The sequence below is a fragment of the Petromyzon marinus genome, chromosome 14 (assembly GCF_048934315.1).
Source record: "Petromyzon marinus isolate PM22_M1 ecotype Great Lakes invasive population chromosome 14, UKy_Petmar_22M1.pri1.0, whole genome shotgun sequence".
Lineage (NCBI taxonomy): Eukaryota > Metazoa > Chordata > Hyperoartia > Petromyzontiformes > Petromyzontidae > Petromyzon > Petromyzon marinus.
Window position 1 is genome coordinate 15,497,045 of NC_133680.1, and position 144,179 is coordinate 15,641,223.

The window sequence follows — 144,179 nt, forward strand, 5'->3', positions numbered from 1 at the left end:
TGATTTCAACCCCCTCTACCAATCCGATAACACTCAATAGGCCAACTCCGACCACTGAGCCGGTCGGAGCGGCCAGTCAGCCCGAGCAACATCCGAACCCTCGCGCACCGACACATGACGGGAATGAAAACCGACCGAACGTGATGAGTGAGGTGGATTTAGGGGCCGAGTGTGTGCTATGTCGCGATTCCCCTTCGGGTATAGTGGAGTGGAGAACGGATTGGGCGGAAGACGGTGGTGGTCCAGGGAGGCGTCGTCGCGGCACGCGGCAGCCCTACAACTGCAGGTCGCAGTTGTAGTACACAACAAGCACGCGCCCAGGACGAGGAGAGGTCTTTCGCCGTTGAAGTTGTTAATTCTGTCGCACCATGCAGTCCCCTCGCCAGCCTCCGCCTTGGGTCGATGCGCAGGCTTGGACGGGCTCCACATCTTTGGGTGTATCACAGGCCTCACGAGGCGCGGTACATGCCGCCAACCCCTTATGTCATTGCGACGACCATCCCAGAGACAGCTCATCGCCGTCGTGGAGAGAGCGCCGCACTTTCCGCTCGTGCCTCACGGAACTCCTCGAGTCCGTGGCGGCGATCATTGCGGAGCTCCACTGCAAAGAGCCAGCGGTGGAGGAGAGAGCACCGGAGCTGTGCGGGGTCGAGCATTCCATCGCCGTTTCCCGCCAACGGGAAATCTCCGTGGTGCAGCCCGCGCAAGCGGCTGCCATTTTGCTTGCGGAGCGGAGAGCCCGCCAAATCTGAGACTGCGTCGAATTCGCCTGTTGACATTCCATATCTCAGGCGACGACTACCGTTTGTTAAACAATTTTCAGCCACCAGAGGCGACTGGGTGGCCTTCAAGCGCAGGTTCCTAGCTAACAGCAACTTGGCGTGGTGGACAGAGGTGCTGAGAGCGCTGCCGCCTTGGCAGCGTTTCTCACCATCCCGCCGTCAGAGAGGGCCAAGCTACATCAAGCCTTTGCTCAAATGGTGGCAATCTACGAACCGCCATCAAATGTGCAGTTTACTTTCTCTGCGCGGAGGAGGGGGGAGGCCGAGATGCCCCTCGCCTTCTGTAGTGCACTATTGGCGCTAGCAAAGGCCGCCTTCCCGAAGATGGACCATGACGGAATCGACTTGCTGGTCCTTGAGAGATTGTTAACGTTGGCAAAGGACCTCAACATCGTCCTGCCGGCCGCAGATGAAGACAATGTGTCTTCTCTCAAGGTTGCAAGATGCATCCAGGTGCACCAGCTCTTGCAATGACATAAGGGGTTGGCGGCGTGTACCGCACCTCGTGAGGCGTGTTATACACCCGAAGATGTGGAGCCCGTCCAAACCTGTGACCCAAGGCGGAGGCTGGTAAGGGGACGGCATGGTGCGACGGGATGAACAACTTCGACGGCGAAAGACCTCTCCTCGTCCTGGGAGCGGCCTCGTCGTGTGCTACAACTGCTGCCTGCCGGGACATGTCGCGTCGGGCTGCCGCGTGCCCCGATGACGCCTCCCTGGACCACCGCCATCGTCCGCCTGACCGTCCTCCACTATACCCGAAGGTGCCGTGCGTTTAACGTCCCCCAAGCCGCCACCTGTGCCGTCTCCACAAGATTCGGGAGAGGAAGGCCCGTTTGCCCGGCCAGCTGCTCTTTGTGAGGAGCCGGGTTTGACAGGACATTTTCAAATTCCCCCCAAACCCCCAGGGAGAGTACGCCCACCTCCCCTGGGAGCCCTGCCACAAGGACTCGATCAAAGACTCTTCGGGTTTTCGTGATCCCCATACACACACTCCCACACCGTCAGTTGGTTGTCGCACTCGGCAGGCCGTATTGGTTATTTGCTAAACCTGGCCTTTATTGTGCTTGCGGGTGTTGTTACACGGTGAGGGTGGGAGATGCTGGTGCTGGAGGGGGTCCCGAGGTTTCACGTGTTACTGCATTTTGTTTTATTTCCTCTCTCTCTTCCCTTCTCTCTCACCTTCTCTCTCTTCCTTGGTTTTTGCCTATTGTTGTTCTAATCTCTCGTCTCCTTTCCCCATTAGTTACTATATATTCTGTATATAGTGTACATATTGTATAGATGGGTTGGGGTATTTATTTGTTGAGGCACACTAAGGGGTTGTTCGTTTTGTTTTGTTGAGGGGGAGTTGACAGCCTGGGACGGCTGAGTGCTACGAAGGGGGGGGGGGGGGTGTGATGTAGTGACATCGCGGGATGTCACTGTACAGTGCCTGCCCTAGAGAGGCATTGCGTGTGGTGTAATGACATCGCGGACACGACTATGATGTGGGTGTAGTCCCGGCCCTAGAGGGGCTCGGTGAGCGCTGATTAATAGCGTTAAATGGCACCCCGCTTGGGGTGCAGTGTCAGCCCTACAGGACAGGGTGTGGAAGTGCCGGCCGTAGGAATGAGGTTACTGAAGGCCATGGCACTGGTTGACCCGAGAGGACACGTGACCAGTTAAGTTTACTTAGGGGCCCAATTGGGGGTTGGGGTGGTCACGTAGTTAGCATCCAAAACCTTCCGGAGGATTCTGGAAGAGCGGAGCCAGCCACAGCGGAGAGAATATAAACCGGGTTCCCAGAGGGACCGGCGTTTTTGTTAATCCTTAAGAAACCTTCGTCTATGTCTACGTCCTACGTTCTTCGAGTCTCCAACACGTGGACCTGGACCCAAGCTGTGATCCCGGTCCATAGTAGCAGTTACATTGTAACTAGTGTAGTTAGCCTGGTGGTCACCACCATAGGTTGTTATTCTGTTAAGGGAAAGTTATCCCTTTTGTGTCGGAGTTAATTAATGTGTTGCCTCCAAGTATATGTCTGCGACTCAGTTTAACTCACTACACATTTAATAATGCTATTTATAGTCGGCCACTTGGTGTTGTGGGCCTTCATCGATGAGTGTATTTTATGAATTGAGTATTTTAACCTTAATCCTATTTGTTTTTCCAGCTTGATTTTCTTTCCTGAGGTGTTGACTGACCTTACCAGCTATACTCTGCCAATGAACGTGCTCCTAGCCATCTCCACAGGTAAGGGAGGGATGTTTTCACAATGGTTATGATTCATAATAATTTTTTGGGCTAGGCAAAAAAATTATGTAATCAGCCAGCCAAATTTGTGTCCCATGACCCTTCACCAGATATCACCAAATAAATGTAATTGTCAGGTACCGATTTACATAAATGATGTTTTTCCTGAAAATTTGCCAACCAGCTTCAGAACAAAATTTAATTATGAATCGTACTCCTGACTGCGTAAAGCTATAAAGATTGCACAATGTTCCGCAGCTTCATTGCGTGTGAAGTAATTTGACGTGTGGCTCTGTGCAGGCTATTTCTTGCAGGACACACTGGATATTGTTTGGAGTGGTCAGGTGAAGGCTTCATGGGAGTTTCTATTTCACCATGCGCTGGTGAGTGTCTCATGATCCTCGAGGGCAGTTTCCACTCTCCGCTCCTCCTTGTGCCCCTCCGCATTTGTCATCTTCCCTCGTTCCTGGTTATCTCATGCATTTATACTCATTGATAATTACATTAACCCTAAACCTACTTAATAATGATAAGAATTATATAGTTATTGTGGTTTTCGTGCCATTATAGTACAATGCTATCATGGAGGCACTGTTTCACGCATTCTCAAATAGTTTAAACAAAAAGGAGTGATTTCGATTTAAAGCTTTTGTGACTGCAGGGATTCATATTCTTGTATTATTTTATTATTTCCCTTCTACGTGAATTTACCGAAAGAACCAAGTATATAAAAATGGAGCGTTGTTACTATGTTTAATCCCAATTGAGTAATTTTCAACTTTGGCAAATTTAGATTGTGATCCATAATAGAGATTATTGGGGTTAGATCGCGTAAATATAAATGTAGTTAAACCCGCCACCATGTGACAGTCTATTAATAAGGTTTGTCATGTAAAGAAAACATGGTAATTCGTTACTCGTTGAGCACACTGGTGTATTGGAGAGTAAATGCACAAAATGTACAATTCGGACGATTCACCGGTATTTCAAACGAGCCCCATCAGGCGACAGGCAGAGTTATGGAGAAATCCTCCTATTTTGGTCTTAAACATAGGGATAAATGTAATGTTGTCACTTGTGAGCCAATCATGTGTGAAGACCAGAGTATGGCATTGGTTGAGAAAGCCTACGTATTAAAGTTGGATTGCGATGTCGGTACACAAATGGCCTCCTCGTTTAGAATGATGCCACAGGATCTTTAACATCCACTGTAAAGCAGATGTCACATTTCTTATGGTTAATCACTCAGTTTTCATCAGGACAGCCTGCCAAATTCCAACTGTGAACCTCTGCAATAGTGAACATACTACCACTGGGCCATGTCAATGCCCCATGCACATTTTCGATTTTAGAACATCGACCTGAAGATGGTTGACCCAGTTCCAAGAAATTGTCAGCTCAAACCATAATACTTGGTTCGATAAATCTTATACACATGTCAATTTGATTTGTTTGGCTACGTTGGGTGGTGGAGGGTCTTGAGACATATTTGGCCAGATCATTTCGTGGCCTAACCAAAAAACAACTTAATCATATAAAAGCCTGTTGCCCGGTGTACAAATAAAGAAACAGTTTCATCTCCTGGCTATTTAAACTAATATTTTCCTACAGCATGGTTTAAGCAGAAAAAACATGCACTGGTTTTGACTTTTTCAGTCTCATCAGTAGCATCTGACGTCTGAAGCAAATTCTGAAGTGGTGCATATTTCAGCAGCCTTGGCATCCTATTCAACCAATACAGAGGCAAGAATATTATGCTTCAGCTGCTTTGGCTTGATGTTAATGAGCACGTTTTCAAGCTCGTACTTGCAATCATGGATTTTGGCAGCAGAATGTGAATGAATGTTGTAACATGTGAATAGCAAATAATACGATTGAATTAATCTTGCTCAGACATCTATCTCCCTGATCAGACGTGTTTCTACACATCTGATGAATAAAGACTGTACTTCTACGCAATTTAATTGGAGTCTCTTTCCATCGTCATGAAGCAGAGGTGGAAGGCTGATTTTTAATCCTAAGAAACAGAGGCTAATGTTGAAAGTCGGCTTGGCAACAAAGCAGCAAACACACTACCACTGGGCCATGACACTTACCCCTGCAGATATCTTTTACCAGTCTGTTGAAAGTAGCATTAGTGAGACTGACCATGTAGTGAGAACATGGCTTGGTGGGTGATGGCTGTAACCACGATGCTTTCCATCAGAAAATCTCGTCATCATCGGCGTGTCTAAAACCTGCAGAGATGGTCGATTCATTTGCAGCTCAATCAAAAAATAATATCACTGCTGTTCTTGATGAACGCGCACCCATCCGAACAGGAACAAAGAGGACGGGGAAAGCGCGTGGTAAATGGATAGATTCGAAGCTTTCGTGACTGCAGGAATTACTCTTTGGTCCTTTCTGTAAAGTCACGTAGAAAATAAATAAATTAAATAATAATAAAATACGACGTTTCGATTGCAACACAAGTAACCATCATAACGTAAGAATGAATGAGAAAACAAACATAGTAAACTTAGAAATATAATGCAATACAACACAGAGTCGACCAACAAAACAGTCAACACCCTACCTGGTTGATTACGTTCTTACTCTTTGGTTCGTGACTTTACCCAATAGAACCAAAGAGTATGGATCCTAGCAGTCACGAAAGCTTTAAATCTAGAATTGATTACGTTCTTCCAAAGATTGCTCAATTTGAGAGAGACAAAACACAGACATGGAGACATAGACAGACACATGCAGAGAGACACAGAGAGAGACAGACACCAAGACAAAACAGAAAGACAACGCCTCTGTGTCGAGGCCTTAAATAGAGAGAGGTGGGAGGGGTTGGGGCAGAGAGAGGGGGGGGGTGGGATTATGGCAGAGAACAAAGAAAGCGCTGTGTGGAATTCTGGACCATAGTGGCCGGAGAAGAGACAATGGACCCACAAACAAACAAGCACGGCAATATTCAGAGCAAGAAAATTGGAAGTTTGAGAAAACAAATTTAGTAAAATTAGGAAGCGTAATGCAATGCAACACAGAGAGTCGGTTAACACACAGTTAACGCATAGCCTGGTTGATTACGTTCTTCAAAAGATTGGTAAATTAGAAGTTGAGTTACTCTTTGGTTCTTTCGGTAAAGTCACGTATAAATAAATTAAATAATAATACATTTCGATTGCAACACAAGCAACAATCATCAGGTACAAATGAATGAGGAAACAAAATAGTAAACTTGGAAATATAATGCAGTACAACAGAGTCGACCAACAAAACAGTCAACACCCTACCTGGTTGATTACGTTCATCCAAAGATTGCTAAATTTGAGAGACAAAACATAGACACGGAGACACACAGACAGACACACAAGCAGAGAGAGACTCACACAGACAAACATAACACTTGCTAATTTGACTAAATTTGCTTTCTGCCGTGCTTGTGTATGGGTCCATTCTCTCCTCTGGCCGCTTTGGGCAGTAATTCCACACAACGCTCCGTGCTTGTTTGTTTAAAAGTCCAGTGTCCAGCTCGTCCGCCCCCCTATGGGCAGGAATTCCACACAATTCCCCCTCTGCCCCCGCCCCCCTCTCTCTATTTAAGGCCTCGACACAGAAACGTTGTCTTTCTGTGTGCCTATGTGTGTGTCTCTCTCTGTTTGTCTCTGTGTGAGTGTGAGTCTCTCTCTCAAATTTAGCAATCTTTGGAAGAACGTAATCAACCAGGTGGGGTGTTGCCTGTTTTGTTGGCCGACTCTCTGTGTTGTATTGCATTGTATTTCCAAGTTTACTATGTTTGTTTTCTCATTTATTTATACCTGATGATGGTTGCGTGTGTTGCAATCGAAACGTCGTATTCTATTATTTAATTTATTTCTACGTGATTTTCCTGAAAGAACCAAAGAGTAATTCCTGCAGCCACGAAAGCTTCAATTCTAATTTGAACCACCTCTACGGGGAGGGTTTCCTCACAACTTACGCTCAACTTCTAATTTAGCAATCTTTGGGAGAACGTAATCAACCAGGATATGCGTTAACTGTGTGTTAACCGACTCTCTGTGTTACATTGCATTACACTTCCTAATTTGACTAAATTTGCTTTCTCAAACTTCCAATTTTCTTGCTCTAAAAATTGCCGTGCTGGTTTGTTTATGGGTCCATTGTCTGTACTCCGGGCACTATGGTCCGGAATTCCACACAGCTCTTTCGTTGTTCTCTGCCCCCCCCCCCCCCTCTCTGCTCCAACCCCTCCCCCCCCTCTCTCTATTTAAGGCCTCGACACAGAGGCGTTGTCTTTCTGTTTTGTCTTAGTGTCTCTCTCTGTGTCTCTCTCTGCATGTGTGTCTATGTGTCTCAATGTCTGTGTTTTCTCTCTCTCTCTCAAATTTTGCAATCTTTGGAAGAACGTAATCAACCAGGTGGGGTGTTGACTGTTGTGTTAGCCGACTCTGTGTGGTATTGCATTATATTTCCAAGTTTACTATGTTTGTTTTCTCATTCATTTATACCTGATGATGGTTGCTTGTGTTGCAATCGAAACGTCGTATCCTATTATTTAATTTTATTTTCTACGTGACTTTACCGAAAGAACCAAAGGGTAAATGGCTGTTACCGGAGGCGATTGCAGTGAAGTGGACGCAGAGGCTATAGCATCTCTGAAAGAAAACTGGTTTCAAGACTGTCCGCCTCGCTTATAGAGTTGCCTGCAGATCTGTCAGCTGACTCGTTATTGAGTCTCGCAGATCGTTCAGTGCTCTGTGCATCAATGGGGGTCGGCTCACGATCCCTGTGCTCTGTGGCGCATCGTGAAGGGTCTGCTGCACTCCAACGACCCATCAACTTGTCAACCCGGTCTGTAAACAGTACTTGTGACGTTATTCACCAATAAAATAGTCATGACCAAGATGGCAGTTTCAAGCTGGAAGGCAATGGATTCTCCCGATTTTCCATCTGAGTTTGATCAACCTGGAACCAATGAAAAACTCGAGACCCTGGCACCAACCTCGGTGGCAGAGGTGTCAATGTTCATTGGACAGCTGCCAATTAACATCGCAACTCGAATGCATCTATACATCGATTTTCAAATCATACACGGACGTGCTTGAACCGCTCATTGTCCACCTGGCAAAATCCTTCATTCAGTGAAGGCTGTTTTTCAGACCAGTTCAAAATGGCGCAGGTGACAGCACTCCTGAAAAAAGCTGGCTTGAGTCAGTGACTCGGCAAACTATCACCTGATCTCAAACCTGAGTACGATTTAAAAGGTCATAGGGAACCATTGTTTGAGGCGGTTACTTCCCTACATCACTGAAATGGGCAGATTCCACCTGTTACAGTCTGCATACTGGAAGCTCCACAGCACTGAGATGGCTCTACTAAAGATCACTGATGACCTCTACAAGCTCACGGATGACTGGTGCACCACAGCATTGGTTGGCTTCAATCTCTGTTGTTGTGGAGTAACTCATGCAGCCAGCTATGGCTCTAGGATTTGGTGTTACATGTTATTTATGTAGTTTATTGTAAAAATTCGGTCACAGTCCCTGTGCTCACTGTTACATTGCAATTATGGCTTTATTTTTTGGTGATTTCGAAAAGTTTTTTTGGTTTGGACATGTTTGTTTTGTTGTAGTACGGAGTTAGACTGATGGCCTTAATCTAAGTTTTCTTGTGGTTGTTGTTTGACTTGCATCCCACTGGGATTTTTAGCACACAGCGTTGGTGTACGGTGCTTTTTTCAGGAATATTTTGCTGTTTTTTCATGGTTTTTCTGTTTGCACAGTCACATAGTCACTTTAAGATGTTTTTTTCGTTTGTTGTGGTTGCACCCGATTCAAGAGCCGAATGGCTCACAGGGCTATACCAAAATAAATTAACTGAAACTGAAACTCTCAGCTGCCTTCGACACCATCGACCAAGAGATACTCATCGAGCATCTTAGGTCAAGGTTCAATGTATTGGGTATGGCACTGGGGTTGATTGAGTCATACCTGCATGGTCAATCACAGTTCGTCAAGCTGGATGACAGTCATCACCTATGCTGTGCCTATTTGGCGTACCATGTGTTTGTTGGTGTAGTTGTGTTCGAGTGATTGAAGCTGCGTGTATTGATGCACTTCTTGTGATGATTGCGGTTTGAGTGGTGTATGGTTGTGGTTCTTTGAGCATTTGTTGTGGTGTATGGTTGTGGTTTGAGCGGTTGTGGGGAATGGTTGTGGTTAATATTAACATTATTCCTAACAAAGTAATACGCCTATAACATTAACAACATTGCATTATACTTTATCAAAATTTCTATTATGGTTAACATAATTTTTACGATATAATAAACTATGAAGACAATGAAAACGATTTATTAAACTATGAAGACAACATTGCTGTGCTTGCCTCTGCCACGTGCGCTCGTTTCTCATGTGGCTCCTGCCGCCGCTCGATCCGCATCGTAAACAAGTGTCCATCCTTTCAGACGCTGAGTTCATTCTTCTTCTGCTGCTGGAAATTGGTGCCAAAATCCCCGTTGTAGCTGATTTGGCTGGTTGGAATGGCAGTGACGTCACCCATAGCAACGGCTCTCGCACAGTTCCGCGTCTGCGGAATGGCTGCGTACTCGAGCCCCGAATGCAGAGTCGCCTTGCGTCGCACAGGGACAGCTGCCACTGGGGGTGCCCTCCGAACGATTGAGATGTGATGCAAAGTCGCTTTCAGTTGCCGAGCCACTTCATCCACGCCATGTAAATGCAAAGATGGTGATTATTATTACATATCCTTGGCCAGTCCTTGCAATATATCACCTGTGCTGTTGTGCTCCTACAGGTGTTGTCGTGTTTCGGGTACTCGCTGCTGACCCGACAGTACGTCGCTGGGACCACAGTGGCCCTGCTTGTAGAAGTGAACAGCGTGTTTCTGCACGCGCGTCTGCTCATGAAGCTGGCAGGAGCCAACGCAGGCTGCAGTCGGGCCTATCGACTCAACCGATACCTTAACGCATTCACATATGTAATTTTTCGTCTCGGTGCACAGGCCTACCTAACTGCCTATGTTATTGTACAATGGCAGCTCTTGATGCATCCACTTTTCTTCTGTATAGTATTGAACCTCATGAATATTATCATGCTCATCTACTTCTATCGATTGCTGCTCACAGATTTTTGTCCCAGGTTAAAACAATGCAATAACAATAAATTTGTTTCAGATTGAGCTTTTCCTGAATGAAGCAATGGTTTGGTTGAGTGGTTAACAGACATGTCCAGTTTGTCAGGTTAATTCCCATGTGGGTTTTCATTTTTTGTATGCTCTTGATGTTTGCGAATTTGTAGTTATATTTTTAACACCTTAAAAGTAATTAAATATTTTTTTGTAAGACAAAATATTTTATCTTAACACAATACATGTCAATACGTGACTGAGTGAGCAGAAGGGCGACAGCACAGTCTTTAATGCTCGTGCCTCACAGCAAGAAGATCCTGAGCTGGATTTGTATGTATGTCCTCCCCCTATACTGAGTGGATTTTCTCCGGATTCTCAATTTTTCCATCCTTAGCGAAAAGACATTCAATGCAACTACAATTGGCCAAACATACCAACTGACAAATAACCTGCAAATTACTCAAATGGGATTACGCACAGCAGCGACATTGCTCCCGACTGCAGAACACTGGGAGGACCCTCCTGACAAAGAGTTGAGACGCCCTCAGGCTTTCCTGGGAAGACAAGCGAATAATAAAACAGTCATACAAATAATAAGTATCTTATTACAGCGCAGTTTTCAATTGGTCACAGAATGTCAGTTTAGCATGAAGAATCACGAGGGTTGGTTATAGTTTATTTTGCACTAGCTTTAACTACCCGGCTTCGCCCGAGACTTGGATTCTTGTCTTGGATTAATACACGGCCTACGCGGAGGGTGGGGGGGGATGTGTGACGTCACCAGGCACACTCCGTTACGATGCCGCATGCGGGTGACATCACAGATGTGACGTCACTGCTCACTTGCCGTGCAAAATGTACCCATTATTGCGCCCCTCCCCCCCCCAAAATACAAAAGTTTTTATACTTTTGCATTGTGTACAGTCTGGAAGCTACCCACATGCCAAATTTCAAGTTTGTTGCATATCGGAAAGTATGCTAAACTTTTTGAACAGACATTCACAAATTTCCCTTTTATACATATAGATTAACTGAGAACGAAGGAACCTCAAGTTTTATGGTGTAATGGTGAGAACACTTGATTAGCAACGGGTGGGTGAATGAATGAGCGGGTGGGAGTGAGAGGGTCGGTGAGCGGGAGGGTGAGTGCGAAAGTGGCTGGATGCGCAGTTAAGAGTATTTTAACACGTAGGTTTTCGCGACCAATATCCATAAGAGGGTTTTTTTGGGTTAGAACGCGTGAATATAAATGGTAAATCCTCCACCACCCGACAGCCAAATGGTCAGGTTTGTCATGTAAACAAAACGTGCCAATTCGTTACTCTTATTAATGTGTTTTTTCCGCGTGTCTCCATGGCCGTATCTCCGTGTCTCTTCCCCATTTATGTGTCCACGCATCCGTGACTCAAAGCGTCTATATCCACATTTTTCTCCCGTGTACTTGTCTGCGTGTCTCGGATCTTGCTCCATGCCTCCATGTTGTCTCTCCGTGTCTTTCTGTCCCCGCTTCTCCCGTGTATCCTGTCTCCCCATTTCTCTTTTCCTGCTACTTACACATGCAGCCCCCGTGGGGGTTCCCTTCTGGCGCGCCCGCTGCTATGTCAGCGAGCGCCTGAGCGGCCTTGGCGAGATTTGGGAAGGGGGCAGGGCTCGGCTGGTGGCCTGTCGGCTGCGCTTCATAATCCCGCGCGACCCCCACCTCGCTGGTATCAAAGTACCACCCGGACATTCTCACAGTCGAGCCGAGCTCGGTGTTTCAGTGCCTTCCCCTGTTGACGACACGGTCTTAACTTCGCCCTGCGAGTTACACGACACGGTCACGGGCTGGCGCTTTACGCCACAGCCTCTTAACCCAGACCCCCCCCCCCCCCCCCGAGTACCCTAGGGCACACAAGCGCTCACCCACACTCAAACACGTACAAGCACCGCAGCTGACAGAACCTTAAGCTATTAACTACAACAGCCGCCGTCCGCCACGAAGTTATGGTCGACGTCACCACGGCGCTTGTGCCAGGTTAGGTGCACTTTGAGGTCATGTGAAGTGTCGAAAGCTCGTTGGCAGAAGGGCACGGGACAGACCCAGGTTGTCATGGATTGACAGATGACTGTTAGAGACACCAGCTGTGCTTCCCACTAGCCCAACTCGGCACAGTAGGCGACTGCCTACAACTGCCTTCACGAGCCTCCTCCATATAGGTCGATCTTGACCCCACTGATACCGGTCATCGGAAAGTCCACTCAGCTCCCACTCCCTCCTGTACCACATCAGCTCCATCTCAGTTTTTGACTGGGCCGTGCCCATTTAGCCCCCTCTATCCGGCCAAACAGAAGCTGTTTGGGCATGCGGGCGATGTGACGGTGAGTACAGTACTTGGCTACGCCCGAATAAACTCACACGCCCTATTCTTTGCCTGCCGAAGGAGCTCACCGATGACACTACAGGTTTACCTCCCTTTATGCGTAGCATGAACCGCATTCACCCAAAGGACGATGCATCGAACGAGGAGCCGGCTGCCTGTCGAGTAGCGCACACAAGCACCACACACGTGCATTGCTGCATGTAAAGTGAATTAAAACCGCACAAAGGAAACTTTTGCGTCAGAATAGGTTTGCCGCATTTGCACGAAATCACACTGCAACCGCACAGACCGAGTGAAACTACTCTACAAACATTTGAAAGGATCTGTGATCTCGTTTGGTTAAACCTAGGATGGATCGTAGGCAGGCCAACCTGAATTTTTGAAACCGGCACGGTACCGATTAACAAAGATAGCCTTAACAGACTTGGGGCAAGTGCTGTTAGCGAGTAGCACTTATGAAGGCCGGCATGGCAACACGAGGGGGGTGGGTGACAAGTACCACGCCCAGTCGTCTGTCTCCCGAGTGGCGATGTTTACATATCGCACCAGATACTAATTTCAGGCCGAGTGGTAGGCGAGACCCAGGACCCATTGAGATAATCGCCATTGGTGTTGTCTGTGAACAAGAATTGCAGCACAAGAGTGTGAACCGCTGTACTACCGCTCTCCACTTACCGATTAAGACGCACATCAGATATGTACCGAAACAGACCAACTCAAAATCGACCAATACCAATATCCACCATTCGCCACGAAGTAACGGTGACGTCACCAAGCCGCCTGTGCCAGGCCAGGTGCAATTTGAGGCCACGTGAAGTATCGATGGCTCTCTGACAGGTATTAGGACAGAACCAGGCGCCATGGGTTGACTGACTGCAATGTCAGTGGGTGATCTAAATTGGAATTGGCTAAACCCGCCGGCTGTGGCCACGAATTTTGCAGATGAATTTAACCTATTTCAATAAAAAATGTCCCCACAAGACCCAACCTAAAACATCCGGGACAGTCATCTCTGCTTGACGTCCTATTGACAAATGCCGGTCACAATTTCGCACTGACTGGTGTTATGGGTAATAACCTTAATGATCACTCCATATTTGGGGTGAGATCATCAGCCAGACCCAAAGCCCCCCCTAAATTGGTTGAGAAGCACTCCATGAGACACTTCAGCATTCAGGCATTTACTAATGATGTGCTTCACTCGGATATTGACAAGGTCTGTGATATCCCCAACCTGACTACGGCTTGGGAGACCTTCAGGTACACGTTTCTCAAAATTCTTAACAAACATGCTTCGTTGGTTAGATTTAAAACTAAAGGCAACGGGCCACCATGGTTTGATCCTTTGATTACTAAGCTCAGGAAATACTAGGGACGAGGCTTGGGCATGTGCTCAGAAACGTCATTTGGTCAATGGCTAGAATACAGGATTTTAAGGAATAGATGCGTCAAAAAAATACGGCATGCAAAAAATGCTTACTTTTCCTCCACTCTTCTGGAATCACATGGAAATGCCAGGATCTTCTGGAAAACAATAAAATGTATCGAAAAAGCATCCAAAAAAGATCATCTGCCCATTGAGCTTAACCGAAATGGGGAATATTTTTCAGAGCCCCAAAAAATAGTTGACATTTTTTTACCTTATTCTTAGCTCTTTCGGTAAAGTCACTTTGAAGGGAAACAATAAAATAATAAAATATATATAAAACAATAAAAATTCTCACGACGTTTCGACCATAACACAAACGGTCATCATCAGGTGTGAAAAAGCAACAGCAAGAAACATTTGAAAGAAGTGGTGGTTTGCATTTATTTATTTATAAACGCTGTATTTATTTATTTTTAAAAAACGTTAGCACCACGTGACTTTACCGAAAGAGCTAAGAATATGAATTACTGCAGTCACGAAAGCTTTAAACCAAAATTTTTACCCTCATTTTTCTGAAGCTGGTGACCTTTTTGATAATGTATTGCGAGTCACCCCTGGCAATGCAAATTCCTACACCCCTGTCCAAACATTAAACGAATTTAGTTTCCAGCCAATCCACGAAAGTAATGTTCTGAAACAACTGTCCTACCTCAAAGGGTCCTCCTCTACCGGAGCAGATAGTGTTCCCGTCTTTGCTCTACTAACTGTTGGTCACCTAATATACAAACCTATAGCGCATATTTTCAACCTGTCCATCAAAGAAGCATCAGTACCTCTAGAATGCAAACATTCCTATGTTCATCCACTTCACAAAGGGGGCCCTAAAGATGATCCAAATAACTACCGAACTATCTCAATTTTTTCCCCGTTGATGAAAATTTTTGAAAAATTATTGAACTACCAAATTAGCTGTTTCCTGTCCGACAACAATATGACATCGAAAACAATCTGGGTTCCGAAAAAACATACAGCATCACATCTGCTGCATTAGACTCTCTGAATCACATTTACAGTAGCCTTGATAATAAGCAGTACTGCACCAGTCTTTTTCTTGACTTGTCCAAAGCCTGTGATACAGTTGACTACAACCTCCTGCTTAGTAAATTAAGTTGCCTCCGTTTCTCCAAACACACAGTAGAATGGTTAAAAAATTACCTCTCTTCTCGCACCCAAACTGTATTCACAGATGGTTGGAGGTCAAACAGTGTTAAGATAACAAAAGGGGTTCCACAGGGTTCCATCCTCGGCCCCCTCTTGTTCTCTCTTTATGTCAATGACCTGGGCACTGACCTGGATCATTCCAGGGTAAATCTTTTTGCAGATGACACGATACTGATTACAACTGGCCGCTCTCCAGATGACGTGATTGCTAAGCTCCATGGTGATTTCAACAAACTACATCAGCTAGTTGCTCTTAAACTAGTCCTGAATACCTCCAAAACCAAGGTGCTATGCTTCTCACCAGGAATAAAGCAGGAAGTTATTTTTCCCCAATTACAATCCTTAAATAATTATCAAATAGAGCAAGTCAAGATCTATAAGTATCTTGGGGTCATCCTTGATTCAAAATTGAATTTTGTAGATCACATTGATTATATTGGTAAAAAAGATAAAAATTGGTTTTCTGTATCGACACGAGCACTCCTTCCCCCCAATGTTCCGTTTGGAATTGATAAAAGCTACCATACTGCCTCTACTTGATTACTGACATCGTATATAAATAAGCCCCCAGTACTGTACTGAAGAACCTTGACTGAATTTATCACTCGGCCTTAAGATTTGTATTGAACTGCCCATATAGGACCCACCACTGGGATCTCTACATTGGGTCAAAATTAACATCTCTTAATGTTCGACGGCTTGTGCATCAAATCTTATTTATTCACGATGTACTTATAAAAAAAATTCACAGACTACCTGCTGGATCTCCTCTCTGATTTGAAGAACAAATGTGACCTAAGGTCTTCGCTCATTTACCAGCTTCACATTCCTTATTTCCGTGCAAATAATGGAGGAAGGGCTTTTGCTATTGATGCCCCCAAGAGTCTGGAATGCTATCGCCAATAAACTGCAACTTGGATCACTACCTGTGAGATCTTCACTCAAAACTGCTCTAGAGGAGTTGTACACCCCTAGCTGCCACTGCAATTCAGTGGCCTAAAATAAAATGTTTCACTCCGGATGACCGCTGCAAAGTATGATCTTGTGTTTTGATTAGTGTGCTGATCTAAAAGATGCATTGAAAATTTTTGATACTCCTACTGATACTTCTGCTGTTAGGGAGTGACTCATGCAGTCAGCTATGGCTGCAAAGCTCGGTAGTACATGTTATGTATATCGTTTATTGTAAAATTTAAATTACAGTTCCTATGATCACTGTTACATTGCTTTTATATCTATATTTTGGTGATTTCGAAAACGTTTTGGTTTAGACATATTTGTTTGTAGTCCAGAGTTAGACTGATGACTTTAATCTAAATTGTCTTATGGTTGTTATTGTTTGACTTGCATCCCACTGGGATTTTTGCACACAGCATTGATGTACGGTGCCTTTTCTGGAAGACTTTGCTGTATTTTCCTGGATTTTTCTGTTTGCGCGTATTCGCTTTAAGATGATTTCTTATTCATATTCTTAGCTCTTTCGGTAAAGTCACGTTGAAGGGAAACAATAAAAATAATAAAATATATATAAAACAATAAAAATTCTCACGACGTTTCGACCATAACACAAACGGTCGTCATCAGGTGTGTCGGTTTGCATTAATTTATTTATTTTTAAACGGTGTATTTATTTGTTTTTTAAAAAACGTCAGCGCCACGCGCAGCGATTTGGCAGTTTATTTAGAAGGACTAGTCCATCTATGTTCTGAAAAGAGGAGGGGAGAGACGAAAAATTAATGTATGCTGTCTGAAAGCCACTGTAAGCGTGAACAATCAATTAAGACCTGAAATGGTTAATCAAATCTTTCCAATGATTGCTAAGCCAGAATCCATCTTCTCGGTTGAAATTGTCTCTGTGCTTGTATATGTGGATAGCCTCATGAACGAATCTCTCATGGTAGCCAGATGGCTTACAAAGAACCTCTGTCTTGTAAAAGTCAATGTCATGTGAGCCTACTGAATTATAACAATGATCTGCCACGGCCAAGGTGTTGGTCCTACCGTGTTTAAGGTCTTCTTTATGTTCACGAATGCGGTCCGAGACATGGCGTTTGGTTTCTCCAATGTAACTACTACCACAGAGGCAACTTAGTTTGTAGACACCAGGGTACTGTATGTCCGGAATCACATCTTTTACAGACGGAACCAGATCACGGATTTTATGTAATGTGTTGAAACGGACCTACATCAAAACTGACGACCTGACGACCTGCTTGTCAGGTTTGATGTAGTTTCCTTATTCACCAAGGTTCCTGTACCTGACACCATCGCAATCATTGAAGACTTGGTTCATCAAGGACTGCATACTGATGTACCCCCCCTGGTGAGACACTGTTTAACCAATACATACTTCACTTGGAATGGAACTTTCTACAAACTGAGGGCACCCCAATGGGCTCCCCCCTATCTCCGGTTATAGCTAACATTTTCATGGAGAAATTTGAGACTGACGCCATCCAGACTGCCACTCTGCGCCCAACCTTATGGAAGAGGTACATGGATGACACTTTTGTCATCTGGCCACATGGCCGGCCTGCTCTAGACCAATTCTTCGACCACATCAATTCCATACACCCAGCCATCAGATTTACCATGGAAGTCGAAAAAGATGGCAAGCTACCTTTTTTGGATGTCCTAATAAAAAAGAGATCTGATGGTTCAATGAGCCACTCTGTCTACAGGATAGCTACCCATACGGATGCTTATCTGAAACCGGATTCCCACCACCATCCATCACAGAATAATTCTCTCATCAAGACTCTGTACCAAAGAGCCCAATGCATATCCGACCAGGAACACATAGGCAGTGAACTCAAGCACGTACACCAAGCTCTTAAGGCTAATGGTTACTCCGAATATACAATCCGCAAAGCTATCACTCAAACCATGAAGAAGGACCCTCTTGAGGAGCCTTTCAAAACCATCACTTTACCCTACATTGCAGGGATCACAAAAAAGATCTCCAAAATCTTGAATAAACACAAGATCCAGGTCCGTTTCAACACATTACATAAAATCCGTGATCTGGTTCCGTCTGTAAAAGATGTGATTCCGGACATACAGTACGCTGGTGTCTACAAACCAGGTTGCCTCTGTGGAAGTAGTTACATTGGAGAAACCAAACGCCATGTCTCGGACCGCATTGGTGGACACAAAGCAGACCTTAAACACGGTAGGACCAACACCTCGGCCGTGGCAGATCATTGTTATAATTCATTAGGCTCACATGACATTGACTTTCCCAAGACAGAGGTTCTTTGTAAGCCATCTGGCTACCATGAGAGATTCGTTCATGAGGCTATCCACATATACAAGCACAGAGACAATTTCAACCGAGAAGATGGATTCTGGCTTAGCAATCATTGGAAAGATTTGATTAACCATTTCAGGTCTTAATTGATTGTTCACGCTTACAGTGGCTTTCAGACAGCATACATTAATTTTTCGTCTCCCCCCTCCTCTTTTCAGAACATAGATGGACTAATCCTTCTAAACAATCTGCCAAATCGCTGCGTGTGGCGCTGACGTTTTTAAAAAAAATAAATACACCGTTTAAAAATAAACAAATTAATGCAAACCGACACACCTGATGACGACCGTTTGTGTTATGGTCAAAACGTCATGAGAATTTTTATTGTTTCATATATATTTTATTATTGTATTGTTTCCCTTCAACGTGACTTCACCGAAAGAGCTAAGAATATGAATTACTGCAGTCACGAAAGCTTTAAATAAAAAAAGATGATTTCTTGTTCATGTTTTTGTTTGTTGCGGTTGCACCCGATTCAAGAGCCGAATGGCTCACAAGGCTATACCAAATAAATGAAACTGAAAAACAAGCTGCTTGGGCATGCGGTGGCTGGGCATGCGGGCTACATGACCCAGCCAAAGCATCCTTTTTGTGAGCTCCTCACACAATCCAGCCTGGTGAAACCCAGGATGGATTGTGTGCCATCCTGAATGTTTTGAACCGGCACAGATGTTTCATTAGACAGGTCCAAGTTTCGCAAGCATAGAGAAGGGAGGGCATGATTGTGGCTGAGAAGACCCGAAGCTTCGAGCGGAGCGACAGACCAGGTAGCTTCCACACAGCATTGTGCAGCTGATGAAAAGATAATGCCGCACGACTGATTCGGAGTGAGACATCTGCTGTGAAACCGGAGCTGGTCATAAGCACACTGCCCAGGTATGGGAAACTCCACTCTCTCCGTAACCACTTCATAATATCGACACATCTGCACACACAGAGCCCACACAAGGAATAATGCTTAGGAGTGTATTCGGGCGTAACAAAGTACTGTATGGACCAGTCCTCGACTTACAACCACAATTCGTTCCCGGTACCTGTTCGTAAGTCACACTTTGTAAGTCGGAACACAATAATGTGGTGCTATTTAAATGGCCATACGGTCAGTGTTATGCAATGTGTTACGGTTCAACAAAAAGGGAAGCATTGTTAAACTCATAAATAAGAGTGTACATTCGCTCGTAACACTGTACAAATATTGTACAGTAAATAAAACAAACATAGTAACATGAATAGAAAATCTGTTTTATTTTTGCTTACCTGATGCTGGCTTGCTTGTTGGAAGGGGGGCAATGAGTCACCACAATTGCACACAGACACAACCAACGACAACGATCCTCCGTGAAGCCTCAACAGGCTGTTGGTGCAAGTGTTGTTGGCGAGCAGCGCCTATGAAGGCCAGCACTGAACACGAGAGCGTGAGTGGCCAGCACGACGTCCAGCTACCTTTGTCTCCCCAGTGGCGATGTTCACACACTGCACCAGGTACTCATTTGAGGCTGAGTCGACCTAGGGGATGCCCAGGACCCATTCAAATAAGCGTCAATGGTGTGGATCCTGAGCGGGAATGGAACTCGGGTTGCTAGGTTTGTAGCACAGCGTTCTAACTATTGCACTACCGCTCGCCACACAAAGATCCCCCATATAGCTTTCACAAACTGTTGGGGCAAGTGCCGTTAGCGAGCATCTTATGAAGTGGACATCTTTTTACACATCGCACGAAGTAGTCAATTGGGGATGAGTCAACGGAGGGGGGGATGCCCAGAACCGGTTCAGATAATCGTCACTGCCCACTGGTGTTGGCCGTGAGAGAGAATCGAATTCGAGTCGCCGGGTTCGTAACTGCTGCACTACCACTCCCCACACACACACGCACATACACACACTCTGTTCTGCCTCACGGCAGGTGTGGGGGTGTGCGTACACAGGAATTTCCTGATGTTGAGTTTGGTCACGTGACCAGAATGTTACGATTTGACATTCTCTAAGTCACGAGGCAGGGTATCAGCCATTACACAGAGTACAAAATGGAGGCACAAATAGCGTCTCAGTGAAGACAGGTGCATCTGTTCATTGTGGGACTTTGAGAAGCATTGTCTGTAAGTTCGTTTATGTTCTTATAATACTGGGAATGTCGTTATAATGCTGCAATGCCTTTATAATGTGTTAAATTGTTATTATAAATGAGGCCTAGTTAACAACGAAACCTGCCACTTGCATTATTGTGAATGTTACTTGTAATTGAATAATTCGAGTCAGACTTGTACCCATGTAACTTTAATGCAATCTTGAGAGCAAGGATGAAGAAGTATCTGATCCACAGTTCAGTGTTGTGCAGCGCCGTACATTTAGGCTGCAGTGATAACACGAAGTGACCTTATTCAACACAGTAGCTTATTCTCTTGTATAGCTATTCAGTGCTAATGTAGGTGCCTGGTCGATCCAGGACCAATTGTGGGGTTTCATGTCATCTAAGACAATGTTACGATGCTGCAGTGTTCATTGTATTGATATTCCAAGTATTAACAGATGCTGTATTTTGTGCTGTCTTTTTCCATCAGTTTTACCTCGTTCAATTCATTAAATACGTTTGGAATCGGATGTTCACCCTGGCTCTGAAGGTTTATTGAATGCGAGGTTGACTACTCGGATAGTGGTGCAACGCAGCGCACAGTGAGGCCGAGACTCACTCCCAGCACGAGGCTGGTTCATTACATCTGGCAGAGGATCGCTCCGCTGAGCAAAAGTTCCTCAGTTCAGTGTGCAAGTTTGCATTTCAAGTCGATGTAAAATATAATTTTATGGAAGCTGGTTCGAAAGTGCGGCTGTTCATAAGCCGATTACTGCATGTACTGTACTCCCTATCATAAGCGCGCATGCCCAGTCATCGCATGGCCAAGCATCTTGTTAGGCCGGATAGAGGGGGCTAAAAGCTCGGCATGGGCGAGAGAAAAGATGAGCTGTGGAGTTGAGTGGACTTGCTGAATACTGATGCCAACGGTGTCAAGATGGCGCGACTGGGCAGTTGGGAGGCAGTCGCCCTCGACCAACAGAGGAGTGCGGAGGAGCAATGCTCAGAACTAGCAGAGTCCCGGGCAGATAAAAGCAGCGAGGTAGCATTATGGGGATACAGGTGGGGGATCCGCCAGTCACCTCAGTAAACCCATGGCACCAGGGTCTGTCCTAACCACCTGTCAGCAAGCCTTCGATACTTCACATAACCCCCGACCCTAACCTGAAACTGTAATCCTAATAACCCCTAAACCTAACCTTAACACCTAACCTCTTAACCCTTACCCCTAACCCATATGCTAACCCATGACCCTATCCTTAATAGCACCTAATCGTCACCCCAAATCGTAAACCTAATTCCGGACCCTATCCCTCCCCTAAGCCCAAAACTAACCTCAACCCCTAAGGATAATCCTAAACCTCTAACCCATCCATTAACCCCAATCCCCTGATCCTATCCATAACCACGAAATCTGACTGGTAGTGGCCAAAACATCCCAATGGTGAAAATTACATGCAAATAACTCGGCAACATTTCTCTTTCCTGCAAAAACTTGACAGGACCCTCATAAAGTTGTGAGTCTGAGTGAGGTGTTCCTGGGTAAACAAGCATAATAGTAATAACAATAATCTAACCATAACCACAAACACGAAACCTAACCCAACCTCAAAAACACTAACCCTAGCCCTCAACCCTAACCTCCGACCCTTAACCCCTATCCCTAAATGTATACATCTGTGCAGTCACTTAACTAATAAGAGACAAGTGCGAGGCAGTAATTACTTTATTATACGGTAGTTTTAACATTATATTTGACGTCTATTGAATCACATAATTATGGTAATGTAGCATTCATTTACTTGTGACATTAATCATTGGTGCAGTGGTGGAGATTGTGGAAGCATTCCCATACTTGGGCAGTGTGTTCATGACTATAGGTCTCACTCTTCATCAGTGGTGTAATGCTACGTAGACGATACTTGACCTATAGCTCCATATTACGCTCAATGTCTTCTCGTGCTGTTATGCCTTCCATTCTCGACGCTAAAGACATGGCCCACTTTAAATGAACATCTGTACCAGGTGGCCTGCCTAAAATTAATCCTGAGTTTTACCAGATGCTTGAGAGATTTGGATATGGTCCGATCAGCCTGTGTTAGCTGTGTCATGCAGCCCACATTGCCAGCCACCACATGTTTCTTTGTTTTTTTTTCGGTAAAGTCATGTAGAAATAAGAAAAAATAAAATTACAATATACGACGTTTCGATTGCAACACAAGCAATCATCATCAGGTAGAGGATACACATAACCGCAGATATATATACAGACCTTAAGTAGAGGGAATTAACACAGATATACCAGGGGAAATAGAGAGATGGAGCATCACACTAAATCAAACAGGGTTTAGCAAAATTTGGAAACTATGTAAAGCAACACAGACGGTCAGTTAAAACACAATTAACGCATGGTCTGGTTGAATACACTATTTCAAAGATTGTTAAATTGTAAGTTGAGTGTGAAATTTAAGATAGTGATAGAATACATACCATAGAGAGACCTATGGGGGGAGACACGCACACAGTTAAGAGGTAAAGCAGCACTGTACCGAGGCCTTAAATAGCCAGAGATGGAGAGACTGGGACTCAAAGAGAGAATGGGACACAAATTAGCATAATACAAGTTGTCAGGCACACAGAGAGGGCGCCGCAGCGCACACTTAGAGACACCCAGGCACACAACTATAGGCAGAGACAGCACAGCGACATAAACCCAATTCAAGACACAAAGGCAGATACACCAGCAGAGAACACAAAGACAGATTTCATACCTCCCCGAAGAGGTGGTTCAAACTCGATTTGGTGCTTTCGTGACTAAGATTAATTCCTGCAGTCACGAAAGCACCAAATCGAGTTTGAACCACCTCTTTGGGGAGGTATGAAATCTGTCTTTGTGTTCTCTGCTGGTTATCTGCCTTTGTGTCTTGAATTGGGTTTATGTCACTGTGCTGTCTCTGCCTATAGTTGTGTGCCTGGGTGTCTCTAAGTGTGCGCTGCGATGCCCTCTCTGTGTGCCTGACTTGTATCATGCTAAATTGTGTCCCATTGTCTCTGAGTCCCAGTCCCTCCATCTCTGGCTATTAAAGGCCTCAGTACAGAGCTGCTTTACCTCTTAACTGTGTGCGTGTCTCCCCCGATAGGTCTCTCTATGGTATGTATTCTATCACTATCTTAAATTTCACACTCAACTTACAATTTAACAATCTTTGAAATAGTGTATTCAACCAGACCATGTGTTGTTTTAAACCGACCGTCTGTGTTGCTTTACATAGTTTCCAAATTCTGCTAAACCCTGTTTGATTTAGTGTGATGCTCTGTCTCTCTATATCCCCTGGTATATCTGTCAATTCCCTCTACTTAAGGTCTGTATATATATCTGCGGTTGTGTTTCCTCTACCTGATGATGATTGCTTGTTGCAATTGAAACGTATATTATGTAATTTTATTTTTTCTTATTTCTACGTGACTTTACCGAGAAAAAAAAAACAAAGATGATTTCCTGCAGTCACGAAAGCACCAAATCGAGTTTTAGCCACCACATGCCCAAAAAACTTATCTTTGGTCCGACAGGGTGGGGGGGGGGGGGGGAGCTAAATAGGTGTGGCACAGGCTGTTAAAGAGAAAAGATGGGCTGTCATCGGATTTGGAGCCGAGTGGACTTGACATTGACTGGTAACAGCAATGTAAAGATCGGCCTCTGGGAAGCAGGCTTACAAAGGATACTACTGAGGCGCGACAGGCAAGGCGACTACTGGGGAGTGATAGGCTAGGTGCACTGTGAGGCTTCTGGGCAAATGGAGGCAGTCACCCTTCGATCGGCAACTAAATCAAAGCGGCACAGCAGAGACCACAGATGATGCATCTGTCAGTTAACTCAGTCAACTCATAACACTTGGGCCTTTAGCATGACCGCCTGCTAGTAAGCCCTCCCCACTTAACTTGATGTCCTCAGTTAACCTAGCCTAGCACAGAGCGCTGTAGTGACTTCAATTACTGGTGAATGGTGGCTGTTGTATGTTTATCTGAGTGTGTACTCAAATGAGTACCTGTTGCGGTGTAAAACTCACCATTTAAGGAGACAAAGGTGGCTAGGCATGGTGCTGGCCACCCACCCCCTTGTGTGCAGTGTCAGCCTTCATTGGTGTCTTGCAACAGCGCTTTCCCCAAAACTCTGTTAAAGGCTATATGGGGCATATTTTTCTTTGTGTATACACATATTCAATTATACCTTATATATAACTAGTCTTTTGCCCGTTGAAGGATGGGTGTATTGCAGTAAATCTGAAACTTGCAAGCAAAAAGCAGACCATGACGTGATATTCATTGCATTATGTGTGCAATTTGTAAGGGTGCGGTGACACAGACCTATTTCATTTTAAGCTTATAATCCTGACCATCATGACATCCTTTTTACTTCTATGTATCAATAGCGCTACGGAGATTGCATGACGTGAGAGTTCTGCCTTTGTAATGAGGGTTGTAAGTTGACGCCGTGGAGGGGGGAGGAGGCGCCTCGGCCCCCCATGTGGAGTGACGTCAGCTGAGAGGGGGGGTTCATTTGGAGGACGTCACCTTATAATTATTGAGGGGGCTGTTCGATGTGCAGTGATGAGGGGGGGATGGTACGCCATGTGGAGTGATGTCACCTGCTCATGATTATGAGGAGGGGGGTCCATGTGGAGGACGTAACCTGTTCATGATTATTAATGAGGGAGGCTGGTCGACGTAGAGTGACGTCACGAGCGTTGCACACAGACATTCTTGGCTCATTATAGTAGGTAATAATGGGGGGGGGGGGGGTGTCCATTTGGAGGATGTCACCTGTCCATGAATAGTAATGACGGGGGCTGGTCGATGTGGAGTGACGTCACAAGCATTAAGGACATTCCTGGGTGATTATAGTAGGAATACATCAAATACAGGCAGACCTCACATAGCGCTCAAGGTGCATTGCTGAAGTTAGCGCTAATCATTATTTCTTTTGTATGAGCAATATAGGGCTTTATTGGGGTATCGGTAATAGCGCTAAAAATTTACATTTTATGTTTTAAAAATGATTGAGAACATCAGTAATATGTACTGTACCTCACGAGTGCATTTTACTGGACTCCTACAAGGCAGCAGAGACTGCTGCTCCCAGTGTACACATATCTGTTGTGAGGTTTCTTTTATGTAGAGCCGAAGAGACTATCCTGGTCTTGTGAGTTCTCGTCTGACTAAACTAATCGATTTTGTAAGTATAATCGTGACTAAAAATCGTAATAGAATCACAGTGGGGGGTGGGGTCTGGTTGGCTGAGAGCCGTGCGTCGCTCTCATTAGCTGAGCGAATGATGAGGGCGGGGACGTTTCCTCTGCCTAGCACTGCTTCATGTTCTCACTCTCTTAAGTGCTTTTTCTTTGCACTATTTGATTTCATTTTTTTAGCAAAACATTTTCTCCAGGGGACAAAGGGCGCCATAACGAATCAGCGTTTCTACGGGGTTGCGCTAAGTGAGTGGTCTGCCTGTACGAAGCATTTTCTGCAAATGCTACACATAAGCACCAATCACATACTTCGAAAAGCGTCTATTACAAATACTATTACGATCACTCCTCTTACTACACTTAAGTATACTTCATTTTCCATTTAAAAATGGCAGTGCACATTAGCTATGGGGTTATACGGCAATTATCTTGCTTAGCTTATGAAGTGTAATTAGCATATTAAAACAGTGACAGTGGGTTCACATTCAGTGCGAATCTATGCGTCTCTATCTTAAGCTTAGTATATAAGAAGCCAAGTATCCTCAGATACATTTCTAATGTTCTAAGTCTAGTATCATAAGCTGGCAAAAGTAATGTCATGGAAGTGACCCATAAGTATTATCGTTAGGCTCATTAACTAATTAATCGCAGGTGGACATGTTCCGTGTTCCGTATTGACCCATCCTCAGCTTTCTCACAATTTACTTTTTAGCAATTTAAACCCTTGTGGGGCGGATTAATTTGCCAATACAAAAAAAACATGTGCAACATGCTATCATTAAAAAGTACAATTCCAATAGTACTTATAACAGTGACAGAATAACCTTAAAATCATTGACATTAAAACCATCATCTCATTCATTACAGAATATGACTTTTGATGTCTTGCCACCGGTGGGCGCTGCTCCAGAGCCGCTGGGCATGACCTGACTCTCCACTGGCTGAGCGCCAGTGAGCGTAACCTGCCCACCCATACGAAGGCTTCCCCCCATCCCTTGCGTGCCCTTATAAGGACCTTCCGAAGCTGGGCCACCGGCGAGTGTGCTCTGCATGCCCATAGAAGGAGCGGCGCAGGGCGTAGCCTCGGGCCTGGTGGGTGTGGCCTGGGTGAGCATGGCGAGCTCCTGGGAGAGCGTCTCGTGCCGGTATGCCACGCGGATGTCGGGGACGTTCGTGCGCCGGATATCGTTACCCGGGGGCCCCTCCCGTTCCAGCTGGGCTCCCAGCCAGTGGCGTTGCACCTTTGTGAGGGGGGTGGTGGTGGGGGGGGGGGGTGATTAAGTGAGTGGTAGAGGTGTGACAGTATCTGTGTCCTTTCTCCCTGCGTGTCCATGTCTTCCTCTCCATGTCCCTCCACCTGTCTCTCTTTCCACGTCTCACTCTCTTTCCCCTATGTATCTCTTTCCCCATCAGTGCCTCCATCTTTCCCGTCTCTCTTCTGGATTCTCCCTCTCTCCATGTTTAGTTCTCCCCAGGTCTCGCTCGGTCTCCTTCTTCACCCCAGAATTTCACTCTCTCCCCATGTGTGGCTCTTTCCTTGTGTGTCTCTCTCCCTCTCTTCTCCCTCTCTATCTCTCGTGTCTCCCTCTTCTCTACCATGTCTCTCTTTCTCTCCACGCGTCCCTCTGTCCCCCCACCGTGTCACTCTCTCCCCACACGTCTCCCCCCAGTATGCCGTCCCTCCCTTTGTGTCCCCTGTTTATCGCCGTGCCGCCCCCTCCCCCCCGAGTCGCTTACCTCTAGGGGGAACCCGCTCATCAGCACGCTGTTTCTCGCAAGCTCACACATGTCACACGAGCTCAGCTTCCAGACCTGAGCTGCGATACTGTACTCCTCCATCAGTGGCTCCTACAACAACCACATAATACAACCACCACATCAACAATGACAATATACAACTATACACAACCGCATACACCGCTTCCAGTCACTTCCATCAGTGACTTCTACAACCACGACAACCACAATACATACAACAAAAACATCAATATTAACATATGCAACCATAACCACAACCAGTCACTCCTCTAGTGGTACCTACAACCACTGCAACAACCAACATAGTAGTATTAATAATTAATCATTATAAAATGAACATATACACCACAACTAGTCACTACTTAAAGGCTCCTACTACTTTCACAATAACCACAATAATAGTCACCACCACAACCATACACACAATATAAATTCCTTAAAGAAAACGTGCAAATTATTACATTCCCCCGTGGCTGGTTACCATGGATAACACTGTGATGATTAATTCGTGATCTTACTGGAATTGCAGGGAGTAGTCTGTTCATGAACGGATCCTGTTTTACACGGACTATTTCTTAAAGGGACACTATCTCAAAGGGACACTGGGTCTTAAAGGGACCACGTCCTCATTTTGATGACTCTACTCTTGTTACCCCATAGAGATGGACGAGTGAATCACCTTGGTGAAGTGGAACTGCAGGGGGTCATCAGTGGAGAGAGACACCCTGAGCCCGCGAGCGTGGAACTCAGGGAGAGGGTTTCGATGGTACGGCAGAAACAGGGAGTTGTTGCTGAGTGGAGACATCGCAATGCCAACTTGACACAGGTAGTAGAGGTACTGCAACACAGGCGCCTGCAGCACAACCACCACAACCGTTACTACCGCCACAATAGTAACTATTACGAGAAACATGTATATCATATGCAATAACACAATCATTAGTCACAACAGCATCATCAACACATGAACATTGACCATTGTCCCTCCCCATGTCTCCCGATGTCTCTGCGTCCCTTTCTCTCCCTCTCACTTCCCATATCCCTCTCTAGTTCGATCAGTCTCTCTCTCTCTGCATGTCCAGTTTTTTTCACGTCTCTCTTCGTCTTCCGTGGTGTCTCGCTCTCTCTTATTGCCGATCAGAAAAAAAAAACGTTGGTTTGTGTTTGTGAACTGCAGCTTCATCAATGCTTTAAGATAATTTAAGATTATATATACGATTATATATTATATAAAATATTATTTCTTATGCATTTCCCATCCCTGTGATTTGTAGAATGTGTGCTCTTTTTTCCAAATCCCACTCAAGACGTTTAGATGGAGAACTCCTCCACGTCCGTATACATTGTGTAACACCACTCCAAAGAATCCTCTCGGTATGTATACCAGTGTAGTGACATGGAATGAGTCACTGTAGCGCGTGCCGCTGGGAGATTGGTAGACAATAGAATGAGGGGTAACAGCCCGTTCTACCAGTTGCACCTGTGGGCAAGACACGGAGCCCTCTGGGGGATCCAGAGGGGTGCGGGGCCGAAGGCGGAGCCTGGCCACGCTGTTCAGGATATAAGGCGAGCTCCGTCTAACAGTCGGGGCTGCTGCGATCTGGAGTGGAACTCGTCGTGCTGTCGTCGTCGTGATTTTCGCCACTCTGTGAGCCGTGGTCTTTTTTCCTTGTTTTGAGCAGGTACCCTGGCCGTCGGGCCAGCGGTTGCTGCGCCGAATCACAGGTGGACATGGAGAACTGCCGTGCTGTTGAGGTGAGCCAAGAAGACCGGGCCAGGCCGACAGCAGAGTAGGTGGAAGCCGCCGCAGCTCGGCCATCTGGAGGAGGGGTCCGAGGAGGGCGATGCGGCGCAGACGCCAACCTCGACTGGGAGGAGGCGAGCTGTGGAGGACGCCTGGTGGCAACGGCCAAGGAGAGCAGAGGTACCAACGCGGAGGGAGGTGGTCTCTTCCAGACTGAGCGAGGATGCTGTGGAAACTGTGGCCTCTGCCTACCAGCAGGCGCAAGGTGATCAGAGCGAGACCGTTAAGGTTGATACTGGACCTGTGGGGGCAGGACGGTACCAGGAACGCGCGGGGCGGTGGCACAGTGGACTGGGGGTGAGCTTCATGTCGGTCCATGCCTGGCGGCACAACTGCGTGTGGGTGGCTTTTAAAGACTATGTACCAGCGGATGTAACCATGGATCGTTCGAGTTTTGTACGGACAGTGGTGGTGGGGATGCTACAAGTCGAGCCGATGGACCTGTTTTGTTTAATAGCCTTGTCGGGCGGCAGGGCGTTCAATGAGCAACTTAACGCGGCATTTCCTGACTCGTTTTGAGGAAAAAAGCAGGCGAAAGGCCGCTGTCACTGCTGAAATTGCAACTATCAGAACTAGACGCGAAAATTGTAACGGTCTTCCTGTATAATGAGGCACTACCAGACCACGATGTGGAGGTGTGGCTGTGGCAGCACTGCCAACTGTTGTCGTGTTGCAAGCAGGTTCAAGATTCGCTGCGAAGCGCTGGACCACGTAGTGGAAGAGTGCGGAGTCCCAGCGCAATGTAATCTGTGTGGAAGCAAGCTCCATCTGTACCGGAACTGCCCGGAATCGTATTCAAATATGGTCTGGGCACACAAGATCCAGACGGCTGAGGGAGGGGACAGAGGGACGACCGAGGCAGGGTTGGAGCACGCACCGAGCAACCGGGCAATGGAGGCGGGAGTGGAGAGATGGAAGGACTGAGAACACCACTGCTGGACAAGAGGGAGGAAGGAGAGGCGTCGTCTAAGGATGGGGAAGCACCTGCGAGCCGGCAGGAGGACAGCCCCGAAGTCGAGATGGGGGTGGCCCCTGAACCAACCATGGCCGATTGGACGGAGGAGGTGGAAGGCGAGAGGACGAAGAGGTGCAATGGAAGAGCGACAAGAGGGGGTCATCTGAGAGGACGACAAAGAGGAAGCGGAGGGCACCGAGTGCCCCATCGAGGTCTGCCCCCTTGCACAACAGTCGTCAGACTCTTCAACGGACCCGGTGACATCTGAAGAAGAAAAAAACAGCAATGATATGCCAAGGGAGGGAGTTTTCCCCAAAATCCAGGAGTGTGGAAAGCCTACTGGGTCTGATCGACAAGAACTGTTACTCACTGCTAGAGGACGTCTCTGAGCCGGACTAGGCACCCTTGATCATGGAGCTTCCCGTTGCGTCGGTCAATGTGCGGGGGATTTAAGGGTGTGGCCAGACATGGAGTGGTGGAGCATTATTTGTGAACCCTAAAAAAAGACATCTATTTCTTGCAGGAGTGCCACCTGCCGTACTCTCACGGCCGGGCAAAGCTGTTTGAGTCCTGGGACGGGCACTGCTTCTGGTCAGGGAGCAACACCAATAAGAACACTGGGGTGGTCATCCTCCTGGGACGTAGAAGCGTCGAGGTACAGGAGACCCAGGAACTGGTCCCTGGCCGTCTCCAATATGTGGACGCCACATATGATGGCACAGCAGTTCGGTTAATTAATGTGTAGTGACTTGTAACATCACTACTGTGTGGCTCTATACGCACAAACATGACGTCACTAGGTATGTGGAACGTCACTACCCCCTGGGCCTACACACACATGACGTCACTAGGTGTGGAGGCAGGAATGACGTCACTGCCGGGTCAGGGGGCCGGGAGGCCGTTGGTCAATGCCGCGGGGGTCTTGTGAGGCCATGGCACTCTGGATGAACCCGACCGGACATGTGACCGGATCAAGGTGGGGGCCGGGGGCCCCGGGGGGGACCTTGGGGGGCCGCAGGACCAGAAGCAGAGCCTTCTCGAGCGTTCTCAAAGGGGGGCTTGGCCACGGGATGGCCTGGCCACACCGAGGCGCATATAAGTGGGCTTGGCACCTCGTGCGGGGCTGCTCGAGTCCGGGATGAAGACGCCTTGGGAAGAGTGAAGTCAAGCCTTCAGTCAGCGTCGCCGAGCAGTAGCCCTCCTGGCTTGGCCACACCAGTATTATCAGAGTCGGAGTGAGTGAGTGTAGAGGTGAGGATAGGTCGGTGGTCACCACCGTATGTGTAATGTACTATTGTGTTAATAATAGCGTTGCCTTCCCAGCTCAGTGTGCACCTCTAACAAACCATTACAAACGTATACGCCCCTACGCGGTATACTGAGCGTGTAGAACTATGGGATAATATAGCAGCCCTGCTGATTTACATGGAAGTATTCATCATGGGGGGTGACTTCAACTGCCTGCTCTGCCTATCAGACGTGCTGTCTGCATCCGGGAATCAAAAGATAGACCCCTCCTCTAGGTACCTCAGTGGTTTATTTAAGGACTTTGATCTAATTGACACTTCTCAGTTACTGCACCCAACACGCACGGGCTTTACTTGGACCAGTAGTTCAGGACTTTTGCACTCAAATAGATTATTTTTATCTCTGCTAAAGGTAAAGCGGAGGATGTGGAGATTGCACCATTTTCTTTTTTGGACCACAAGCTGATCGCCGTGAGGTTTTGAATTCCAGTGGACTGAGGTTGGGGAAGGGGATTTGGAGGATGAACACGAGTCGCCTAGCGTTTGAGGGGGTGACGAGGGGTTTTTATCAAAAGGTATGAGGAATGGAGAAGCCTGCAGTGTTTCGGCACCATGGCAGGGTCATGGGATATGGTTAAGAGCCGGATCAATGGATTTTTTTCAGATGCAGAGTAAAAGAAAGTGTCGGGAATGCGTTGAGGGGTCTGAACGATCAGTTGGAGAGTGTATAGGTTGCTGGAACTAGGGTTCCCAATGGTGAACGAGGTAAGGCAGCTAAAGGACAATCTCCTTGGTGCTGGAAGAATGGGCAGCGCAGCTCCTTTTTAGGGCACAGGTTAGGGCAGTGGAGGAGTGGGTAAAGGTGCACGCGATTCGTTTTTTTAAAGTGCAGGAAGACTGAAGGCACAATCCAGGAGCTGGTCAGCCCAAGCCTTGGCAGACTGACGCAGACGGAGGGCATTGTTGAGGCTGCACGGAATACTACGCGGAACTGTATGGAAGTAAGACGTCGGAGGCGGGAGCCCGAGACTGAAGAGATAAATAAACAAATTCAAATGGAGAGGCTGGACGAGGCAGTAAGAGGTCTGCGCCGGCTCAAAGGCACCAGGGCAGGATGGAATACCAGCTGAATTCTGACAAATTCTGGGATACCATCAAACATGACCTGCTACAACTGTACAAGGAAATTTTGGCAGAGGGTCCAGTACCAGAGTTGGGGAGGGGTAATATCCCTCGTATATAAGGGGAAAGGGGTTCTGCAGCGACCTTGGGAGCTGGCGCCCAATCACCCTGTTAAACACTGACTACAATATCTTAGCAAAATCCATCACAGCACATCTAGGGAAAGTAAAGTAATAGGAGAGGTACTACAAACAGACCAGACATGTGTGGTCCTGGGCAGACACATTTCAGACAACCTGATTCTACTGAGGGAGGTTCTAGAATCCATGATAGAGGGGGGGGAGGCCCCTGGGGCTCCTTAGTCTAGACCAGGATAAGGCCTTCAACCGCGTTTTGCATGCGTCTTGTTTTCAGTGCTGGCACACATGGGGGTAGGGGAGCTTTTAGTAGGTTGGGTAAGGAAACTATACCATAAGCTCTCTAGCAGGCTCTTGATAAACGGGATCCTTTCGGAGGCGGTCCCAGTTAGGTCAGGGGTAAAACAAGGGTGCCCCCCCCCCCCCCCCATGTCACCGCTTTTATTCATGTGTATGGAGCCCTTTTGCCCAGGCGGTTAGAGCTAATCAGAGGAATGCACATCTCGGGGTGCAGCAAACAGGCAAAAATAGCGATGTATATGGATGACATTGGTTTTTTTGCAAGGAGGTATCCTTGGTGTGGGAGGTGCTGGAGCTTGTGAGGCTTTTTCACCTTTCTCCAGGGTCAACTTGAATAAGAGCGTGGTGATGATCTTTGGGGACCCCAGACTTTTTTAAGGCCGCCCAACGGAACTAAGAGTGCAGACAGAGGGCATTAAGATCCTGGGGGTCACCTTTTATCGGGAGGGATCAACAAAAAATAATTGGCAAGAAAAGATCAAGGCGGTGAAGGGCAGGCTGGCCAGGTGGTCAGCCAGAAGCCTGACGATGGTGTGGCATAGTGTGTGAAGCCTATCCCGTGAGCTGGAGATAGTGTGGTAACGGGTTTTGGGGAGAACAGGCCAATCAGTTCCAGGGAAGGGTAGGCTATTTATAGACGGATCCCTCTCACGGGATTGGCCCAGGGACTGAACAATGGGCTGCGCAGCCCTATAAAAGGAGAGCCCAAATCGGCAGGGGGGGGGGGGGTGCACAACTCGGGAGCAGCAGCAGCGGCAGTGGCAGCAGCAGCAGTAGTGGCTGGGCGAGCTCCCACCCTCAAGGAGCAACACGAGTGAGGACCAGGGGATCGTCACTGTAAGTAGGAGCTGAGTGCTGTCTGCAACTCTAGAATAGATATCGGACAGAAACCATTAGGCGACGGTACGATTGTTATGTTTCCAGCAGCCGACCTGGGGCATGAACCAGGGCCGGTGGGATGTCTGGAACCCCCAAGAGCATGCCAGGAGCGGCAGGTGCAGGGAAGGAAGCAAGCTGTAGCCTGGCACTGACCGAGAGAAGTCGGGTGCTAACGGGTTACCAGGGTGGCTGCTTGGGTGGCCCACGGACATCTCCCGCTTTCAGAGGATGGGTACTCTGCGAAGCAGAGTCGCAAAGGAGAGAAGAAAACCCCTGTAGGAGAAGCAAGGGAACTCTGATGCAGAGTTGTGCAGGGGAGGTGAACGACCTCCCCCCCCCCCCCCCCCCCCCCCCCCCCCCCCAAAGCTTTTGTGTGTGTCTCCGGAAAGTGGTAGGGACCGTAGGTGTGAGTGGATGTGTGTGGGTGATCTGGTAGTAATTGTTATTTGGTTGTTCGTTGTGGTAGCCTGGTGGTTGGTGTCAGCTCGGTGAGGAATAAAAAGCTGACATCCCTAACAGCCAGGACTCTGAGTGGTGGAACACCAGCACAATGTGATACACCCCAACCATCACGCGTATGCTGCATAAGTTGGAGGCACTGTTTTTCAAGTTTATCTGGGGAGGGGGGATGGACCGGAAAAAAATGGAGACTGTGTGTAAAGACTCTGCGAATGGTGGGAGGGGAGCCCCTAACGTCGCGCATATCCTTACTATGATTTTTGTTTGTAACATGCTGCGTGTGTTTTTTCAGATGGGCCTTGGGCAAAGGCCTCATATTTTTTTGCAATATAGGTTGGCATGGCTCCTGCAAAGATTAGGCATGGCTGCATTACCTCGCTGCAGGCCCCTCGGCTGGCCGCAGGGGTGGCTATGTACCGCGGTCAACAAATATATCACGGAATACGAGCCGGTCCTGGTAGAAAGTCGTGGCACCCCTGGGGGGTTCTTGCCGATATTGGCAAGAGGGAAGCCTGTGCAGAGGTACCAGGCGCACGGGGTGCCATACACCAACAAATATGGGAGAATGTGATGTCTAGAGCCCTAACAAAAAGACAGACATATCTTGGCTGGCGGCCCTGGGACAGGTTGGCATGCAGGAAGTTTATGTACTCCCGCCATATGGCCTGCACCCCTAAGTGCCCGAGGGGCTGTGATTCAGAGGAGTGCATGAAGCCACGTTTTAGTGCGATGCCCCTTTGCACAGGAGGTGTAGGTGCTATGCCAGCCCTGGCTAGCCCGTTTTTGTCCAGTCAAAGTGAGTGCCACATTATTTGGGGAGGATTCCGGCAAAAAGCAGGAGGGGCTTGGGCTCAAGCATGGGCCGTGGTGGGGACAATAAAAGAAGCCCTGTGGAAGGCGCAGAGTCGGATGATCAAGGGTGCCTGCATGACACCCCCGGAGGTGTACCACCTAGCCTGGAGGCTGATCAGCCGGGTGGTGGAGGTCGACAGGGTAAAAATGGGCAGCAAAGCTGCAAAAGAGAAATGGCGGTGGCCTCCACCTTCATGTGGCACGGGATGACGTAAACAGTTTGGGAAATTCCCCCACCACAGCACCGAGAAAAAAGGAATAGGTTTTTCGGTAACCACGGACTCTGGCTCCGAAATGTGGAAAGAACTGCAAAGTTTTTCCTTTTCGTTATCGGTACACTCAATGTGTTGGTGTGGTATGGGATCCTGGTACCGCGGAAACACCTTGTACGGGTTGTGGCTGCTGTTACTGTTTTCCAACTGTCTGGAACAGCGGACTGTTCATTGTTGCGATAATAAAACTTTTAAATAGTTGTCGTGATCTTCGCCCTCTGCAAGCTGTGGTTCTGGCAGCATGGTGGCTGTCCTGACCCGGTATGTGGTTATCCCCAAAGGCTGTGAAGGCCGGAAAAAAAGAGTACCTCCTACTAGTGTCTGTGAATTAGCACACGACACCAGCAATAACCCAGTTTACGTCTGGGGATGCATTCCTAAAAGTTGCGCCGACGAATATCAAAACGATGACAATCGAAGCAAGCCAAATCTGCACGTTACAAGAGCTAAACAGAGGGTACGGTGAAGCTGTGCATTAATGCGCGCATCTTCATCAGACGTACCCACAACGTTACATAAAATTACGACAATACTAAAAATATGGCACCCAACACTAGTGTACAGCAGTAACCTTTAACACAAATTATACAGAGTAAAATAACGTGCAATACACTAAGGAAATCAAATGCCGTACGTAATTACTATATTGTACTCGGTACAGTACATTTGTTTATGCGCGACAAAGTAGTTTGTACAGGGTAGGTGGAGGCAAAGGCTGAGAGGCGACGGTTACGAGAAAGGGCGGACAATGCCGTCACGGTCCAAATTTGCGACGTGTGGGTTGAGGCAACGTGAGTAGGGTAGCGATGTTGATAATAAAGTGACGACGTATTTGCTAAACGATGTAAATTGGGGTATTGCTGTATTTGGTATTCGCACTACGATTACTGGGCAAGGCTATCACGAAAGCGCAATACTGCCCATTCAGTAGTCTGGAGTAGCTATACGGGGGTGATGCTTGCTGTGTGTAATGGCAATTGAGTAATTTGCAGGTAATTTGTGAATTTGGCAAATTTGGACCACGACAGAAACACAATGGCCTACTCTTATTAAGTTACATCAGGGAGGAATGTTAACATCTACTGCAAAGCATACCATGTGTCTTTAATGGTTAATATGGTTGCAGTATTAATTTTAACAATGGTTACTTTTACATACATCGTCTCGCTTGAAGTTTTGCCTATGATAGTTTTTTTCCGAGATCAAGGTACTCTGCAAACCTTCGGGCTACTATCAAAGGTTTGTTCATGAAGCCATCCAGATATATAAAGACAAACTGCAACCGAGAAGATGAATACAAATTGAACAATCATTGGAAGGATGTTATCAACCAGGTAATGCCTTAACTTGTTGTTTCCATCATTACCTGCCGGTTTACTACTAGCCCTGCCCATGTCCCCCCCAGCCTCACATCCTATATCTTTTCTTCCCCCCCCACACCCCCCCCCCCCCAGCTCTCTCTCTCTCCCCTTGCCTCCCCCCCCCCCCTCTTACCGATATAACCTCTTGCCATGGCAGCTCTCCCGCCCATTTCAGCATTTTCTTGCTGTGGTTGTCCCACCTGATGAAGATCGCTTGTAGTGCGATCGAAACGTCGTGATTTGTTTTATTTTATTTCTACCTACGTGACTTTACTGAAAGAACCAAAGAGTACACAATGTTAACGTTAGTCGAAACCATGGGGTTCTATGGTATGCAAAATGTTAATCGAAAAACCGTAAACCGATGTCACTGTGCTTGCCTGCTTGTCAGCAAGGCTTAAATAGAGAAAATAAGCACAAACACCACAAATCAGGTGATTAGGAACACAAAAACAACACAATCAGGTGATTACCTGCCTACAGTGAGCATAGAGTAACACTTCTTTAAAATCACTCTTGTAATCACAGCAATTAAGATGAAACAAGGTATCTTGATAACTGAAATGTTCTTCAGGAGCTCCAAGTTCACACCTCTCCCTCTCTCCCCCACCCATGCCTCTGTCCGCATCTGTCTCTCATCACATCTTTCCCCACCCTTCTATCTCCGACTCATCATGTCCCTGTGTCTTTCTCCATGTTTATCTGTCTGTTTCTTGCTCCCTCTCTCTCTCTCTGTTGTCCCCCTTCTCTGTCTCTCACTCCCCATCTCCTCTCCCTGCGTCTTTCCCCATGCACCTTTTCATTAATCTGTCTTCCCATATCTCGCTCCGTGAATCCCTCTGTATATTTCTCTCAGTGTGTCTCTCTGTTTTTCTCACCATGTCTGTCTTTCCCTGCCCCCTTTCTCTCTCCCAGTTGTATCTAGCTCCCCCCTCTCGCTCGCTTTCCCTCTCAGTGTTTCCCTCTCCGTGTCTCTCCATGTCTCCCTCTGTCTCTCGCTGCGTGCGCACCTTGCGTAGGAGCAGTCCATGTGAGATGTTCTCTGCGAGCAGAAACCCGGACACAAGGTGGTGCACTGGTCCCGCTTCTCCACAGTGGGGACGAAACACAAACGTAGAGAGACCCCTCTCCCTGCATGTGGTGAAAGAGCAATGGGGAGAGGGAGACAATGGCAGAGAGCAATAGAGGAACACTCAAACACAGAGGCAATGGCATACACCGACAGATACAGGGAGAGAGACACAGGGACATAGGGATAAATCGTTTGAGAGACACACGCAAAGGAAGGAACAGGGGAGAGATAGAGACAATCATTACACACACATGGACAACAACAGCTGCCTCTCGCCACTAAGTGCTGGAAACGTCATCACAACGCTTGTGCCAGGCTAAGTGCACTTTGTGGTCAATTGAAGTGTTGAGGGGGTTACAGGACAGACCCAGGTGCCATGGGTGGAATGACTGACATGACCAGCAGATGCATCCCATGTGCACCCCACTGTGCCAACTTGCTGCGTTTTAGCCGCCCGGCACTCCGCTCGTTGTGAGCATCACGCCTCTACCCACCCGTTGTTAGTGAATGCCTCCAACTGACCAGTAGCGTACTTCACATGGTTGGCCAATACGGAGCCATCCATTGACTCTACCAAGGTATCAATCCGCCACCCATTGTATCTGTACCAGGTGGAAATTCGTCTGGTACAGCCATGGAACGCTTCTTGGACCACCTGGTCAAACTATGTTAAATCTAGCAGCCAGAGGATATCCATGTTCATTCCAGGGAGAAAAAATGGCTCTGACTCCAGGCCAGGCAGCTTTACCTGGGCCTGCCGCCATCATGAAAGTTGTGAGTAGAGGGTCATGGGGGGGGGGGGGTAGCCCACACCATGTCCTTGTCTCCTCAGTGGAGGCCGAGGACTGGTTTATATATTTGCCACTGTTATTGGTTGTGAGTGGGAATTGAACTCAGATGACCGTGTGCAATAGCCACAATACTATCACGCCCCATAGAGATACAAAAGACAAAGATCCCCCATATAGCCTTATCAGACTGTTGGGGCGAGTGTTAGCGGGCACCTATGGAGGCCGGCACGGCACACGAGGGAGTCGATGGCCAGCACCACGCCCAGCCGGCTTTGTCTCCCTAGTGGTGATGTTTATACATCACAGCAGGTACTCATTTGAGGCTGACTAAACCTAGGGGAAGCTCAGCACCGGTTCAGATTATCGCCATTGGTGTTAGCTGTGAGCAGGAATCGAACTCGGGTTGCCAAGTTGGTAGTGCAGCGTGCTAACCACAACACTACAGCTCCCCGCCTAATATACACATGCTCAGAAACACACACAGAGGGACAGAGGCACACACACATTCTAACAAGGCAGCCAATCTGGGCAGCTAAGAAAGTTTCTCCCGAGAGTTAAGAATCTTATTGCTCATTCATAATTGATTTTTGGTTCAGATCGTCTTAAGTTAAATATTATTAAACCCTCAACCCGACACAGCCAATTAACAAATTGTTAACATGAATTAAAGTGCCAAAGCATTACTGCTTCAACACAGTGGTGTGCTGGAGAGAAATTAAAAACATTTAACAATTTGATTCCTCGCTTCACTGGTAATTAAAACCAGCATCATCAAGCAGTTGCCAGAAATCTGAAAAAGTCATCCAGTATTTGGGCCTTCAAGCGGTGGTGCGATGTCATCAATATGCACCCAGAAAATAGCAGGAAGTGATACATGAAGTTGAATATATTTGAATACGTGTTATGTTAAATTGTATATTCTTAGATATGTAAATATAATGGTGGGGATACAGGTTATCCATAGTTCATGAGTAATACTAAATTGGTGAGTAAAGTTAACAATGCTGTTCGTATCAATAATGTGAACACTATTCTATTCAGGTTGTGATATAAATACTGAATGCATTTCCAAACATTACTCAGGCTATAGCCATCACGTTGAAATTATATTTATTTCGCTCATATTCAATGGGTTATCTTGGCCAATAGTAATTAGCTATTCATAGTACATCAACATTATCAAAAGAAATTGGACGTCCTTGTTGGCAGGCATGTTCCGCAACTGCTGACAATGGTGTTTGTGAGTATTTGATGTTCCTATGGTGTTCTTTTATCCTCGTGTAGTGACACAGATCGGAGACAGTATTTATTGAACAAGCACCATCGGGATATATACACACCCTACGTGGGTGCACACTATTATGATTAAGACCATCTATTGTCAGCGGTACTACTTAGAACTGGTAGGCTGTCTAAAAGCACCCCGGGATGGTGGAAATGGAGACGACGAGATGGCGACGATGGTCTTGAACAGCCACGACGGGGATTCCACTTCCACGAACAGCCCCGAGCTCCGGCGCAGGGCCCCCCTCTCTTATGCTCCCAGCATGGCCTTGCTCCGCCCCGGCCACGCCCCCTTCTGAAACCTACTAGCAGGTTCTCAGGACTTCCTGATGGGCCCCTTCTATGACCTTTCCTCTAGATGTCCCCCTCTGGTATATAATGTGGCCTGTTGACGCGAGTACTGCCGTACACCGCAGTTACCCTTTTTTGCCAGCAGCAAAAGCTATACCCCTACATCAACCCCTCCCCCCATGAAAAAAAAAACAGGTGTCTCGGCTGACAACAATCACGCAATAAGAGGGGGAAAAACTTACAAGAATGTGTGCTAACACAAAGGGAGGGTTAGCAGACATCAGTAACAAGACCCCGTAATTATTTAACCCCAACCGCGACGGAAGCGCAACAATCCAGGACGTCCGCAGGCACTCCGCAGCCACGACCCCAGATCAACCAGAAGTCCCAGCCCGGCTTGCGTTGGCGGCCACCCAACAGACGACGTCGGAACACAACTGTCATGACGGGAAGGGAACTGTTCAGCGGAAAGAAGCGCTCTTGAAGCGAGTCCTCGACGCCGGTCCACCATCACTAGCAGGAACTTGCGCGCTGGGGACCACCGGAACATCACGTAAACGGCTTGGGAGAAGAAGATGGCGACTGGGCTTCCACACGCGGTCCTTCGCACGGAGGCGCTGCCGGGGAATCCCCAGACTTCAAGGGCTGGGATCCTGCGGGTGGCACAATGCAATTCTTCTGAAGTGCAGCCTCCGGGCTCAGTCGCCCCGGCTCGTCGGACACATCAGACACCCGCCGCTGTGGAGATGAACTATCTACATAGGGTGGAACATAGGGTTTTAACCGCTACAAATGCACAAACCAGCGACGGCGACTGACCTGTATACGCACACACCGCGGCCTCTTGACCTCGATCACCTCAACAGGGCCCTGCCACGGACGATGCAATTTAGGGGATATACCCAGGGGCGCCTGGAGACAATGCAACCAAGCCTTGTCCCCAGTTGTCCATGGGGCCCCGAACTCCCGTTGCCCCACGAGCTTCTCATTTGCGGCCTGCCGTTTGGCCGAATTTCCCTGAGATGCCTCCCGCGCCTCTGTCAAACGCCCAAGCGTGACCTTCATGGGCATGGGCATGACAGCCCTCTTTTTACCCAAGTCCATGCCCAACTGAGCCTGCATGGAGGGATCACTCTCCTTTCCGTACACGAGATAAAATGAGGGGCCATCCTATAGGTGGCCAGGACACCGGGGATGTGCAAATCCCAGTCTAACTGCGCCTCATTAACTCGTTGGCACAACATGGACGTAAGAGTCCTGTGCAAGCGTTCCACCATCCCGTCTGTCTGAGCATGGTAGGGCGAAGTCCTAATTTTTTTTTGTACCCAGGGAGTCGCACACCTCCCATTACAATTTAGAAGAAAAATTCCACCTCTGATCTGTAAGAAGTTGTTCAGGAGCCCCCTTATCCATTATGTTGCCGTGCAAAAACGCGTCCGCAATGGATGCGGCTGACTGGTCTGGCAGAGGCCATGCCATCGGGTACCGAGAAAGATATTCCACCCCAACCAGGAGAAATGTATTTCCCCTCTGAGTAGCGGGGAACAGCCCGGGAATATCCAGTGCGACTAGCTCATTAATGCGAGACACCGTGATAGATTGTAATGGAGGCTGGGCCTGCCTCGACATTGGCTTGCGGCGTGCGCAGTCACTACAACCTTTTACCATGTGGTATACATCGTCCATCATACCTGGCCAATAGAAGTCTAGCTTCAGCATTAGGTTTTACAGAATCCAAGGTGCATTAATTTGTCATGGACCACCCGTGTGAGTTTACCCCGCAAGCAGTGGACCATGCAATAACGCTGCAGCTCCTCCCATCTGATCAAAAGTCCTTCGTGGAGGACTATAAGGGACAACCCTGCTGGCATGGTTTTACTGCCTCTCGCACCAACGCAGCGCCGCAATTTTAGCTACGAGGCGTCCTCCATTTGGAGGCGTCCCCATTCAGCATGCGTGAGACCCAACGTGCCGTCACTATGCGTATCCACCACGAGTGGTGCCGCATCGACCTACGCGACCACAGCATGTGGCGATTCCGCAGCCGATGGCTTACATCAACCAGCACCCATTGAACATGCACACTGGTCACTCGGTGGTAAACGGGACGGTGCATCTGCATTGCAGTGCTGCACACCCTTCTGGTAGGTGACTTGGACCACAGCAGCCCCCAGCCCCACATTTAGCACTTGAAAAAAGGGCTCCTGGTCCACCCTCACTATGGTCTGAGTACCCACCAACGCGAGATCCCAGGTCGCTGTATTAGAGGGGGTTAAAAGGACCCCTTCTTCGGAATCTGTCAAATCCAGACGCTTCCGCAACCGTAAGGGCACCAGCATCTGTGCCCCTGGCGGAACCGTGACAGTTTCCCTCGCTAGGGCCTGGACTGTAGCGTTAGCCGCTGCTGAGTAGGAGACTTCAAAAAGGCCAACCGCTGTCTCGACGGCAATTCAATACAGCCCTGATCGACAAGGATCTTAAGGGGCATTCTTCTGAGAAAATCAGTACCCAAAATAGGGCATAGCCAACGTTTTGGAGACCAACACCGGCCCCATCAACTCAATGTTCCCAATGCGGACTCTTGCCAATATTAGCCCTACAATAGCCAAACTCCCGCTGTTTGCGGCAACGCAAGCACTCGCGACGGCGCTAAGGCAGTGAGATCCTGGAGGCAATAAATAAAAAACGAGGTCGGAAATAAATTTGGCCGAAGCTCCCGTGTCAACCAGGACTCTCACTTCTACCCCCTGAATGAACCCTACCACCACAGACAAACCCGCCGCAGCTGCCACAACACGGTGCGCCAGTTTGCGCCACTGCTTAATGCAACAAGGCCACCCGATCGACGCCCGAGACCGCCGTTCGCACACCGCGACAGAAGGAGGAACACAACCCTCGGAACCGGACAAGCGCGGCAAAAAGGATGCGTGAGGTGGCGATTGCGGCAGGGTGCCCGATGTGTCACACCTTGCCTGTGAGGCTGAAGAAGCGGGCGTCATTGGGGCGGAGGACGTCGAAGGCGAGGTTGACGTTCCCACGCTGTTCCGGCACCCCCTGGCGATGTGGCCCAGCTGGCCGCAATTAAAACAGGCGGTTGCGGACTTCCAGGGCAGAAGAGGATTCTTGTCCTGCCAGCCCCTCTCCGACTGCTGTTCCCTGACATTCCTCCCACGTCGGTCCCGACCGAGCGATGCGTATGCCTGCAGCAGCTCCCGTGCCACAGGCCCCTCCGGTTTCCGCCCAATCCCACGCGCAAGTAGCCACTTTAGGCCACTGGCGTAGGTTGAGGTGGATCTGGATGCACCGGGCCACCTTCAAGGATGACAGATCGTCCTCCTCCTGTATGGAAAGGGCGACAGCAGCCTCTCGAGCGCCAAGGAGTCGAGTGCTGCCTAGTCCATATGCAGGTACGCCACTTGGCCCAAGGCCAGCAGCGCGCTGCGGAAGGCGAGAGGCGTCTCGGCCTCTCCCCGCCTTCGCAGCAAAAACCTTCCGCAGGTATTGGAAGGCGGGTTGAAAATGGCCATCATTTGGGCATACGCCCGAGGTAGAGTCACTCGATCCGCCTCTGGAATGGCCTTGAATGCCGCCAAGGAGTCGTTGTATAGCGCCGTCGGCAGAGCGCGCAGCGCCTCCGCTTCCATCCAACCGATGGACGTATACGCGGCCTCCAAGCGGAGTCGAAACGCCGTTCAGTCGCCCTTCGCCGCTACAAACTCTCGGATGGGAGGCAACCATCTTAGTTGGAATGGCGCTCCTGCGAGTGCCGCCGAGGGTGACTCGATTTTGGTGCCTTCCAGCTCCCTCTGCGCGGATAAAATGGCGGCCGTCGACCATGCTGCACTCGCAGCAGGCAAAATGGCAGCCGGTTTCCACATGGACACCGTGGCGGGAAGCGACCCGGCCGCATGCACCGCGGCCCCTCCAGCAGGCGCAGTTACAGCAAGCCTGGCAAGGAGCTGCACGGCGGAGGACAGCAGATCCCCGAGGCGGCTGGCGAGCTCCCGCCACCCCTCCTCGGCAGACAGCAGCGACGATCCTGCACCCTGCTCCCGCTGCTCCAGTGTCCCAGACGCCGGGGATGTTGGGGGGATAACGTTCCCGCAATCTTCATCCTCCGACGACACTACAGGTGGGTTATTTTGCTTCGCCATTTTTGACATGAATAAATCTTTTCTTGACACTTCTGACGCCAGTTGTCGTGACGCAGATCGGAGACAGTAATACTTGGAGGCACGTCTTTATTGAACAAGCACCATCGGGATATATACACACCCTACGTGGGTGCACACTATTATAATTAAGACCGTCGATTGTCAGTGGTACTCCTTAGCTCCTACAGTTGGTAGGCTTCGATTTAAAGCTTTTCGTGACTACAGGGATTCATATTCTTGGTTCTTTCGGTAAAGTCACGTAGAAGGAAAATAATAAAAATAAAACAATAAAATTATCACGACGTTTCAATTGCAACACAAGCAATCATCATCAGGTGTGAAAACCACATTAATATATATTTTTTAAAAGTGGTCGGGTGATTTTCAAAATGTTCTTGCTGTGGTTTTCACACCTGATGATGATTGCTTGTATAGCAATCGAAACGTCGTGAAAATGTAATAGTTTTATTTTAATTATTTGATTATTTCCCTTCTACGTGACTTTACCTAAAGAACCAAGTATATATTTCGATTTAAAGCTTTCGTGACTGCAATGATTCATCTTCTTTGGTTCTTTCGGTAAAGTCACGTAGAATGAGAATAAAATAATAAATTGATAAAATAAAATAACACAATAATATTCTCACGACGTTTCGGCCACAACACAAGCGGCCTTCATCAGGTGAAGGGGGCGAGACTGTCTGGTAGGACAGCGCTGTCCTACCAGAAGGGGGCGAGACTGTCTGGTAGGACAGCGCTGTCCTACCAGACAGTCTCCCCCCTTCACCTGATGAAGGCCGCTTGTGTTGTGGCCGAAACGTCGTGAGAATATTGTGTTATTTTATTTTATCAATTTATTATTTTATTCTCATTCTACGTGACTTTACCGAAAGAACCAAAGAAGATGAACCAAGTATATAGTTGGTAGGCTGTCTGACTAACAGCACCCCGGGATGGTGAAAACGGAGACGACGAGGAGATGGTGATGACGATGAGATGGCGACGACGATGGTCTTAAACAGCCACGATGGGAATTCCTCTTCCAGCAACAGCCCCGAGCTCCTGCTCAGGGCCCCCTCTTATGCTCCCAGCATGGCCTTGCTACGCCCTGGCCACGCCCCCCTTCTGGAAAACAACTAGCGGGTTCCCGGGACTTCTCGATGGGCCCCTTCTATGACCTTTCCCCTAGATGTCCCCCTCTTGTATATACTGTGGCCTGCTGACGCGAGTACTGCCATACAACTGCAGTTACCCTTTTCCGCCAGCAGCCAGCGCTATACCCCTATACTCATACTAATCTTATTATCCAGTCTGGTTAACAAAATACTACATCAAGGTTGTGAATTATAGTGATCATTGATTATCCTGTGCATGAATATCCGGCTTCCAACATTATCCAGCGTTTCCGGCCCAATCTGGCGAAACTGGCAAAACCACTCCAAATGCTGTAACCATTACGGCGATCGGCACCATGTACGTGACGAAAAAAGTAGCTTTGCATGATTTCGGCGTTAAATATTATATACAGTACATGATACACAGCACAGTAACTGATAAAAATAAGATGTTTATTTTTGTCTATTTCTGTTTACTTATGCCAATTACATAGTAAATACATTTAGAACACAAACAAAAAACATGTAACAACACCGAAAAATGTAATGTCATGTAATAATGTGAATAAAAAAAACGTTTAAATAATCATTAGTGATTAGTGGGAGTTTTTGAAAATCCAGCACCCCATCCCCCCCAGAAGCCACCAAGTTTGTGAACCCCCAATGACAATTATTGAAATGCCATAGTTTTACCATGATAGCCTTCTTGAATCAAAGCCAGTCTTTTCTTAAATATCAAATAGGGTTGAAATTAACCAATTCCATGTCTTTTGAAACAAAATGATGTATGAATTAAACAAGTAATAATTGAGGTTCAGGGTATGTGAAACATTTAACAAAGCCCTGATTTCATTAGAATCACGTGTTTAAATAATTAGGTAAATCTTCAGGGGTGAGTTTGGGAGGCTCCACCCTATATAAAGATCAGAAAGTTTGTGAGTTTGGTCTTCACCATACAGGTGTGTGGAAACAAGTGATGCCACAATCAAAATCAATCTCTGAGGACCTCAGAAAAAGAGTTATAGATGCTCAATAGTTCGGAAAGGGTTACAAAACCATTTCTAAGGATTTGGGGATCAACCAATCAACTAAGACAAATAGTCTACAAATGGAGGAAGTTCAAGACCACAGTCACTCTACGCAGGAGCAGTCGTCCTACCAAAATCTCTCCAAGAACTGGAAAATCATCAAGGAAGTCACAAGAACCCCAGAGAAACATCCAAGGATCTGCAGACCACTCTCGTCTCGGCTAGTGTGAGTGTCCATGACTCAACTATCAGAGAAAGACTGAACAAGAATGGTGTTTATGGGAGGATAGCAAGGAACAAACCACTGCTCTCCAAAAAGATAATTGCTGCCTGTCTGACATTCGCCAAAAAGCACATAGATGATCCACACAAGACGTCTGTAACAATGTTCTCTGGACAAAGGTAGATCTATTAGGTTTCAATGAGAAACGTTGTTAGGCGAAAACTAAACACTGCAATGTATCAGAAGATTATAAAGGAGAATGCCAGGCCATCCATCCATGAGCTGAAGCTGAACCGAAAGTGGGTCTTGCAGCAACACAATGATCCTAAACATACAAGCAGATCTACAAAAGAATGGCTACGGAAGAAGAAATTACGTATTTTAAAATGGCCTAAACCCTATAAAAAAATTTGGTAGGACTTGAAGCGAGCTGTCTATGCAAGGAAACCCATATCAGCAAGCTGAAGACGTTACAGGAATCACTTAGTTGCAGTCATTACTGCCCAAGGGGGTGTCACCAGTTACTGAATCTAAAGGTTCACATACTTTATCACACATGATTATTGAATGTAGAATCATGAGGAGGAATAAACGTTGAAATAGGATCATGGTTTTGTGTCATTTGTTTATTCAGGTTATCTTTATCTATAATTAGGACTTAAATTAAGATTTCATAACATTTTAGGTTTGAAATCTATAAAAAGGGGAAAATCCTAAGGGGTCTACAAACTTTTATTGGCATACAGCGTAATTAGCGTAAATTAATTAACATCACAAAATAATGAATGTATCTTCTTTGGCTCTTTCGGTAAAGTCAAGTAGAATGAGAATAAAATAATAAATTAATAAAATAACACAATAAAATTGTCACGACGTTTCGGCCACAACACAAGTGGCCTTCTTCAGGTGAAAGAAACAGACCTGTCAGGACGACAGAGCTTCAATGAACGTTGTTAAGATTCGTAGCGTCTTTTAAGCTGGTTTAGAGAAGTGAGGCACCTTGACAAAGGGGTTTACATATCAAACAGGAGAATTTAGCATTTAAATAGCTGAGTGATTAGCTTGTGACTGGTCATAGAAATAGCTATGTTAAAGTCAAAGCTTACACATCCACAGAGGCACCTAGTACAAATCAAACAGGATAATTTAGCATTGAAATAGCTGAGTGATTAGCTTGTGACTGGTCACAGAAATGGGTATATTAAAGTCAAAGCCTACACATCCACAGAGGCACCTAGTACAAATCAAACAGGAGAATTTAGCATTGAAATAACTGAGTGATTAGCTTGTGACTGGTCATAGAAATAGCTATATTAAAGTAAAAGCCTACATATCCACAGAGGCACCTAGCACAAATCAAACAGGAGAATTTACCATTGAAATAGCTGAGTGATTAGCTTGTGACTGGTCACAGAAATGGCTATGTTAAAGTCAAAGCCTACACATCTACAGAGGCACCTAGTACATGGACGCCAAAGGGGCTGCAACAACTCGACTATCATATAGTAAACCGATGTTAAAAAACCTAAGTCTAAATTACATGAATATAATAAATGTACTCAATATATTCTTCAATAAGCTGAGCTATTAACAGTAACTGGGTATACACTACACTATATAATGAATACCATATAGCAAACCAATAAAAAATTAAATATAAACTACCTCAATATTTTGATTTAAAGCTTTCGTGACTGGAGTAATTCATATTCTTAGTTCTTTCGGTAAAGTCACGTTGAAGGGAAACAACAAAATAATAAAATATATATAAAACAATAAAAATTCTCACGACGTTTCGACCATAACACAAACGGTCGTCTTCAGGTGTGTTGGTTTGCATAAAGAACTAAGAATATACCTCAATGTTATCAATAAACTCTATATATTCTTCAATCTGCTAAGCTACCAACAATAAGTCGTTATATATCACAATGCTATATGGCGAAAAAATGGGTGGATTCTTACCCTCAACTTCAGCACACGGACAGCTACGAGCCCCGTTCAGACGGACGAGTTCATCCATGGTCGGAACGGAGGAGGGGGAGAGAGACAGCTGCGAGGCGCTGTTATACTCCATGTTGTAAACCATACCATTAACCGTGGTGTGAGAGGCATTAAGAGTCAATGCCAGCGAAAGAGCTGCGGTCTGAAGGTTATCGTAAAACACGATAATTTAGAACCGAAATGGTTTAAAACATCTTTCCAATGGTTACTAAGCCAGAATCCATCTTCTCGGTTGAAATTGTCTCTGTGCTTGTATATGTGAATGGCCTTATGAACGAATCTCTCATGGTAGCCGGTTGGTTTGCAACGAACCTCCGTCTTGGAGAAGTCAATGTCATGTGAGCCCACTGAATTATAACAGTGATCTGCCACGGCAGAGGAGTTCGTTCTACCGTGTTTCAAGTCTGCTTTATGTTCGCAGATGCGGTCCGAGATATGTCGTTTGGTTTCTCCAATGTAGCAACTACCACAGAGGCACTTTAGTTTGTAAATGCCCGGGTACTGTATGTCTGGAACAGCATCTTTTACAGATGGAACCAGATCACGGATTTTATGTACTGTGTTGAATCGGACCTGGATCTTGTGTTTATTCAGGATTTTGGAGATCTTTTTAGTGACCCCTGCAATGTAGGGTAAGGTGATGGTTTTGAGTGGCTCCACAAGAGGATCCTTCTTCATGACTGGAGTGATGGCTTTGCGGATTGTGCAGTCGGAGTAACCATTAGCCCAGAGAGCCTGGTGTACGTGCTTGAGTTCATTGGTAATGTGTTCCTGGTCGGAAATGCATTGGGCGCTATGGTATAGAGTCTTGATGAGGGAGTTCTTCTGGGATGGATGGTGGTGGGAATCCGGTTTCAAGTAAGCATTTGTATGGGTAGCTTTCCTGTAGACAGAGTGGCTCATTGAACCATCATGTCTCCTTTTAATTAAGACATCCAAAAAGGGTAGTTTGCCATCTTTTTCGACCTCCATGGTAAATCTGATGGCTGGGTGTATGGAATTGATGTGGTCGCAGAATTGGTCTAGAGCAGGCTGGCCATGTGGCCAGATGACGAAAGTGTCATTCACGTACCTCTTCCATAAGGTCGGGCGTAGAGTGGCAGTCTGGATGGCGTCAGTTTCAAATTTTTCCATGAATACGTTGGCTACAACTGGAAATAGGGGGGAGCCCATTGGGGTGCTCTCAGTTTGTTTGTAGAAAGTTCCATTCCAGGTGAAGTATGTGTTGGTTAAGCAATGTCTCACCAGGGGGGGTACATCAGTATGCAGTCCTTGATGAACCAGGTCTTCAATGATAGCGATGGTGTCAGGTACCGGGACTTTGGTGAACAAGGACACCACATCAAAACTGACAAGCAGGTCGTCTGGGGACAGGGAAATGCCTTTGATTGTCGATACCAGGTGAGTGGAATTTAGTACCGCAGAGGTGGTTTTTCCAGTGAAAGGTTGCAGTATATCAGCAAGAAAACGTGCCAGTTTATAGGTGGGGGAGTTGATAGTAGAGACGATGGCACGAAGGGTGTATCTTCTTTGTGTATCTTTGGAAGGCCATATAATCTTGGTGGTCTGGCAGCAGAGGGTTTCAACGAGAACTGTTTGGTTTGATCAATTAATTCTGTTGAATAAGAGATGATTTTGTTCGTTTTGGTAACCAGGCCGTTGGTGGGATCTCTTTTTATTTTTGTATAGCTGCCATCGTTGAGTAGTTCTTGAATTTTGTTGTTATATTCTGCTTTGTCCATGATGACAGTGGCATTGCCCTTGTCGGCTGAGAGGATGACAATATCATCTCTCTTTTTTAATTGAGATAATTCAAAGCGTTCATCTTTGCTGATGTTGCTAGGTGGCAACTTAGCGTTTTTGAGGGTTGCAGCGATTTCAGATCTTGCTACGTCTGCAGAGATGTGACTCAAGCCCTTGAGTGCAACGTCAACATGGGCAATGTTATCATTAACCGGTATGTGTCTCAGTGTGACAGCAAAGTTTAGACCTTTAGCGGATTTCAGACCATCAGAAATGGAACTGTTACTGCGATTAATTACGACTTTGTTAACGTCTATCTTTTCGGTGTGTGGATCCGATTTTTTGTTGGAGTGGTGATTGAATTTGGAAATCAAATTGTCCCTACATTTGGTCGACATAGTGGCAGCCGAAGAGGTAGTCATATTGTCTACATGTTCCCAATCCGATGTAGACATTGTTGTTGACAATGTTAAGTGTGATTTGTAGAGTGTCTTGTCTAACTGATCGAGTTTGGTGCGTGTAAGTCTGATTTTTTCCGAGATAAGAGCGAAGCTAGTTCTAGCTAGAATTCGTTTTGCATTGAGAGAAGTTGCAGCAGCAGAGGTTAGTGTAAATGTGGTTGGTATTACCTTAGAGTCGCGGCATCTCTTCAGAAAGGTGAGAGACTCGATTAGTTGAGCCTTCCTATCCCGGAGTCTGTTGAATGATCTTAAGGTTGTGTGGAATCCCTCCCCGTAGAGGCGGTTAAATTTCGATTTAAAGCTTTCGTGACTGCATCGGTTTACTATATGATAGTCGAAGTGTTACAGCCCCTTTGGCGTCCATGTACTAGGTGCCTCTGTAGATGTGTAGGCTTGGACTTTAACTTAGCCATTTCTGTGACCAGTCACAAGCTAATCACTCAGCTATTTCAATGCTAAATTCTCCTGTTTGATCTGTACAAGGTGCCTCTGTGGATGTGTAGGCTTTGACTTTAACATAGCTATTTCTATGACCAGTCACAAGTTAATCCCTCAGTTATTTCAATGCTAAATTCTCCTGTTTGATTTGTACTAGGTGCCTCTGTGGATGTGTAAGCTTTGACTTTAACATAGCTATTTCTATGACCAGTCACAAGCTAATCACTCAGCTATTTCAATGCTAAATTCTCCTGTTTGATATGTAAACCCCTTTGTCAAGGTGCCTCACTTCTGTAAACCAGCTTAAAAGACGCTACGAATCTTAACAACGTTCATTGAAGCTCTGTCGTCCCGACAGGTCTGTTTCTTTCACCTGAAGAAGACCACTTGTGTTGTGGCCGAAGCGTCGTGAGAATTTTATTGTGTGGTTTTATTATTTTATTATTTTATTCTCATTCTACGTGACTTCACCAAAAAAAACAAAGAAGATTAATCCTTGCAGTCACGAAAGCTTTAAATCGAAATTTAACCGCCTCTACGGGGAGGGATTCTACACAACCTTAAGATCATTTAACAGACTCCGGGATAAGAAGGCTCAACTAATCGAGTCTCTCACCTTTCTGAAGAGATGCCGCGACTCTAAGGTAATACCAACCGCATTTACACTAACCTCTGCTGCTGCAACTTCTCTCAATGCAAAACGAATTCTAGCTAGAACTAGCTTCGCTCTTATCTCGGAAAAAATCAGACTTACACGCACCAAACTCGATCAGTTAGACAAAACACTCTACAAATCACACTTAACATTGACAGCAACAATGTCTTCATCGGATTGGGAACATGTAGACAATATGACTACCTCTTCGGCTGCCACTGTCGACCAAATGTAGGGACAATTTGATTTCCAAATTCAATCACCTCTCCAACAAAAAATCGGATCCACACACCGAAAAGATAGACGTTAACAAAGTCGTAATTAATCGCAGTAACAGTTCCATTTCTGATGGTCTGAAATCCGTTTTAGCTAAAGGTCTAAACTTTGCTGTCACACCGAGACACATACCGGTTAATGATATCATTGCCCATGTCGACGTTGCACTCAAGGGCTTGAGTCACATCTCTGCAGACGTAGCAAGATCTGAAATCGCTGCAACCCTCAAAAACGCTAAGTTGCCACCTAGCAACATCAGCAAAGATGAACGCTTTGAATTATCTCAATTAAAAAAGAGAGATGATATTGTTATCAGCCGACAAGGGCAATGCCACTGTCATTATGGACAAAACAGAATATAACAACAAAATTCAAGAACTACTCAATGATGACAGCAAAACAAAAATAAAAAGAGATCCCACCAACAGCCTGGTTATCAAAACGAACAAAATCATCTCTGATTCAACAGCATTAATTGATCAGACCAAACAGTTCTCGTTGAAACCCTCTGCTGCCAGACCACCAAGATTATATGGCCTTCCAAAGATACACAAAGAAGATACACCCCTTCGTCCCATCGTCTCTACTATCAACTCCCCCACCTATAAACTGGCACATTTTCTTGCTGATATACTGCGACCTTTCACTGGAAAAAACACCTCTGCGGTACTAAATTCCACTCACCTGGTATCAACAATCAAAGGCATTTCCCTGTCCCCAGACGACCTGCTTGTCAGTTTTGATGTGGTGTCCTTGTTCACCAAAGTCTCGGTACCTGACACCATCGCTATCATTGAAGACCTGGTTCATCAAGGACTGCATACTGATGTACCCCCCCTGGTGAGACATTGCTTAACCAACACATACTTCACCTGGAATGGAACTTTCTACAAACAAACTGAGGGCACCCCAATGGGCTCCCCCCTATCTCCGGTTGTAGCCAACGTATTCATGGAAAAATTTGAAACTGACGCCATCCAGAATGCCACTCTACGCCCGACCTTATGGAAGAGGTACGTGGATGACACTTTTGTCATCTGGCCACATGGCCAGCCTGCTCTAGACCAATTACACGACCACAACAATTCCATACACCCAGCCATCAGATTTACCATGGAGGTCGAAAAAGATGGCAAACTACCCTTTTTGGATGTCTTAATTAAAAAGAGACATGATGGTTCAATGAGCCACTCTTGTCTACAGGAAAGCTACCCATAAAGATGCTTATCTGAAACCGGATTCCCACCACCATCCATCCCAGAAGAACTCCCTCATCAAGACTCTATACCATAGAGCCCAATGCATTTCTGACCAGGAACACATTACCAATGAACTCCAGCACGTACACCAGGCTCTCTGGGCTAATGGTTACTCCGACTACACAATCCGCAAAGCCATCACTCCAGTCATGAAGAAGGATCCTCTTGTGGAGCCACTCAAAACCATCACCTTACCCTACATTGCAGGAGTCACTAAAAAGATCTCCAAAATCCTGAATAAACACAAGATCCAGGTCCGATTCAACACAGTACATAAAATCCGTGATCTGGTTCCATCTGTAAAAGATGCTGTTCCAGACATACAGTACCCGGGCGTTTACAAACTAAAGTGCCTCTGTGGTAGTTGCAACATTGGAGAAACCAAACGACATATCTCGGACCGCATCCGCGAACATAAAGCAGACTTGAAACACGGTAGAACGAACTCCTCTGCCGTGGCAGAGCACTGTTATAATTCAGTGGGCTCACATGACATTGACTTCTCCAAGACGGAGGTTCTTTGCAAACCAGCCGGTTTATGAGGCCATTCACATATACAAACTCAGAGACAATTTCAACCGAGAAGATGGATTCTGGCTTAGTAACCATTGGAAAGATGTTTTAAACCATTTCGGTTCTTAATTAATTGTATTTTACGATGACCTTCAGACCGCAGCTCTTTCACTGGCATTGACTGTTAATGCCTCTCACACCACGGTTAATGGTATGGTTTACAACATGGAGTATAACAGCGCCTCGCAGCTGTCTCTCTCCCCCTCCTCCGTTCCGACCATGGATGAACTCGTCCGTCTGAACGGGGCTCGTAGCTATCCGTGTGCTGAAGTTGAGGGTAAGAATCCACCCATTTTTTCGCCATATAGCATTGTGATATATAATGATTTATTGTTGGTAGCTTAGCAGATTGGAGAATATAGAGTCCATTGATAACATTGAGGTAGTTTATATTTTAGTTTTTATTGGTTTACTATATGGTATTCATTATATAGTGTAGTGTACACCCAGTTACTGTTAATAGCTCAGCTTATTGAAGAATATATTGAGTACATTTATTATATTGATGTAATTTAGACTTAGGTTTTTTCACATCGGTTTACTATATGATAGTCGAGTTGTTGCAGCCCCTTTGGCGTCCATGTACTAGGTGCCTCTGTAGATGTGTAGGCTTTGACTTTAACATAGCTATTTCTATGACCAGTCACAAGCTAATCACTCAGCTATTTCAATTCTAAATTCGCCTGTTTGATTTGTACTAGGTGCCTCTGTGGATGTGTAGGCTTTGACTTTAACATAGCTATTTCTATGACCAGTCACAAGCTAATCCATCAGTTATTTCAATGCTAAATTCTCCTGTTTGATTTGTACTAGGTGCCTCTGTGGATGTGTAGGCTTTGACTTTAACATAGCTATTTCTATGACCAATCACAAGCTAATCCCTCAGTTATTTCAATGCGAAATTCTCCTGTTTGATTTGTACTAGGTGCCTCTGTGGATGTGTAGGCTTTGACTTTAACATAGCCATTTCTGTGACCAGTCACAAGCTAATCACTCAGCTATTTCAATGCTAAATTCTCCTGATTGATTTGTACTAGGTGCCTCTGTGGATTTGTAGGCTTTGACTTTAACATAGCTATTTCCATGACCAGTCACAAGCTAATCACTCAGTTATTTCAATGCTAAATTCTCCTGTTTGATTTGTACTAGGTGCCTCTGTGGATGTGTAGGCTTTGACTTTAACATAGCCATTTCTGTGACCAGTCACAAGCTAATCACTCAGCTATTTCAATGCTAAATTATCCTGTTTGATTTGTACTAGGTGCCTCTGTGGATGTGTAAGCTTTTACTTTAACATAGCTATTTCTACGACCAGTCACAAGCTAATCACTCAGCTATTTCAATGCTAAATTCTCCTGTTTGATATGTAAACGCCTTTGTCAAGGTGCCTCACTTCTCTAAACCAGCTTAAAATACGCTACGAATCTTAACAACGTTCATTGAAGCTCTGTCGTCCCAACAGGTCTGTTTCTTTCACCTGAAGAAGGCCACTTGTGTTGTGGCCGAAACATCGTGAGAATTTTATCGTGTTATTTTATTTTATTAATGTATTATTTTATTCTCATTCTACGTGACTTTACCGAAAGAACCAAAGAAGATGAATCCTTGCAGTCACGAAAGCTTTAAATCGAAATATAATGAATGTACTTAAATATTGGTTGCAAAATGTTAGGTGTTAAATCATATTCCTGATATCCACAAACTTCACACAAAGATCTACAGCAGGTAAGTAGACAGACTCACACAGAGATACACACTCATAAACAGACCCACGGACTCATCAAGAAACCCACAGACACAAACCACAGATGCACTTACTCTGTTGTATATAAAACAAGGGTAGATTGAATTAAGATATCCAGTAAAGAAAATCTGATCTAAAATTAACTTTTACTGTCCTGCCGGAAAGTGAATATGACAGGCAACTCTTTACAATGTGGTCCACTATTTGAAGTGCACCACAATTGCAATGTGGATTGTCTATTAAATGCCGCTTATGCATCACAAATTATCCATATCACCCATGAGAAGCCCTGATGTGGTTTATGATCAACCATTGATTGTGGGAAGCCAGGAGGTTTGGCAATGGGATCTTCATTTTTTTTTAGCTACACTGGCCCATTGGTGATGCCACCTTTCCTCTGGAGTGATGTTCGACCCCAGAAGAACCTCTGCTGTTCTCCAGAACGATCAGCGTACTTTTCGTATAGGTGGTGGTGGATAGTCAAGATCTTATGTAAATGAGGAAGTGTTGTGTTTGTTAGGTTATTTTTTTTTATTCTCACAATGCGACATTCGTTCTTGCGTCGGATTATAGGACTATTTGCAAGTACAGCCAGCATCGGGAGTGGTGATGACTTCAAAGACAGACTCACATTAAGGCACAGAAACTCCTTCAGAGACAAACTCAGAGAGAGTCACAAGATTCACAGAGACACAGCTTCATTCAGAGACACTCACACAGACCCAAAAACTCACACAGACTCAAAGATGCAGAGACTCACTCAAACAATGAGTCAAGATCCAAAGGCTCAAATACAAGCCCACTCAGAGACATAATCACAGATACCCAAACTCAGAAAGAGATCTAGAGACTCACACAGACGACTCACAGGCTCACAGAGACCCACAGAGACCCACTGACTCACAGAGACACACAATCACTTAAAGACAGAGTGACTCACAGACATGCACAGAGACACTCACTCAGAGAGATTCACAGAGATACGCAGACGAACACAGAAACCAGCGTAGATGCATCGACACACATTTACACAGAGACATACACTCGCGTCTGAGACAGTCTCAGTGAATCTCATAGAGTCTAACAGAGACTCGCAAGAACTCTGAGAAACTCACCGGCGCAGGTGGTTGAGCACGGTGATGTTAGCATAGGTGTAGTACAGGTAGTATGAGTACGATGGGTTCTTGCTCTGAGTCCACTGTCCGGGCAGCGGACTGTTCACAGTGAACACGCCCTCCTCTGGCTTCGACTCATCATCCACACTGTCAAACCCAGTCACCTGGAGACAAGGAAGCATGTGTTTGAAAATCCTGGACAGTTTAGGTCACCACAGACTGTATAGCGGTCACGTGACAACAATAAACGATCAACAAAATTGCTGGAACTGTCACACAAAAAGTGGATGTGTATAAATGCAAATAAGTGCACAGAGACACACAAACTCACATCCAGACAAACAGTGGTGCATAGAGACATTCACATAGAGACCTACAGAGATGTGTAGAGACAATTCACATAGACATGCATACACACAGATTCGCACAAAGATACACACTCACAGACACCCACGCTCATACACAAACTACTAACTCCATTGTACAGAAATACAACTGTAGATCGAATTGAGATATCCAGTCAATAAATCTACTGATACTCTTTGGTTATATTCGGTAAAGTCACGTAGGTAAATAATAAAACAACAATAAGCACGACGTTTCGGCCACAACACAAGCGGCCTTCATCAGGTGAAGGGACGAGCCTGTCTGGAGGACAGCGCTGGAGTGGAAGAAGCCACGCTTAGATCACGACATTTAAGCTGTGAGAAGAAGAAGAAGACCACGGGCTTTGACAAAGGAATTAGCATATAATTTAGCATTGAAATGGCTCATTTAAACCGAGAGGATGGTTTCAAATTAAGCAACCACTGGAAAGATGTTCTAAATCGAACTAAACATTAAACTAATTTCAATGGTACAGTATATTTTTCGAGTAGTGGTACCCCAAACTTTTGCAGCTCTTATAAATTCCCATTTTCACACCATCAATAGGTAAAATACCCCTCCCCCCTTTCTCCCCCCCCCCCCTCGCCAAACTGCAAGTCCACCGGCACGTACACCACCTCTTTGCTCGCACACAGGTCCGATGTCTGAGCGTGGTTGTGTTTCGCTAAATTCTCCTGTTTGATGAGTACTAGGTGCCTCGGTGAATGTATATACTCTGACTTTAACATAGCTATTTCTGTGACCAGTTACTAGCTAATCACTCAGCTATTTCAATGCTAAATTCGATGTTAATTCCTTTGTCAAGGGGCACCTCTGCGGATGTGTATACTTTAACTTAGCTATTTCAATGCTAAATTATATGCTAATTTCCTTTGTCAAAGCCCGTGGTCTTCTTCTTCTCACACAGCTTAAATGTCGTGATCTAAGCGTGGCTTCTTCCACTCCAGCGCTGTCCTCCAGACAGGCTCGTCCCTTCACCTGATGAAGGCCGCTTGTGTTGTGGCCGAAACGTCGTGATTATTGTTGTTTTATTATTTACCTACGTGACTTTACCGAATAGAACCAAAGAGTATGGATCCTTGCAGTCACGAAAGCTTTAAATCTAAAATCTACTAATGCAAAATCAGAGATAGAGATTCAAACTTATGTGATCGGCAAAAGTCGATCACCTCACTTGTCAATTTGGAAGGGACGCTGAGAGATGAACCATATTCAACGAATAAACAACAAATCGACACTCACTGAATCTATTGAACCGAGTTGAAATAGGGAGTGCTCAATTCCCATTGGCGACCCGTCACATGGAGAGATGACGTGTTGAGCAGTCTGATTGTACGGTGGTGAAACACTTCAAATCAGATTGGAGAGATTAATATGAAAAAATCATGGATGGGAAAAGTGAAATATACATGGGGAGTCAGAGGACAGTTATGGGAGGTGATGGGGATTGGTGGAGAGACAGAGAAAGTTGAAGGGTGGAGAAGTGGACAAGGGGAGTTGGCAAGATAGAGTTCAGGGTGCCTAAACAGAGTAATTCCCACAAGTTGGTATGTGCTGTAGGTTGTACGTGTTGAAGATAAATAAAGTGCAAGTTAAAACACCCATAAGAGGCTTTTGGGTGAGATTGCATACGTATATTTTGTTAAACCCGCCACTACCCCACAGCCAATTAGTAAGGTTTGTCACCTAAACAAAACATGCCAATTCGTTACTTGTTCAGCACACTGGTGTGTTAGAGAGTAAACCTACATTTACAATTAAGAGTACGACATTTCGCCGGTAATTACAACCAGCCTCATCAGGTGACAGCCAGAGTTGTGATAGGACATAACCTGGCTGGAACTACTTCACAAATTGAAGAACCTCGGAGAGCACACATGGAGTGTGGTGTCCATCTTCACTGCATTTGGTGCATGTGAGGCGATCCAGGTTTCCGCTACGACAGCTACGTCTAACTGCTTTAAACTTGATCCGTATTTATTTGAGTTTGGCCCCGTGGAAATGTTATACAAAAGTTCTAGTCACTAATTCTCCACCACCCAACCAGATTGTCACATTTTCAGACATTAAAGACTAGCCTTTTGCAATAAAATTGAGCACAGTATAATAGTATCGTGTGTAAATTTAATGGCAGTGAATCTTGCACGAAAGAATGTCATCAAACACTACACTGCATTTAACTGTAGTACTGTATTAATGGCAGTGATGCTTGCACAAACTGTCATAAAGACCTCACTTCATGTGACTGACCTTAAATTAGCCTTTTGGCCGTCCTAGGACGGAATCGGTAATATTAAAGATGTACATTTACGTTTTCTTGTGATTGTAATTTTTTTAGGAATTGTTGCACGTAAATATATTTTTCTTAACTTAAAAAATGAAACCTCGGTATACGATATTTTGCGTGAATCTCTTGTACTGTATTAATGACAGATTCTTGCACAAAAGTGTCATAAAACACCTCACTTCATGTCACTGGAGCACTGCGTTTAACTCGCCTTCAATTTGTTCAAAATCACTGCTCTGATACTTTCTTTTGTTCTGCTTTCATGCGCTGGGGTTGTAATAAATAAAAAATCGATACAATGTCTGGAAAATGGCAGAGAAATGTATCTATTTTATCATAATTTAGAAGCAAAATCTTGATTTGAAGCTTTCGTGACTGCAGGAATCCATACTATTTGGTTCTTTCGGTAAAGTCACGTAGTTATAACGAACCAAAGAGTTTAGAACCAAACATTTGACTTACCTTTTGTTTCAAGTGCTGAAGAAATAAATAAAGACACCAAATACACTGTGTTGCTGCGTATAATTATTTATTTGATTAACTTACATTAAAGAAGCGTACAATTTAAAGTGAATTTGCGTTAAAAAATGTCTTTCCGCTCGACCTGCGGGAGTGTAAAAATCCACCCGATCACGATTATTGAGAGGAGTGGGCCTCTTTTGCAGTGACGTCACGTACAGATGTAGCACTGTGCAGCGTATATTATTTTTTGGCCGTCACTTTCTGTAAAGAAACTTCATATTTTAAGGTACTTTGCGAAAAAAAAAATCTTCCCGCTCGACCTTCTTCCGCGTGAGTGTGAAAATCCACCCGCTCATGATTATTTATTAATGACGAGGGGGGGGGTGCGGCATGTGGAGTGACGTCACGCGCCGTTACGGACATTTCTGGGCTATTATAATTGTAATCTATTTGGACCTTTTTGCCAGTTTCTTTTAGGATTTTATATCACGCTTGAGTCAAAGCACTTTACAAGAATACAAAATTGTACATTAGTATTTGTTGATGGGGAAAAGGGATGGGATTTGAGTATTGGGGAGAGGAAGTAATGGCAAAGAAGCGTGATGACAGGAAAAGGGAGGGGCGAGGTTAAGAACGGGAAGGGGGAGGATGGTTAGGGTTTTAAGGACGAGGACAGAAATAGTAGTGGGATACGCTATCATATCTGTCAACCCCTTATCAGTGCCTACCTTATTACAGACCAATTCAGACCGTATTGGTTACCCCGTGCCTTTATAAATCTCAAAGTTCATCCGAAAATGTCCCATCACAAGGGAGTAACAAAAAAAAAAATTTGCTCATATTGAAACAGCTGTACACTGTATAGACCTGAAAACTTAATTTCCCGGTATAAAATTACGGGTAAACCGTATGGGTTGACAAGTATGCGCTATTGAAAAAAAATTAGTCTGGCACTGGTGAGCCAAGGCCATAAAGAAGGCTGCCTCTAGGGTAGGCCAATCAGTTTCAAAGACAATGCATATATTATCAGAGCATGTTGGTTTGCATGGTTTTCCACAAGTATGTGTGGTTAATACAGACTTGATGCCGTGCAATAGGTATCTATTTGGTGTTTGAACATTTTAACATCTCCTGCTTTATTGCCAGAAAGGGTAAAGCCTATTCTTATTGTTTTTTTGTTATTTTAAGAAATCCGTTTCAATAGTCTTCTTTGAAAATCTATTAAATGTATTTATAAATATAGTAGACAGGGAGGATGGCCGCGGATAATTAAAAATCGTGGAAAATCTAAATATATTCATTTTCTATGAATCTTGATTCCAAAAACCACTAAAATGTATATGTAGTGGGTATAAAACTTGCAGAGACTTCTCTCTTCTGGAAGCAGCACGTTTATTATAACATAACAATAACACAAAGGGGTATGGCCCCTTCCACCCGATTCTTAGGGAGGTATTTCCTCCGGCTAGCCTGCCTTACACTGGTTATGCTCTAGCTTCTTCACTGGTTAAGTTTTTGCCCGACCCTAGCCAGGGGTTCGGGTTCAGCCCTTTGGGCTGTTCGCTTCGGGTCTTCAAGGTGGCAACTCCAGGGTGGCTCTTGAGTCTTCAGGTGAACGACGACTGCCGGTCCCGTTCAGGGGACCGGCTTTTATACCGGTTTCTGGCTTACTCTGCCCTGGCCACTCCTCCCTTCTGGAACCGTCCGGAGGGGCCTGGAGCGTGATTTTATCTCCCAGCCCCTCTCTCGGGGGTTTGTACCCCTGGTCCTGAGCTACACTGGGGTTAACCTTGGCCCAACGGCCTCACTTCTGCTCCCTGTTGACCCAAGGCCGTTACTATAGGCCATAACTAGCGGCAGTTACATACAGCGTTCAATGATGTCTCTACATATAAATGAAAACTCACAAAATAATTGATCGGATAACTCAAAATGAAGCACAACTGACGATTTTGATTGTTAATCTTTCGATTTAGAACGAATACTAACGATCGATCGATGCACGTGCTCAGTAATAACACTTTCCTGCTCCCGCGCAGAAGACACGACCCACTAAGTGGATAGCAGAGCCATGCCAATCAAAATCAAACAAACTCTGCCCACTGTTGTAAAGGTATGCAACTACTCTATTGTAACGGCAATCACGTGGATTTCAGATTAACCGGAGCAAATATTTGTTCGGTTTAAACACTTATGATTTGTCATAAACATTTCCAAGAATGAGAATGTATAACTGTTTTTATATTATTAATTTGGGCTCAAGGGAAAATCCATGAGTTATTAATATCAAAATCTCAGGTGCAAGGTTAATCTGCAAATTGGATAAACTGCACGTGGATAATGACATTAAAATTATCTATACCCAAATTACAAATAAATGACCAATGCTTCGCAGTTATTGATGTCACAGCTGGAGAGCAGAGTCAGCTGAAGCAGCCACTCTATGTGAGAGTTTATTTTACCTGAAAAAACTCTAAGCAGTTTGATTGAAATGTCGCCATATGCTGATGTTACATTAAGCCATCGAAAGTCTTCAGCCACCGGTGAGGAGTTTTATTGGTCATAATTTGATCAATACATTGGAAAGTACAAATAATATATTTGGAAATGTGACAATCTCGTTGAGTTGTAGAGGGTGAGTGACAAGAATTTTGGCATAAAACTACAAGGCCTAAGATAAAAAACAACATATCAATGTATTGACAACAATAACCTACATTTTGATTTAAAGCTTTCGTGACTGCAGTAATTCATATTCTTAGTTTTTTCGGTAAAGTCACGTTGAAGAGAAACAACAAAATAACAAAATATATATAAAACAATAAAAAATTCTCACGACGTTTCGACCATAACTCAAACGGTCATCATCAGGTGTGTCGGTTTGCATAAATGTATTTTAAAAACGGCACATTTATTTATTTATAAAAAACGTTGGCGTCACGCGCAGCGATTGGCAGTTTGCCCAGGACTAGTCCATCTATTTTTTTGAAAAGAGGAGGGGGGAGACGAAATTTTTTATAATGTATGCTGTCTGAAAGCCACTGTAAGCGTGAACAATCAATCAAGAACTGAAATGATTTATCAAATCTTTCCAATGATTGCTAAGATAGAATCCATCTTCTCGGTTGAAATTGTCTCTGTGCTTGTATATGTGGATAGCCTCATGAACGAATCTCTCATGGAAGCCAGATGGCTTACAAAGAACCTCCGTCTTGGAAAAGTCAATGGCATGTGAGCCTACTGAATTAGAACAATGATCTGCTACGGCCGAGGTGTTGGTCCTACCGTGTTTAAGGTCTGCTTTATGTTCACGAATGCGGTCCGAGACATGGCGTTTGGTTTCTCCAATGTAACTACTACCACAGAGGCAACTTAGTTTGTAGACACCAGGGTATTGTATGTCCGGAATCACATCTTTTACAGACGGAACCAGATCACGGATTTTATGTAATGTGTTGAAACGGACCTGGATCTTGTGTTTATTCAAGATTTTGGAGATATTTTTTGTGATCCCAGCAATGTAGGGTAAAGTGATGGTTTTGAAAGGCTCCTCAAGAGGGTTCTTCTTCATGGTTTGAGTGATAGCTTTGCGGATTGTAGCTTTGCTGTCATCATGGATAAAATAGAATACAACAACAAAATTAAAGAATTACTCGACGATGGTAGTTATACAAAAATAAAAAGAGATCCCACCAACAGCCTCGTCACACAAACCAACAAAATAATTTCTGATTCAACCACATTAATTGATCAATCTAAACAGTTTTCGTTGAAACCTTCTGCTGCCAGGCCACCAAGATTATACGGCTTACCAAAAATACATAAAGTTGATACACCTCTTCGTCCCATAGTCTCTACTATCAGCTCCCCCACCTACAAACTAGCTCGTTTTTTGTCTGAAATCCTGCGTCCTTTCACTGGAAAGACCACCTCTGCGGTACAAAATTCTACTCACCTGGTATCAACAATCAAGGGTATTTCCCTGTGCCCAGACGACCTGCTTGTCAGTTTTGATGTAGTTTCCTTATTCACCAAGGTTCCTGTACCTGACACCATTGCTATCATTGAAGACTTGGTTCATCAAGGACTAAACACTGAGGTACCCCCCCTGGTGAGACACTGTTTAACCAATACATACTTCACTTGGAATGGAACTTTCTACAAACAAACTGAGGGCACCCCAATGGGCTCCCCCCTTTCTCCAGTTATAGCTAACATTTTCATGGAGAAATTTGAGACTGACGCCATCCAGACTGCCACTCTGCGCCCAACCTTATGGAAGAGGTACGTGGATGACACTTTTGTCATCTGGCCACATGGCCGGCCTGCTCTAGACCAATTCTTCGACCACATCAATTCCATACACCCAGCCATCAGATTTACCATGGAAGTCGAAATAGATGGCAAGATACCTTTTTTGGATGTCCTAATTAAAAAGAGACCTGATGGTTCAATGAGCCACTCTGTCTACAGGAAAGCTACCCATACGGATGCTTATCTGAAACCGGATTCCCACCACCATCCATCATAGAAGAATTCTCTCATCAAGACTCTGTATCATAGAGCCCAATGCATATCCGACCAGGAACACATAAGCAGTGAACTCAAGCACGTACACCAAGCTCTTAGGGCTAATGGTTACTCCGACTATACAATCCGCAAAGCTATCACTCAAACCATGAAGAAGAACCCTCTTGAGGAGCCTTTCAAAACCATCACTTTACCCTACATTGCTGGGATCACAAAAAAAAGATCTCCAAAATCTTGAATAAACACAAGATCCAGGTCCGTTTCAACACATTACATAAAATCCGTGATCTGGTTCCGTCTGTAAAAGATGTGATTCCGGACATACAATACCCTGGTGTCTACAAACTAAGTTGCCTCTGTGGTAGTAGTTACATTGGAGAAACCAAACGCCATGTCTCGGACCGCATTCGTGAACATAAAGCAGACCTTAAACACGGTAGGACCAACACCTCGGCCGTAGCAGATCATTGTTCTAATTCAGTAGGCTCACATGCCATTGACTTTTCCAAGACGGAGGTTCTTTGTAAGCCATCTGGCTTCCATGAGAGATTCGTTCATGAGGCTATCCACATATACAAGCACAGAGACAATTTCAACCGAGAAGATGGATTCTATCTTAGCAATCATTGGAAAGATTTGATAAATCATTTCAGTTCTTGATTGATTGTTCACGCTTACAGTGGCTTTCAGACAGCATACATTATAAAAAATTTCGTCTCCCCCCTCCTCTTTTCAAAAAAATAGATGGACTAGTCCTGGGCAAACTGCCAATCGCTGCGCGTGACGCCAACGTTTTTTTTATAAATAAATAAATGTGCCGTTTTAAAAATACATTTATGCAAACCGACACACCTGATGATGACCGTTTGAGTTATGGTCGAAACGTCGTGAGAATTTTTTATTGTTTTATATATATTTTGTTATTTTGTTGTTTCTCTTCAACGTGACTTTACCGAAAAAACTAAGAATAACAATAACCTACATGTCAATGCTTGTAACTAATTATCTTGTGAATTACCAGCAATTTCCAAACAGCAGACCACATTCAATAGTCCTGTGTTGAACGGGCAGAACATGGGGACACAATGAGACATTGGGCCCCAAGTCCACAGTGTAAAATCCAGTAACTAGGAGACACAAACACTGAATATATGGAGAGACCCAAAGCTATACAGGGAGACACCAGAAACACACTGGGACATATAGGGCGAGGGGAGAAGACGTGATATGAGAGAGGGAGACAGAAAGATGGCACGGGAAGATGCAACGAGACACGTAGACACACGAGGAGACAGACAAGGGGAGACACGGAAAGATACACGGAAAGACAACGAAAGGGGAGACACGGAGAGACAAGGGAAGACGTGGGGAAAGAGAGGGAGAGAGACAGGGATACATGGATGTAGAGATACGGGTAGATGCCGGGAGACGTGAGGAGATGTGGGGAGGCACGTACGTGCTGGAGAAAGAGGTGCAGCTCGGGGTGCCTCTGTGGAGCAATCGACACCTCAAAGAGAGGGAGGAAAATGTTTCCCAGCATCTCCTCAAAACTCTCCAGATGATTCCTACTGCGGTACACATCACTGCACAGAGGCATGGGCGGAAAGGAAGACATGGGGTGAGAGACATAGGGAGACAAAGGAGAGACAAATCTGTCATCAGCATCATATAATAATCATGCACATATCCAATTGTCAAGTCCAACTATGAGGAATTGTCCTAGTCTCATAACTCCATTATTACCATTTATTGCCCAGTTACCCCAACAATCACCAACAACTCTCGCAATCTTGGCTCCTTAAACCTCACCATGCCGAATCTTCTTCTCACCTCCGCCTCCTCTTTAACATCAGACAATGCCACAATCTCAAGCGACCAATTGGAACCTCACCTTGGACATCGTCGACACTTTAGCAACCATAAAACTTTTAAGCGGCTGGCTCCACCTCATGATAACTGGTGGCTTTCTGCAACAGCAGCAACAGCAGAAGCAGCTGTTGCATCAAAACACAGCAGACTTCGACTAGTGGAAACTATCTGCGTGTGCTCTGGTTTCAAAGCTGATCATGCTACACATCGCCTCGCCTGTAGAGCCACCACCTACAAAGCTCATCGTGGCCTAGCACACTTCACACAAACAATCACATCTCTGCGGCCAACTGACCCACGTCAACTGTGCTCTATACTTCACGCCAATTCTCCACCGCTGACATATGGTGACTGTGTGTGATCACCGGAATCTTCGCTTGCTTTTAAGTATAGTCGCTTTCTTGACAAAACTCACCAGCATCGCCTACACCATCACGATGACTCCTTCGGCCTGTAAAGATCAATCTAATCGACAACACCCAGACTAAAACTTCTCCCCTAAATATCTTACCATTAGCTATTTTAGGCAGTGCACTGACAAATTGGTAATTATAGTTTTTCACCTTGCTAATTCCTCCTTCCAGACGAGTGTTTTCCTCTCTCTTACATACATTGAGCCAAGTGACACCTACATTTAAGAACCTGCCTCAGACCCTGATGACCCTTAAAACTACTACCCCATCAAAAATGGATCATCCATCTCCAAACTTAAGCGCCTCACAATTGTCCGATTCAAAGATGACATCACTTCAACCCTCAACTATTGCCCTCTTCAGTCTGCCTGCCACCCAGCACACTCGTCCTGTTTCTGTCATCAGCCTTGACATTTCTGTCACCTTTGATGCTTTAAATCAGATTTTGATTCAATGCTGAGAATGTAACTTCACCATCAATGCCACAGCTCCACAGTGGCTTGCATCTTACCTCTCTGACAGGTTCTACGTCAAGGTTGGCAAGTCCTCATTCCCAGTCGTCAAACCCAATGCAGGTGTCCCTCAGGGATCCGTCATTGGTTCTTTTACTTTTCTCGGACTACATCTTCCCAATCGGTCGCCTCATCGAAAGTCCCAGCATTAATGATCACAGCCACTCCAACCTCAGACCTGGGTCCACTCAACCTTGCGAGTTATACCTCTTACAGCACTGGTATCGGTTAAATCACCAATTTAACCCGGACATGTCCGTGGGCTCTTTTTCCAAGGCACCAGGCTATGGTCCAACACGGGTGTCATTCCCTCCAACTCTACTAATCGCTGGCTCCACATTTAGCCTCTCAAATCATCTGAAAAATCCTCGGCATCAACTTGACTCCTCCTTCTCCAATGACAAGCATGTCCTGAACGCAAAATAAAGAGACACGTAGTCACCGTCTCAGGCGCTCGTGGCGGCACATCCGCCCCAACGTTGACTCCGGCCGCTGCAAACTCTCGGGGGCTTGTCGTATCGTTGGCTCTCGCTTGATTACGGCCATCCTTACCTCGGGAACTTTTCGGGAAAAAAACACCTCAGAAAACTACAACAGCTTGGAAACAACCTGTCACCGCTGTTCTCATCATTAGAAGGCATGGCCATGTGTCTTCCATGTCTACGCTTAGAACCCTGCACCGGCTCTCCATAGCATCAGGAACACAGTAAAAAAAATTGCTGTACCATCGGGCTCATTTTCAAGGTCTCCCACCATACTTATTCCACTTCTGGCTCCAATGACCATACAAAAACCCATTCCTCAAAATTAATTTCGTCAAACATTGTACTCATCTTGTACCAAGAACCAAGGCTATTTTGGCTGAACAGCATTTCTCCATAGCTGCACCGGCCATCTGGGACTCCCTCCCAATGCAAACACGCCCACACCGCATCCAAACACTACTATCCACCTGTAAGCAACAGCTGAGGGGTCACCTGTCGGGCTCTCAGCTCTTTAGGCTGCGTACGACGGACTTTGATCTCTGGTTCCAAGCCTCTGAGTTCTCAACCAAAACACCGGTGTGCTGAAGTAATAACTAATTGACACGTTTTGTTTACGTGACAAACCTTATGAATTGGCTGTGTCGGGTGGTGGCGGGCTTAACGACACATTTATATTTACGCAATCTAACCCCAAAAAACCTATATTGTAAATAATATTGGTCGCGAAAGTCTGTGTTAAACTTCTCAATAAAACAATGCATCCGATTCACAAAATATGCTTGCGTTATAAATTGTGTTCATTATTTCTGTGTTTGCTCACAAAATATGCTGTATTTATTAAAGGGACACTATGTGAGGTGCCCAATTTGGGTGGATCCCCTATATACATGCTCCTTGCTTTGGAGGGTCCCCGTAACCAGGAAGCTCACTCACTATAGGCGAGGGATCTGGATGAGCCAGCGCACGTTGTGGGAGTAGACCCGGTGAGTCACTGCCCACTTTGCCAGTCCCTCCCACTCGCCCCTCTCACGCCCATATATGGAGAGACGCAGCTCGGCATTCTGGTACTTGCTCTCCTCCAGGTCTGACATTACTTCCTGTAAAGGGGGGGGGGGAGACAGCACTTCGAGTCATGTGACCTTTGGATGGCAGAGATGGTGAATGACATCACTTTGTGTTTTTTATGACACTTCCCATCTCACCCCATATCGCCCCCTCTCCATGTGTCTCTTCTTCCTTCTACTCAGTCTTCTCATGTCTCCATCGCTCTCACCATCTATTGTTCCCAGCTTCTCCCTTTCCCGGTCTCCCTTTTGCCTTCTGCCTCCCTCACTCATCCTTTCTCTCCTCCCTCGATAGCAACTTCCTCTTCACCCCCCTCCCTATTTATCCATATATCTTCCTGTATCTCTCCTCCCCATTTTATCTCTTCCCTCTCTGCCCATGTCCCTCCCCCAGTGTATCTCTCCATCTCTCCCCTGCTCCTCTTATCTCTTACTCTATCTCCTCCTTGTATCCCCTTTCTCTCATCTCCCCATGCATCTTTCTCACCTTGATAATGTGGGCAAAGTATCTCCCTCCGATGCAGTTGTCAGTCTTGATGAAAATCTCCCTGAGGATCGACTCCCCCACAGGGTTGTACTTGGCATTGAACTTATCAAACCGGTGAAATGTGTTCCTGTCCTGAGATATCACACACACATACAGTGAGGGAAAAAAGTATTTGATCCCCTGCTGATTTTGTACGTTTGCCCACTGACAAAGAAATGATCAGTCTATAATTTTAATGGTAGGTTTATTTGAACAGTGAGAGACAGAATAACAACAAAAAAACCCCAGAAAAACGCATGTCAAAAATGTTATAAATTAATTTGCATTTCAATGAGGGAAATAAGTATTTGACCCCCTCTCAATCAGAAAGATTTCTGGCTCCCAGGTGTATTTTATACAGGCAACGAGCTGAGATTAGCAGCACACTCTTAAAGGGAGTGCTCCTAATCTCAGCTTGTTACCTCTATAAAAGACACCTGTCCACAGAAGCAATCAATCAGATTGCAAACTCTCTACCATGGCCAAGGATGTCAGGGACAAGATTGTAGACCTACACAAGGCTGGAATGGGCTACAAGACCATTGCCAAGCAGCTTGGTGAGAAGGTGACAACAGTTGGTGCGATTATTCGCAAATGGAAGAAACACAAAGGAGCTGTCAATCTCCCTCGGCCTGGGGCTCCATGCAAGATCTCACCTCGTGGAGTTGCAATGATTATGAGAACGGTGAGGAATCAGCCCAGAACTACAAGGGAGGATCTTGTCAATGATCTCAAGGCAGCTGGGACCATAGTCCACAAGGAAACAATTGGTAACACACTACGCCGTGAAGGACTGAAATCCTGCAGCACCTGCAAGGTCCCCCTGCTCAAGAAAGCACATATACATGCTCGTCTGAAGTTTGCCAATGACCATCTAAATGATTCAGAGGACAACTGGGTGATAGTGTTGTGGTCAGATGAGACAAAAATGGAGCTCTTTGGCATCAACTCAACTCGCCGTGTTTGGAGGAGGAGGAATGCTGCCTTTGACCCCAAGAACACCATCCCCACCGTCAAACATGGAGGTGGAAACATTATGCTTTGGGGGTGTTTTTCTGCTAAGGGGACAGGACAACTTCACCGCATCAAAGGGACGATGGACGGGGTTATGTACCGTCAAATCTTGGGTGAGAACCTCCTTCCCTCAGCCAGGGCATTGAAAATGGGTCGTGGATGGGTATTCCACCATGACAATGACCCAAAACACACGGCCAATGCAACAAAGGAGTGGCTCAAGAAGAAGCACATTAAGGTCCTGGAGTGGCCTAGCCAGTCTCCAGACCTTAATCCAATAGAAAATCTGTGGAGGGAGCTGAAGGTTCGAGTTGCCAAACGTCAGCCTCGAAACCTTAGCGACTTGGAGAAGATCTGCAAAGAGGAGTGGGACAAAATCCCTCCTGAGATGTGTGCAAACCTGGTGGCCAACTACAAAAAACGTCTGACCTCTGTGATTGCCAAAAAGGGTTTTGCCACCAAGTACTAAGTCATGTTTTTCAGAGGGGTCAAATACTTATTTCCCTCATTAAAATGCAAATCAATTTATAACATTTTTGACATGCGTTTTTCTGGATTTTGTTGTTGCTATTCTATCTCTCACTGTTCAAATAAACCTACCATTAAAATTATAGACTGATCATTTCTTTGTCAGTGGGCAAACGTACAAAATCAGCAGGGGATCAAATACTTCGTTTCCCTCACTGTAGTGCCCAGCAGGAAACTGTACAATTAAAATTGTGTAAATTAATGAGTGAATAGTGCGAGTAGAAGCGCGAGTCTGTGTGTCTCTACCAGCTCTATGACAGACTGTTTGCCTTTGTGAGTCTCTATGAAAATATTAGGTGTATGCAAGTCTGTGCATCTGCAAGTCGGTATTACCGCATGCACATCCAACATGTCCACGCTGAGATCGAATGCAGTCAGATTGAGGTCTTCAAACACCTAAATTAGAATCATCATCAACAGCAGCAACAGTATTATGACATCAGCATCAGCTTCATCATCAGCAAACAGTGCTGTGTTACTGGTTGTAGTCTTGGTCACTCCTCGCTTAACGTCGGCCCATTTAACGTTGCATCGCTGCAACGTCGCTGATGAATCATTACTCACGTATGTATCTAACGTCGCGTGGTATCGCTATTACGTCACTGGCGGCAGGCAACTACTTCCACAGTGGAGAGCAAGGCGGCTGCGCACCATGTACGTTGCTAGACAACGCACCCTACCGACACAGTACATCTCTACGCAGCCATACTGTATGGGAAGTCTTTGCTTTCTTGGGCTGCACAGGTGAGCGGTATGATACAGTACGCGGAATGATACAGTACACGGAATGATACAGTACACGGAATGATACAGCATGTGGCAGCATACCCTCATCTCAGTTGATTGTGGCGACGTCACTGCCACTTAGCGAACGCCGGTTGTTGTTATAGTTGCGAGTGAGTGGGGAACAGTGGTGCAATGGTTAGTGTGCTGCGCTACAAACCCGGCAGACTTGAGTTTGGTTGCTGCTCACAGCCACTCCTACCAACACTAGTGGCATCGATCAACTGAACCAGGTCCTGGGCCTCTTAAGTCGACTCAGCCCCAAATGAATACCTGGTGTGGTGTGTATTAAACATCAACACTTGGGAGACAAAGGCGACCGGGCATGTGTGGTGCTGGCCACCCATCCCCTCGCATGCCATGCCATCCTTCACAGGTGCTACTTGCTAACAACACTTGCTCCAAGAGTCTGTTAAGGGCTACAGGGAGATCTTTGTCTTTGGTGCCGGCCACCCACTCACCCACCCTGTTTTCAACACGAGTGCTGAAATACCAAGAAGTGATCCTACTTCTTCAAGCGGCACAATGTGTCGGTAGGTAATCATACTGAAAAGCAAATTAGAATCATTACGCTGCTTTGCAGCGGGTGATATGGAGCAACTGTTATCGGTGTGGATTGAAATTAAAATTCAGCGCCACATTCCTCTCAGTTTACTGGTGATCCAGCCAAATGCACGAAGTGGTGAATCAGGGTGTCATTGCAACTTTCAAAGCTGCCACATCTTCATCAAGGCATGGGAGATTTTTAGTGGAGATGATGCAAGCAGGGAGGGCAGTGTGCAAGAAAACAACTGATACTTTGCAATGCTACAAGCAACTCGACTTAGAAAAGAAGAAGTTGTGCAATAATCATTTGATGTGTCCCTGTGGCTCCAACACCTCACTCCACAAGCATCAATGGTGTTAACCTAACCGTTTCTATACTTATAGCTCCACTTAATCACCAGTACTCTTGCTTCTTTCGGTAAAATCACGTAGAAGGGAAACAATAAAATAATAAAAATATAAAACAATAAAATTCTCACGACATTTCGACTGCAACACAAGCAATCATCATCAGGTGTGAAAACCACAGCAAGAAAATTTGAAAAAAGTGGCGTTTTTTTAACGTTAGCACCACGGAGAGCGATTTGGCAGTTATTTAGATGGACGAGTCCATCTATGTTCGGAAAAGAGGAAGGAGAGGAAAATAATGGCTGCGGTCTGAAAGCCACCGTAAGCGTGAACGATCAATTAAGACCCGAAATGGTTTATCAAATCCTTCCAATGATTGCTAAGCCAGAATCCATCTTCTCGGTTGAAATTGTCTGTGTTTGTATATGTGGATAGCCTCATGAACGAATCTTTCATGGTAGTCAGATGGCTTGCAAAGAACCTCTGTCTTGGAGAAGTCAATGTCATGTGAGCCTACTGAATTATAACAGTGATCTGCCACGGCCGAGGTATTGGTCCTACCGTGTTTTAGGTCTGCTTTGTGTTCACGAATGCGGTCCGAGACATGTCGTTTGGTTTCTCCAATGTAACTACTACCACAGAGGCAACTTAGTTTGTAGACGCCAGGGTACTGTACATCTTTTACAGATGGAACCAGATCACAGATTTTATGTAATGTGTTGAATCGGACCTGGATCTTGTGTTTATTCAAGATTTTGGAGATTTTTTTTGTGATCCCCGCAATGTAGGGTAAAGTTATGGTTTTGAAAGGCTACTCAAGATGGTCCTTCTTCATGGTTGGAGTGATAGCTTTGCGGATTGTGTAGTCACAGCAACCATTAGCCTTAAGAGCTTGGTTTACATGCTTGAGTTCACTGGCTATGTGTTCCTGGTCAGATATGCATTGGGCTCTATGGTGCAGAGTCTTGATGGAATTCTTCTGGGATGGATGGTGGTGGGAATCCTGTTTCAGATAAGCAGATTATTTAACATCTATTTCTACCACGTAGTTTGTGAAGCCTTTGATGGCTGTACTGAGGAATTTCCATCTGATACAGATAGAATGGGTAGCTTTCCTGTAGACAGTGGCTCATTGAACCATCAGGTCTCTTTTTTATTAGGACATCCAAAAAGGTAGCTTGCCATCTTTTTATAATTCCATGGTAAATCTGATGGCTGGGTGTATGGAATTGATGTGATCGAGGAATTGGTCTAGAGCAGGCCGGCCATGTGGCCAGATGACAAAAGTGTCATCCATGGGGATCGCAAAAAGATCTCTAAAATCTTGAATAAACACAAGATCCAGGTCCGATTCAACACATTACATAAAATCCGTGATCTGGTTCCGTCTGTTAAATATGTGATTCCCGACATGCAGTACCTGGCGTCTACAAACTAAGTTGCCTCTGTGGTAGTAGTTACATTGGAGAAACCAAACTACATGTCTCGGACCGCATTCGTGAACACAAAGCAGACCTAAAACACGGTAGGACCAACACCTCGGCCGTGGCAGATCACTGTTATAATTCAGTAGGCTCACATGACATTGACTTCTCCAAGACAGAGGTTCTTTGCAAGCCATCTGACTACCATGAAAGATTCGTTCATGAGGCTATCCATATATACAAACACAGACAATTTCAACTGATAAGATGGATTCTGGCTAAGCAATCATTGGAAGGATTTGATAAACCATTTCGGGTCTTAATTGATTGTTCACTCTTACGGTGGCTTTCAGACCGCATCCATTATCTTCGTCTCCTCCCTCCTCTTTTCCGAACACAGATGGACTCGTCCATCTAAATAACTGCCAAATCGCTCTCCGTGGTGCTAACGTAAAAAAAAACGCCACTTTTTTCAAATTTTCTTGCTGTGGTTTTCACACCTGATGATGATTGCTTGTGTTGCAGTCGAAACGTCGTGAGAATTTTATTGTTTTATATTTTTATTATTTTATTGTTTCCCTTCTACGTGATTTTACCGAAAGAAGCAAGAGTACTGGTGATTAAGTGGAGCTATAAGTATAGAAACGGTTAGGTTAACACCATTGATGCTTGTGGAGTGAGGTGTTGGAGCCACAGGGACACATCAAATGATTCTTGCACAACTTCTTCTTTTCTAAGTCGAGTTGCTTGTAGCATTGCAAAGTATCAGTTGTTTTCTTGCACACTGCCCTCCCTGCTTGCATCATCTCTACTAAAAATCTCCCATGCCTTGATGAAGATGTGGCAGCTTTGAAAGTTGCAATGACACCCTGATTCACCACTTCGTGCATTTGGCTGGATCACCAGTAAACTGAGAGGAATGTGGCGCTGATTTTTATTTTCAATCCACACCGATAACAGTTGCTCCATATCACCCACACCTGATGATGATTGCTTGTGTTGCAGTCGAAACGTCATGAGAATTTGATTGTTCTATATTTTTATTATTTTATTGTTTCCCTTCTACGTGACTTTACCGAAAGAACCAAGAATATGAATCCCTGCAGTCACGAAAGCTTTCCATCAAAATTTTATCACCAGTGTTATTTAGTTTTTTTATACGTACGTGAAAAATTTTAATTATTTTCTTAAGTGAGATAGGAAATTTCCCAAAGACATAACATCCCCTATTTACGTTGTTTCTTATAGGAAAATGTTTTGCTTAATGTTGTTTAAGTTAAAGTTGCATTTTCCGGGAACGTACCCCCGACGTTAAGCGAAGAGTGACAATAAATTACTGTGCATAGAGTTACTGTTGATATAGTAATGGCTGGGCTAATTGTCCATATCAATGTGAATAATGTAGTGAAATAGATGCGTAGAGTGTAATGTATATTACATAGCGTATAACGTAGTGTACATAGTGCAATGTTTACTGTATTGTAGTGAATATACATGGAAGAATTGGGCGTGACTTTACTCAAATACGATTTTTCAGCAGCAAAATTATACATCTGTCTATGTGATTGAGCATTCATCAAGCAGAGGCTTTTTTTTAAATCAGTACTGGATTCCTGTCACGATTAGTGGATAAAAAAATCCCATTGGTGGCATTTTTGGGCTGCTAACCCATCCATGGACAACCACTGGCTTCCCCTGTACATTCACACAAATTATCATCGTCACAAATTAATTTGGTCCTGTTACAGCGAGTAGCACTTGCAGGGCCCCCCCCCCCACCGTGAAACATGCTATGCGTGTATAGTACAGTATCACATTGCATATTAGTCTGTTTTCACCACGTGTGTTCTTTGTTTTAAAAAAATGCGAAAAAAAGTGTTTTTTACGCATATCCAAAATATTACACTTATTAGGAAATGTGTATTGTATAATCGTTATAATGTAGTTCGGCAAAATAACCCCCTACCTCCTCGTTGGAGGTCGGTTACACTGTGGTGAGCAGTGCCATGGGGGGAGGGTAAATTTCGATTGGCCATTTCCCTCATGGCATTTGTAGCCACCACAGCAGCCAAAGGGGGCTCTGGATGGGTGCGAGGGACTGGTAATCCCTCCACCTTCAATCTAAGTACCACTAAACCACGACAAAAATATCTAAGCTTGTGCCGGAGGCCCCGGGTGGACAGGTGTCCATGACATCTCCTGGCCAAACCCCATTTGGCGGAGCCAGGAGATTGAATCCTTACCCTCGGGGTTCCTCTAGAAACAGCAAAAAGCCACTGCGGGTGGCCACGTGGAATGTTCAAATGCTCACTGCGGAGGAGAGCCCGCCACTACTGTCAGGAGCTGAACCGGTACTGCCTGGATCTCTGTGGTATTCAGGAGGTCCGGTGGACCGGCTCTGGCTCCTGCCACCATGAGGGGTGGACAGTCCTCTACTCGGGGCAGGAGACTGCCAAACAGGGAGTGGCTCTTCTTCTGAACAAAAGAATGAAGGAGGCATGGGAGCGTGGCCGTGAGGTGTGGGAAGCTGTAAGCCTCAGGCTACTTGGGGCTCGCCTTCTTATCAGAGGCGAGGAGCGATGGTCGTGGTTACTTATGCCCCCACCGAAGATGAACATCAGTGGAGGGATGCAGGCAAGGCCGATAAGTCAGATGCTTTCTATGACCTCCTGTCACAGGTATTAGCTAAAGTGGCCCCTCGGGATGGAGTCATCTTGTTGGGTGAATTCAATGCCCGAGTTGGTCATGATGCTGGCACCTGGTCTGGAGTGATTGGAAGCCATGGGCCAGATCAGCTCAATAACAATGGTAGGAGGCTGCTAGATTTTTGTGCAGATTTTGTGCAGGCTTGTAATTACCAACACGCTGTTCCAGCATCAGCGCATCCATACATCATGGATGCATGCCGGGTCCAAGCAAGAACATCTGCTGGACTATTTTGTCACGGAACAGCGGATGCGGGCCCATGCCCTTGACACCAGGATCTACCGTGGAGCTGATCCACGCACTGACCATCAACTTGTCATCTGTAAGATGCGCCTGCCATTCTTCCACTCCGGTGGTGAGTGTACACCCAGGACCCAATTGAAACCCATAGTGGCCTGGTCTCAGCTAGCTGATGAAAGTTGCAAGCGAGAATTTCATTATCGCTTGCGGCTGGGGTTGGCATCGTCCCCCACTCCACCCTGATGCCGAGGGGAAATGGGCGAGGTTTAGGACTGTGGCTCATTCAGCTGCAATGGCTGCACAGGGTACGCGGTCCAGACCTCCCCAGAGACCCTGGCTGACAGAGGTGTTCAGGCTGGCTGAGAAAAAGCGACAAGCCCATTCACATCATCTTCAGCATCCCACGTCAGAGAATAAGGAGGCTTACCGCAGCCTTCGCTCAGAGGTTCGGAGAGCCGTGAGGCGCTACAAGGATGGGTGGTTGATCGCGGGTTGCTGAGGAAATAGAATCTGCCTCAGTGACCCGCGATCACAAATCGCTCTTTAATTCCATCAAAAAAGTTACTTGTAGCGCCACACCTATTACTATCATTAGGGGAAAGAATGGTGATCCAATCGCCAACTCCCAGGAATAGGTTTGCTGAGTATTTCTGAGGTCCTGGGGGAGGGAAAATCCCTCAGCCTGGAAAACATCATGGGACAAAGTGGGCATGACCCTGCTGAGGTTGCGGTGCCTAAAATATTGGAAGTCACCCACTGTTGAGTGGCTGGTTAAGGTGCCATCTGATGAGGAAGTTCTGAAGGCGATCCAGAGTCTGAGACCAGGAAAGGCACTGGGCAGAGATGATCTACCAAGCAAAATACTGAGGGATGGTGGTGTTTGTGCACAGACTGCCCTGCATGACATCATAATAAGTCTGGACTACTGGACAGGTTCTGCAGGATTGGAAGAATACCCTGGTGGTCCCCCTCTTTAAGAAGGGGGACTGCACAGACTGTAACTACAGCAGCATCTCACTCCTCAGTGTGCCAGGAAAAGTCCTGGCAAGGATTATTTAACATCGCCTTGCCAGGCATGCTGAGGAGAGGCTTGCGGAGCCCCAGTGTGGTTTCAGGAAAGGGCGGTCCTGCACAGATGCCATATTTTCTGTCCGTCTGCTACAGCAGAGGTGTACGGAATTCCAACAAAACCTACGTACGTCTCTGCTTTATTGACCTGGTCAAGGCCGATGATACCAACAGTAGGCCTGAGCTCTGGGTTGTTCTTCGTGGTTTCGGAGTCCCTGACTCTTTGTTCACAATCATTAAAGACGTTCATGATGGTGAGTGGGCATGGGTAAAACTACGTGGCCGGGAGTCGGAGCCATTCCCTGGTCACCTTGGGGTGTGACAGGGATGTCCTCTGTCTTCCAGATTATTTAACATCCATTTCTACCATGTAGTTTGTGAAGCCTTCTATGGCTGTACTGGAGGAATTTCCATCTGATACAGATAGAATGGGAGGCTGATCGATGTCCGGGTGCGGTCAAGGAATGCTCCCTATTGGTCAACGATGTTATGTTTGCCGAAAAATCTGGTAATTGCTGCTCACTCAGAGGAGGAGTTGGAGACGCTGCTGCTGAACCTGGAGCGTGCCACTAAGAGGTGGGGCCTTACCATTAGCCCCACCAAAACTAAGCACCTGCCTGGGTATTTTGTACCATCAGTCACTCCACCCCCACAACTCCCAATTGGTGATGGGCAGTTGTGGAAAGAGTGGAGAGTTTCCCAAACCTGAGCAGTGTGCTCATGACCGGCTCCGGTTTGACATCAGAGGTCACACTCTGAATTAGTTGAGCGGCATTATCTTTTCATTGGTTGCGTAACTGTGTGGAAGCCACCTCGTCTGTCGCTCCATACGAAGCTTCAGGTCTTCTCGGCTACAGTCATGCCCTCCCTTCTCTACGCTTGCGAAACGTGGACCCCCCTAATGGAACATCTTCGCCAGTTTGAAACAATTGGGCTGGCCTGCCTACGATCCATCCTGGGTTTAACCAGGCTGGATTGTGTGAGCTCACAAATCCTTGAAAGATCTGGACAAAGTCCCATCGGTGAGCTCCTCCGGCAGGCAATGCTGCATTGGCTGAGTCATGTAGCCCGCATGCCCAGCCACCGCATGCCTAAACAGCTTTTGTTCGGCCAGATAGAGGGGGGTAAACGGGCAGGGCACAGGCTAGAGAAGAGATGGAGTGATGTGGTACAAGAGGATGTGAAGCTGAGTGGACCTGCCGATGACTGGTACCAGCGGTGTCAAGATTGGCCTCTGTGGAGGAGGATCGTGAAGGACGCTACTGGGCAGTTGGAGGCAGTCGACCTCCAACAACAACATAGGGTAGAGGAACGAGCGGAGCACCGGGCGGCTAAAACACAGCAAGTTGGCATAGTAGGGGGCGGTACCCCAGGGTTCCATAGGACCCCGGCACTCGCATAATGTCTGTGATGCAGTCATTGTTTGTCTGTTGATGGTTGGCGATGCAGCATTCGACTCATCTCAACGAGCTGTCCACGATGCACTATTCAAAGTTGAATTTTTTCGAGAATGGATTTTATTATGCTAATGTTTGGCAATTCGATATCACGGAGTAGCACTGATTTTGGATTGATTGGTACCCCAGTCGCGGAGTTAAGTACACCCCTGGAAAAAATAGTGTCCCAGAAATAAAATATTTAATTGTCTCGGTCATTTTGTATTATTTGGGACCCCGGGGTAACGCCATAAGAATCAGCTGGTGCATCGGCAAGTCATCTCAGTCAGTCGACCCGTGGCACCTAGGTCTGCCCTGTGACCTCCTGCCAGCGGGCGTTCAACATTTCACGTGGCTTCAACATGCACATAGCCTGGCACAAGCGCAGTGGTGACATCACCGCCACTTAGTGGCGAATGGCGGTTGCTGTTGTTGTATAATGTAGGGTTATAAGGTACTGTATATGTTTCAGTGTGTGGTCTGTGTGTGTAGAGAAGCTTGCTGTATTATTAAAGGGCTGGCAGTGGTTGGGCCAGGTGTGCGTGTTGATGTGTGGTACCTGTTTGAGCGTCTGCTCTTTCCCCTGGTCTCTGTGCACCACCTCGTCGCTTTCCCTCTTCACTGCCCTCTTTATGAACCTCAGCAAATGTTTTTGATTCATACAAGATGAGGCGTGGATATGTGTGTCCACCTAAAGCCACAGAGACACACAGAAACAAAAATATAGACAATGTGCCTGATTATTATAACTGCCATTCACCACTAGGTGGCGGTGACGTCACCACGGCACTTGTGACATGCTAGGTGCACTTTAAGGCTACGTGAAGTGTCGAAGGGCCGATGGCAGGTTACCGAACATACCCAGGTGCCATGGGTTGACTGAGATGACTGGCAGATGCACCAACTGTGTTCCCAAATGTGCCAACTCTGTGTTTTAGACGCTCGGCTCGTTATTGTGAGCGTCGCTTCTCTGCCTCTCCTCTAAAGTAAGCGTTCGGACATTCCATGTGGCCAACCTCAGCGTATTCCTGAAGTGTTTTTGAAAAATTCCTTGAGGAATGGTAGAGTTTGGCTCCAGAAAATGCCGTTTTTCCAGGAGGCGTCATCAATGCCTCTCCCCCCTGAGGCCTCCAAGCACAAGCTTAAATGGGTGTTTCCACCATAGTTACTAATGTAAATTTGTACTAAGTGAAGCGGTTGTCAGAACCTCGGAACACACTTATGTTGTTACATACAAAGAGAAATGTAGAAACATATACACCCCCCTAATCACACTCATGACATCCTCACCTCCACCCCAACATGCCCAGCCCCATTCACACCTACCCCCACCTACTAAGGTCAACCCCACTGCACTCACCCCCACACTGCATCAAGTCCTACTCCCATACACTGTTCCACACAACACACCACACAATACACACCAATCATACACTACTGTACCCCAACATACTGCACGCCACCACACCTCACCCATCCAATTGAAATAAACACAAAACAAGACAAAGATCCTCAGTAAAGCCTTAACAGATTGTTGGGGCAAGTGCTGTTAGCAAGCACCTATGAGCTATGTCACTGCACACGAGGGAGTGGGTGGCCAGCACCACCCCCGGCTGCCTTTGTCTCCCCAGTGGCGATGTTTACACACTGCACCAGGCACTCATTCGAGACCGAGTCGACCTAGGGGAGGCACAGGACCGGTTCATGTAATTGTCACTGGTGTTGGCTATGAGCGGGAATTTAACAAGGGTCGCTGCGTTGCACTACCGCTACTCACAATCACAGGGCCAATGGGAAGGGGAAACTGTTGCCGATAAGCCACAAAGGACTGCACAGACCCAGACACAACTCGTGCCTAAACTTACAGCTGAGTCACCCATTACACCATGGGTGACTCGAGAGTTATATATAACAGTTATTCAACACTAATCACACACAACCAAATGCAGAGATAAACAAATAGAGACACAGACACGCAGATACAAACTTAAACAGAAACACACTGAGACACAGACTTGCAGAGACCTTGGAGTAAGTCTATGGAACTACGAGTCCCTATAAGTGAATCTGTATCTGTGCGAGTCTGTGTGACTCCTGAGGGAGCCCATCAGTCTATGAGTGAGTCATGAGGGTCTATTGAATCTGAGCTTATCTGAATAAGTCTGTGAGTCTCTGTGGTTGAGTCTCTGGATGAGTATGTGTCTCTAATTATCTGGGAGTCTGAGTACCTTGCGTATGTTGTAGAAGTCTCTGTGAGGAACTCTCTTCTGTGCCGATAGTTCCTTCATCTCGTTTAGCAGTGCATGCATCTGAAATTTTGCCGATAGGAATTGCAGGCGACGATAACAGAAGGATTTCCTGGGTAGATTGAATATCATAAATATCATTATCAGCAACATCAAAAGTAGTAAGAGCGTCAGTAGTAACATTACTATTTAAAACGAACATCTGCACCAGCTGGAAATATTCACGCAGCCGAGGTTGTGCTGGCTGGGTCATGTAGCCCACATACAATGCCACCGCATGCACAAGCAGCTTGTGCGGCCGGATAGAGGGGGCTACATAAGCATGGCACGGGCTGGAGAAGAGATGGGATGATGTGGTACAAGATGTGAAGCTGATCGAACTTGCTGATATTGGTACCAGCGGTGTCAAGATGACCTTCTGTGGAGGCGGCTGCTGTGTGCATTAGTGGGGAGTGGTTGTGCAATGGTTTCTGCACTGCGCTACGAATCCAGGGACCCAAGTTTGATTCCCGCTCTTGGCTAACACCGGTGACTCAGCCTCAAACGAGTATCTGGCATGGTGTGTAAACATCGCCGTTAGGAAGACAAAAGCGGCCGTTCATGCTGCTGGCCACCCACCCCCTCGTGTGCCATGTCGGCCTTCATAGATGCTCGCTAACAGCACTTTCCCCAACAGCCTGTTCAGGCTAAACAGGGGATCTTTGTATGTGTAAGTATATACTCACAGGGGTCCATTGATACTCATAGCCATGAGTATGTTCATATCAGCAATGAAGGCTGCCAGGTCACCATAGGGAAGGTCTACCAGCTCATCCCTACATGGAGAGAAGGGAAGAGACGTGTACGGGGAGGGGAGTGAGAGGGATGCACGGAGAGAAAGAGGGAAGAGTGGGCAGAACCACGCAGGAAAAGAGCAGGAGCCATTATATAAATCTGTACACATCTCTGTAAGTCTCTGTGCAAGACTGTGCCTCAATGTGATTCTCTGGCTCGCTCACCCATTATACACATGTACTTCCCCCCTGATCTGCACAGTAAGTCAGTGCAGCTGCTAGGGTGTTAACCAGAACACATTCTTTACATCATATTACGCCCGTGTTGGCCTCCCTGCACTGGCTTCCAGTTTCACATAGAATACAGTTTAAAATTCTATTGTTAACTTACAAAGCAGTAAACCATCTTGCTCAGCCTATATCATTGACATGCTGCATCCATCTCCCCTCAATGTTCCTAAGATCTGGGGATGCAGACCTTCTCTGCATTCCCAGGTAGAAGCTTCAGTCTATGACTGACCGAGTTTTTCCCCATGTAGCCTCCAAGCTATGGAACGCTCTGCTACGAGATATCAGGATCTCTGAGTCTGTGGATATTTAAAAAATGCGTCTTATAACCTACTAGCAGGAAGTACCCGGCTTTGCCCGGGGGAAAATATATTTCAAAACTTGTCTTCTCTTAAAAAACATATCAAATACAAATACTAAGCTATTGGGAAAGCCCGGCATTCCGTTTTGTTTTATTGTAGTACGGAGTTGACTGATGGCCTTAATCTTGGTTGTCTTGTGGTTGTTGTTGTTATTTTGACTTGCATCCCACTGGGATTTTTGCACACAGCGTTGGTGTACGGTGCTATTTCAGGAATATTTTGATATTTTTTTCCTGTATTTTCTGTTTGCACAGTCACATAATCACTTTAAGACGTTTTCTTGTTCATGTTTTTTGTTTGTTGCGGTTGCACCCGATTCAAGAGCCGAATGGCTCACAGGGCTATACCAAATAAATGAACTATGAACTATTTGTCCATCAACAAAATTATAAGAGGCTTGCAGAAGCCATGAATCAAAAAGTAATAGAAAGTGGGGGGTAAATAGTTGATTTAAAAGGTTTCCAAAAATTGCTGACCCCCCCTCCAAATATATTTTTTGTAGGCATATATACCTATACAACCTACATACAATCGTCAGTAGTATCTAGTGACTGTATAGTAGTATCTGGCTCTACAACGGTATCTACTGACTCTACAGTAGTATCTACTGACTGTCGTGGTATCTACTGACTAGTAGTTTCTACTAACTCTATAGTAGTACCTACTGACTCTACAGTAGTATCTACTCCGTCTACAGTACTATATACTGACTTTAGTAGTATCTACTGACTCGAGTAGTAACTGCACACATTGGGGTGGGGGGGGAGAAGTGGTCATCACACTCTTCAGGATTTACCTCGGTGTGTGTACTTGTGCAGCAGAAACTATGCTTGATATTTTTCTAAGGAGAACCTCCCTCCCGTCGCCGCTCACTGCCGCTCAGTGAGCTCGTCTGCATTGCTAGGTCAACCGCGAGTCCCATGCTTTTGCGCTGCGATCAGTGTAATAATCAATTGTTATAAAGTGTGATTTTATCAGTTTACATTTGAGCAAGGGCAAAAACAAATAGCGTGTTTTCATCCGAGGGCTTAGTGTGTTGTATCTGTGTACTCTGTTGAAATGTAAACCCAACAGTTTGTCAGTTAAAAGCGTTGCAATGATAGGCATGCACAGACAAACAGACAAAACATGACGTTTATAGGTAAGACTACCCGGTGTTGCCCAGGCGAAAGACACGCACACATCGACTTACACATACACAGACATCAACCCACACACATAGAAACACATCAAATTACACACACACATATGGACTCTCACACACATCGACTTACACACACATATATGGACTTACACAAATATAGATGCACACAAAGATCCCCCGTATAGCCTTAACAGACTGTCGGGGCAAATGCTATTAGCGAGCACCTATAAAGGCCGGAACGGTACACGAGGGGGTGGGTGGCCAGCGCCACGCCCGACCGCACACACACATGGAAACACACACATATGGACTAACACACACACACATGGACTCGCACACATCGACGTAGACACACACACATCGACTGATACACATAAGACTCACACACAAACACACATCGACTTACACACATCGACGCAGACACACACACCGACTCACACGCACACATGGACTTATTATTTTAAAATTTACTAACCTCATTTTTAAATATTAGTTGTCTACACACACCACGCACAAACATTGACTAACACACACACATCGACTGACACACACATTGTCGCAGCCACGCACATCGACTCGCATGCACACAAGGACATAGACACATTAATATTGTAATATTTAGCAACTTCATTTTGAAATATTAGTTGTCACACACAAACATTATTTTAATATTTCCAAACTTCTTTCAGAAATATTAGTTTTCTATATACACGAGTTTAGCAAAAGAAGCAAGAAAATAGCAATTAACATTGCCATGGTGAGGCCTAGTCCCGAGCAGAGCCCCCGGCCTCATCTAGATTACCCAGCCGACCGAGGTGGCACCTTGGCAGGCTGGGCCGCTACCCCTGTCTCCCCCCACCATCCCCCTGCCCGGGCGACAATAATACTATCTAAGCGCTATAATATTAGTATCTACCGAGCCTATAGTAGTAAGTGCACACATTGGGGTGGGGGGGGAGAGAAGAGGACATGACACTGTGAAGAATTTACCTCAGCGTTGTATGTTGCAATTTAAACGCGAATGAGAAATCCCCCCCTGCCACCGATGGTGCGGGTGCGTTGCTAGCGGCAACCCCTGGGCAGCTTTAGCGCTGCGCGAGGAAACAATTAAATAATGATACATTGCACTCAATTGTTTATTTAACTACATTAAAGTTGAAGGATGGGAAAACAGAATAGCGCTGGCTCACCTCGGGGCTTACGGCGTGGTACCTGGCTACTTTTTTAAAACGAAAACCCCACGGTTTGCGAGCCAAATCCTTCGCAAGTGTGCGTCCACAGATGGACGGACAGACAAAAATGACATTTATAGGTAAGACTTATATGCTTCCACTTATTAAACTTTTAGTAATTTAGTAAATTTATTTTTTAAATGTATTCCTATCATTGTTTTTATGCTGTGCGTGTCTGCTGCTGTGTTCTGTACAGAAGTTTGAGATCATTGATGAAAAGCGTGATATAAATGAAATTATTATGTATATACGAGTGTCTCTGCGGGTCTCTTCTCAGTGAGTATCCGCGTCTCACTCACCCATCGTACACGTGTGCCACTCCTCCCCTCATCTCTACGGTGAATCCGCAGTCCTCCGGGAACTCACTCACGTCGTAGTCCCCATATGGGTCCCCCCCTCCTCCAACCCCTCCACTCACCCCCGCCATCGCCGGGAACGGTGAGTGTGACGGGGGTCGGGGAGTCACCGGGGTCAGCCTCGGAAGGTTCTGGTGTCTATAGGAGCCCTGGTAAAGCTGTGAGCTGGCACCCGGAGAGGTGAGAGGCTGTGGGCTAGCAGCAGCACTCGCAGTATTCTCCGCTTTAACAGTAGTAGGAGGGATAGTCTCCAGGGTAGTAGCAATAGCAGGAGGGATAGTCTCTGGGCTAGTAGTAGTAGTAGCCTGGCTAGTAGCAGTAGCAACAGTCTTCAAACTAGTAGTAGTATCAGAAGGAAGGATATTATCTAGCCTAGTCTCTGGGCAAGCAGTAGTGGGATGGATATTCCTCGGGATAGTAGCAGTCGGAGGAGGGATAGTCTGTGGGCTCGTCCCCGGGGTGGCCGCGGTGGTGCTGTTGAGGAGGAGGGCCTGGGCCGTGGTTGGAAAGAAGCTGTGCATGGCGAGCATTGAGTATTTATATCGGAGACGAAGAGCACGGAGCAGAGAGGATGACACCTCCACCACATCATCACGTGGGACCTGGGAAACAAGAGAGCGGGAGAGAGCGGGTGAGTGACACGCACAGAGAAAGAGAGAAACAAGGAAAGAACAGAGAGGGGGAGAATAAGACACTCAGAATTTTATTTTTATTCTACAGAAATCCGATGAGCTATTAATCGATTTTTCACAGATGTTCAGTACGCACGCAGGGAGAAACACTGGAAGAAAAATTGGAAGAGGAAGAGAGACATGGCGGTAGAGAGTGGAAGTTTTAAATCGAAGGCCACATAACCAAACAGATATCAGAGCAAAACCAAGTGGATTACAAAGACAGACACGGGGAAGCGCATTTCCTAAAATGAACCTGTCTCTTAAAAGGCCATTGGTTTATCGAAAGGAGATACAGGACACACACACACAGACAGAGAGACAGGGCAACGCAGACATGGGAGACACATTGAGATACACAGAGAGTCACAGACTCGGGGATGTTAAATCATCATAAACAGGGAGACACATTGAGACACGGGCAGACACGGGGACACTGGGAAACACGGGGAGCTGCAGGAAAACAAAAAAACTACAGAGATACAGTAGATCATCGATTATCCCGTGGCTTCGGGGGGAAAAGGGGCACCGGATTTTCAAAAACGCCGGATAACTACATTATTTAAAATAGCTTATCTTTGCACATTCTTGTATGACATATATGTTTTTAGGTCTTGTGCATATGTGTTTCAGTGTTTGAATTTTTTTACGATGTTAAATCATCATAAATAAGCATACAAATACTCTTTGGTTCTTTCAGTAAAGTCACGTAGAAATAAAAAATAATAGAACACAATGTTTCGATTGCAACACAAGCAACCGTCATCAGGTGAGAACTGTATATAAATGCAAGCTCGGAGAGAGACATACAGAGAGAGAGACAAACACAGACACGGAGAGAGACACATACACAGAGAGAGAGAAAAACATAGAGCGAGACTAACACAGAGGAGAGACACATAGAGAGATACACACACAGAGAGAGACACACGCAATCTTTGGAAGAACGTAATCAACCAGGTAAAATGTTAACTGTTGTGTTAGCTGACTCTGTGTTGCATTGCATTACATTTCTAAGTTTACGAGGTATGATTTCTCAAGCTTCCAATTTCTCTCCTCCTGCCGTAACTTCAAATTTAACAATCTTTGGAAGAACGTAATCAACCAGGTCAAGTGTTAACTGTCGTGTGAGCCGACTCTGTGTTGCATTGCATTACATTTCTAAGTTTACGAGGTTTGATTTCTCAAGCTTCCAATTTCTCTCGCTGCCGCAGATCTCTTCCCCCCCTTGGCTCTACATGCCCCCTTGCTGCAGGTCCCATCCCCCCTTGTCTCTCATTGACATGCTAATTTATCTGCCTCACCCCCCCCCCCTTCTCTCTCTATGTATAATACCTCGGCACAGAGGCGTTGTTTCTCTGTGTGTGCCTCTATCTGCATGTGTCTCTCTGTCTCTCTCTCTGGTTGTCTCCCTCTATGTTTGTCTCTCTGTGTGTGTCTCTCTCTGTGTTTGTCTATCTCTCTGTGTTTGTCTATCTCTCTGTGTCTCTCTCTGTGTGTGTATCTCTCTATGTGTCTCTCCTCTGTGTTAAGTCTCTCTCTCTGTATGTGTCTCTCTCCGTGTCTGTGTTTGTCTCTCTCTCTGTATATGTGTCTCTCTCCGAGCTTGCATTTATATACAGTTCTCACCTGATGACGGTTGCTTGTGTTGCAATCAAAACGTCGTGTTCTATTATTTATTTTAATTTTATTTCTACGTGACTTTACCGAAAGAACCAAAGAGTAATTCCTGCAGTCACGAAAGCTTCAAATCAAGATTAAGCATACAAATAGACAACAATACTGTAAGAAGTTACTGTATTTACTATACCGTACTTATTCTTTGGGTCTTTCGGTATAGCCACGTAGATAGAACAAATATCTACCACTCCAATGTCCACGACTCTGCATGGGGTGATGTATGTACGCTCTTGTTTCAACAAATTGTGTTGGACGATTGCTGGACTGATGCAGCCTTTAGACCGGTGCTCTGGCGAACGCCGAATTACACAACGCACTTTCGCGTTGTGTAATGTATATAGTGCAGTATTTTCATTAAGTTGTATGTAGTTTATAATGTACTATATATGTGACACTAAATCAAGCGCAAAGACTTTTTTGTCACGCAAATGGTGCCGATTGCCAGACTGGTACAGCCTTTGGAGCGGTTTTTGCCGGATCGGCCTGGGACCGCCAGATGTTGGAAGCCGGATAATCGCGCGTCGGATAATCGACGATCAACTGTACACAGGTAAACAAAGGGATACTCACCCCACAAGCGTCCTCCCCGGTGATCAGGAGTCTCTGAAACTCGAGTTCCAGATCCGAGTCCGAGTGTCCCTGAGCCCCTGAGTCACTCTCCTCAGCCTCCCTCACATAGTCCCTGAGAGAGGAGAGAAGAGAGAGAAGTGAGTGAAGGGAGAGAATCATCACACATGCACAAAAAGACAAAGATCCCCTGCATAGCCTTAACAGACTATTGGGGCAAGTGCTGTTAGCGAGCACCTATGAAGGCTGGCACGGCACACGAAGGGGGTGGGTTGCCAGTACCACGCATGACCGCCTTTGTCTCCCCAGTGGCGAAGTTTACTCAAAGCACAAGGTACTGATTTGAGGCCGAGTCGACCTAGAAGAGGTCCGGGACCAGTTCAGATAATCATCACTGGTGTTGGCCATGAGCGGGAATGGAACTCGGGTCGTTGGGTTCTTAGCGCAGTGCGCCAACCACTACACTACCGCTCTCCACACTCACACATGTGGACAAAGGGGGGCGTGAGAGGACGAGAGCGATAAGGGCAAATAAGACACACACAAGGAGGCGAGAGGGGTGAGCAGATGAGCGAGTGGTGAGGGAGTGTTGAGTGGGTGGGCAAGTGGTGAGGGAGTGTTGAGTGGGTGAGTAGATTGGTGTGTGAAACTTCTCGGGCACAGTTATGCTCTGCCTTCTCGATGCTTGTGAAAAGTGGTGCCCTTTAAAATAACATCTGTGCAGGTTCTAAACATTTAGGATGATCGATCCTGGGTGTAGACTGGATTGTGTTAGCTCACAGATCCTTAAAATATCTGGACACAGTCCTATTAGTGAGCTGCTCCGGCAGGCAAAGCTGCATCGGCTGGGCCATGGAGCCTGCATGCCCAGCCACCAAATGCTAGATAGTAGGTGCTAAACGGGCGTGGCTTTGGTCAAGAGATGGACTAATACGGTACATGAGGATATGGAGCTGAGTGGAGTTGCCGTCAAGATTGGCCTCTGTGCAGGCTCGTGAAGGATGCTGCTGGGCATTTGGAGGCAGTCACCCTCCAGCAACAACAGAGGGAGAAGTGATGCTCACAACAACGAGCGGAGCGCCGGGTATATAGAACACAAGTTGGAACAGTAGGGGGCACAGTCTTCTGCCAGTCATCTCATTCAATCAACTCATGGCACCTGGGTTTGTCCTGTGACCTGTCAGCAAGCCTTATTACAGTTCGGCCTCAAGGTGCACCTAGCCTGCTACAAACTCTGTGATGCCGTCACTGCTACTGTGGTGAATGAAGTTTATTAATGATGTTGTTGGGTGGATGAGTGAGTCTCACTCTAAATCAGCTGTGCTGTCAATTTTCATAAAATCTTGTTTGGCACGCACCAAAATATCTGGTTGTAATCTACATACACAGACAAAAAGCAAAAATCGTAATCAAAAGTCATAGATTGTCGTCAGAAATCGGTTTTATCTTAAATCAGATGTAATCAGATTGTCAACAGAAATCAGTGATTGTAATCAGTGACTATCATCAGAAATCAGCGATTTTAATCAGTAGTTTATATATTGTGTTATATATTGATTATACATATTGCTTGTAATCTGTCTCTCCATTGTATGTGTAAATGTAATCTGTTCTGAAGTTGCTTTAATATGCAATCTGCTGTAGTAATCGGTAATCAGGTGATGTCACGATGAATGTCTGTGGTGTAATCTATCATCGCCAAGCAGTGATCACTATCTGGTGTAAATTTATTCATAATCACGTGATGTCGTGAGTAATCTGTCTCTGGAGCTGTTGTCTCTTTTCCTCGAGTCTCTCGATCGGCGTCTCCTCTGGAAACTCATACGGAGACACAGGGACAACCCTGTCTCCCACTGTCCGAGAGAAGAGCTCCTGAGAGACACACAGACAGAGCAGGAGGGAGACACAGGGTTAGAGACACGGGGAAACACAGTGAGAGGGAGATATGGGATGGTGGGTTTTTTATTTTGTTTGCGAGGGTAACAAACATTCAGCCTCAAGCTGATTTAAAATAATGACCCACAGAGGATCTTGGTGAAAATAAAAGTAGTTGCAGCACAAAAAGAATCAAATTGCTAACACTGAGAAAAATACATTCGAGGAAAACAACATTCACATAATGCACCATTCCAAGTGACTGGCAGGTAACATCAAATCACGCGCAGTTTGCTCACATGTGCAATAAAAGGGATATCTTAAATAAATGAATTTAAAAAGTACAGAGGAGAGATGTAGGCCAAAACCACCTAGTGCTGATGCTGCTGGTGATAATGCTGGTGATGCTACTGCCGCCGATGACGTTGCTGATTATGCTGGTGATGATATTGATGGTACTGTTCCTAATTATGTTGCCGAGGATGCCGATGATGTTGCTGACAATACCTCAGCGATCTTGTTAATTTCATTGTCCATAGCTGTTGGAACGTGTTTAGGAAACCTATTCGGGGAAAATTCAAAATCTACACGCACACGGAGGATGATAGAGAGGGAGGGAGAGAGGGGAGACACAGAGGAGACACATGGGGAGAGAGACATATGGGGAGAGATATGAGAAGCGAGAAACCAAGAGACGGGGAGAGAAGTGACAATGGGAGACAGACATGGTGAGCGAGGAACGGAGGGAGAGGGACACATGGGGAGAGAGACACACGGGGAGACATGAGAAGCGAGAGAAAAAGAGAGAAAAGGGGAGAGAGACACGGTGAGAGAGAGACACGGTGAGACAGAGACGGAGGAGAGGGAGGTACACATGGGGAGAGAGATGTACGGGGAGAGAGGCAACGGGAGAGATGGAGAATACACGATTAATTATTTAACACGCACATATATACGCATATATAGCCGTACACACCATCACTACCATCATCACCATCATTACTATCATCATCACCACCACCGACAACCACAACATAAATATCACCAAAACAATATAAATAACATTCACAACCACATCACGAACCCCATCACCAACACCGTCTCTTGAAACGAACCTTATGATTTGGGCAAATCCATTTTCATTCAGAGAAAGGGCGATAATGGCCGAAACCAAAGGACAAGCAACCATAGGGGGGAAATTGCAAAAAACCAATGCACGACCACTTACTTACATAATTATCATGTTTGCGGAATTATGTAATCCATGTCTTGCACACACGTCTGTCTCCACAAAGTTTATTACGCAATCTACCAGCCGCACGGCTTTCTGAAAGTAAATTTGTTTATTGTATGCGGAAACACGGATATGTGAAGGAGACGTGCTGTTTGCCTGTTTGTTTTGTTATTTATATTCTCTACAATGACACTGATGATTTTGAGTCAATGTTTGCAGGGGTCAGTGTTAAAATATGGACGAATCCATTCACTCAATAAAAGAGGGGGGAATTATATCTGGATGATCAAATTGAATCAAATGTGGACGAAATTGAAATATGCGTAGTCTCAGTGGGCATCCATCAACATGTGTTGATATATTATTAACCCTGAAGCATAAGACAGCCCCGTCTCTGTGAGCCCCAATGATAAACACTGAACCCCATGGGGATCTTTAGTCTAGCTCTGCGAGCCTCAATGGTTTGACACTGAACCACATGGGAGCCTTAGTCTGGCTCTAAAATCCACCAACAATTACACATTTCAAAGTGGACAAGCGACAATCTTAATTTCCTAGCCGATCGGAGGCGGCACCGCGTCGCGGGCTTCCAAGGCCCCAGGGCGGCTCCCCCGCGCCGGCCCCGCGGTGTTGAGGCGCGGTCGCTTTTGTTTTACTGGCGGACCAAGGTCCAATTGATCTCGCCGGTGGTCACACACGCCAATAAAACCATTATTTTTAGCCACCAAAATTAAAGTTTATTTTCACCTCAAAAGAATACTATTTGTAAAAAAAACACCCTTGTAAAATATTAAATTATTTCTGTAAAAAAATACGTCTTACAAATGTTGCAGATTTTTTTTCCTCTGGGCTAAGCCCCTAATAGCGGGCACGGTTGGCTACGTACGGTGCGAAAGAAGTTCAACATACTGGACATACAGTACACAAGTCTCGTTCATATTTGATCAGCTTCACGAGATCGATTGCGATTCCCCGCTCAGACGGGCAGAGACAGACAAGTTGACAAAGATCCCACGTATAGCGTAAAGAGACTTTGTTGGGGCAAGTTCTGTTAGCGAGCACCTATTAAGGCCGGCACGGCATAAAAGGGGGTGGGTGGCCAGAACCACGCCCGGCCGCCTTTGAATCCCTAGTGGCGATGTTTACTGCACACCGCGCCAGGTTCTCACTTGAGGACAAGTCACTGGTGTTGGTCGTGAGCGGGAATCAAAATCGGGTCGCAGATTCGCAACGCAGCGCGCTAACCGCTACACTACCGCTCCCCACTTTCACACTCAAACAAAGACCCCCCCCCCCCCCGTATAGCCTTAACAGACTGTTGGGGGCAAGTTATATTAGCGAGCACTCATGAAGGCCTTTGTCTCCCCAGTCGCGATGTTCACACACCGTACCAGGAACCCATTCAAGCCCCAGTCGACCCAGCGGAGGCCCAGAACCGGTCCAGACACAGACACGAATAGACACACTCACACACAGACAACAAAATACACACCGACAGCAACAGATACAAAGACAGATACATGAAGATATGCGACATGTATGTCTATATCATTATTTATATAGCTGCTTAGATGTGTATAACAATGCGTATATATGCGTCTCTATTACGCATGTCCCAATGTATGTCTCTGTCTCTATGTATATCTCCGAGTATGTCTCTAACGTCAAAGTTACAATTCCTGTCTTCAACAGCGGAGTCTTTATCCGAGCTATGTTATTTAATTGTAGAAGCGGTCACAACTTGTGCATTGCTCCGTCTAAATTTACTTCATCTCTGTGGCGTCTGTATCCGAGTTTACGTGCAGGGACCGCGAGTCGATGCTTACACAACTTAAAACATAGACACAGGCCACCGTTTATGAACTTTTACCGCTTCAAAAATAACTTTTAACAAAACTTCGCTCATCGATGGTTAAGTTGTTCGTCAGTGTTGTTCATCGATGCTGCTATTGCTCATATAAGCTCACCCAGATCGTCACCTCCAAGCGCCATTTCGCTTTCTTTATTGTTAAACAAGAATCTTAAAAATGTAATCGATTAATTCGATTCGTCATCGAATAGTCATGAATATTCACCATCGCCGCTACGGGACCCTGGTGTTTGATGAAAAGGATTGGAATCGATTCCATTTATAGAACGAATCGTATCGCCATGTTAAGCGATGTGAATCGATACATGGCTAATACGGTACCTTTAGTGCAATCGATTCAGATCGCTGAATCGATTCCACAATGCAACTCACTTGGAATCTGTCGTCGTGGAGTAATCGATGCGTGTTATTTCTTGCAATTGGAATAGACTCTTACCATTGTAATCGATCAAAATTGAAAATCAGTATGGTGAAGCTGTTGAAATAGATTGGGATGAATGGATTGTAGCGCCTGTTATATGGATCTGTTAAGATAATCAATTTCCCATGTAATTATGTAGTTAAATTACCGGATTAACAATAAAAAAAATCTGCAGCTGCGGTATTGGTGGTGCACAAGTACAGCACCACCACTCGAACCTGAGAATAAAGTATAGAATAGTCGATGTTTCGGACGATGAATCTTATTCATGGTCCATACATGAACGTCGCCTGTTAAATATTTCCTTTGAAGGCCGTGGTGTCGTTTTGAACGTGTCTGATGAAAAGATCGATCCCTGCTGTACGGCGCGAAAGAAGGTCAGCATGCATCAATCATCAGCGTCGTAGGCCTGTCTCGAGAGAATTCTTTTGCGCCTCACGAGGTCAGCTGTAGGTTTTGCAGCGCCTAGAATGACTTAGTAGGCCAATCCTTGAGTGACAATCCTTGCTTTGTCACTGTTACATTGCTTTTATAGCTTTATTTTGGTGTTTTCAAAAACGTTTTGTTTGTTGTAGTACACGACCGTGGATAATAAATAATCACGGTAAATCCAAAAATTAATTTGCCGTGGATCTCCAAGCCAAAAACGAACGATCGATCGCTTGTGTTGTGATCGAACCGTCGTAGTTTTATTTTATTTTTTATTAATTTGAACCTATCGATGTGACTTTACCGAAAGACCCAAAGAATATGAATTCCTGCAGTCACGAAATCTTTAAGTCAAGAGTGTGTATTCTGTTGTGTTTTAATGGCGAGATGTTAACTACCTCGCTAGGTCTACGAGGTCGTGAATTCGATCCCGACCCTGACGCCTGTTCTCCCCGTGGTCGCGTGGATTTTCTCCGGGTCCTCCAGTTTCCCCCTCCACATTTAGAATCAATAACATGCGTTTAGAATATTTGGCTGTTATAAATTTCCACATGATAAACCACTTTTTTGCACTATGTAGCACCATCTCAGTGTGACCCAGAAGGCCATTGTTTGCTATCGTCCGTCTGCCTTTCAAGCCCGTTCACTTTTCTTAATGGTTTGGATGTTTTTTTTTACCTGCATATATATCCTATAAACAAACCACGCGTGCCTTGTTCTGTCTCATGGAGATGTAGTGGGCCAGTAATTGTGAGAGTTGGCACTCGCCACTAAGATAATGGAAGCTCAGGGAGCGAGAGGGGCTTGGCACACCAACTCAATTGTTTCTAAAGAGGAGTCTGCGCTGACGACTTCTAAATGGGATGCTAGGAGAAAAAAAAGAGACGGGCAGCGGCCTCAGCTTCAACACCCGATCTGTGGTGTAAGCAATGAAGCTTAAACTAAACATCCATAATACAGTTTTTTTGGGTTAGATCGCGTAAATATATAAATGTGTCATTAAACCCTGCTCAAGGGACGTAAGACACCTTTGTGGTATTGGCAGTCTGATGGCGTGGCCTGGCCCGATCTTCAGAAGATCGGCGTCAAGCTGTTCACGATGGCGACGTTCCTCGGCTTCATGCACAGCGAGCTCCGGAACAGCTTGGCGCTCAGTTCGGTGGAGGAGTTGGTCTACATTTCGATTTAAGGCTTTCGTGACTGCGGGGATTCATCTTCTTTGGTTCTTTCGGTGAAGTCACCTGGATTGAGGGTGGAATGATAAATTGATAAAATAAAATAGCAATGGTGTTCTCACGACGTTTCGGCCGCAACACGGGCGGCCTTCGTCGGGTGGGGGAGCGGGGCTGTCTGGAGGACAGCGCTGGAGTGGAGGGGCCGCGCTCAGATCACGATCTTAAAGGTCGTGATCTGAGCGTCGTGATCTCAGCTCAGATCACGACCTTAAAGGTCGCTCAGATCACGACCTTAAAGGTCGTGATCGTCGTGATCTGAGCGTGGCTTTTTCGCTCCGGCGCTGTCCTCCAGACGGTCTCGTCCCTTCACCTGATGGGGGCCGCTTGTGTTGTGGCCGAAACGTCGTGAGAATATTATTGTGTTATTTTATTTTATCAATTTATTATTTTATTATCATTCTACGTGACTTTACCGAAAGAACCAAAGAAGATGAATCATTGCAGTCACGAAAGCTTTAAATCGAAATTCAATTAGTAAGGTTTCATCTTCTTTGGTTCTTTCGGTAAAGTCACGTAGAATGAGAATAAAATAATAAATTGATACGCTGTCCTCCTGACAGTCTCGTCCCCTTCACCTGATGAAGGCCGCTTGTGTTGTGGCCGAAACGTCGTGAGAATATTATTGTGTTATTTTATTTTATCAATTTATTATTTTATTCTCATTCTACGTGACTTTACCGAAAGAACCAAAGAAGATTAATCCTTGCAGTCACGAAAGCTTTAAATCGAAATTTAGTAAGGTTTGTCACGTAAACAGAACATGCCAATTCGTTACTAGTACAGCACACCGGTGTGTTGGAGAGCCAAGCCACAATATTTAGAAATCTGAGTATGACGTTTCACCAGTAATTATAACTAGCTTCATCAGACGACAGCCAGATTTGAGACGTCCACTTGTTTCGAGGCGTAGATGTGATGACAACACTTGTGCGCTCTTGTTGCATGAAGTCGGGGGCGGGATAAATATATAATAAAAGGGAAATTTGTGACTATGTGTGTCTGTTCAAAATGTTTAGCATACTTCCCAACATGCAACAAACTTGAAATTTGGCATGTGGGTAGCTTCCAGACTGTACACAATACAAAACGTATAAAAATAGACTTTTGTATTTTGGGGGGGGGGGGCGCAATAATGGGCAAGTGATCGGTGACGTCACATCTGTGATGTCATCGCATTACGCAGTGTGCCTGCTGAGGTCACGCATCCCCCCCACCCTAACCCTCCGCGTAGGCCGTGTATCCCGCACAAATGCTGTCTCGATTTTCTAAGTCAATGCGACTATTTTCAGCTCGCACTTAAATATGAAGCACAAAATACATGTTTGTGTGAAGCGGCAAAAACTCTTGAACGCTGACCTCTGACGTCATGAAATTTGCACACGTCATTCCCTTCCCGAGTTGCCTGGTTAAGGTTGAATTCCCTTGAGTGAAAAACATCCGATTTAGTAAAATTGATTTGTTTCGGCTTTTTTCTTTCTTGCAAGCATCAATTTTTTTCACTGTTTTTCAGTGAAATATAAGGGAATATGAAATTAATCCTGGACAAGAATCCAAGTCCCGGGCGAAGCTGGATAGTAAAGCTAGTGAATGCATATAAATGACTGTAGGTATCCATTGCCGTTAGTTTTTTCATATGGTAAACAATGGACATTATGCATGTGCATTATGCGAAGTACCTGACCAACTTCTCCACAAATCTGGCTATCGCCTGATGAAGCTAGTTGTAATTACTGGCGAAACGTCGTAATCAGATTGTAAATGTTGTGGCTTGGCTCTCTAACACACCGGTGTGCTGTACTAGTGTAGAAACAGTGCGGGTGCAGGGACAGTGTGTGGCGGAGTGGTGACGGGTAACTACAGAAGGGAACTATCTGGCAAGTTCGGGAAAGTCCGAGGTAATTTAAGAAAGAGGGAGTGACCGGGGGCAGAGTGAGGGCCACGCCGGCAATAAAAAGGGTGAGAGGCGAGGTTCAGGGCCGCTGTGGGATTGGGGTCGACTGTCTTCACACCATCGCTGTCTTCGGGCCGTTGCTTTCTTAACATCGTCGTTGTTTTCACGTCATCCCTACTTGCTTGCCATCCCTAGCCCAAGTTATCGTGCGTTATCCTTGGCCCAAGCGATCTGTGCGTTATCCCTGTCCAAGTCAAGTTACCTGAGTGGAGCGTCCTAAATAATAAATAAAGAAATCTCTACATACTCTTTGGTTCTTTCGGTAAAGTCACGTAGGTAGAAAATAATAGATCACAACGTTTCGATTGCAACACAAGCAACCGTCATCAAGTGATATCAACACAGCAGGGGAACTGCTGACGAAGGAGAAAGAGCTACTGCAACAAGAGGTTATATAAGGTAGGAGACAAGCTGCTGATGCAGGCTGCTTCTAAAGGGTAGAAATGGGCATAGCCCAAGAGTTATAAACGACTGCTGAGCTGATCCCCCCCTTGCAGCCCCTTCCTCCTCCGCCTCCGGAGGAGGAAGGGGGCTGCAGGCCAGCAGCCGCACGGTCGTCGTCAGCCACCTTCCACGCGGCGGAGCCTGTACGATCTCTGGCCGCCACCTTCTACGCGGCGGAGCCCGTGCGATCGATGGCCGCCATTTCTCCCGTGGGGGAGGGGGTGCGATCGACAGCCGCCATTTCGCCACTGACCCAGTTGGCTGCGGCGTTGACTGCACTCCCGACGGCGCACGCAGGAGCAACGGGCCGACCGAGAAGGCTGCCTCCCATAAGGGAGTTCATGGCAGCGGGAGGCGATTGGGCCGCCTTCATCCGTCAGCTCAAGGCGGCTTTCTCTTCCATCGCGTGGATGGAAAAGGAGGCTCTGTGGCCCTTGCCGACGGCCCTCGATGACGATGCTCTTGCAGCATTTTGGGCCATTCTTCGACAGGCGTACGGATTCTCCTTCCAACGCGCGGAGGAAGTTCCTGCAACGGAGGCGAGGGTAGGCCGAGACGCCCCCCACTTACCGCAGCGCACTGATAGTGCTTGGGCAGGCGGCGTACCCGCGCATGGATCAAGCAACAATAGACTCTCTGACGATGGAAAAGTTGTTGGTGCTGGCACAAGAGATAGGGATCGTGCTGCCCGCCATCGAGGAAGAGACAGACATCCATGTGGGTGCCCAGATTCCTGCAGGCCCACGAGAATATGAACAGATGGACCCAGGTGGCAGGGTGGTCAGGTGAGCCCGTGTCAGGCAACACGTTGACCGCCCGAGAAACGAGGAGTGCCCCCAAGGCCGGCAGGGAAGGAGGATCCGGAGCTGGGGAGGGAGATGGCGGCGGCGCAGGGGTGGCCGCGACAGCAAGGGGACACCTCGGGAATCCCGAGGGGAGCGGCGGCCTATCCGCCACACAGACCTTCCATCTCCTGATTCCGGTGCAGACGGTCGGGACATATCGTGCGGAGATGCCGGGATGACACCCGCCCATCGACGACATCACCAACATCCCCTATCCTGCCGACGACCACTCCTCAGCCCCAACAGGCAAGTCGCAACACCAGACACTCGGCCCGTACCACCACTACCTCATTTGGTCCGGCATTCTCACCTTCCTTCCCCGGTTGGGGCGCGCGAACAGCGAGTTCATACCACAGATGGGTGGCCAAATTCCAGCACTCGGTGGAGGAAATTGGCGCGCCGAGTGATAGCAGCCGCAGCTGGTTCGTCGGCAAAAGGTTGATTCTATCCAGGGAATAGAGGTACGTGTCTTGATTGACAGAGGGGCCTCAGCTACTATCATCTTAGACGTTATTTATAATCTGTTGCCCTTAAGGAATCATTGTGTTATGCCGGTGGAGAATGCATGTGTTGCGGCAAATGGGGGAAGCATGGGCATTGTGGAGCGGATAGAGGAATGCGTGAGAATAGGGGAGATTGAGAGATTGAGATGTCGGGGCCTGTTTTGATTTCAAAGACGCTGGCGGTGCCTTTCCTCTTAGGGACAGACTTTTTGAGCAGGATACCCTTGAAAATTTTGACGGATCAGGGTTGTATCGAGATGCCATCAGGACAACAGGTGTTCTTTTTGGATTCTCCGTACAAGTACACCGTGGTGAAGGGGAGGGAATCTATACAGATTCCACCAGACACACAAATGTTAGTCCCTTTGCGCTACCACAAATGCCTCCAGTTGGCTGACCCCGAGGCGGGAGTCCTCCTTACCCCATCTAACACAGCGACCCATGGCCTGGCATTGGTGGGAGCGCAGACAATCCTTTGGGGAATCAGGAACCTTTTTTACAGGTCCTGAATGTAGGTCTGGGAATGGCTTTGGTGCAGGCGGGTAGAGTGGTAGCTCACGCGACAGCGGCAAACTGTGAGGCTGTTGACTCCGAGGCGGGGGAGGTCATAGGCGCGTGCAACAGCGAGCGGAGTCAGATGGGACATGGGCAGATACATTGTGTGAAGAAAACCCAAATTGGTCCCATGCGCAACGGCAAGAACTACGGTTGTTGCTTAGAGAGTTTTCCGACGTGTTTAGTCAGGGCAAATTTTATATTTGGCGAACTTCCCTGCTGCAACACCACATTGATATGGGCGATGCAGCTCCTATTCACGAGAACTCATATTGATTGAGTCTTTTAGAAAAGGAGCACGTACACCAGGCAGTGGGGAAAATGTTGTAGGCGAATATCATTTCGCCGTCAACCAGCCCTTGGGGAGCCCCTGTGGTGTTGGTTAAAACGTAGGATGGCAGCTTACAGTTTTGCATCGACTTCCATAAACTGAACAAAGTCTCGGTACCAGAAGCTTACCCGCTGCTACGTATGGACGATTCCCTGGACGCGTTGTCGGGCGCTCGGGTGCTCGGTTTTTCTTTACATTGGACCTATTGTCATGATTTTGGCAACTTCCCTTAGATGAGTCATCCAGGCTGAAAACGGTATTCCGAACGCCCCAGGGACTATTTCAGTTTCACTGTCTCCCGATGGGATTGCATTCAGCTTCGGCCACTTTCCAATGACTCATGGAGTTAGCGCTGGCAGGGCTGCAGTGAGATTCCTGCCTCATTTACTTAGATGACATCATTGTGTTGGGCCACACATTCGAAGAGCATTTGCAGAGGTTGTGGACAGCACTCTCCAGCGTACGGTCGGCAAATCTGAAATTAAAACCTGCCAAGTGCTATTTGTTACAGACTTCGGTGCGATATTTGGGCCATATTGGTAGTGCTAATGGGATAGCGACGGATCCGGACAAGACATCGTGCATACACGATTAGCCAACCTCCAAGTCGGTGGGTAAAGTGCGCAGTTTTGTCGGGTTTTTTTGTCGTATTACCGGAGGTTTGTTCCACAGTTTGTGACTGTTGCAAAACCTTACATGCTCTGACGGGTAAAAATCGTGCCTCCAGATTTTTCCCTGTCGTTCATACTGGACACGGATGCTAGTGACATGGGCATAGGGGCTGTCCTGTCCCAGGTGAAGAACGAGGTAGAGAGGGTGATCGCATACGGAAGTCGCATCCTGTCAACCGCTGAGCAGTGGTACTGTGTCACCCGCAGGGAACTGTTGGCCATGGTGTACTTCATCCAACAGTACAGGCCTTATCTTTATGGCAGAGACTTTGTAGTCCACACGAACCACGCGGCCCTCCAGTACTCTCTAATAGTGGACCAGTATTCCAGCCAGCTCTCACGCTGGTTGGAAATACTCCAGGAAGTATTCCTTCCAAGTGGTTTACTGCAGGGGTGCGAGGCACTGTAATGCCGATGCATGATCTCACTTGCCGCTGAACAGACGCTGCGCATGCTGGTCGGGCGCGGGCCAGTGTAAACAGCCGTAGGCCGTAGGCTGTTTACACTGGGGGTCGTAGCAGCCTTGAGTGACCCACCACCAGCCATAGCAGTTGCACATAGGGATGACACATTTGGCCTCACATATGCTGAATGGGGCAAGCTACAGATGGAGGATGTCTCCCTGTTGAACTTACGGCGCCACGCAGAAACTGACCACAAGAACCCCGGGCCTAAGGGAGTCTCATCCTTCAGGAAGGTCTGCTGATGAGGTGGCAGGAGGTTTCGCGACGGTTGTGTATTGTGGTCCCCACCTCCCTGCGAGGCAGATTAACGCAGGCAGTGCATGCAGAGAAGTTTATGCACCTCAGGCATCGGAAAACTTTGTTAACCGTGCAGCGAGTCTTTTATTGGCTAGGAATGTCGAACAATGTCTTCCATTTGATCAAAGGTTGCACTGATTGCGCACGCCGCAAGCCGCCATCGCAAAAATCTCAACCCCCGTTACAGTCCATCACGGTGTCCAGCATTAACAAACTGGTTGCGCTAGACATCCTGGGACCCTTCCCAACTACACAAAAAGGGAATACATTTCTCTTAGTTGGGGTTGAGTATTTTTCCCAGTGGTAAATGGCCTGGCCATTGTCCAACCACCCATCTGTATCCATAGCCAGTGCATTTTTGCATGGCTATGTGATAGATAAGGGGGCCCCTGAGCAGCTTATCATGGACCAAGGCCAATATTTCTCGTCCAAGCTGCTGCATGAACTGTGCGATGTGCTGGGCACAAAAAAGATTCGAACATCGCCATACCATTCCCAAACGGATGGTGTGGTGGAACGCCTGCACAGAACCCTGACATCGATGCTCTGTCAGGCAGATAATGAGGCACAAACGGATTGGGATTTAGACGTTCCGGGAGTCTTGGCTACATACAGGATGCCCCCACACACCTCTATGGGATTCTCCCTGTTTTTTGTCATGTACGGGAGCGAAAACGAACCCCCTATTGAGGCACAATTGGGTATGGCCTCGGGGAAGAAGAAAGCAGCCATACCCGTTCCCTTGCAGGTCACGCTGCGTCGTGTCTCTGAAGCTCATGAGGCGGCCATAGAAAACACTGCTAAGACGTAAGCCGCTAACGAAAAGAACGCAGGGTGGCGCGAGCACGTGCTTAAATGGGCAATCGGGGACAGGGTCTGGTTATACTGCCCTCAGGTGCCACTGGGTACGTCCCCCAAATTACATCGGCCATGGCAGGGTCCCGACGAGGTGGTGGAAGTCAGGAGGCCTCAGTGTGTGCGAATTCAGGCGGGACGCCCCGCCGCCGTTGGTTCATTCACCTGTCGTGCCTGAAACCATATGTTCAGCTTTCTGCTGACAGCTCACCCCCAAGCCCTGTGCGGGCGATATCTGGTGTGTCTGATGAGCCGGGGAAATCGGCCAAGGAAATTGTGCCTCAGAAAAAATGCGTTGTGCCGCCCACAGTTTCCAAGCCCCTGAAGCCCGGGGAACCGCAAGAAGCTACGACGTGCAATGGACCGCTGGCTGAAGCCCGGCCTCCGCAGAGTCCAGGGATGAGCCTACCCCTTCAAGGCTTTTGTGCAAGCCCCCGTTGCCCGGAGAGGCACAGAAATCCATCTAGAGCGATGGACCGGCATCAAGGACCCGGTCTAAGTGCCTACGCTTCCGCTAAGGGATCTCCCATTGTCATGGCGGGATGTTTTTTTCTACATTCCAGATTTTTCACCCTAATGTGCGTCGGTCATCGTGTTGTCTATTTATGCATTTCGTCTGCCCTAATGTTCGTCGGTTGTCGGGTTGTTTATTATGCAGTTTGTCTGCCCAAATGTTCGTCGGTTTGTTTATCATGCAGTTCGTTTGCCCTCAAGGTTTGTCGGTCGTCGGGTCGGTTATTTATGCTGTTCGCCTGTCCTAAATGTTCCGTGGACGTTGGTTTAATTATTATTTTTTGCTGGTGTGGTTCTTCGGGCCTGACGCGGGACACTCTCATTATGACCCGAGATAGCTGTTTTTTTTAGAAGAGGGGGGTGATTTAGAGACATTGCGGGGAGAAAGACAGTGTGTGTGTGGAGACAGTGCGGGTGCAGGTACAGTGCGTGGCTGAGTACTCACGAGGGGTAACTACAGGAGGGAACTATTTGGGAAGTTCGGGAAAGTGCGATATAATTTGAGAAAGAGGGCGTGGCCGGGGCGGAGTGAGGGCCATGCCAGCAATAAGAAGGGGTGAGAGGCGAGGTTCGGGGCTGCTGTGGGATCGGGGTCGACTGCCTTCACGCCGTCGCTATCTTTACACCATCACTGTCTTCCGGCCGTCGTTGTCTTCACGCCGTCGCTGTCTTCGTGTCGTCGCTACTTGCATGCCATCCCTGGCCCAAGTCATCTGTGCATTATCCTTGGCCCAAGCGATCTGTGTGTTATCCCTGTCCAAGTTAAGTTACCTGCGTGGAGCGTCCTAAATAATAAATAAACCTCAGTTCACAGTTCAAGTTGCCCGAGCGTCACTACACTAGTAACGAATTGGCATAATCTGTTTAATGACAAACCTTACTAATTGGCTGTCGGGTGGTGGCGGGTATAACAATACATATTTACGCGATGTAACCCAAAAAAACCTGTATTATGGATGATATTGGTTGCGAAAGCCTACATGTTAAATTAAACTAAACAATTTTTATTTTACCAGGTAAGGTCCACTGAAATAAACCTCAGTTCACAGTTCAAGTTGTCCGAGCGTCACTACACTAGTAACGAATTGGCATATTCTGTTTAATGACAAACCTTACTAATTGGCTGTCGGGTGGTGGCGGGTATAACAACACATATTTACGCGATGTAACCCAAAAAAACCTGTATTATGGATGATATTGGTTGCGAAAGCCTACATGTTAAATTAAACTAAACAATTTTTATTTTACCAGGTAAGGTCCACTGAGCTATACAGCTCTTTTTCAGAAGCGACCTGTCCACAAATTATAGCTCAACGAAGTGACTTATCAAGTGTAAATTTATAGGAGCTAAATACTCTAAACGCATGTTGATTCAACCAGGGGGAGAACGTGCAAAATCTAAATATACAGGAGTCAGGGTCGGGGTCGAACCCATGCCCTCCTGCATACCAGGTGAGGTAGTTAACATTTCGCCGATTGTAAAACTTGGCGATTTACAATAGGCATAGACCCTTGCCCTCCATGGCCCAACTCCCTCCCTAGAAGACCCGAAGTCTGCTCGTTTTGCCACCATTCCCAGATCACCGAGTTAGTCTGACCCCAAGTCTGCCGACGACTACGGTCGGAAGGACCTCCCTCTCTAGCGGGCTCCATTCTGCCCTTCACGCCGCTGAGCCCGGACTATCTCGTCGCTCGCGTTATGGCGCCTTCACTCAGAAACCACAGCCCTGTAATTTTGGCGGTGAAATAGTAGCCTTCAGGCCCACCCACGACAGGGCCCACCTATGACACCTGGCTCACCCATGACAGGGCCCACCACAGGTTGGTTGCCGCGAGTGGGATGGAATTGGGGGGCTTGACGGTCATTGGCGCTTTTAGAGGTGAGGCAGTCACCGGCACGCAGGTGCAGCTCGGCCCGTCACCATTCTCACCGCTGTGAGCCCGAACAGTGCGTCACCTGCACGATGTCGCCCTACCCAAACCCGCCCTGCTTAACAGTTCATTCGTGTGACAAGTTTGAGGCACCGAGTCAGGGTTATAGTTACAGGTTAAGGGTTATAGTTGGGGGTTAGTGCTTTGGATTATAGCTAGGGGGTTAAGATCCCTCCCTTGGTGGCGTGGTTTCTTCCCTCTCTCTGGGCCTGCGCTGTTGGTTGGCCACGGCCGTTGTCCCTCGGTCAAGGGGCTGGAGTGTCGGCCGAGCAGAACATTCCACCCCTTCAGTAATCCTACAGCCCAAGCGCTGCAAAGTTTCACTAGTTTTGATGCAGTTACCCTAATCATAATTATTATAAAATAACAGTTCAGACATTGTCATTCAGAATCATACAGTAAACCTTAAATAGCAACGTCGTGTTTAATTGCTATTGTTGGTAGCTGTGACCGGGAATCAAACTCGGGTTGTCGGGTTCGTAGCAGTGCGCTAATCGCTACTCGACTGCTTCCACTGTAAACACTTATAAAGAAAATTAACACTGCATAAGAATTGCATTGAATTCAATGCACACATTTATCTATTACAATAATCAGCCATCTTGTATTGGCAGTCAGCATTAAACAAGCAGTCATCTTATGCTGGAAAGAAAACATTCTAATCAATGTATAAATGATCGAGATTGTAGTAATTTACACTTGACAATGTGTAGAGAACTAAATAATTCTACCAGAGGGTGAAGCAAAACCACAACACAAACCCATAACACCTAATCATAACCCCCAGCCCTAACCATTAACCTATAATCATAACTCTGTGCCTCAGACCTGTCACATGAATTGACTGTGAGGAAAGGTGGGTTTGGTTAGGGCATGTCTTATAAAAACCACAACCCTAACTCTGGCCTCAGACTTGTCACGTGAATTGACTGTTAAGAACGGTGGGTTTGGGTCGGGCATGTCATGGCTAGAAATGAAAAAGGCCAGTGGTCGAGGACTAACAACTGACTGGCAGCCAAAGGAGGAATGCGCCAGAGAGCACATCCTCTATGGAGATGGAGTGATCATTTCAGTTTGTGCGCAGGGGCTGGGTGGATTGATTCATTGCAGGATCGTGAGAGGTGACGACGACTTGGGGAGGCCTTCATCCAGCAGTGGACTGATCCTGGCTGCTGATGATGGTTGTGGTGGTGAAGATTGGGGAGGCCTTCATCCAGCAGTTAATGAATCATGAATGACACAATCAAGAGCTACTGTTGACGCAATTCTTTATTTCCTATACTGCAATGACAACATTTAGTAACAATAAAGATATTTGAAAGTATTTCGCAAAACTGAAATGTATAATTACTTTAAAACAATGAAACAGGACTGGATGTGTATGCAATGATAATGAAGAAAATAACACTCTGCACATCACGCCAATAGCATTGGTTTATGTTTAAAGGCAAAAATCTAAGCGTGCTACTCTCTAATTTGTATCTGACATCAAGAGAATTTAATAATGAGGGAATTGTCAGAACAATTTAACACTTTAAATGACACAACAAATGCTCAGATTGTTGACATTGTTGAGAAAGCAAACGTCTGCCAGTGAATGTTTTACTCTGCTAGTAGCGGAGGGTGGCACAACGCCTTCTAAAACGAGCAGCTTCTGCATCTACCCGAGTAGCAGCCACCTTGTCACGTAAGTCGGCAGCTAACATGTGCTGAGCGCTCACGAGTTGTTCCAGGTCCCCTTTGCATGCAGCAAGAGAATGTGACAGCCCTTCCCCTGCCTGGACACACAGTCACGTTTAAGGTCATGGGCAGCAAATGGATAGAAACATATCTGTGGGACCATTTGCCAGTATGAAGATGATAACAAATAAGAGGCTTTACCCTTTCTGGCATAAATACAGGTGTTAAGATGTTCGTACAGCACAAGGTTGATGCAAATGCCAAAGCATGAATAGCTCGGGTTAAGAAATTTATATATATAACTATAAAAATATAATTGGGAGGGAGGGAAGATGCAGAAAGAGAAATGTTGCGATATGTAATTGCTATATCCATAGATTTAACTGCTGTACTCACGTAGGCTTTCGCGACCAATATTATCCATACTAGAAGTATAAATGTGTCGTTTAACCCGCTATCACCCAACACAGCCAATTAGTAAAGTTTGTCAAGGAAACAAAACATGCCCAATAGTTACTAGTTCAGCACACTGGTGTATTGGAGGGTAAACTGATATGTAAATAAACCCCAAATGTAAATGTTGTGAGGTGGACGGGTTGAACGACATTTATATTTACACAATCTAACCCAAAAAACCTCTGTTATGAACTTCTGTACTGTTCGCCTTTGATCGAGCACTGGTGAGACAAAGCCATAAAAGAGGCTGTCTGGTGTTTCATGTTCAATGCATGCGTTATCAAAGCATATTTGTTTGCACGTTTTACCACAAGCATGTGTGGGTTCGTGCAGACTTGATGCCTTGTGATAGGTGTCGATTTGGTGTTTGAACATATTACCACCTCTTGTATTCATGCCATAGAGGGTAAAAAACATCAGAATAAAACTTAGTTCAAACACAGTTGCTGAGTACAGATCGAAAAGCTCGGAATGTAAAAAGGCCAGCATCAAATAGTACAATAAAGGTCTAACATAAGATTAAACACATTTATTCAATCGAGCAAGGTTATAAGAGCTTGGAAAAGAGACAATGGGAGGGAATTTCAAAGTGGAGGAGTGGGAGAGAAGCAGAAATATAATTATGGTGGCTGCAGTGTGGTGCGTGAGTTGATCGATGCGTACATGATTAGGTGTGTGAGTGAGCATTGGATTAGTGAGTGAATAAGTGGATACATTATTAAGTTAACAAATTAACCTGTTGTGAACTGCAGTGTGGTGGTTGAAGACAGTACAGACATGATGAAACAGTCAACATAGGTGGAGGAATCAGTGAGTGAAGTTGACAATAACAGTAACCATGGTAGTAGCAATATAAGAGTGATAAGGAGACGACTTCGCCGTGAGTGAGCAAGTGACTGAAGGGAATCAGCTAGTGATGGATCATAAAACACCCAGACTGCTCGACGTTGAGACACCTTTGCAGTTTTGTTCTTGGAAGATATTATTTTGAATGGATTTTATTGTAATTTTCTTGAAATAACTAGGCTTCACTGCACAGATGGACTCACCTGTAAGACTCCAGTTGCTTCAGGCAGCTGAGTTCCCGGGTGCCTCTGGTAAACTTTGACCATGGGTCGATCCAAACGCTCTCTCAGTGGAATGTCACCGTATCTCTTGGGACCCTAAACCACAGCAAATAGAAGATGTCACGCAAAAGCTATGCACGCTCATATACTCATGTTAATACTTATCTGCATGCTTTTACCTGGCTGATATGTGTAAAGTGCCAATTCTTTCCAGTGTCGGTTGTCATCACGCGCTGATTTGCTTGTCCCACGCTCTGAGACATCGAGATACAGTCCCTATAGTTTTGCAGTGTAGGGCATTTGTTGAGCAAATGCCCAGAGATTCAAAATGTCAAGTGGCCAGCAGTAAACATCATTATCAAAGTTGTAACAGATAAGAGTTAACATATTTCTCGAATTGAACAAGGTTATAAGTCCTCTAGAAGAAAAACGACGGAAAAGCATCCCAAAGTCCAAAAGTGAGAGGGAGGAAGCATAAAGAGAAGTGTTTTGACCGGCAATGTGGTGAATGGGTGAGTGTATGAGTAGTATACAGGCGTTCGAGTGGACAGGTTCTGGGTCCAGTCACCATGAGGGGTGGACAGTCCTCCACTTGGGGCAGAAAACTGCCAAACAACAGGGAGTGGTTTTTATTTTGAACAAAATTATGAAGACGGTGTGGGAGCGTGGAGGCAAGGTGTGGGAAGCTGAGTCCCAGGCTACTGTGGACTCGCCTCCCCATCAACAGGATGCGAGGAATGGTGGTGGTAGCTCATTCCCCACCAAAGATAAACAGCAGTGGAGGGACGCAAACAAAGCCGATGAGTCAGCTGCCGTCTATGACTGGACCTAGGTGCTGGCTAAAGTGGCCCCTCGGAATAAGGCTCATCTTGTGGGGTGAGTTTAGTGCCCAAGTGGGTCATGACGCAGGCACCTAGGCTGGAGTGATTGGAAGGCATCCGCCAGAACAATTCAATAACAACGGTAGATGACTACTTGACTAATGTGCAGCCCATGGGCTTGTAATCATGAACGTATAGGCTCACATACATAACATCATGGATGCATGCTAGGTCCAAGCAAGAACATCCGCTGGACTACATAGTTATGGAACAGTGAATGTGGGCCCATGTCCTTGACACCAGGACCTACTGTGGAACTGATCTGCCCATTTCACATGTGCGTGTCATCTGTAAGATGTGCCTGGCATTCAAACTCACAGTAGCCTGGTCTTGGCTTGCTGATGAAAGTTGCAAGTTTCATCATTGTGTGTTGGCACAGTGCTGGCTACTGGCGAAAAAGGGGATCTGCGGTGTATAGCAGTACTGACGTCAGCAGGCCATGAGAGACACGAGGGGGACATCTAGGGTCAAATGTCACAGAGGGGGCCCATCGGGAAGCCTCTGGAACCCACTAGTAGGTTTCACAGAGGGGGCGTGGCCTGGGCGGACCGAGGCCACACTGAGAGTATAAGAGGGGCCCCTGTGGGGGACCTCGTGGCTGTTGTTGGGAGTGGGATCCCCGTCGTGCTACTGAAGTCCATCATTGCCATTCTTCTCATCGTCTTCACCATTCTTCTCGTTGTCGTCACCATTCTTCTCGTCGTCGTCTCCGTCTTCACCATCTCAGGGCGCCGCTAGACAGCCTACCAATTGTTCTAAGTAGTGTCACCAATAATAGATGGACTAAATATTAAGTGTGTTAATCCCGATGGTGCTTGTTCAATAAAGTAGTACCTTCAAGTCTTATCATCTCTGAGTTAGTCACTACAATTGCTTAAATTAGGGGTTGGCATACCCCCCCCCCCCCGTCTTCCTGATGCAGAGGGGAAATGTGTAAGGTTCAGGAATGTGAATCATGTAGCTGCTATGGCTGCATTGGATACACAATGCAGAGACCCTGGTTGATGAAGTATTCAGATTAGCTAAAAGAAAGCGGTAGGCCCACCTCCGGGCCTTTGCTCGGGGGTTCAGAAAGCCATGCGGTGCTTGAAGGAAGAGTAGTGATCACGTGTTGCTGAAGAGATGGAATATGCCACAATCGCGCACAACCACAAATCACTCTTTAACTCCAGTCGTACACATTTTTTTTTAGGAAGGGAGACAACACTGATTGTAACAGTTTTCAGGATATCTCCCCCCTCAGTGTTCCGATAAAGGTTTTGGCAAATATTCAAAATTGTCTTGCCAGACATGCTGAGAAGCTTGCAGATCCCCAATATGGTTTCAGAGTGGGGCGGTCCTGCTCTGACGCCATATTCTTTGTCCATCTGTTATAGCAGAGGTGTAAGGAATTTTAACAGGACCCACACCGCTGCTTTATTGACTTGGCCAAGGCCTATAACACAATCCATAGGCCAGGGCTCTGGATAATTCTTTGTGCTTTTCGGGTCCCTGACCTACTACCGGAGGAATTTCCATCTGGTAAAGATACAACAGGAGGCTGATCGATGCCTTGGTGCTGTCAAGTGATGGTTCCCGATTGATCAACCATGTTATGTATACTGATAATCTGGTAATTGCTGCTCGCTCTGTGAAGGCGTTGGATATTCTGATGCAGAACCTTGATCGTGCCTTACCATCAGTCCTATAAATACAAAGCACCTGCATTGGTATATCACATCATTAAACACTCCACCCCCTCACTCCCCATTGGCAGTGGCTGCTCGTGACATTTCCACTAGGTGGGGCTGTGGTTAGTGATCTCCGAAAATATGGTGTTATAATTAATAAAAACCTCGTCATGTTATTGGCCTTCCCGTGAAAGTGATCTAACTGTCTTATCTACCAACAATAGGCATTTATAAACAATACAAAGCACTCAAATGCTGTCCACATGACCATAAAGTCCACACTACACAACCCCTTTGACACCAAAAGCCTATAGCATCTTCTTTGGTTCTTTCGGTAAAGTCACGTAGAATGAGAATAAAATAATAAATTGATAAAATAAAAGAACACAAAAAATTCTCACGACGTTTCGGCCACAACACAAGCGGCCTTCATCAGGTGAAGGGACGAGACTGTCTGGAGGACAGCGATGGAGCGAACACAGCCAAGCTCAGACCGCGACCTTTAAGCGGTAAAGATACAACCATTAGCCTTAAGAGCTTGGTGTACGTGCTTGAGTTCACTGGCTATGTGTTCCTGGTCGGATATGCATTGGGCTCTATGGTGCAGAGTCTTGATGAGGGAATTCTTCTGGGATGGATGGTGGTGGGAATCCGGTTTCAGGTAAGCATCCGTATGGGTAGCTTTCCTGTAGACAGAGTGGCTCATTGAACCATCAGGTCTCTTTTTTATTAGGACATCCAAAAAAGGTAGCTTGCCATCTTTTTCGACTTCCATGGTAAATCTGATGGCTGGGTGTATGTAATTGATGTGGTCGAAGAATTGGTCTAGAGCAGGCCGGCCATGTGGCCAGATGACAAAAGTGTCATCTACGTACCTCTTCCATAAGGTTGGGTGCAGAGTGGCAGTCTGGATGGCGTCAGTCTCAAATTTCTCCATGAAAATGTTGGCTACAACCGGAGATAGGGGGGAGCCCATTGGGGTGCCCTCAGTTTGTTTGTAGAACGTTCCATTCCAAGTGAAGTATGTATTGGTTAAACAGTGTCTCACCAGGGGGGGGGGGGGGTACCTCAGTGTTTATTCCTTGATGAACCAAGTCTTAAATTATTGCGATGGTGTCAGGTACAGGAACTTTGGTGAATAAGGAAGCTACATCAAAACTGACAAGCAGGTCGTCTGGGGACAGGGAAATACCCTTGATTGTCGATACCAGGTGAGTAGAATTTTGTACCGCAGAGGTGGTTTTTCCAGTGAAAGGCCGCAGGATTTCAGACAGAAAACTAGCCAGTTTGTAGGTGGGGGAGTTGATAGTAGAGACGATGGGACGAAGGGGTGCATCTACTTTATGTACTTTTGGTAAGCCGTATAATCTTGGTGGCCTGGCAGCAGAAGGTTTCAACGAGAACTGTTTAGTTTGATCAATTAATGCGGTTGAATCAGAAATGATTTTGTTGGTTTTTATGACAAGGCTGTTGGTGGGATCTCTTTTTATTTTTTGTATAGCTGCCATCGTTGAGTAATTCTTGAATTTTGTTGTTATATTCAATTTTATCCATGATGACAGTGGCATTGCCCTTGTCGGCTGAGAGGATGACAATGTCATCCCTCTTTTTTAATCTATATAATTCAAAACGCTCATCTTGCTGAGGTTGCTAGCTGGCATCTTAGCGTTTTTAAGGGCTGCAGCGATTTCAGATCTTGCTACGTCTGCAGCGATGTGACCCAGGCCCTTGAGAGCCACGTCTACTTGGGCAATGATATAATTAACTGGTATGTGTTTAGGTGTGACTGCAAACTTTAGCCCTTTAGCTAAAACGGATTTCAGATCATCGGAAATAGAACTGTTACTGCGATTAATTATGACTTTGTTAACGTCTAGCTTTTTGGTGTGTGGGTCCGGTCTTTTGTTTGAGAGGAGGTTAAATTTGGAAATCAGGTTATCCTCACATTTGGTCAGCTGAAGAGGCAGTCATATTGTCTACATGTTCCCAATCCGATGTGGACATCGTTGCCGTCAATAATAAGTGTGATTTGTAGAGTGTCTTGTCTAACTGATCTAGTTCGGTGCGTATAAGTCTGATTTTCTCTGAGATAAGAGCTAAGCTAGTTCTAGTTAGAATTCGTTTCGCATTAGAAGCAGTTACAGCAGCAGAGGTCAGTGTAAATGCGATTGGTATTACCCCAGAGTCGCTGCATCTCTTCAGAAAGGTGAGAGACTCGATCAGCTGAGCCTTCTTATCCCGGAGTTTGTTGAAGGATCTCAAAGTTATGTGGAAACCATCCTCGTAGAGGCGGTTAAATTTTGTTTTAAAGATTTCGTGACTGCAGGGATTCATATTCTACGTGACTTTACCGAAAGAACCAAGAATATATATCAAGTGGTTGTTTCTGTATGGTGGGAGAAACAGCTTGGCGGATAGTACGGTCAGAGTATCGGTTCATCTTGAGGGTCAGATGTACATGTTTTAATTCACTGGCCAGGTGGTGTTGGTCAGAAATGCAATGAGCCCTATGGTATAATGTTTTGATGAGATAATTATTTTGAGTCGGGTGGTGGTGGGAATCAGAGTTCAAGTAGGAGTCTGTGTGGGTGGACTTCCCGTAAACAGAATGTCCCAAAGAGCCATCGGTCCTCCTCTCAAACAGAACATCCCAGAATGGCAGCTTGCCATCTTTCTCCACTTCCATGGTGAATTTGATGGATGGGTGTCTGGAATTAATGTGGTTTAGGAAATGGTTCAATGCTGGGAGGCCATTGGGCCAGATGACGAAAGTTTCATCCACATATCTCTTCCATAGGGAAGGGCGAAGGGTGGATGTCTGGATGGCGTCTGATTCAAATTTCTCCATGAAAACATTGGCTATCACTGGTGACAAAGGGGAGCCCATAGGGGTACCCTCATTTTGTTTGTAGAAGGTGCCATTCCAGGTAAAGTAAGTGTTGGTGAGGCAATGTCTAACCAGCGTAGGAACATCAGGATTCAGTCCATGTTGGACCAAATCTTCAATTATTGTCATGTGTCAGGCACTGAGACCTTGGTAAACAGAGAGACCACATCAAATCTGACGAGGATATCGTCAGAAGACAGTACAATGTCCTTGACCATAGAAACCAATTGGGTTGAGTTAAGTACTGCTGAGGTGGTCTTGCCAGTGAAGGGAAGCAGAGTGTCCGATAAAAAACGGGCTAGTTTGTAGGTAGGAGAGTTGATCGTGGACACAATGGGTCGTAGTGGTGTACCTTCTTTATGGATCTTGGGAAGACCATAGAATCTGGGAGGTCTAGCAGCCAAGGGTTTTAGGGAGGGAAGTTTGGATGGTTCGATTAGGGAAGTCGAACTGGTGATGATCTTGTTGGTTTTTATCGTTAGGCTGTTAGTAGGATCACTTTTAATTTTTGAGTAACTCCCATCATTGAGTAGGCAGTAAGTAATGGCAAAGCAGTTATAAGTGACTCAGAATTGTGCGCAGTTGCGTATACGGTACACGACTTCCCTAAAGGTATACCTTCAGCGAGCATGATGCCGATCACACATGATTCGAATTCGACCCTCGATCGATGGCTGCGCCATCGCCGCACACGCGTCGAATAAAAAGCAAGGAACAAGTCCTTACTAACAACTCTTATCATATTCTTAGCTCTTTCGGTAAAGTCACGTTGAAGGGGATCACAAAAAAGATCTCCAAAATCTTGAATAAACACAAAATCCAGGTCCGTTTCAACACATTACATAAAATCCGTGAGCTGGTTCCGTCTATAAAAGATGTTATTCCGGACATACAGTACCCTGGTGTCTACAAACTAAGTTGCCTCTGTGGTAGTAGTTACATTCGGGAAACCAAGCGCCATGTCTCAGACCGCATTCGTGAACACAAAGCAGACCTTAAACACGGTAGGACCAACACCTCGGCCGTGGCAGATCATTGTTATAATTCAGTAGGCTCACATGACATTGACTTTTCCAAGACAGAGGTTCTTTGTAAGCCATCTGGTTACCATGAGAGATTCGTTCATGAGGCTATCCGCATATACAAGCACAGAGAGAATTTCAACCAAGAAGATGGATTCTGGCTTAGCAATCATTGAAAAGATTTGATAAACCATTTCAGGTCTTAATTGATTGTTCACGCTTACAGTGGCTTTCAGACAGCATACATTAATTTTTCGTCTCCCCCCTCCTCTTTTCAGAACATAGATGGACTAGTCCTAAATAAACTGCCAAATCGCTGCGCGTGGCGCTGACGTTTTGTATAAATAAATACACCGTTTTAAAAATAAATAAATTAATGCAAACCGACACACCTGATGATGACCGTTTGTGTTATGGTCGAAACGTCGTGAGAATTTTTATTGTTTTATATATATTTTATTCTTTTATTGTTTCCCTTCAACGTGACTTTACCGAAAGAGCTAAGAATATGAATTACTGCAGTCACGAAAGCTTTAAATCAAAATTTAACTCTTAGCATGTTTCATTGCTGGAGGGGATGCCCCCCCTACCTGAAAATCCTGGCTCCGCCATTGCGCAAAAGCACATAAAATGGCTATTATTCCCCACAAACTTTGCTTTTGTGACCAGGACAGTGATATTTTGAAATTGACCTATCTTCCAGAACATTCCAGATAGATTCAGTGCTGAATAAACTTGAAGTAACTTCTAGAACATTCTAGAACTTCCCAGTAATATAAATAGTAGTCAGTTTAGTTTCAGCTGCCTAAGTGGATACATATTTGCATTTTTCTGAAATGGCATCAAGAGGCTGCAAACATCCGTCAGACGCATTTTGCTATGTCTACGGCCAATTTATCAAGACAAGAGCGAAACAGTACTCTGCGGAAGCATCTGCTAAGATGTGTGAGGCCCACAAGGCATATTTCGGATATTTCGGCATGCCTGTCGGGGATCAAGACAAACCCTGGGCACCTCATTTCACCTGCGAGCAATGCAATAAAACTATGGAAGGTAAGATGGACATTTGTTGCTCGGAATTTTATGTTATAAATTTGTTTTAAAAAATTAAAATTGTAAAAGTTTGTAACTTTAAAATGTTCTACAAATTTCAATGTTATTGAAAAAAAGATATCATATATGCAAAATGTTGCGAGAATCTCTTACACAGTCATGGGTGAAATAAATGTATTTTTGTAGGATGGTACAGAGGGTAAAAGAGAGGCATGAAGTTCGCTATCCCAAGAATTTGGCAGAAACCCAATGACCACTCAAGCAACTGCTACTTCTGCATGGTGGACCCTTCCAAACGTAGGACTGTAAAGAATGCACCTGCTATCACGTATCTGGACCTTCCTTCATTCATCGCCCCGGTGCCACACTGCCATGAGCTCCCCGTACCCATTCCTCTGGAGAGAGAGAAGCCGTCTTTAGAAGAGAGCAGCAAGTCAGAGAGCGAGGAAGATGTTGTAGATCCAGATGACAATTTCAGAGGTGGAGCTGAGGAGAGAAACCCATACTAACTAAAACTTCAACGACTTGATCAGAGATCTTTGTCTCACCAAGTCCAATTCCGAGCTTTTGTGCAAGTCGCAGATCAGAGGAAGCGTCACAAACCTTTTTGCAGCTTCTTCACCCATCAAGATGGGCTCTGCTTCCGCCACAATGTGACCAGTCTGTTTGAGGCAATCGGAATCGCCTGTAACCACAGTGGCGCCTCTTCATTGACGGCGCATCCAGGAGCCTCAAAGCCGTGGTGCTCCATAATAGTAACAAGTACCTGTCTCTTCTCCTGGCTCACTCGGTGCACCTCAAAGAGGATTACAACAGCTCCAGGCTGCCGGTTCTGAGAGTGGACTCGTCGTTGTCGTCATTGTCGTCGTCGCCGCCTTTGTCGCTGCCGCCGCCTTCATCACTACTGCCTTCGCCCAATCATTGCGCGGCCGGACAGTAGTTGGTTGTCTCGGTCAACGCCGTTGGTACAACGCGGACAGGGTCGTGTCTGGGCCGGGTCGTACGGCAGCGTGGTCGTTAGATAGGGGGCTGGAGTTGGTGGCGTGAACACAATAAAAGGGAAGGACCGTGCCTCCTGCGACCACCTCGTCTTCGACTGAGTGTGTGCGCGACACACGCCACCCGCACACACACACAAGCATTGAGGAGAAGGAAGAAGAGACTTCCGACACTACACTATTATTGGTCTGCTGGTCTGTACATGGAGTAATAATTATGATTATAAATGAACATATTTTGAGTGGAGTTAGAGTGAGAACAGCTTAGAGTATGTGTGTAAAGCCAGGACTTAAAACGTTTGTTTTCGTAATTTCTGTGCCTCAATTTACAGTACAAATGCCATTTCTAACGTCATCACGTGAATTAGTCCATCTATGGGTGTGTGTGTGCGTGGTCAGGGCACTACGTTACAGACCCAGTGGTCCAAGTTTTATTCTGACTCACAGCAACATTGGTGATAAAGAAATGAACTAGTCCTGGGCCTCCCCTAGGACGACTCACACCAACATGAGTATCTAGGTGCAGTGTGTAAAACAGCATTTGGGAGACAAAGGCAGCCAGCATGATGCCACCCCCCCTCCCCCCTGTGTGTAATGCCAGCCTTAATAGGTGCTTGCTAATAGCACTTGCAAAAGGCTACATGGGGGATTTATTTTATCTTTGTGCGTGACTGGGAGCACGCTCACCTCTATGTACCCCTGTGCTGTTGAGATCGCCGCATGCCACCTCTGTGCTTGGTGGATTGCCATGCGTGTGTGGCCTGCACTCACTTGCAGCGCTCGCTGGAAAAAAACAAAACATCCATCATTGTTTCATGATATATACTTTTTGCAATGTTTTTAATGCACAACTGGATTCAAGCCACTGTCAGAGAGTAAGTCCCCATCCACTTGAGAGGTTTGTGCATTCCGTGTGTGGTCAACGAATCCTGGTTATTTCTTTGGTGTGAATTATTCATGATACTATGCAGTTTGCTTCACAGCGAACGTTAAATATCTCATTACATCATTTGAAAAGAGGCCATTGTGTGCCAGCGTCAAGATCCGATTTTGTCCAATTCGAAAAATGATCCAAAAATTACTCAACTGGGATACGGCATAACAATATCACTCCCACTAGCACATGAATGCCTTACAACAGGGTCAGATTCTGAGTCACCTTGTGCCTCACAGGGACAGCTGCCACTGGGGGAGCTCTTTCAATGTTTAAGACCAGATGAGATGCAATTTGCTTATTTTGTGTGTAAAGTACTGTTGTATATATAGGCCTTTTTCCAAAAATTAATGTTAAGAATAATTCTGCCAATATTTTTTTAAATAATCGATCGGGGTGAGCATGGGGCATGAAAGGGTGAGGCACACCCCACCTCTCACACCCAGCTGCCTTGCCACATTAAAGCAACTGGAGGGAGGCGTTCATGAAGAGCCATTAAATAATAAACTCCGGGGAAAAGGGAGGTTAACGACGATCTGGGAAATCTCCAGATTGTCAAAGGACCATATGACACGACCTCCACGGACGTTTTGGACAGTTTCACAAACATCTCCAGACAAAGAGCAGGGACAAATGGACGTTACAACTGGCGTTTTTTTTTTACTTCGGTAAAAGTTCGAAACTTAGCAACAAGAACAAATCGACATTATAGACTGCAGTCTAGATTAGCGCTTTCATTATGACTTATTTTATTTCACCCTTATTCACCTCATATATTGTTTCTTATTGTATCTTTCTATCTACGTGACTTTACCAAAAGAACCAAGGAATATGATTTCTGGCAGTCAAGAAAGCTTAAGTGAAATAGTTATATCTCCAACCTCAGGATATCAAAATATAATTCAGGAATAAAAAGCATGGATCCCTGGATACAGACGGAGAACAAAGGTTAATAAAACCCTCGGAATACCTATAGTACATCACGAATAATAATCATTAAGTATTAGACCTAGGGTAAGTCAAAAGAGATACAAAGCGAAATAGGTCACTCACACACAACCAAGATAATATGTATTCCATAGGACCAGAGCCCAAACCGCCTTTGTCTTCCAACAATTCGACACAACACATGGTAGCAATCAATTCTATATTTGAAGCTTTCGTGACTGCAAGGATCCATACTCTTTGGTTCTATTCGGTAAAGTCACGTAGGTAAAAAATAAAACAACAAAAATCATGACGTTTTGGCCACAACACAAGCGGCCTTCATCAGGTGAAGGGAGCAGACTGTCTCGAGGACAGCGCTGGAGTGAAACACAGCCAAGCTCAGACCGCGACTTTTAAGCTGTGTGAGAGTAATTAAGGTGCCTTGACAAAGGAATTAGCATAAAATTTGCATTTTAATAGGCGGACTTAGCATGATGAAAGGTAGGGAGGGGGTCGACCTGTGCAGGCTGGCGAGGGGGCACGGCAGCATCCACATGCTGGTGGTGTGAAAAGGGGATTTTAAGAAGCTGCGAAAGTTTGGGGTACCACTACTTGAAAAATATACTGTACCATTGAAAAATTAGTTTAATGTTTGGTTCGATTTAGAACATCTTTCCAATGGTTGCTTAATTTGAAACCATCTTCTCGGTTGAAATTGTGTCTGTGTTTGTAGATCTGAATTGCCTCGTGAACAAATCTCTGATAAAAACCCGTGGGTTTGCAAAGAACCTTGGTATCGGAGAAAATTATATCGTGATCACCCACAGCGTTGTAACAGTGATCAGCTACGGCAGAAGAATTCGTTCTGCCGTGTTTCAAATCTGATTTGTGCTCGCGAATATTCCTACTTGAAGCCTGATTCCCACCACCACCCAGCTCAGAAGAATTCTCTCATCAAAACTTTATACCATAGGGCTCATTGCATTTCGGACCAACACCACCTGACCAGTGAATTAAAACATGTAACACCTGGCCCTCAAAAGGAATGGATACTCTGACCGTACCATCCGCCAAGCTGTTTCTCCCTCCATACAGAAACAACCACTTGATACTCCGGTCAAAACCATCACACTACCATATATAGCAGGCGTTACTAAAAAGATTTCCAAAATTCTAAACAAACACAAGATCCAGGTCCGGTTCAATACAGTACACAAAATTCGTGATCTTATCCCATCCGTGAAGGATGTCATTCCTGACTTACAGTACCCCGGGGTTTACAAATTGAGTTGTACCTGCGGTGATTGCTAAATCGGGGAGACGAAGCAACATGTCTCTGACCGAATTCGCGAGCACAAATCAGATTTGAAAAACGGCAGAACGAATTCTTCTGCCGTAGCTGATCACTGTTACAACGCTGTCGGTGATCACGATATAATTTTCTCCGATACCAAGGTTCTTTGCAAACCCACGGGTTTTTATCAGAGATTTGTTCACGAGGCAATTCAGATCTACAAACACAGACACAATTTCAACCGAGAAGATGGTTTCAAATTAAGCAACCATTGGAAAAGATGTTCTAAATCAAACCAAACATTAAACTAATTTTTCAATGGTACAGTATATTTTTCAAGTAGTGGTACCCCAAACTTTCGCAGTTTCTTAAAATCCCCTTTTCACACCACCAGCATGTGGACGCTGCCGTGCCCCCTCACCAGCCTGCACAGGTCGACCCCCTCCCTACCTTTCATCATGCTAAGTCCGCCTATTAAAATGCAAATTTTTATGCGAATTCCTTTGTCAAGGCACCTTAATTACTCTCACACAGCTTAAAGGTCGCGGTCTGAGCTTGGCTGTGTTTCACTCCAGCGCTGTCCTCGAGACAGTCTGCTCCCTTCACCTGATGAAGGCCGCTTGTGTTGTGGCCAAAACGTCATGATTTTTGTTGTTTTATTTTTTACCTACGTGACTTTACCGAATAGAACCAAAGAGTATGGTAGCAATCAATTACGTATGAAGGGAGGGCCTCTCCTTGAGATAGCGGACACCACGAAGGCAGAAAGGGGGGGGGGTGGACCAAACATAAATATAGTATGGAAAGCAGCCAGTCAAAGGTCAAAGGGGGGGGGGGGCAACCATGCGACTGTGGCCACGGGAGGAGAATGAGAGAGAGAGCATCTATTTTTTTTTCGCAAGAGACGCGCAGAGGGGAGAGAATTTCACATATCAGCAAGGACACAGATCATGCAACTTAGTTCTGCTAGCGGCAGGCTCTGAAAACCTGCCCCCGTGACAGACACATTGATAGGGAGCTGCATCAGCAGAATCCACAAGTCTACGAAGTCAATGGAAATTCAGTCTTGCTGCGGCAAGCTCCGGAAGTGGGCCCCGCAATCGACCAAGGATGGTGAGGCTTGCAGAGTAGCGATGTGTCACCGAGTGTGAGTTCAGAGCTGCAAGACGAAGTATTGCTAAAAGTTTTATTCTACATTGAGTGCCAGCTCTCACCAGAAGCTGTAGCCCGAGAGAAATAGTGACGAGCAACGTCAAGCATAATCTTAGCTCTTTCGGTAAAGTCACGTTGAAGGGAAACAATAAAATAATAAAATATATAAAATAATAAAAATTCTCACGTTTCGACCATAACACAAACGATCGTCATCAGGTGTGTCGGTTTGCATAAATTAATTTATTTTGGAACGGCGTATTTATGTATTTATTTTAAAAACTTCAGCGCCACGTGCAGCGATTTGGCAGTTTATTTAGAAGGACTAGTCCATCTATGTTCTGAAAAGAGGAGGGGGGAGACGAAAAATTAATGTATGCTGTCTGAAAGCCACTGTAAGCGTGAACAATTAAGACCTGAAATGGTTAATCAAATCTTTCCAATGATTGCTAAGCCAGAATCCATCTTCTCGGTTGAAATTGTCTCTGTGCTTGTATATGTGGATAGCCTCATGAACGAATCTCTCATGGTAGCCAGATGGCTTACAAATAACCTCTGTCTTGGAAAAGTCAATGTCATGTGAGCCTACTGAATGATAACAATGATCTGCCACGGCCGAGGTGTTGGTCCTACCGTGTTTAAGGTCTGCTTTGTGTTCACGAATGCGGTCCGAGACATGGCGTTTGGTTTCTACAATGTAACTACTACCACAAAGGCAACTTAGTTTTCGAAACGTCGTGAGAATTTTTATTGTTTTATATATTTTATTATTTTATTGTTTCCCTTCAACGTGACTTTACCGAAAGAGCTAAGAATATGAATTACTGCAGTCACGAAAGCTTTAAATCAAAATTCAACGTCAAGCAATCAACCTCGAGCAAGGGCGGAAAGCGTCAAGCATCGACTAAGCGAGCATCGCACAGCATCGGCAACCAACGAACGAGCCGCAAGAGCAATCGTGCATCGCCAGAGAGCACGGGGCAGGAGAGAGCGCACAACCAGCTCCACCGAGCAAGGGTGTCTGCCACCAGCGAACGAGCTCCGAGTGCATCGCAAGAGAGCACGGGGCAGGAGAGAGGGCGCAACCATCGCCACCGGGCGGGGGTGTCAGCGGCCAGTGGACGAGCTGCGAGCGCGATCGAGCACCTTCAAAAACAAGCGTCGTGCCGACTCAGCTCATCCAGCAGCGAAGCAGACTGCAGCTGCCGCCTCGAGAGAGAGAGGGAGAGCCGTGTGTATGACACACCCACACTCACACACTCATTGCCCAGCAGGGGACCAAGGCATAATCGGTACAAGGAACGCCCCACCTCAACGTCTGCTTAACGCAAAGGGTTGAGCAAGGAGACAATCCACCAACATACACATAATGCACATATCGGAACTAATAAGAGTACTCCAAAGTTATCCTTGTGTTTCGCCCATTGAGTTACGTGGATATGGTCGTGAGAAGTATTTTAGTCATTATTTTTGTTAATTGCATAACTGTACCAATGAATTCAATGATAAAACTAAACATTTAGAATATCTATGTTACGAATCTACACATTCACAGGGAGACTATTGTGTTAAAATCTCTTTTGATGACAGAATCTTGCCCGCGAATGTATTGAAGCCTTAGCCAATTGATAAGCATTTGCTAGACAGACAGGCACACTTCCACACAACATTGTTCCAAGACATTTCCTTAATTGCATCTTACCAAAGAATTCATTGAGGTCTACCTTTGCTTTCGGGACATGTTTCTGTATTGCTGTTCGCATGAATAGTCACATTCATTTTTAAGGATTTTTTCCTATCGCCGTGTATGCTCGCTTTACTCTGAAGAATTAACCGATTGTTCTGTTACCTAGTTTAACAATCGTAATCATTGAGGGTTACACATACGGATCAATGAGAACATCTCCAGGAGTACTGTGTTGACATTCCTAGCATAAGAGTTCGCATATTAGAGTGTTATGTTTTTTTTAGAGATTAAAGTTGTTTAACACAGAAGAGTCTGAGTAGTGCCTTCCTGAGTTTATGCATAATAATCTTAATGATAAGAACTGTATCCTGCGGTGAGATCTGAATCTTGAGACCTGACATAAAACACACTAAGACATAATCAGTAAAAGTTAAAGCGAGAATCATTGTACAGTGGTACCTCGGTATACGTCGTTAATTCGTTCCGGAAGGTAAGACTTATACCGAAAATGACGTATACCAAACGAATTTTTCCAATAAGAAATAAAGGGAAAGGAAATAATCCGTTCCAGAGTATAAGAAATTATATTTTATATGGCATATTATACATTAATGGGGTTGTATAAAATAATGTAGACACTACTTATTACTAAAATGCATACATACATTAAAATGACAAAAAACAAGTGAAAATTCAGAGAGTTATAGCAAGAGTTGTGCACTGTACGAGATCTACTGTACAGGCAGACTGAGGAGCGGCGCTTTGTCTCAGTCGTGAACGAAGTAGACGCGGGGACGCGGTGACTCATCCCGACCCATACAAGTTCTAGCAAGCGCGTCGTATCCCAAGCAAGACGTCGTATCCCAAGACATTTTTTTATCGTCAAAACACGACGTATACCAAATTCGACGTATTCCAAAGCGTTCATATACCGAGGTATGACTGTATTATCCCGATTGATAATACAACCCTAGACAACGATGCCGAGCTTAATTAGCATACTTACATCACACTTGCATAACTTCATACAATTAATTGTATTATCCCGATTGATAATACAACCCTAGACAACGAAGCCGAGCTTAATCAGCATACTTACATCACATTTGTATAGCTTCATACAATGTATTGTATTATTCCGATTGATAATACAACCCTAGACAACGAGGCAGAGCCTAATTATCAAAATTGCACACAGCATAATTGCCAACATGTGCATAACTTAATACAATTACACATTCCTAATTAGCATAATTACTCTGCATAACATAAATTACCATAAATTAGCATAATCACAAATTTCTCTATTTTTATTTGTATTATTCTTATTAAATTTTCAAGACCCAATATATACAACAGTACTATGAGATGCTAACACTCAACTTTTTCTTTTACCAGGTAAAGCCCACTGAGCTAAATAGCTATTTTCCAGAAGCGACCTGGCCACAAATGATAACTTAACAAAGTGGCTTATCATGCAGAAATTAATAGCAGTGAAATACTCTAAACGCGTGATGTTGATTCTAAATGTGGAAGAAAAAACCATAGGACTCAGAGAAAATCCATGCGACCACAGGGAGAGAGAACATGCAAACTCCAAATATACAGGCGGCAGGGTTGGGATCGAACCCACGACCTCCTGCATACCAGGGGAGCGAAATAACGTCTCGAGTCACTGTGGCAACCCCAGAAAGAAGGGCAAAGACTTATAATTGTCATTATGACTATCTGTGTGAGAGCTGTGCACGTTTCTGTGTGTGGTATGTGCTGCACTGATTACCGCGAGGCAGTTGGTCTGCACTAGCTTCTGGCCCAAACCTTGTGTCACACGCTGGCGTGCTCTGCTCTGCAGGTGAGCCACCTTCTTGATCACGTGACCAATCTCAGAGCGGATTGCCATCACCTCCTTCTGACCTTGTGCAGCTTCTTCCAGCATGCGGGCGCACTCTGACACACGTGGGCACAGGGGTTTTCTCCACAGGTGCATATATCAGATTATGCAGAGAACATAATTTATATTGTGGTATTGTATTATTGATATTGTTTGATTACCTAGCGTAGCCTCAGTCAGTCTCAAAATACTTTGTCTGGATGGTCCGACCAAGACTGGAGTTGGGGGTAATGTTACTATGTATAATCCCAAATGACTAATTTTCAGGTAAATATTCAGCATTGGGATGTTTAGTTAACACCCCTTCTTACATTGCTTTGTTAGCGTATGCGCTGAAACCAGATAAACTGGAGAAAACCCACACAGGACAGGGGTTGATCATAACTTCACACATAAAGGCACCAAAGTTGGGAATCAAACCCAGGTCCTTGCTGGGTTTACACAGCATACCCATAGAGCCTTCATATTAGCCTTTGTGTATAATACAAAATGTCACAATTACCAAATGTACTAACAGGCAAACCTCACTAGAGCGACCACGTAGAATGCTGATTATTTATAGCACTCTTTGTCCTGGAGAAAATTTTTCCAAAAAATGTAAGAAAATAAAAACATCTATACTGTAAAGCACCTACAAATTTTAGTGAGAATACGCAGCAGTGCTGGCCGAGGAAATGTATCCACCCCCATCATTCTCTGATGCATGGCTCTCAGCCAACCAGACCCCACCCCCAGAGATTCGATTGGCTGCTACAAATTTTCACATGATAAGCCACTTCATTAGGCAATAATTTGTGGCCAGGTCGCTTCTGAAAAAGAGCTATATAGCTCAGTGGGCCTTACCTGGTAAAAAAAAAATAGTTGAGCTTAGTTTTATCACGATTCGTAGTCACGATAACATTTTTTTTAATATCTTTTTTTTAATGTCAATGTTAGCGAGATGAGAACTCACGAAAACAGGATAGTCTCTAGGCTCCACCAGAAAATAAACCTCACTGAGAATGACCGCGATTGGGAGTTCAGCAGCAGCTCCTACAACCTCGCCTCTCACCGCTGCCTTGTAGGGGTGCAGTAGAATGCACTCATGAGTACAGTACATCATACTTACTGATGTTATAATCAATTCTTCTTATATTACTCATACAAAAGAAATAACGCTATCGGGACTGCATCTGCATATATAGAATGGTATTATGACCCCATTTACCGCTTATTCGATGAGTGCTCACTTCTTCAGGAACGCATGTTCAGTGACAAAGCGAGGTCTGCCTGTATGTATTTATTATGTACTAGCACTTCCCACGCATTTGTGTGGGATATAACTTAAGTGATTGCAAATTATATGGATTCCTTGATGACACTCACTAGTCAATTCTAAATCAACAAAAACATCATAACAACATCAACAATGATTTGACATAACAATAACATCTACAATGACATTATCAACAGTAATAATGTTCATATCAACAACAATAATATATCAACATCAACAACATATTAAAACAACTATTAATTGTTAATATCATCACAACGTGTATAAATAGTAGTAACAGTTGTACAACTATTTTACAACCACAAATAAAGCCACAATATAACTACAACCATCAATCACAACTATAGAGACATAACCACAATAGCTGCAATATAACCACAACTATATCCACAACCTGCATCGTAAAAACTATAACCACATTGCAACCACAGGCATAACCACCACAGAACCACAGCCACATAACCACAGCAGACAAAATATAACCACAACCACAATTTAAGCACAACCACAACAGGCACATTATAACCACAACACATTATAACCCCATTGAAACCACATAACCACAATTTTATAAGCACAACCACATAACTTCAACATTACAACAGTCACATTATTACCAAAATCATAACATAACCACCACATAAGTACACTTATAACTACCACATTACCACCAGAACTACAATACATCAAGAACAAAATATCCACAACATAACCACAACCCAAATAATCACAACCACATTATAACCACAACCATGACAACCTAACCAAACTATAACCACATTCTAACAACCATAAGATCATATAATCCCAACCAAAACTACATTTCAACCACAACCATAATAACCACATTATAATCACTAACAAATTATAAACACAACCATCACATTATAACCATCACCACGTTAAATAATCACAACCAGACACATGCTATCCACAACCATAAGCTTATTCAAAACACAACCAAAACCAAATTATAACCACAAACACATAACCAAAAATGTAAACATATTTTAAGCACAACCATAACCACAACTACCACATTATAACCACAACAATGAGCACATTATAATCACAACCATAACCATATTCTAACCACAACCATAACCATATTATAATCACAACCATAACCAGAACCATGGCGTGTGTGGTGGAAGAAGCGCTGACACATTTCCCTGCCAAATCTGGACAATCCCAACTCAACCTAAGCGCAAATGGAGAGGACACAGGCATTGACTAATACATTTTTTTACCTGTTTCAGCACATTCGTTAATAGTAAATTAATGTCACATTCATTTAAAATGCATCTTCACAGACCTTTAATGCAATTTCCTGGGAATGTCCTCGGCACGGGAAATTGTTTATATTTTATGGATTTTGTCCTCCCACACAGCGTTTGTGAGTTCAAGAGCATGACAGATAAATTAACGGATATACAAATGTAAATTATATACATGTAGAAGGAATTGGCCCTTATTGGTCATATTGTGCTGTATTATATGGCTCTGGTCTCGCTCAACTCTTTGGACTCACAGGACTGTGTACTCACTTGAATCACTGTGCGATGTTGTAATTACTCTTGACGTATGGCATGGTATTGTGTGTCCTGTAACATTATTACTCCAAATACATGGTACTGCACTATTTGGTAGTGACATGGCCCAGCAGTAGGACGTTTGGTGCTTGTTGCAGAGGTTCATGGTTTAAACCTAGCAGGCCACCCTGGTTGATACTGCGGTGTGCCTTAACGGTATATTACCACACACCATCTGCTTAATTTAGAGTGGACGTTAAAAATCCTCTAATGTAACTCGAAATGAGTAGGCCATGTGCACTGGCATCATAGTAAAATATATATTTATAAATTCCCAAAATTACACAGTGAATTACTCCATTGAAAAACACATATCAAGAATCTCCCCCGACTGACAAAACGAATGCCTTCTTGCAGGTGAGGTGCTGAGTCACCTTGTGCTCCAGAGACTGCTGCCACTGGGGTTACCATTAAAGTGTTTGAGATGAGATGTAAGGTGCTTCTCACGTATTAAACGCTTTGAGACACGCCGGCATACAGAAAGCCACTCTAAAGCAAATTATTATTACGACTTGTGCATAAACATCTGTTCCATACCACGTGTATACCTGGGGACAGTGGGCCAATAGGATCTGGGCTCCATTGGGCAGAAGGAGTCGTATGACTTAGACGACTGGGTGTTGCGTGTCCGATCAAGTCTAGCACACAGGACCTCTCAGAGATGCACGCCAGCAACCGCTTACGGCAAAGGGCCAAGTTCTGCACGGAGAGAAAAACATGTTCAAAGAATAACACTGTAGTTATAAATGCAATGTCCGTATGTATGTCTAACTTATTTCGCACCGTACATAGCCAACCGTGCTAATTGGAGGTGCAATCATGCAACATATACATTTACAAATAATGTAGTGCCCTCAAGTCGAATAGGTACTATCTTAGTAAACCTGCTCATCACCATCATCAGCCATGCCCAATCCACTGCCGGATGAATGCCTCCCCATGCCACTGCCACCTCTCAGGATCCTGCGATGCAGGAATCCATCCAGCACCTGCACGCGAACTGATCTTATCACTCCATCTCCTTGATTGCATTCCATTCCTTCGGTGCAACTCCATTGTTATTCTTGACCATTGCTGATTACCCCTTCTCGCCAGGATTATATTCTGCCCGAGCCCAATTACTTTTTTAAATAACTTTTCTTACTAGTTTTGATGTTAGTTAAAACTGTTAAACGAATTTAAAAAAATACGACTGGAAGGAATGCAAAGTTCTGTGCCCAATTGCAAAAAAACACCATGGATTATCTGGCAATCCCTGCAGGCAGCAGTAACTAGGCTTTTCCTCAATAAGAGTAGTGTATGTATAAGACGAGTGAGTTGTGTGCATGAACACAACGGGGTGGTGACATGGCCCAACAGGAGCATGTCCGCTGCCTGTTTCAAAAAGATTGCGGTTTGAATCTGGCAGGCCGTCATGGTTATTCATTGGAGTTTATTAATCATACAAATACACTCTGATCTCCTATAACACATAGTATTCATAACGCGAATTTGATATAATGCAATGAATATATTAGGGAACACATTTTTATAATGCGTAAGCGAATTGGATATAACGCGATTGAGTGACTGGAACTACTTTGCGCGAGTAGGAATAAGTGGTTGTACGGCTACCTCGGCGTAGCATTATCGCACAAGGCGGCGGGATGCTGCTGGATAATTCTAGATGCTATCCACGCACCTCAGTGTTTGTTCGGCCTGCGTATGCATCTCACGTGTTATCGCGGACTGTGCTTTATCCTATGTTATGTTATGTATTATAATGCAATTTTTCCATAACACGGTGTTTTTCAGGAACGCAACTACCACGTTATAGGAAAATAGACTGTATACACCATCTGCTTCACAGTTGACGTTAAAGATCCCCTGAAATAATTTGAAATGAGGTCATTGTGTGCTGGGAAGTCATGGTTCAAATTTTGGAAATGACCCACAAATTACTCAATTGAGATACACATAGGAACATCACCCTCTACCGGCAGACTAATATCTTCTTGCTGGTCGGTACGGAGTCCTCTTGTGCCACACGGGGACAGCTGCTGCTGGCGATGCCTTTTTCAATGTGCTGAGATGTGATACAAGTTGATAAAAAAGGACTTGAATATCTTAACATCTGTTTTATTGCCAAAAAGGGTAAAACCTATTCTTATGTTTCAACATTGTTGATCCTGGCAAAAATGTCCCATAGATATTACTGCTCGACCAGAGATATGTGTTCTGATACTTGCATTGTTCTTGTACTGTGTACCTTTTGGTGTTCTCTGGTCTAAAACTGTTCAGACAAGGCCATAAAGAAGGCTGTCTCTGGTGTAGGCCAATCGGTTTTAAGGACTGAATATATTATCAGAGCATGTTTGATTGCATGTTTTTCCACAAGTATGTGTGGTTAATATAGAATTGATTCCTTGCAAAAAGGTATCTATTTGGTGTTGGAACATCTATAAACCTCCTGGTGTATTGTCATAAAGGGTAAAACCTATGATTATTTTTTATTATTTTTGATACTGGGTAAAAAGGTCCCATAGATATGATGCAAGTTGCTTATTGCGTGTAAAGCGCTCTGAGTCACCCCGGTGTGAAGGGGGCGCTCTATCAATAATAAACCAGTGTTGCGGTGTGCTACGCTGTACTGCTTGATGCGCTGACACACTTGCTGCAAGGCTTCAGCGCGCAGCAGCGTTTCTGCTAGGACGCTCTCCAACTCCGCCAGCTGCTTCCGCTCAACACCAAGCAGCACGTCCACTTCATCTGGACCCTACAGTCCCAGCCAGACCAAGAGAAGAGTTCATACATGACATGCATTCAGTGAGCTCCCAGCACTCTGAGTACCAGTGTACATGGTAGGGTTGTTAAACAGTAACCAATAAGCCTGCAACCATTAGAATCAAGTACCAGTTCTGAAAGTCAGGGAGTGGTTATCGTTTCCAGTCGGGTTATTGGTATGAAGAGATGGGCGCACCCAAACTTTACCCCACCACACGCAGCCTGCCCTTGGACTGTGCTGTACAACATTTACATTGCTGGCTGGACAGAGGCAGTAGGGGGGGGGGGAATTCGAGAAACTTGCACCGTTGTTTCAACTGCCATGCCAGGAGATAGAAACAAACTGGTGACCTTAGGATTATTGCAAATTCAGTGTGCTAACTATTACAACGTGGCAAATCACCCACACGCTCACTCACCGAGCTACACACTCATCTGTACACACATTCACTCAGGACCGCAGCTCACAACACTTCTCTTTCTGCTTCTTCTCTCGCACTGACCCCAAGCACAAACATCAAGGTGCTTTACAATGGGGGGAGGGGGGGTAAGAAGTGGCTAAGTTAAAATTCGAGATGCTTTCTTTAAAGATCAATATTTTTAGGGGGGACCTGGAGGCCCAAACCGAACTAGACTCCCTGACCAACTTTGGCAGAGTCCAAAGTCCAGTGGCCACTGAAGCAAAGGACCGGTCGCCCATGGACCACTTGAGCTTTCTTCTCGCGATACAGAGGAGATCTAAATCAGTGATTCTGATTATGCAATTTACATGAAAATGACGCTTCACAGTGGACGTTACAATTCCCACTGATGTCATTACTACTATAATAGCCCAGAATGTGTGTAATGCACGTGACGTCACTCCACATACCGCACCCCCCGCCCCCGTCATTAATAATAAAATATCATGAGCGGGTGGATTTTTACAATCAGGCGGAAAGCTGAGCGGATAGATATTTTTTTTGCATAGTCGCTTCAAATATGACGTTTCTTTACATAAAGTCAAAAATAAATATACGCAGCAGTGCTAAATCCGTACGTGACGTCACTGCAAAAGAGACCCCCCCCCCCTCATTCATAATCATGAGCAGGTGGATTTTTACACTCCCGCAGGTCGATTGGAAAAAAAATTACGCAAATTCGCTATAAATTTGACGTTTCTTTATTTAAAGTTAATCAAATCAATATTTCTACGCAGCAACAAAGTGTATTTGGTGTCTTTATTTATTTCTTCAGCACTTGAAACAAAAGGTAAGTCGATTTTTGCTTCTAAATTATTATCAAAGGAGCCTATAGCCCGTCCAAGGACGCGTGTATTGCAGTTAATCTAATATATTCAATCGAAAAAAATGACCCGCTCATGATTATTGAGTGGGGCCGGGGTCACATAAGTGACGTCATCATGCCATGATTATTGAAGGCGGGGAGCTCCATGTGGAGTTACGTCATCATCTCATGATTATTGATGAGGGGAAGCTCCATGTAGAGTGACGTCATCCGCTCATGATTTTTTAATTAGGAAGTTTGTGTCCCGCGCGTGACGTCACTCCACATGCCGCACCCCCCGTCATTAAGAAGGTCGAGCGGAAATAAAAAAAAAATTCCGCAAATTCGCTTTAAGTTTCACGTTTCTTTATTGAAAGTGAATCTAATAAATAATTCTACGTGTGGATTTGGGGTCTTTATTTTTTTTCAGCACTTGAGACAAAAGATAAGCCTACATTTTGATTAAATAGACATTTCTCGGTGATTTTCCAGATATTGCATTGCAATCCAATTTCTTTGAACACCAGCGACCGAAAGCAGAAGAGAATAAAGTATCAGAGCAGTGAATTAGAACAAATTGAAGGTCAGTTATATTCAGTGCGACAGTGAAATTCAGTGAAGTGTTTTATGACATACTTTCGTGCAAGATTCACTGCCATACAATTTACACAAGATACAATTATACTCTGCCATTTTTTTCGTAAATATTACAGCTTCCGTCCTAGGACGGGCAAAGAAGCTAGTTTGATAAGAGGCCAATGTATGTTGCTGTCATGGTTCAAATTTTACAAATTCACAAATGACCGACAAATTCCTCAATTGGCATTCCACATAGCAACATCACAACATGTGAGCTACTGCAGACTGTATGTGCTGTATTGCGCCTTCGTGATAGCCTTGCGCTGTAAGCCTTGTGCTTTTACGCCTCCCCCTTTTATATCGTTTAGCAAATACGTTGTCACTTTATTATCAACACCACCCCTACCCGACGAGCGTTGCCCTGTACACAAAGTACTTTGCGTCGCGCATAAAGAAATGTACTGTACTGTGGAGTACAATATAGTAATTACATACCATATTTTAGTGATTTTCTTTTCATAACGTACTGCATCTAATAATGTGTTAACGTTTACTGCCGAAACTAGTATTGAGTGTAGTATTTTTAGTACTTGAATATAATGTTGCGGGTACGTCTAGGATGAAGATGCACGCATTAACACGGCTTCACCATTGTTTAGTCCTCGTGGCAAAATTGCTTTGATTTACGTCGTTTCGGTATTCGTCGTCGCACATTTAAGGAAACCATCCCCGACATAAACCGGGGTATTACTGTCAACTAAATTATTATTATTCAAGACTTACCACCTCACGTGTAGGTCGTCGCGATCGCATGCTAGAAGCTTGCACATTTGCCTGCTTCTCATTACGAACGTGTCCCAAGGCCTTCTTCAGATCACCTTGACTGTGGGCCAAGGCAACTGCGTGCACGGACAGTGACCCACACTCGGCGCGGAGACGTGCCACCACCCCACGCACCTCGCGACTGTACAGGTACATGTGGCGCACACTCACATTCACCTCCACCTGTCAGGAGGACAGAAACAAGAGTTAGGGACAAAGACATTTTTATTATTGTTACACTTCTTGAGCCAGAAAATCCTGAGTCTCAAGAATATTTTTAACGAGGGTCATGCCATTTTTCTGGCAGCAGGAGGGGATGATGATTGCATGTGTCATCCGAATTCGTTAATTTTGCAAGTAATTTCCAGCATTGGGATGGATGAGCAATACATGTTCAATTGGTTGAGGTTTTTTTTATTTTATGTGAGTCCAACTGAGTTGCAGATATTCTTAGTTCTTTCGGTAAAGTCACGTTGAAGGGAAACAATAAAATAATAAAATACATATTAAACAATAAAAATTCTCACGACGTTTCGACCATAACACAAACGGTCGTCTTCAGGTGTGTCGGTTTGCTTAAATTTATTTATTTTTAAACGGTGTATTTATTTATATAAAAAACCCGTTAGCGCCACGCGCAGCGATTGGGCAGTTTATTTAGAAGGACCAGTCCATCCATGTTCCGAAAAGAGGAGGGGGGAGACGATTTTTTTTTTAATGTATGCTGTCTGAAAGCCACTGTAAGCGTGAACAATCAATTAAGACCTGAAATGGTTTATCAAATCTTTCCAATGATTGCTAAGCCAGAATCCATCTTCTCGGCTGAAATTGTCTCTGTGCTTGTATATGTGGATAGCCTCATGAACGAATCTCTCATGGTAGCCAGATGGCTTACAAAGAACCTCTGTCTTGGAAAAGTCAATGTCATGTGAGCCTACTGAATTATAACAATGATCTGCCAGGGCCGAGGTGTTGGTCCTACCGTGTTTAAAGTCTGCTTTGTGTTCACGAATGCGGTCCGAGACATGGCGTTTGGTTTCTCCAATGTAACTACTACCACAGAGGCAACTTAGTTTGTAGACACCAGGGTATTGTATGTCCGGAATCACATCTTTTACAGACGGAACCAGATCACGGATTTTATGTAATGTGTTGAAACGGACCTGGATCTTGTGTTCATTCAAGATTTTGGAGATCTTTTTTGTGATCCCCGCAATGTAGGGTAAAGTAATGGTTTTGAAAGGCTCCTCAAGAAGGTCCTTCTTCATGGTTTGAGTGATAGCTTTGCGGATTGTATAGTCGGAGTAACCATTAGCCTTAAGAGCTTGGTGTACGTGCTTGAGTTCACTGCCTATGTGTTCCTGGTCGGATATGCATTGGGCTCTATGATACAGAGTCTTGATGAGAGAATTCTTCTGTGATGGATGGTGGTGGGAATCCGGTTTCAGATAAGCATCCGTATGGGTAGCTTTCCTGTAGACAGAGTGGCTCATTGAACCATCAGGCCTCTTTTTAATTAGGACATCCAAAAAAGGTAGCTTGCCATCTATTTCTACTTCCATGGTAAATCTGATGGCTGGGTGTATGGAATTGATGTGGTCAAAGAATTGGTCTAGAGCAGGCCGGCCATGTGGCCAGATGGCAAAAGTGTCATCTACGTACCTCTTCCATAAGGTTGGGCGAAGAGTGGCAGTCTGGATGGCGTCAGTCTCAAATTTCTCCATGAAAATGTTAGCTATAACCGGAGATAGGGGGGAGCCCATTGGGGTGCCCTCAGTTTGTTTGTAGAAAGTTCCATTCCAAGTGAAGTATGTATTGGTTAAACAGTGTCTCACCAGGGGGGTACCTCAGTGTTTAGTCCTTGATGAACCAAGTCTTCAATGATTGCAATGGTGTCAGGTACAGGAACCTTGGTGAATAAGGAAACTACGTCAAAACTGACAAGCAGGTCGTCTGGGGACAGGGAAATACCCTTGATTGTCGATACCAGGTGAGTAGAATTTTGTACCGCAGAGGTGGTTTTTCCAGTGAAAGGACGCAGGATTTCAGACAAAAAATGAGCCAGTTTGTAGGTGGGGGAGTTGATAGTAGAGACGATGGGACGAAGGGGTGTATCTACTTTATGTATTTTTGGTAAGCCGTATAATCTTGGTGGCGTGGCAGCAGAAGGTTTCAACGAAAACTGTTTAGATTGATCAATTAATGCGGTTGAATCAGAAATTATTTTGTTGGTTTGTGTGACGAGGCTGTTGGTGGGATCTCTTTTTATTTTTGTATAACTACCATCGTCGAGTAATTCTTTAATTTTGTTGTTGTATTCTATTTTATCCATGATGACAGTAGCATTGCCTTTGTCAGCTGAGAGGACTACAATATCATCCCTCTGTTTTAATTTGTATAATTCAAAACGCTCATCTTTGCTGAGGTTGCCAGCTGGCATCTTAGAGTTTTTGAGGGTTGCAGCGATTTCAGATCTTACTACGTCTGCAGCGATGTGACCCAGGCCCCTGAGAGCAACGTCTACTTGGGCAATTATATCATTAACTGGTATTTGTTTAGGTGTGACTGCAAAGTTTAGACCTTTAGCTAAAACGGATTTCAGACCATCGGAAATAGAACTGTTACTGCGATTAATTACGACTTTGTTAACGTCTAACTGTTTGGTGTGTGGGTCCGGTCTTTTGTTGAAGAGGAGGTTAAATTTGGAAATCAGGTTGTCCTTACATTTGGTCGACATAGTAGCAGCTGAAGAGGCAGTCATATTGTCTACATGTTCCCAATCCAATGTGGACATTGTTGCCGTCAATGATAAGTGTGATTTGTAGAGTGTCTTGTCTAACTGATCTAGTTCGGTGCGTATAAGTCTGATTTTTTCTGAGATAAGAGCTAAGCTAGTTTTGAAAATAATTCGTTTCGCATTAGAAGAAGTTACAGCAGCAGAGGTCAGTGTAAATGCGATTGGTATTACCCCAGAGTCGCGGCATCTCTTCAGGAAGGTGAGAGACTCGATCAGCTGAGCCTTTTTATCCCGGAGTTTGTTGAAGGATCTTAAAGTTACGTGAAAACCCTCCCCATAGAGGCGGTTAAATTTTGATTTAAAGCTTTCATGACTGCAGTAATTCATATTCTTAGTTCTTTCGGTAAAGTCACGTTGAAGGGAAACAATAAAATAATAAAATATATATAAAACAATCAAAATTCTCACGACGTTTCGACCATAACACAAACGGTCGTCTTCAGGTGTGTCAGTTTGCATAAATTTATTTATTTTCAAACGGTGCATTTATTTATATTAAAAAAAAACGTTAGCGCCGCGCGCAGCGATTGGGCAGTTTATTTAGAAGGACCAGTCCATCCATGTTCCGAAAAGAGGAGGGGGGAGACGAAATTTTTGTTTTTAATGTATGCTGTCTGAAAGCCACTGTAAGCGTGAACAATCAATTAAGACCTGAAATGGTTTATCAAATCTTTCCAATGATTGCTAAGCCAGAATCCATCTTCTCGGTTGAAATTGTCTCTGTGCTTGTATATGCGGATAGCCTCATGAACGAATCTCTCATGGTAGCCAGATGGCTTACAAAGAACCTCTGTCTTGGAAAAGTCAATGTCATGTGAGCCTACTGAATGATAACAATGATCTGCCACGGCCAAGGTGTTGGTCCTACCGTGTTTAAGGTCTGCTTTGTGTTCACGAATGCGGTCCGAGACATGGCGTTTGGTTTCTCCAATGTAACTACTACCACAGAGGCAACTTAGTTTGTAGACACCAGGGTACTGTATGTCCGGAATCACATCTTTTACAGACGGAACCAGATCACGGATTTTATGTAATGTGTTGAAACGGACCTGGATCTTGTGTTTATTCAAGATTTTGGAGATCTTTTTTGTGATCCCCGCAATGTAGGGTAAAGTGATGGTTTTGAAAGGCTCCTCAAGAGGGTCCTTCTTCATGGTTTGAGTGATAGCTTTGCGGATTGTATAGTCGGAGTAACCATTAGCCTTAAGAGCTTGGTGTACGTGCTTGAGTTCACTGCCTATGTGTTCCTGGTCGGATATGCATTGGGCTCTATGATACAGAGTCTTGATGAGAGAATTCTTCTGTGATGGATGGTGGTGGGAATCCGGTTTCAGATAAGCATCCGTATGGGTAGCTTTCCTGTAGACAGAGTGGCACATTGAACCATCAGGTCTCTTTTTAATTAGGACATCCAAAAAAGGTAGCTTGCCATCTATTTCTACTTCCATGGTAAATCTGATGGCTGGGTGTATGGAATTGATGTGGTCGAAGAATTGGTCTAGAGCAGGCCGGCCATGTGGCCAGATGACAAAAGTGTCATCCACGTACCTCTTCCATAAGGTTGGGCGCAGAGTGGCAGTCTGGATGGCGACAGTCTCAAATTTCTCCATGAAAATGTTAGCTATAACCGGAGATAGGGGGGAGCCCATTGGGGTGCCCTCAGTTTGTTTGTAGAAAGTTCCATTCCAAGTGAAGTATGTATTGGTTAAACAGTGTCTCACCAGGGGGGTACCTCAGTGTTTAGTCCTTGATGAACCAAGTCTTCAATGATTGCAATGGTGTCAGGTACAGGAACCTTGGTGAATAAGGAAACTACATCAAAACTGACAAGCAGGTCGTCTGGGGACAGGGAAATACCCTTGATTGTCGATACCAGGTGAGTAGAATTTTGTACCGCGGTGGTTTTTCCAGTGAAAGGACACAGGATTTCAGACAAAAAACGAGCCAGTTTGTAGGTGGGGGAGTTGATAGTAGAGACGATGGGACGAAGGGGTGTATCTACTTTATGTATTTTTGGTAAGCCGTATAATCTTGGTGGCCTGGCAGCAGAAGGTTTCAACGAAAACTGTTTAGATTGATCAATGAATGCGGTTGAATCAGAAATTATTTTGTTGGTTTGTGTGACGAGGCTGTTGGTGGGATCTCTTTTTATTTTTGTATAACTACCATCGTCGAGTAATTCTTTAATTTTGTTGTTGTATTCTATTTTATCCATGATGACAGTAGCATTGCCTTTGTCAGCTGAGAGGACTACAATATCATCCCTCTGTTTTAATTTATATAATTCAAAACGCTCATCTTTGCTGAGGTTGCCAGCTGGCATCTTAGCGTTTTTGAGGGTTGCAGCGATTTCAGATCTTGCTACGTCTGCAGCGATGTGACCCAGGCCCCTGAGAGCAACGTCTACTTGGGCAATTATATCATTAACTGGTATTTGTTTAGGTGTGACTGCAAAGTTTAGACCTTTAGCTAAAACGGATTTCAGACCATCGGAAATAGAACTGTTACTGCGATTAATTACGACTTTGTTAACGTCTAACTTTTTGGTGTGTGGGTCCGGTATTTTGTTGAAGAGGAGGTTAAATTTGGAAATCAGGTTGTCCTTACATTTTGGTCGACATAGTAGCAGCTGAAGACGCAGTCATATTGTCTACATGTTCCCAATCCGATGTGGACATTGTTGCCGTCAATGATAAGTGTGATTTGTAGAGTGTCTTGTCTAACTGATCTAGTTCGGTGCGTATAAGTCTGATTTTTTCTGAGATAAGAGCTAAGCTAGTTTTGAAAATAATTCGTTTCGCATTAGAAGAAGTTACTGCAGCAGAGGTCAGTGTAAATGCGATTGGTATTACCCCAGAGTCGCGGCATCTCTTCAGGAAGGTGAGAGACTCGATCAGCTGAGCCTTTTTATCCCGGAGTTTGTTGAAGGATCTTAAAGTTATGTGAAAACCCTCCCCATAGAGGCGGTTAAATTTTGATTTAAATCTTTCATGACTGCAGTAATTCATATTCTTAGTTCTTTCGGTAAAGTCACGTTGAAGGGAAACAATAAAATAATAAAATATATATAAAACAATCAAAATTCTCACGACGTTTCGACCATAACACAAACGGTCGTCTTCAGGTGTGTCGGTTTGCATAAATTTATTTATTTTCAAACGGTGCATTTATTTATATTAAAAAAAACCGTTAGCGCCGCGCGCAGCGATTGGGCAGTTTATTTAGAAGGACCAGTCCATCCATGTTCCGAAAAGAGGAGGGGGGAGACGAAATTTTTGTTTTTAATGTATGCTGTCTGAAAGCCACTGTAAGCGTGAACAATCAATTAAGACCTGAAATGGTTTATCAAATCTTTCCAATGATTGCTAAGCCAGAATCCATCTTCTCTGTTGAAATTGTCTCTGTGCTTGTATATGCGGATAGCCTCATGAACGAATCTCTCATGGTAGCCAGATGGCTTACAAAGAACCTCTGTCTTGGAAAAGTCAATGTCATGTGAGCCTACTGAATGATAACAATGATCTGCCACGGCCAAGGTGTTGGTCCTACCGTGTTTAAGGTCTGCTTTGTGTTCACGAATGCGGTCCGAGACATGGCGTTTGGTTTCTCCAATGTAACTACTACCACAGAGGCAACTTAGTTTGTAGACACCAGGGTACTGTATGTCCGGAATCACATCTTTTACAGACGGAACCAGATCACGGATTTTATGTAATGTGTTGAAACGGACCTGGATCTTGTGTTTATTCAAGATTTTGGAGATCTTTTTTGTGATCCCCGCAATGTAGGGTAAAGTGATGGTTTTGAAAGGCTCCTCAAGAGGGTCCTTCTTCATGGTTTGAGTGATAGCTTTGCGGATTGTATAGTCGGAGTAACCATTAGCCTTAAGAGCTTGGTGTACGTGCTTGAGTTCACTGCCTATGTGTTCCTGGTCGGATATGCATTGGGCTCTATGATACAGAGTCTTGATGAGAGAATTCTTCTGTGATGGATGGTGGTGGGAATCCGGTTTCAGATAAGCATCCGTATGGGTAGCTTTCCTGTAGACAGAGTGGCACATTGAACCATCAGGTCTCTTTTTAATTAGGACATCCAAAAAAGGTAGCTTGCCATCTATTTCTACTTCCATGGTAAATCTGATGGCTGGGTGTATGGAATTGATGTGGTCGAAGAATTGGTCTAGAGCAGGCCGGCCGTGTGGCCAGATGACAAAAGTGTCATCCACGTACCTCTTCCATAAGGTTGGGCGCAGAGTGGCAGTCTGGATGGCGACAGTCTCAAATTTCTCCATGAAAATGTTAGCTATAACCGGAGATAGGGGGGAGCCCATTGGGGTGCCCTCAGTTTGTTTGTAGAAAGTTCCATTCCAAGTGAAGTATGTATTGGTTAAACAGTGTCTCACCAGGGGGGTACCTCAGTGTTTAGTCCTTGATGAACCAAGTCTTCAATGATTGCAATGGTGTCAGGTACAGGAACCTTGGTGAATAAGGAAACTACATCAAAACTGACAAGCAGGTCGTCTGGGGACAGGGAAATACCCTTGATTGTCGATACCAGGTGAGTAGAATTTTGTACCGCAGAGGTGGTTTTTCCAGTGAAAGGACACAGGATTTCAGACAAAAAACGAGCCAGTTTGTAGGTGGGGGAGTTGATAGTAGAGACGATGGGACGAAGGGGTGTATCTACTTTATGTATTTTTGGTAAGCCGTATAATCTTGGTGGCCTGGCAGCAGAAGGTTTCAACGAAAACTGTTTAGATTGATCAATGAATGCGGTTGAATCAGAAATTATTTTGTTGGTTTGTGTGACGAGGCTGTTGGTGGGATCTCTTTTTATTTTTGTATAACCACCATCGTCGAGTAATTCTTTAATTTTGTTGTTGTATTCTATTTTATCCATGATGACAGTAGCATTGCCTTTGTCAGCTGAGAGGACTACAATATCATCCCTCTGTTTTAATTTATATAATTCAAAACGCTCATCTTTGCTGAGGTTGCCAGCTGGCATCTTAGCGTTTTTGAGGGTTGCAGCGATTTCAGATCTTGCTACGTCTGCAGCGATGTGACCCAGGCCCCTGAGAGCAACGTCTACTTGGGCAATTATATCATTAACTGGTATTTGTTTAGGTGTGACTGCAAAGTTTAGACCTTTAGCTAAAACGGATTTCAGACCATCGGAAATAGAACTGTTACTGCGATTAATTACGACTTTGTTAACGTCTAACTTTTTGGTGTGTGGGTCCGGTATTTTGTTGAAGAGGAGGTTAAATTTGGAAATCAGGTTGTCCTTACATTTTGGTCGACATAGTAGCAGCTGAAGACGCAGTCATATTGTCTACATGTTCCCAATCCGATGTGGACATTGTTGCCGTCAATGATAAGTGTGATTTGTAGAGTGTCTTGTCTAACTGATCTAGTTCGGTGCGTATAAGTCTGATTTTTTCTGAGATAAGAGCTAAGCTAGTTTTGAAAAGAATTCGTTTCGCATTAGAAGAAGTTACAGCAGCAGAGGTCAGTGTAAATGCGATTGGTATTACCCCAGAGTCGCGGCATCTCTTCAGGAAGGTGAGAGACTCGATCAGCTGAGCCTTTTTATCCCGGAGTTTGTTGAAGGATCTTAAAGTTATGTGAAAACCCTCCCCATAGAGGCGGTTAAATTTTGATTTAAAGCTTTCATGACTGCAGTAATTCATATTCTTAGTTCTTTCGGTAAAGTCACGTTGAAGGGAAACAATAAAATAATAAAATACATATAAAACAATCAAAATTCTCACGACGTTTCGACCATAACACAAACGGTCGTCTTCAGGTGTGTCGTTTTGCATGAATTTATTTATTTTCAAACGGTGCATTTATTTATATTAAAAAAACGTTAGCGCCGCGCGCAGCGATTGAGCAGTTTATTTAGAAGGACCAGTCCATCCATGTTCCGAAAAGAGGAGGGGGGAGACGAAATTTTTGTTTTTAATGTATGCCGTCTGAAAGCCACTGTAAGCGTGAACAATGAATTAAGACCTGAAATGGTTTATCAAATCTTTCCAATGATTGCTAAGCCAGAATCCATCTTCTCTGTTGAAATTGTCTCTGTGCTTGTATATGCGGATAGCCTCATGAACGAATCTCTCATGGTAGCCAGATGGCTTACAAAGAACCTCTGTCTTGGAAAAGTCAATGTCATGTGAGCCTACTGAATGATAACAATGATCTGCCACGGCCAAGGTGTTGGTCCTACCGTGTTTAAGGTCTGCTTTGTGTTCACGAATGCGGTCCGAGACATGGCGTTTGGTTTCTCCAATGTAACTACTACCACAGAGGCAACTTAGTTTGTAGACACCAGGGTACTGTATGTCCGGAATCACATCTTTTACAGACGGAACCAGATCACGGATTTTATGTAATGTGTTGAAACGGACCTGGATCTTGTGTTTATTCAAGATTTTGGAGATCTTTTTTGTGATCCCCGCAATGTAGGGTAAAGTGATGGTTTTGAAAGGCTCCTCAAGAGGGTCCTTCTTCATGGTTTGAGTGATAGCTTTGCGGATTGTATAGTCGGAGTAACCATTAGCCTTAAGAGCTTGGTGTACGTGCTTGAGTTCACTGCCTATGTGTTCCTGGTCGGATATGCATTGGGCTCTATGATACAGAGTCTTGATGAGAGAATTCTTCTGTGATGGATGGTGGTGGGAATCCGGTTTCAGATAAGCATCCGTATGGGTAGCTTTCCTGTAGACAGAGTGGCACATTGAACCATCAGGTCTCTTTTTAATTAGGACATCCAAAAAAGGTAGCTTGCCATCTATTTCTACTTCCATGGTAAATCTGATGGCTGGGTGTATGGAATTGATGTGGTCGAAGAATTGGTCTAGAGCAGGCCGGCCATGTGGCCAGATGACAAAAGTGTCATCCACGTACCTCTTCCATAAGGTTGGGCGCAGAGTGGCAGTCTGGATGGTGTCAGTCTCAAATTTCTCCATGAAAATGTTAGCTATAACCGGAGATAGGGGGGAGCCCATTGGGGTGCCCTCAGTTTGTTTGTAGAAAGTTCCATTCCAAGTGAAGTATGTATTGGTTAAACAGTGTCTCACCAGGGGGGTACCTCAGTGTTTAGTCCTTGATGAACCAAGTCTTCAATGATTGCAATGGTGTCAGGTACAGGAACCTTGGTGAATAAGGAAACTACATCAAAACTGACAAGCAGGTCGTCTGGGGACAGGGAAATATCCTTGATTGTCGATACCAGGTGAGTAGAATTTAGTACCGCAGAGGTGGTTTTTCCAGTGAAAGGACGCAGGATTTCAGACAAAAAACGAGCCAGTTTGTAGGTGGGGGAGTTGATAGTAGAGACGATGGGACGAAGGGGTGTATCTACTTTATGTATTTTTGGTAAGCCGTATAATCTTGGTGGCCTGGCAGCAGAAGGTTTCAACGAAAACTGTTTAGATTGATCAATGAATGCGGTTGAATCAGAAATTATTTTGTTGGTTTGTGTGACGAGGCTGTTGGTGGGATCTCTTTTTATTTTTGTATAACTACCATCGTCGAGTAATTCTTTAATTTTGTTGTTGTATTCTATTTTATCCATGATGACAGTAGCATTGCCTTTGTCAGCTGAGAGGACTACAATATCATCCCTCTGTTTTAATTTATATAATTCAAAACGCTCATCTTTGCTGAGGTTGCCAGCTGGCATCTTAGCGTTTTTGAGGGTTGCAGCGATTTCAGATCTTGCTACGTCTGCAGCGATGTGACCCAGGCCCCTGAGAGCAACGTCTACTTGGGCAATTATATCATTAACTGGTATTTGTTTAGGTGTGACTGCAAAGTTTAGACCTTTAGCTAAAACGGATTTCAGACCATCGGAAATAGAACTGTTACTGCGATTAATTACGACTTTGTTAACGTCTAACTTTTTGGTGTGTGGGTCCGGTATTTTGTTGAAGAGGAGGTTAAATTTGGAAATCAGGTTGTCCTTACATTTTGGTCGACATAGTAGCAGCTGAAGACGCAGTCATACTGT

The 144,179-nt window shown here is 45.3% G+C and overlaps 3 protein-coding genes across 11 annotated transcripts in view; 1 reads left to right on the top strand and 2 right to left on the bottom strand.

Annotated features, from left to right (window-relative positions):
* TLCD1 (TLC domain containing 1) overlaps positions 1-10,207 on the top strand; it is a 19,850-nt gene extending 9,643 nt beyond the window's left edge. Inside the window, exons 2-4 of the mRNA XM_032953973.2 lie at positions 2,938-3,017; positions 3,318-3,400; positions 9,819-10,207. Coding sequence (XP_032809864.1) covers positions 2,938-3,017; positions 3,318-3,400; positions 9,819-10,202 — 547 coding nt within the window. The 3' untranslated portion in view covers positions 10,203-10,207. The remainder of the gene's footprint in view (positions 1-2,937; positions 3,018-3,317; positions 3,401-9,818) is intronic.
* An 11,980-nt stretch (positions 10,208-22,187) lies between these two features.
* On the bottom strand, positions 22,188-94,284 carry LOC116942254 (AMP deaminase 2-like). Of its 7 annotated transcripts, none has more exons than XM_076066950.1 (18): positions 94,121-94,283; positions 91,427-91,503; positions 90,786-90,916; positions 90,353-90,421; positions 89,048-89,159; positions 86,070-86,728; positions 82,697-82,786; positions 81,954-82,083; positions 80,285-80,416; positions 71,508-71,570; positions 69,594-69,725; positions 68,976-69,139; positions 66,220-66,346; positions 57,098-57,261; positions 37,882-38,002; positions 28,163-28,336; positions 27,463-27,573; positions 22,188-26,966 (listed from the first exon to the last, which is right to left on the bottom strand). In XM_076066950.1, exons 1-18 carry the CDS (start codon positions 94,143-94,145, stop codon positions 26,580-26,582), a joined length of 2,868 nt encoding a protein of 955 aa, XP_075923065.1. In that variant the 5' UTR covers positions 94,146-94,283; the 3' UTR covers positions 22,188-26,579. The 7 variants fall into 7 exon arrangements, with proteins under 7 accessions (XP_075923065.1, XP_075923067.1, XP_075923066.1 ...); XM_076066952.1 differs by lacking the exon at positions 94,121-94,283 and adding an exon at positions 92,035-92,059; XM_076066951.1 differs by lacking the exon at positions 94,121-94,283 and adding an exon at positions 92,004-92,044.
* A 12,436-nt stretch (positions 94,285-106,720) lies between these two features.
* TEKTL1 (tektin like 1) overlaps positions 106,721-144,179 on the bottom strand; it is a 66,674-nt gene continuing 29,215 nt past the window's right edge. For all 3 annotated transcript variants that reach the window (XM_076067134.1, XM_032953972.2, XM_076067132.1), the window contains 7 exons: positions 133,328-133,549; positions 130,587-130,691; positions 128,485-128,635; positions 124,958-125,124; positions 117,871-117,966; positions 108,655-108,768; positions 106,721-107,247 (listed from right to left, as the gene is read on the bottom strand). In XM_076067134.1, the coding sequence (XP_075923249.1) occupies positions 107,080-107,247; positions 108,655-108,768; positions 117,871-117,966; positions 124,958-125,124; positions 128,485-128,635; positions 130,587-130,691; positions 133,328-133,549 (1,023 nt within the window). In that variant the 3' untranslated portion in view covers positions 106,721-107,079. The remainder of the gene's footprint in view (positions 107,248-108,654; positions 108,769-117,870; positions 117,967-124,957; positions 125,125-128,484; positions 128,636-130,586; positions 130,692-133,327; positions 133,550-144,179) is intronic.

Coding starts and splice junctions, on each gene's coding strand:
- LOC116942254 (XM_076066950.1), bottom strand. CDS start 94,145: ATGGCGCTTGGAGGTGACGATCTGG. Junction 90,917..91,426: donor AAATTAACAAGATCGCTGAG/GTATTGTCAGCA, acceptor TGTGTCTCTCAG/GAGCTCTTCTCTCGGACAGT. Junction 38,003..57,097: donor GTGCTCAACCACCTGCGCCG/GTGAGTTTCTCA, acceptor CACCACATGCAG/GGAGAGGGGTCTCTCTACGT.